At 46.4% G+C, this 104427-nt stretch overlaps 4 protein-coding genes across 6 annotated transcripts; 2 read left to right on the forward strand and 2 right to left on the reverse strand.

The window, feature by feature from the left end:
* Positions 1 to 21810: 21810 nt before the first annotated feature.
* lratd2a (LRAT domain containing 2a) lies at positions 21811 to 22596 on the reverse strand (the record flags this gene model as incomplete). Its single annotated transcript, XM_084484982.1, has 1 exon — positions 21811 to 22596. The coding sequence occupies one exon, from the start codon at positions 22594 to 22596 to the stop codon at positions 21811 to 21813; it is 786 nt and encodes a 261-aa protein (XP_084341108.1).
* A 9419-nt stretch (positions 22597 to 32015) lies between these two features.
* On the reverse strand, positions 32016 to 69969 carry fam91a1 (family with sequence similarity 91 member A1). 2 transcript variants are annotated; one of them, XM_084484406.1, is made up of 24 exons: positions 69739 to 69969; positions 68209 to 68293; positions 67550 to 67701; positions 64953 to 65010; positions 62659 to 62726; positions 61228 to 61341; positions 58746 to 58836; positions 57696 to 57758; positions 57263 to 57369; positions 57129 to 57167; positions 55886 to 55998; positions 55029 to 55138; positions 50107 to 50219; positions 49282 to 49368; positions 48848 to 48977; positions 46458 to 46606; positions 40389 to 40523; positions 39771 to 39884; positions 39294 to 39366; positions 35041 to 35184; positions 33806 to 33898; positions 33200 to 33323; positions 32663 to 32732; positions 32016 to 32276 (listed from the first exon to the last, which is right to left on the reverse strand). In XM_084484406.1, the coding sequence occupies exons 1-24, from the start codon at positions 69808 to 69810 to the stop codon at positions 32091 to 32093; spliced, it is 2490 nt and encodes an 829-aa protein (XP_084340532.1). In that variant the 5' UTR covers positions 69811 to 69969; the 3' UTR covers positions 32016 to 32090. The 2 variants fall into 2 exon arrangements, with proteins under 2 accessions (XP_084340532.1, XP_084340531.1); XM_084484405.1 differs by having other exon boundaries at positions 50107 to 50222.
* A 3372-nt stretch (positions 69970 to 73341) lies between these two features.
* Positions 73342 to 78273, forward strand: klhl38a (kelch-like family member 38a). Of its 2 annotated transcripts, none has more exons than XM_084484742.1 (4): positions 73342 to 73468; positions 74982 to 76300; positions 77006 to 77111; positions 77231 to 78273. In XM_084484742.1, the coding sequence occupies exons 2-4, from the start codon at positions 75128 to 75130 to the stop codon at positions 77518 to 77520; spliced, it is 1569 nt and encodes a 522-aa protein (XP_084340868.1). In that variant the 5' UTR covers positions 73342 to 73468; positions 74982 to 75127; the 3' UTR covers positions 77521 to 78273. The 2 variants fall into 2 exon arrangements, with proteins under 2 accessions (XP_084340868.1, XP_084340867.1); XM_084484741.1 differs by having other exon boundaries at positions 73371 to 73468; positions 74940 to 76300.
* A 14342-nt stretch (positions 78274 to 92615) lies between these two features.
* LOC311364915 (cytosolic phospholipase A2 gamma-like) lies at positions 92616 to 98878 on the forward strand. Its single transcript, XM_084484421.1, has 17 exons — positions 92616 to 92657; positions 92916 to 92956; positions 93117 to 93216; positions 93295 to 93437; positions 94767 to 94965; positions 95072 to 95180; positions 95408 to 95548; positions 95627 to 95692; positions 95783 to 95917; positions 96013 to 96204; positions 96293 to 96352; positions 96788 to 96916; positions 97192 to 97338; positions 97454 to 97558; positions 97683 to 97837; positions 98324 to 98489; positions 98577 to 98878. Exons 2-17 carry the CDS (start codon positions 92943 to 92945, stop codon positions 98732 to 98734), a joined length of 2019 nt encoding a protein of 672 aa, XP_084340547.1. The 5' UTR covers positions 92616 to 92657; positions 92916 to 92942; the 3' UTR covers positions 98735 to 98878.
* Positions 98879 to 104427: the final 5549 nt, after the last annotated feature.

The following is a 104427-nucleotide window of genomic DNA, read 5'->3' on the forward strand; positions in this document are numbered from 1 at the left end:
AGGATATCGAGTCGTGGTTGTTGCGGGGAGGGGTTGCAGTTCGGTGGTCTGAGGATCTCATCACTGCTCTTTGCAGTGATGCGGTATTGCTTTAAAAAAAAAAGTAGAGCAGTATTGCTTTCACTTTACCACACCATTGTGACGAAAAGAGAGCTGAGCCGCAAGGTAAAGCTCTCGATCTACCGGTCGGTCTTCATTCCTATCCTCGCCTACGGCCATGAGGGATGGGTGATTACCACGGGTACAAGTGGCCGTGTGAGAAGCTTAGAGCTTAGAGCCGCTGCTCCTTTGCTTAGAAAGCAGTCAGTTGAGGGTGTTCATCTGGTCAGGATGCCCACTGGACGCCTCCCTTGGGAGGTGTTCCAGGCACGACCAGCGAGGAGGAGACCCCGGGGAAGACCCAGGACTAGGTGGAGAGATAACATCTCAACACTGGCCTGGGAACGCCTCGGGATCCCCCCGTCAGAGCTGGTCAATGTGGCCCGGGAAAGGGAAGTCTGGGGCCCCCTGCTGGAGCTGCTGCCCCTGCGACCTGACCCCGGATAAGTAGATGAGGGGATGAGGGGGGAAATAAAAACAACATCAAAAAATAAACATACACTAAATGTTATGACAATCATGCATCTTTGTAGAAGTTATCTTGACCAAGGCAATGAGTAATTTGCACCTGCAAGGCAAGATATCCCAAAACCATTGACATTATTGTCAATGGTTTTTTTTCTGATTGATGCCAGCATTTGTTTCTGCAGAACTTAGTACAAGAGGTCAGGTCACTCAGAGCAACCACGAGTTAACGTCGTGCCACCTCCCACTAAAATGTTGCAGGAGTAATGTTCCTCATTCAACACATTCAACCATCATCCTCAGTATCATCATCATCATCATCATCATTCAATCATCATCTGCAGTACTGCAAACTCCAAAGACATTGAATTCAGTCTGCCTCCAAGCACATTTATTAGACTTTATTTACAATTTTCCAAATGATCAAGTAAATACTGCAACTTCTGTGTCTTAAACAAAATTATCCGACACAGGAGTGGAACACAACGTTTCTACCCAGACACCATGGTCGTCCTACTTTAATTTTAATTAAAGTAATTAATAATTTTTAAACATCTCTGTAGGCTACTGCAACGCATCGCTTCACAGGAGCCACCGTTCCCCTGAGGCATGTTTTTGACAGAACAGCTTTTCCCTGATGTCATGAGTAAAAAAAAAAAGATAAGAAAACGACCCATCCACCATTCTTGCACTGAACCATCTCAGCTAGACCAATGAAACTCAAGGTGGATGGGTCAACTAAGAATAACCATAGGACGGTTCTCTAGAAGAATGGATAGTTATGTTTTTATAACTCTAGTTCTATGATTGTAGGCGTAGCGTCTATGCTTGGCCTTATGGGCTTGTCCAAAATTTCAGCTATGCACCAATCAACGTGGGCCCCGCCCACATTCCCCACGGCACCGTGTATATAACGCGGCGCAGAGCAGCGTCCGTCCTCCATGCTTTAGCACGTGAGAAAAAAATGTTTTGACACGTCTACCCATGCAAGAATCTCTTGACCAGTGGGTGACCGAAAAACCGGTTACCTTCACAGCCTGCTGGGCCACCGAAAGGGCTGCCGCAAGGACTTTGATAGTGGAGAAAGCAAAGTGTTTCTCCTGTAAGCGCAGAAGGAAACCAAGCTCACTGCCCACCTCACAAGGACACCATGTAGAGAAAGAGAGATGGGTCAACGTGGCTGTTGTCACGTAGAGAAAGAGAGATGGGTCAACGTGGCTGTTGTCACCACGTAGAGAAAGAGAGATGGGTCAATGTGGCTGTTGTCACCACGTAGAGAAAGAGAGATGGGTCAACGTGGCTGTTGTCACCACGTAGAGAAAGAGAGATGGGTCAACGTGGCTGTTGTCACATAAAGAAAGAGAGATGTGTCAATGTGGCTGTTGTCACCACGTAGAGAAAGAGAGATGGGTCAACGTGGCTGTTGTCCCCACTTAGAGAAAGACAGATGGGTCAACGTGGCTGTTGTCCCCACGTAGAGAAAGAGAGATGGGTCAACGTGGCTGTTGTCCCCACGTAGAGAAGAGAGATGGGTCAACGTGGCTGTTGTCACGTAGAGAAAGAGAGATGGGTCAACGTGGCTGTTGTCCCCACTTAGAGAAAGAGAGATGGGTCAACGTGGCTGTTGTCACGTAGAGAAAGAGAGATGGGTCAACGTGGCTGTAGTCACGTAGAGAAAGAGAGATGGGTCAACGTGGCTGTTGTCACGTAGAGAAAGAGAGATGGGTCAACGTGGCTGTTGTCCCCACGTAGAGAAAGAGAGATGGGTCAACGTGGCTGTTGTCATGTAGAGAAAGAGAGATGGGTCAACGTGGCTGTAGTCACCACGTAGAGAAAGAGAGATGGGTCAACGTGGCTGTTGTCATGTAGAGAAAGAGAGATGGGTCAACGTGGCTGTTGTCCCCACGTAGAGAAAGAGAGATGGGTCAACGTGGCTGTTGTCACCACGTAGAGAAAGAGAGATGGGTCAACGTGGCTGTTGTCACGTAGAGAAAGAGAGATGGGTCAACGTGGCTGTTGTCACGTAGAGAAAGAGAGATGGGTCAACGTGGCTGTTGTCACCACGTAGAGAAAGAGAGATGGGTCAATGTGGCTGTTGTCACGTAGAGAAAGAGAGATGGGTCAACGTGGCTGTAGTCACCACGTAGAGAAAGAGAGATGGGTCAACGTGGCTGTTGTCACCACGTAGAGAAAGAGAGATGGGTCAACGTGGCTGTTGTCACGTAGAGAAAGAGAGATGGGTCAACGTGGCTGTTGTCCCCACGTAGAGAAAGAGAGATGGGTCAACGTGGCTGTTGTCACGTAGAGAAAGAGAGATGGGTCAACGTGGCTGTTGTCCCCACGTAGAGAAAGAGAGATGGGTCAGCGTGGCTGTTGTCACCACGTAGAGAAAGAGAGATGGGTCAACGTGGCTGTAGTCACGTAGAGAAAGAGAGATGCGTCAACGTGGCTGTTGTCACCACGTAGAGAAAGAGAGATGGGTCAACGTGGCTGTTGTCACGTAGAGAAAGAGAGATGGGTCAACGTGGCTGTAGTCACCACGTAGAGAAAGAGAGATGGGTCAACGTGGCTGTTGTCCCCACGTAGAGAAAGAGAGATGGGTCAACGTGGCTGTTGTCACGTAGAGAAAGAGAGATGGGTCAACGTGGCTGTTGTCACCACGTAGAGAAAGAGAGATGGGTCAACGTGGCTGTTGTCACCACGTAGAGAAAGAGAGATGGGTCAACGTGGCTGTTGTCACGTAGAGAAAGAGAGATGGGTCAACGTGGCTGTTGTCACCACGTAGAGAAAGAGAGATGGGTCAACGTGGCTGTTGTCACGTAGAGAAAGAGATGGGTCAACGTGGCTGTTGTCCCCACGTAGAGAAAGAGAGATGGGTCAACGTGGCTGTAGTCACCACGTAGAGAAAGAGAGATGGGTCAACGTGGCTGTTGTCACGTAGAGAAAGAGAGATGGGTCAACGTGGCTGTAGTCACCACGTAGAGAAAGAGAGATGGGTCAACGTGGCTGTTGTCCCCACGTAGAGAAAGAGAGATGGGTCAACGTGGCTGTAGTCACCACGTAGAGAAAGAGAGATGGGTCAACGTGGCTGTTGTCACCACGTAGAGAAAGAGAGATGGGTCAACGTGGCTGTTGTCACCACGTAGAGAAAGAGAGATGGGTCAACGTGGCTGTTGTCACGTAGAGAAAGAGAGATGGGTCAACGTGGCTGTTGTCACCACGTAGAGAAAGAGAGATGGGTCAACGTGGCTGTTGTCACGTAGAGAAAGAGATGGGTCAACGTGGCTGTTGTCCCCACGTAGAGAAAGAGAGATGGGTCAACGTGGCTGTAGTCACCACGTAGAGAAAGAGAGATGGGTCAACGTGGCTGTTGTCACGTAGAGAAAGAGAGATGGGTCAACGTGGCTGTTGTCACCACGTAGAGAAAGAGAGATGGGTCAACGTGGCTGTTGTCACCACGTAGAGAAAGAGAGATGGGTCAACGTGGCTGTTGTCATGTAGAGAAAGAGAGATGGGTCAACGTGGCTGTTGTCACGTAGAGAACACATTTCCTCACCATGGCGAGCTCTAGCACATTTATGTGTGCAGTGGGGAGCGTCAGCCACTGGCCCCTGACTAAGTGGGGGAGGTACGTCCCTCCCCAAGTCCACGAGGTGTCCGTAAAGACCACCACGTAATGCTCTGTTCCAGACGCCTCGTACACCACCAGTACGAGTTGCAAGTGGGGAAATCTCCCAGCTTTCTTGCGGCATTTCACTTTTGGTCTGTCCCACTCGGAATTCTGAGCACAATTCTTAAGCACATCCTAAATTTCATTTGTAAGAGAGAATTGAGATCCTTTTCTACACATGGTTGATAAATGAGGCCCCAGGTCTGGCAACACAGAGCCGGTACGGAGAGCACCCTGAGCTTATGTCGCCTGGGGACCCAACCTCTGGGGACCCAACCTCTGGGGGTCCAACCTCTGGGGACCCAACCTCTGGGGTCCAACCTCTGGGGTCCAACCTCTGGGGACCCAACCTCTGGGGGTCCAACCTCTGGGGGTCCAACCTCTGGGGACCAACCTCTGGGGGTCCAACCTCTGGGGACCCAACCTCTGGGGGTCCAACCTCTGGGGACCAACCTCTGGGGGTCCAACCTCTGGGGACCCAACCTCTGGGGGTCCAACCTCTGGGGACCCAACCTCTGGGGACCCAACCTCTGGGCAGCCACCGCTGTAGTCTACACTAAAAGGGGCAGACACAGAGTGACACAGGGGGACACAAAGTGACACAGGGGGACACAGGGGGACACAGGGTGATACAGAGTGACACAGTGTAACACAGGGGGACACAGAGTGACACAGGGTGATACAGAGTGACACAGGGTAACACAGGGGGACACAGAGTGACACAGGGTAACACAGAGTGACACGGGGACAGAGTGACACAGGGGGACATAGGGTGGCACAGGGGGACACAGAGTGACACAGGGTGACACAGAGTGACACATGGGGACACAGAGTGACACGGGGATAGAGTGACACAGGGGGACACAGGGTGATACAGAGTGACATAGGGGGACACAGGGGGGGCAGCTGCTATCAGAACCAACAGGTGCATGATAGGCGGTTGTAGCCGGCGCGGTCTGCACTGCGTTGTGTTCCGGTGCACTGGAGTCAGGACACTGACGTTCTCTTTATTCTGTACAATATCACAGAGAGCACACGTTCAGAATTCAATCTTCAATGAGAATCAGCCTAACATAAGAAAAAGGACAACTGAAACATGTGGGCTACATAACACGGAGATAGAATAGACGCGAGAGCTAGCATACAACAAAAGAAACAAGAGGTTAACTATGTAAGCTCTCTCTTGAGCTCTCAAAACAGCAAAGTTATCGACACAACACGACTAAATGTATGTACACTCATCAAGAAATACATGTACAAGTTACCATGTGCGCTAAAACTAAAGTGACAGGTATATTTCAAATGTACATTGCACTGCTGTTGACACGCACCTCTCTCAGTCAATCAGAAAAGAATGTGAAATCCAGCCTATAGCCACCACTATCCAGTAGGGGGAGCCCTTAAGGCCCTGACACACCAACCAGAGTATCGGTCGGCGGACAGTCTGGCGAGCTCGGTGACCTGAGTCTGTTCGGTGACCTGAGTCTGTTCGGTGACCTGAGTCTGTTCGGTGTGTAGTGTGACCTGAGTCTGTTTGGTGACCTGAGTCTGTTGGGTGTGTAGTGTGACCTGAGTCTGTTCGGTGTGTGACCTGAGTCTGTTCGGTGTGTGCTGTGACCTGAGTCTGTTGGGTGTGTAGTGTGACCTGAGTCTGTTTGGTGACCTGAGTCTGTTCGGTGTGTGCTGTGACCTGAGTCTGTTGGGTGACCTGAGTCTGTTGGGTGTGTAGTGTGACCTGAGTCTGTTCGGTGTGTAGTGTGACCTGAGTCTGTTCGGTGTGTGACCTGAGTCTGTTCGGTGTGTAGTGTGACCTGAGTCTGTTCGGTGTGTGACCTGAGTCTGTTGGGTGTGTAGTGTGACCTGAGTCTGTTGGGTGTGTAGTGTGACCTGAGTCTGTTTGGTGACCTGAGTCTGTTCGGTGTGTGCTGTGACCTGAGTCTGTTCGGTGTGTAGTGTGACCTGAGTCTGTTGGGTGTGTAGTGTGACCTGAGTCTGTTTGGTGACCTGAGTCTGTTGGGTGTGTGCTGTGACCTGAGTCTGTTCGGTGTGTGCTGTGACCTGAGTCTGTTCGGTGTGTAGTGTGACCTGAGTCTGTTCGGTGACCTGAGTCTGTTCGGTGACCTGAGTCTGTTCGGTGTGTAGTGTGACCTGAGTCTGTTTGGTGACCTGAGACTGTTCGGTGTGTGCTGTGCGATCGGCCGTCGTCAAAGCCATCTGTGATCTTTTCAGCCGATGTTGAATCGGCCGTGACCAAATCGGTTCGACTGCCTTTCCTGCCGACGATGGGCGGTCGGAATGGTGTGTCAGGGCCTTTACCTATAAGCCACCATGAATGGCTGAATGGCTATGTGTTTATTAGTGAAATAAACACGCATAGCCACAAAATAGAAAATGAAAGGTTACAAAAATATCTGATGTCATCCTTTAGCCTGTTACACCGTCACGCTCCTGCGAAAGCGGGAGAATGCCAAAAGGACTGCATCTCACAGAGGAGGCTAGAGCCTCGCTGTCATCGTGGCCGAGTCTAAACTCCCATAGACTCGCCGACGGCTGGGGAGCGGTGAGCTCTTCCCAGTTGACGGCGAAACCCAAGGAAGAGCGATGGTTTATCACCGTCATGGTGTCACGTCTCGCAGCTCCCTCTGAGTGGCTCAGGACAAGCAGGTCGTCGAGATAGAAAATAATATTTTTATCCCTTGATGCCTGAGTGGCACCAGCACAACCCCCACACACTATGAGGAGGTGCGCGGGGCCAGAGAGTAAGCGGATGGCAGTCGCTGTCAGACATACGCCGCGCTCATGAAGGCAACACAGGGAAATCTCCTGTGAGCCTCGGGAACAGGAACGGGGAAGAAAAACATCCTTGAGATCCAGGGATGTGACCCAAGCGCCCCCTCTCACACAGCTCTCAGGTGATGAGCACTTTTTATTTCTGCCTAACAACTGATTTGTTTGAGCCACAAGATCCAGAATGGGCTCGTCTCTCAAGAGACAGGTCCGGTAAACTACCTCAACGGGCCGAGGGTGTGTAGAACACAACGGCTCCATAAATAACCCTAGGTTCTCCTAAGAGCACGCAAAGCGATGATCAGGAGAACAGAGCGAGTCTGTTACTTCTGACTCAACCCCATTTCATAGAATATATGAAAAAAGGGCGACGCGGAGCAACAAAGCTTCTCCTACGTCCGCCACTGGGGGCAGAGCTAGGAAAAACCCAAGCAGCCAACTGTGGCGAGCAACACGGCCCCTCTGATCACACCCCAGCACTGGCCTGGTACCCAGAGTACACAGACGTGAGAATGAGAGCCTGCAGCTGTGTTAACAGATAGGAGTCGGCTGAAATGATAGGAGGCACCATGTCTAATTGTTGTGACCTTTCCTCATTTTGTGCAATTTAGCAGCCTAATGGTGCATTTATGTTGGCTGTAAGTGGCTTTGTTGCGCAAGGGGTAGTATGTAAATGAAGCTGTTGACTGCTGAACCACACATTTAAAAAGAGCGACGACGTGGACCTCGACTGACTCATAACGTTTAAACGTTGCCTTAATATCTCTGTAGCCATGGAGGAGTTGTATCCCAGCTGAAAGAAACCACGATCAAGATCAAACTGACAGCTATAATGAAAATGCATTTCATTGTGCGATTTCCTCGTGTTGTGTCACATTACATTACATTACATTCACATTAACCAGGAGCATGCAGCCTTTGTGACGTCCACAGCACTGCTTAAGCTCCCATATTAATTTAATAAAAAATTCACAGCAACATTTCAACCCTATTGGGTCTTCTTCAGGCAAATGGTGAGCCCCATTTGATGAGGGGATATATATAGGTCATATGATCAGCTGACCCACAATGTGACCAATGACAGTTGCAGTGTGAACAGACTAAATAGCCTGATTGCCACACTGACTCAATTGAGAGTACCATTATTTTTTCGTTATTACAAACATTTCAAAAAACGTTTTTTTTACAAAAAGTTCAAAATCCAAAAATCAAGATCCAACAAGCCTAAATAGATACGATACACGCAGAGCACGTCTGTACATCAAACAAATACAGGACATTTACCTAACACAGTCATAAAGCAATTTTACTGGATCTCAGTCAGTCTCCTACAAGGAGATTCCTTGTAGGAGACTGACCACAATAAGGTCGAAACGTTGCTGTGAATCTTTTATTAAATCAATATGGGAGCTTAAGCAGTGCTGCGGACGTCACATTTCTTTCATTCTATTACTTCATTTGTCCTGCACCTGGCCAGTAGGTGGGATGTGTACACAGCTACTCTTTTGTATTTTATGTTTAATCATCATTTGTGAAGGCCTGCCGATAGCATTCATTAAGAAGAATATTGAACAATTTTATTAATTAAGCTAGAAACATAAACTCAGCTGCCCTACCATTGCCAGCGACGTTAAGTGGTTGTTTGTGTTTAAAATCACTTGATTGATTATCATGTGATATTTATAGTACAAGTTCTGATGGAGTGGCTTCAGAGGGAGGCGTGAAGGTAGGGATTGGATTCTTTTGGTTGGATGTCCAGATCTAGCTTACCCTACCTGGTTTCTCCATAGTGCTGACCCTACCTGGTTTCTCCACAGTGCTGACCCTACCTGGTTTCTCCACAGTGCTGACCCTACCTGGTTTCTCCATAGTGCTGACCCTACCTGGTTTCTCCACAGTGCTGACCCTACCTGGTTTCTCCATCGTGCTGAACCTAGCTGAAATAGAGGACAGCCCTATGTTTAAGTAAAATAACAATTTCCAATAATCTAAAAGCGTGCAATATCAAACATCTTTTGCTAAAGCTGGAATTCTCAATCAAAGCTATTAAACTTGATTATTGTGTAGCTAACTTGATGTACAGTTTTAAGTTTTAATTGTGTGCATCTTTTATGTTTTTTATGTGGATCATATTTTATTTTATTAATGATGATATTTCTTTCTGCAGTGCAAAGAGGCCTCGTAAAGACAAGTGGTTAAAGCAGAGGAGCAGAGGGAGGCAGTGGATCAGACAACACATTTTCAACACATTTCAACGGTATTCAATTATTGAAAACCTTTTGTTTTAATTGATGAGCTGCAAGGGTTTATTATTGATTGGGTGCATTGAGAGAGTTGTTCATTATGGTTAATAAAATACTAGATAAACCAGACAGAGAGCCAGAAGGGATGGGTGAGGTGAAGATGGAAGCAGAGACAGGAAGACCTTGAGCTTAACAGAAAGTGGGCAGGAATGATGAAAGATGGAGAAGGAGACTGAGGCAAGAGAGTTGCCCTTCTCAAACCTACTCCAAAGCCTTTATCCAAATGGGTAATAATATTGGACCCTGTCACCCTGTCAGAGGCACGGCCATTTCAGAAGGAATTGTGCGAGAAAAACCCATTGTTTGATTATTCTCCTAGTATTGACATCATGTTTTTTGAGTCATTTTAAATGATCAAATAGATCCAAAATAGACCTGATCCAAAACAACACAGATTTAACAGGTTCAATCGGTGGAGATGGGCCATGCAATTATCTTTCCAAAGCGCATCCATTTTTTAATTCTTCTTTGTGTCTGAAAACAACCGGCCACACGGCCAGGTGACGTGGACCTGGCTGCAGCATGCACACATGAGGATGTGTCTACAGTCTCCCTAACAGAGCAGGCTGCATTAGTGTCCCTGGACACATCGCATCACAAGATCATTGCTTGTTTTCCCAAACATGTCTGGGTAACTTGGTAACGTTCTTTCTCAAAAGTAAAGCTGGTGAAAACTAAACTTTGCATAATTTGTAATTAGGAGAACTGTCAGAACTTGTTTTATTGGCAATTGAGAAGGATGTTCCAATCAACCACAGTGGCATTGTAGAAATACTTCGGGACATGGCCAACAGAAAGATTCTGCTATTTCAACCAAGAATTCCACAACTTAATCCAATCCAGTCCCCTTATGGAGAGACACACACACGCATTTCATTACCTGTTTTTTTTTACTTCAATGAGGATTGTTGTGGTTATAACTATGTCACTATCAATGTTTAAAATATGCCGACAGTTATTTAGTTCAAATAAGATTTTTCTTATTGTATTATACATTGAATTAACTAGTTATGTTTATTTGATGCCTTTCAATTATTATTATTTATTGCTTGATAAGCTCTACTGTTGTATTTCTATTTTATAGATTTTTATGTCAAAAGGTACAGTGTGTAGAATTTAGTGTCATCTAGCAAAACGGACTCTGTAGAAATGTAACATAATATTCTTTGTTCTAATTAGTGTATAATCCCATAAAATATGAATTGTGTTTTCGTTACTTAAGAATGAGCCCTTTATATCTACATGGGGAGTGGGTCTTCCACAGATTTATAACCTCACCACTAGATGCCATTAAAACCTACCCATTACCCCTTTAAACTTACCCATTACCCCTTTAAACCTACCCATTACCCCTTTAAACCTACCCGTTACCCCTTTAAACTTACCCGTTACCCCTTTAAACCTACCCATTACCCCTTTAAACCTACCCGTTACACCTTTAAACTTACCCGTTACCCCTTTAAACCTACCCGTTACCCCTTTAAACCTACCCGTTACCCCTTTAAACCTACCCGACTTTTTTTCCGAGATTTTTCTAGCTAAGGAGACGTAAAACATGTATACTACATACAAAGTCTAAAGCAAAGGGAAAAGTCGAAAAAGCATAACTCAATTGTTAACATTTGTTCATTATGATGGATTTGTTTTTGTGAATGTTTTAATAAAATACAGCTGAAAGGCCCTATTGTACACACACCCACCCACCCACATACAAATGTTCATATATATATACAGTATATGTTACATATATATATATATATATATATATATATATATATATATATATATATATATATATATAGTACAGCGACAGATTTTCTTCTTAACTGAACAGTTCTATTGGCAGCCAGTCTTGGTCTGCGATCAGTATTTTTGTGAGAAGCCTGCAACTGAGCAACACATTCGAAAAAAGAAAATGTGATACAAAAATGAAAAAAGGTATAATCATGTCTTGCTTTATGATAATTCTGTTGCTGATATTATATGGCACACTGTTTGACATGAATTGCCAATATATTGGAAGGTGAAACAAGCAAAATAAATGAAACATAATAATAACCTAATGCTACAGATGATGCTGGTGTGTGGTGGTGAAGTGTTCCACTGCTCCCCTGTTGAACTCTGGTCACGGCCCTCTGAGGCCCATCATGTGGCTGAGGCCGCTTGTTCTACATTTACCTTTGTGAGCATCAGTAATGTCACCATGCTAAAATATAGTATTCTCTGTCATTTCTTACTCTTACTTTAACACATCCAGCTCACATGGACAACCATCTCAACTCTGATTTTGACAATCTCCCCCCCACACTTATTAAGACGAGCATGTCCAGTCATGTTTCTGTTTACAGAGATGGTCACTCAGTTTGGTCTCGTATGAGGAGAAGACCAGGAGAAGACTTCCTTTTTTATGGCCTATAAACACAATGTTTTACCTCTGCTGTGTACAAACAACAGCAAAAGATATATACCAGAAAGAAAAGTAGAACGCAGTATTTCTAGTCTAGTCAAACTTTTGGTCAAATGTCATGTTTGTTTATTTAGCACAGCAACCAAAACTCCGGTCAACAGAGCGGTGGTCCGAGGTGGTCCAAGGTGAATAGGCCTACTGACATGGGGATCTCTACATTGGCCTTTTAACAAAGAGTATGGCGTTAGTGCTGGTTTCAAAATATGTAATTGAATTATGAACTTAGTCATTAGTAAGTGTACCAATGGAAGAACTGGTTCAGGAAAGAGCAGAACATTAAACAGCAGAGACTAAGACCCTTAGAGACATCTGCCGCTCCCAAATTCACTTCACCTTGAAGGGCTGCCCCTCGCTGCACATGGCGCCGGGCGCTTTGGGTGCACATCCTTTCTCTTTCTTCAGATTGCATTAGCAGGCCACTTTTCCATGCCTTCTATGTTTGCCTGCCAAGCAGTCTCACTCCCATTGCACCCCTCATCCTAGCCTAGTATTAAAGGTCCCATGACATGCCACCAGGTGTGGTGTGATTAGCCGTTACAAGCTGTCTGTCATGACATCACAGGTGGGCGTGTCCACCTAGATGTGTGCTGGACAGATCAGTCCACCAGCCGACCCAGTGGACCGTAGCAAACGCTGCTCATCTGTCAGTCACACATCTAGGTGGACACGCCCACCTGTGATAGATCAGATTTTCAAAACGGCTTGTAACGGCTAATCACTAACGCCCCTTATATTAGATCAACACCCCTTATATTAGATCAACGGCCCTTATATAAGATCAACGGCCCTTATATAAGATCAACACCCCTTATATTAGATCAACACCTGTGGTGACTCGCTATCGCTGGGACGTGGTTCAGGTATCAAGCAACACACAACTGGGCAGGGTTTAGGCCGTACACGGCATTTATTGCAATGATCCGCAAATACAATACAATGCAGTACTTCTAGGGTCTCCGTGAGCCTCTAGTCCCTCTGGCCTCTCGATGTCTGTTCCTGGGCTCCCTTTAAAGATGGCCCCCAGGTACTTGTCTCTCCCTCACCAGGTGTCTCCAATCGCACTGATTGGAGAGAGACGCTCTGCTCTCTGCTGCCGACAAGTGGGTGGCGGCGGTATACGCCGTCCACCACTACACCTTGGACCCGCCTGGGCCGAGGTGTAAGTGGCGGGATGCCACACTCCTCCCCCGCTTGTTCAGGCCTCCGGTCGATCTGGAATCCCCCCAGGCAGGCCTCCCGATGAGACAGGGCGTCAGCGTTGGCGTGTTCCCTCCCCGGTCGGTGGTCCACCTTAAACCGGTAGTCCTGGAGGGCCAGGAACCAGCGAGTCACCTGGGCGTTGGTGTCTTTGGCGCCGGCCATCCACTTTAGGGGGGCGTGGTCGGTGACGAGGGTAAACTCCCTCTTTAGCTTGTCGATACTCCACTTGATGGCCAAGGCCTCCTTCTCTACCGTTGAGTAGTTTCGCTCGTTTGGTAGCAGCTTTCTGCTGATGTACATGATGGGGTGTTCCTCTCCGGCCCGGACCTGGGACAGGACTCCCCCCAGCCCCACCTCCGAGGCGTCCGTGTGCACTATGAGTGGGAGGGTAAAGTCAGGGGTTATGAGCACTGGTTCACAGCAAAGGGCCTTGCGGAGTGTCTCAAAGGCCTGGTCGGCTGCCTCGGACCAGCTAACCTGATCTGGCAGGGCCTTCCGAGTCAGATCGTTCAGGGGGCTGGCCAGCGTGGCAAACCCTGGGATAAAATGTTGGTAGTAACCGACTAGGCCTAAAAACGACTTCACCTGTTTCTTGGTGCGGGGTTGGGGCCAGTCCCTGATGGCGGCCACCTTACTCCCCTGGGGCCGGACGCTTCCCCGCCCGACCTGGTACCCCAGGTACGCCGTCTCCTCCAGCCCGAGACGACACTTGGCCGGGTTAGCCGTGAGGCCCGCCTTCCGCAACTCTCCCAGCACCGCCCTCAGCTGGCGGATGTGGACGTCCCAGCTGGGACTGTAGATGATAATGTCATCTATGTAGGCCGCTGCGTAGGCCTGGTGGGGCCTCAGGAGCTGGTCCATCATACGCTGGAAGGTGGCTGGGGCGCCGTGTACCCCGAAGGGGAGTACGGCATACTGGTATAGCCCCCCCTGGTGTCGAGAAGGCCGTCTTCTCCCGGGCAGCTCGGGTCAGAGGTACCTGCCAGTACCCCTTGGTCAGGTCCAAGGTCGTGAGGTACCGGGCTGGTCCCAGACGTTCGATTAGCTGGTCTACCCGGGGCATGGGGTAGGCGTCGAACTCGGACACCTCGTTCAGCCTCCTGAAGTCGTTGCAGAAGCGGTAGCTCCCATCCGGCTTTGGCATGAGGACCACGGGGCTGGACCATGCACATGAACATGGGGTAACAGCTGGTCCCAGTTCTTACCGTCCCGGTCCATAACCTTTTTGAGCATCTGCTTCAGGGTTTTAGTGAAGCGCTCCACCAGGCCATCCGTCTGGGGGTGGTAGACTGAGGTCCGGAGCTGAGTCACCTGTAGGAGTCTCAATAGTTCCTTCAACACAGGAGACATGAAGCAGGATCCCTGATCTGTCAATATCTTTCGCTATCGCAACCCGGCTAAAGAGGAGCATCAGTTCCCGGGCGACCGCCTTTGCGGTGGCTGCACGTAGGGGTAGAGCCTCGGGATATCTGGTGGCGAAATCCACTAGAACCAGGATTTATCGTGTCCCCGGCTGGTCTTGGGGAGGGGCCCCACAATGTCCATGGCTAGTCGGTCGAAGGGAACGTCTATGATTGGCATCGGGATAAGAGGGTTCCTGACTGTGGCCCTAGGTGCTACTCTTTGGCACTCTGGACACCCCTGACAGTGACGCTCTACATCTCGTTTTATCCCCGGCCAATAAAACCTCGCTAGGACCCGCTCTCGGGTTTTGTCCATGCCCAGATGGGCTCCTAGGAGATGGGTGTGTGCCATGTACAGCACCTTGCTTACATACGTACGGGGCACCACTAATTGCTCCCGTACTCCCCCCTCTCCTTCTACCACTCTATATAGTAGGCCCCCCCTCGTGCTGAAGTGCGGATAGGGTAATTGACTCACCGAGTCCCGGGTCTGTCCGTCATGGGCCACCACGTGGCTCCAGGCATGTTTGAGGGCCTCGTCTTGGAGCTGGGCGCTGGCGAACTGGCCTGGTCGGGCCAAGCCTTCCCCCCTCCCCGGTACGAAGTCCGAGAACTCGGTGAGGGGGGAACTCTCCGGCTCCTCCGGTGGGTCATGTCGTTCCGACGCTGTGAGGGTGTCCGGGGTGTCGGGGTGGGGTCCCGGTGACCCGGACCTGGAGGGTCCTCCTCTCCCGGTGTGGATCGGGGAACCCGGAGGCGAGGGTCCGTTCCCCTCGGAGCTCTGGTCGTCGGCTGTCGACTCCCCGGGCGACGTCGGGATCCTGGTGGCCCCGTAGGCCCGCTGCGCTCTTCTTGCCTCTCTCCGGGGTGGCTCTCTCCGGCCCCGGGATTCTCGTGCCGGGTCCCACAGCCGGTAGAATATCGGGCAATCCCTCCCGATTAGGAGCGGCACCGGTAGGTGGGGTACAATCCCCGCCCGAGTCGTGAACACCCAGTGTTGTGTCCGGACGACTACGTGGCAGGTTTGGTAGGTTCGGGTGTCTCCGTGTACGCAAGCCACCTCCATGGGTTTCCCCTCTCTTCCCCCGGCCAAGTCGTGCCGGAGGAGAGTGACCACACTGCCGGTGTCCAGCAGAGCCTGGGTGTCCTTGTTCATGACTCTGGCGGGGAGGGTCGGACTCCCGGACGTCCTCTGGGCCCAACAGGTCGCCAGCATGCAAGGCCGGCTCGACCCGTGGTCCGCGTAGGCCGACGGCATGGACACGTCCCGGTCTCCCGGGCAGTAGCGGGCTATGTGGCCGGGCTGGCCACACTCGTGCCGGGCTGGCCACACGCCTCCCCTCCCGACTCTCCGTGGTCACGGTGGGTGGGACAGGGGAAGGCGTCGAGGCCCCTGTTGTCGGTCCCCGTGGATCTCTGCGGGGTTCAGCTGGTCGGGGGTAGATGGCTCCGGTGCTGGCACTCAGTCTCTGGGCCACCTGCCAGTTCTCCAGCTGCTTGATGAGGTCGTCCACGGTGTCCGGATGGTGGTGGGCTAGTACCTGTCGGGCGCCCGGCGGGAGCTGTCGGATGGTATTGTCTATGACCACCCGGTCGATAAGGCTGGGTCCTTCTCCTGTCAATAGCCACCTCCTCACCAGCCGGCCATGCTGTGCGATCTGGGTTCGGACCGCACCCCGGACGTCGAAACGCCAATCGTGAAAGCATTGAGCTCGGGCTGCGAGGTTGTGTCCATAGTACGCCAGGATCGCCTGTTTGAGAGCGGGGTACTGTCGGGCGGTCTCTACCGGTAGGTCTTGGCTCGCCTGCTGTGCGGGCCCGGTGAGAAACGGTGCCACGATGTGGGCCCACTGTTCTTTGGGCCAATTCTCTCTCCGGGCGGTCCGCTCGAAAACCTCCAGGTACGCCTCCACGTCGTCCTCGGGTCCCAGTTTGGTGAGCCGGCTGGTCGGGGCCGCGGTCGAGGGGTCGCGGACGACGTGTTGGGTGAGCTGTAGCACGGCTTCGCGGAGCAGAGCAAGGCTCTCCGCGGTCTCCTGCTGCAGGGTTGCGGCTTGTAACTGCTGCTTATGCTGGGCGGCGGCGGCCGCAGTCCCTTCCGGGTTCTGCATATCCAAGCGGTGGGGTTGTCTTACCCGGAACTTGTAGTGGGTTCTTCAAATCGCCCGCATCCTCCACCATATGTGGTGACTTGCTATCGCTGGGACGTGGTTCAGGTATCAAGCAACACACAACTGGGCAGGGTTTAGGCCGTACACGGCATTTATTGCAATGATCCGCAAATACAATACAATGCAGTACTTCTAGGGTCTCCGTGAGCCTCTAGTTCCTCTGGCCTCCCCATGTCTGTTCCTGGGCTCCCTTTTAAGATGGCCCCCAGGTACTTGTCTCTCCCTCGCCAGGTGTCTCCAATCGCGCTGATTGGAGAGAGAGACGCTCTGCTCTCTGCTGCCGACCAGTGGGTGGCGGCGGTATACGCCATCCACCACTACACCTTGGACCCGCCTGGGCCGAGGTGTAAGTGGCAGGATGCCACACTCCCCTTATATTAGATCAACACCCCTTAAATAAGATCAACACCCCTTATATTAGATCATCATATTATATTAGATCATATTATATTAGATCATATTATATTAGATCATCATATTATATTAGATCATATTATATTAGATCATCATATTAGATCATCATATTATATGAGATCATATTATATTAGATCATCATATTATATTAGATCATATTATATTAGATCATATTATATTAGATCATCATATTATATTAGATCATATTATATTAGATCATATTATATTAGATCAACGGTTGCGATTGGCCCGGGTCAGGTCTGCTGGAGATCTGTTGGAGCGGAGCCCAGACCTACCACTGTTCTGTTAGTGGAGGACCTACCACTGTTCTGTTAGTGGAGCAGACCTACCTCTGTTCTGTTAGTGGAGGACCTACCACTGTTCTGTTAGTGGAGGACCTACCACTGTTCTGTTAGTGGAGGACCTACCACTGTTCTGTTAGTGGAGGACCTACCACTGTTCTGTTAGTGGAGGACCTACCACTGTTCTGTTAGTGGAGCAGACCTACCACTGTTCTGTTAGTGGAGGACCTACCACTGTTCTGTTAGTGGAGGACCTACCACTGTTCTGTTAGTGGAGGACCTACCACTGTTCTGTTAGTGGAGCAGACCTACCACTGTTCTGTTAGTGGAGGACCTACCTCTGTTCTGTTAGTGGAGGACCTACCACTGTTCTGTTAGTGGAGGACCTACCACTGTTCTGTTAGTGGAGGACCTACCACTGTTCTGTTAGTGGAGGACCTACCACTGTTCTGTTAGTGGAGGACCTACCACTGTTCTGTTAGTGGAGGACCTACCACTGTTCTGTTAGTGGAGCAGACCTACCACTGTTCTGTTAGTGGAGGACCTACCACTGTTCTGTTAGTGGAGGACCTACCACTGTTCTGTTAGTGGAGGACCTACCACTGTTCTGTTAGTGGAGCAGACCTACCACTGTTCTGTTAGTGGAGGACCTACCTCTGTTCTGTTAGTGGAGGACCTACCACTGTTCTGTTAGTGGAGGACCTACCACTGTTCTGTTAGTGGAGGACCTACCACTGTTCTGTTAGTGGAGCAGACCTACCACTGTTCTGTTAGTGGAGGACCTACCTCTGTTCTGTTAGTGGAGGACCTACCACTGTTCTGTTAGTGGAGGACCTACCACTGTTCTGTTAGTGGAGGACCTACCACTGTTCTGTTAGTGGAGGACCTACCACTGTTCTGTTAGTGGAGGACCTACCACTGTTCTGTTAGTGGAGGACCTACCACTGTTCTGTTAGTGGAGGACCTACCACTGTTCTGTTAGTGGAGGACCTACCACTGTTCTGTTAGTGGAGGACCTACCACTGTTCTGTTAGTGGAGGACCTACCACTGTTCTGTTAGTGGAGGACCTACCACTGTTCTGTTAGTGGAGCAGACCTACCACTGTTCTGTTAGTGGAGCAGACCTACCACTGTTCTGTTAGTGGAGGACCTACCACTGTTCTGTTAGTGGAGGACCTACAACTGTTCTGTTAGTGGAGGACCTACCACTGTTCTGTTAGTGGAGCAGACCTACCACTGTTCTGTTAGTGGAGGACCTACCACTGTTCTGTTAGTGGAGGACCTACCACTGTTCTGTTAGTGGAGGACCTACCACTGTTCTGTTAGTGGAGGACCTACCACTGTTCTGTTAGTGGAGGACCTACCACTGTTCTGTTAGTGGAGCAGACCTACCACTGTTCTGTTAGTGGAGGACCTACCACTGTTCAGTGGAGTCCATGAAGGCTCTGGACTCCTGGAAACCTGCCAGGATACTTCACTTGTGAAATCACACCAAAACCACTAGCCACCAGGAAAGTCAAGCTGCCATGGCATGTCTGACACACACACACACACACACACACTTTTGTCAACATGACTCACTTGAAATGCCAGGTGTAATCACAACAATTACCCACAAGAGAGGCGCCATCATGGGGGTATGACCTCAGTGGTGTAACTCACCCCCTCCCACTCTGGGTGTGGTGTAACTCAGCCCCTCCCACTCTGGGTGTGGTGTAACTCAGCCCCTCCCACTCTGGGTGTGGTGTAACTCAGCCCCTCCCACTCTGGGTGTGGTGTAACTCACCCCCTCCCACTCTGGGTGTGGTGTAACTCAGCCCCTCCCACTCTGGGTGTGGTGTAACTCAGCCCCTCCCACTCTGGGTGTGGTGGGAACACATGTGACCATAAAGAGGGACTGGGAAGGAGAACGCCATGGAGTGCTGCGCTGTGTGTGCTGCTGTTGTGTGACAGAGAGGTTCCATTCTAACACACTACGTATGTGTGTATGTACAGTATCTGTCTGTGTGTGTGTGCGCATGTATGTGTGTATGTATGTTTGTATTTGTTTTAGTGAAGTCACATGATCAGCCAGAGGACAGATGTCACCTTTTGCCTACTTAAAATGGTGCCTTAAGATTTAGGCGCTATTTGAGCATAACTTGTCTGTCCGCTATTAATGAGTGAAATGTGCTGTGAGAATATCTGTTTCTGTCCATCTCTCCATCTAGCTTCTGCTCTCTGTTTACAACTCTCAAATCAAAGCTACAGCAGCTAACCCTAACCCTAACAGCATCCATCTTTAAACCCAGTTAAGATTTCAAAGGTTATATCAAATAAGGAGCAGGACTTATCAGTGTGCATTGTGTGACTTCTCCTCTGATATTGTGCGACTGCAGACTCTGTATCACTGCCTGTTCAATGTAGGCTAATTTTACATCACACTCCCAAATCAAATTCCTGCTCCCAATCTATATTCTGCTCATGATGCAAAGCCCAGGCCAGATACCTGTAGGACAGCAGTGACAGCAATGTGTAATTGGGCCAGTTATGGTATATGCTTCATTAAATCAGAACACAGAATGAACCAGACTGCTAATCAAGCATCGCAGAGATTATCCCTCTGAACAGGATATGAAACTCCTACATGCACATTGGGTAGGGTATTATTCTGAACGGGATCGAGATGCACATGGTCTAAGCACCGTATGCCAATTAAAGAGGATTACAGAAACACGCAACGTCTACCGTCACCCCGTCCAAACCCACACCACACAAAGCAAACCAGGTGGCATGGAGCTGGACAGAGACAGAGACATGGTTCAGAACACAGATCAATACTGTTCAGTGTTCAGTGGGTCCTGAGGTAGACCTCACAAGCTACAGACAGGAACCTCAGTTGGAATCCAATTACAAAACATTTTCATCGTTTGAATAAGCACATTGGATAAATCAACATAAGTTTGTGTAATTGTTGTCATGTCAATACATTTAACTGCTTAATGATTTTGAACATCAAAATTACATTTGGTGTGATTATCCAACCCAAACCAAGGAATGCAGTTCCATAAACAGAATAAACAAAGCCATGATCATCATCATTCATTCCGGAGTTAATCGCAAGCATTAACAATTTTAAACAATGTTAATTGGTTTCACAAAGCCTGCAGAATGATCTTATATTTAGTGTAGAGTTTAAATACAAGGACTGAGGCTGTCATCTTAGGGAGCCCTCCACTGTACATCGTACAAAGAACACAGACATAGCACTCATTTTACAACAAAACAAAGTGTCTGTCACGCCACTCTTCAAAGTCACACTGACACTTTGACACCCTCATAAATCAACGTTCTAGAAAACCCCACCATTAGGTCACAGAGCTTCGTCAGAGATATTTTTTTAAGGACACATTTTCCACATGGAAGTAAATTCACAAAAAATCAGTGGTACACATGAGAAGAGAACCTCATTTTCAGTGCAACAAAAATAGTTTATTACACATGGGATGGATGAGAATAAACATATAAATCTATACAGTATGTACTCAGTATTCATTAAATGCTCACGAAACAGTTATTACATTCAGATAGGCCGTAATCCCATGGATCTTAAGCAAGCATGTGGTAAAGGAAATACTGCATAGCCTTTCCACACACACACACACACACACACACACACACACACACACACACACACACACACACACACACACACACACACACACACACACACACACACACACACACACACACACACACACACACACACACACACACACACACACACACCCCTTGACCATTGGTCAATTGGTCAATTTTTCCATGTAACATTGTCAGCCTAATTCAATATGGATGCTGGTGCAAAAAGAGAACAATAACATATTTGGGTAAGCAGGGATTTGGCCGTAAAAGAAAACATTTATCACAGAAAAACAATCAAACTGTCACATATCTTGTTGTCGTGTAAAAAGACATGTAAGGCAATGTCACACCACTCAGCCTACACTGTAGCCAATTAAATGTATCAATTACATGTAGGCTAATTATGCATAAAGGATTGAGGATTGTGGCTTTAAGGCATCTGCAAATCGTTGTAGGCATACGAGAGGATCTTAAAGTCAAGTTATATTGAAAAATGGACAAAATTAAATCACAAAATGGTTTGTTATGGATCAAAGGAAGGGTATCAAAAATCAAGTTTGGAAAAGGCTTTCCTACGTTGTTAACAGGAATCCATCCATCAGAAAATCAATTAAAGTATCAATTAGTCTTCAATATCACTGAGTGACTGCTGATCACCCTTCACTGTGGATCACCCCTCACTGTGGATCACCCCTCACTGCTGATCACCCCTCACTGCTGATCACCCCTCACTGTGGATCACCCCTCACTGTGGATCACCCCTCACTGCTGATCACCCCTCACTGTGGATCACCCCTCACTGCTGATCACCCCTCACTGTGGATCACCCCTCACTGTGGATCACCCCTCACTGTGGATCACCCCTCACTGCTGATCACCCCTCACTGCTGATCACCCCTCACTGTGGATCACCCCTCACTGCTGAAGTGATGGGCCAGCTCGTGCAGCACGGCGCTCCTGCCCAAGTGGTCGTTCCGTCTCTTCTCCATGATCACATCTTCTAGACTCTGGAACTCCAGATTGTGCCAATGTTTGTCAGACAGAATCATCTTCAAGCGGTAAGGCTGTTTTCCGATCCTTATCTCCCCACCCATCTTAAACTCTCGCTTCCCAAACCTGCACCAAGCGGCGAAGCACTCGGAGCTCCTCCAGCTCAGCTCCCGGTCCTTCAGGCCCACCTGCTCCATGGCCACCTGGACCACCAGGTCTGCACCGAGGGGCCTGAACCTGTACAGCTCATTCACCACCCGGCACCTCCTGCCCTGACTGGCGTCCGTCAGGAAGCTGCTTTTGACCTCACATCTGTGCAGGTGCACCACTTGGTGATGTCCCACATACACAGCCCAGTGGGGGGGCTGGCCGGCGGCCACGAACTCCACCAGATCGCCGGCAGTGCATCTGTGGATGAGGTCCTCCGGGGTGTGGGACTCCAGGTCGGTGGACGCAAGGCTCTTCTCGTAGATGCAGTCTCCTCGGTGGTACACGGCGCACTCCACCTCGTCGCGTCGGTCGTACGGTTTCTCTTCCCGGTTCCGGTCCTTCTCGGCCACGTGCTCCTCCAGCTCATCGTCGTCGCTCGAGAAGATGTAAGAAACCCCGATCCGAGGACCCTCCTCCGGGTCCAGGCCGTTGGGGTCCACCGTGGGAACTCCTGCGTAACTTAAATGCGCAAGCTTGTCCGCTTGGTTTCCCATCCCGTTGCTCCGTCTCCACCGCGTAACGCGATCCGCAGTGTGTGAGCTCCACCTGTTACCAGTCAGCACACATCACGCACCGCCGCGACACCGTCCTCCACACTGGAAAGACATTTCATCCAAATTACGCACGGATCCTCTTCCCTGTTGGTAATCAGATCAGTAGTGAAGTAGATCTCCTTGGAGGTAAATGCGAGAAACCGGAACGCCAAAGTGGTCTCGAATCCAGCGGCTCCAAATCCCTCAGGTGTCCCTCGAGGCTCACCTGCTGTTGTCGAAGTTATATCAGCATAAACAGGTGGTTGAAGACGTTGGTGATGCAAAAATAAATAAACATGAGCTAGAATGTTGTCGCTCTGAGCGCACTACCCGTGCTCCCCATCACGGTTCTCTATAAACCACAGCGCGCTGCTGGCACGACCTGTTCGGTGGCAGATCTCTGGCGGCTGTTGAAGGGCTTTTCTTTAAAGGGGAAGTGGCTGTTTCTTGACTCCACCTACTCCCTACTTGACACAATAGTACATCATAGGTGGATCTGTAGGATCATATTCATCATCTCAAATCAGTGGTCCACCTTAAGTGTGTGCGTGTGGGCGTGTGTGTGTGTGTGTGTGTGTGTCTTTCTCTTTGTGTGTGTGTGTGTGTGTGTGTGTGTGTGTGTGTGTGTGTCTTTCTCTTTGTGTGTGTGTGTGTGTGTGTGTGTGTGTCTCTCTCTCTTTCTGTGTCTGTGTGTGTGTGTGTGTGTGTGTGTGTGTGTGTCTCTCTCTCTCTCTTTCTGTGTGTGTGTGTGTGTGTGTGTGTGTCTCTCTCTCTCTCTTTGTGTGTCTGTGTGTGTGTGTGTGTGTGTGTGTGTGTGTGTGTGTGTGTCTCTCTCTCTCTCTTTCTGTGTCTGTGTGTGTGTGTGTGTGTGTGTATGTGTCTCTCTCTCTCTCTCTTTCTGTGTGTGTGTGTGTGTGTCTCTCTCTCTCTCTCTCTTTGTGTCTCTGTGTGTGTGTGTCTCTCTCTCTCTCTTTCTGTGTGTGTGTGTGTGTGTGTGTGTGTGTGTGTGTGTCTCTCTCTCTCTCTTCCTGTGCGTGCGTGTGTGTGTGTGTGTGTGTGTGTGTGTGTGTGTCTCTCTCTCTCTCTTCCTGTGTGTGTGTGTGTGTGTGTGCGTGCGTGCGTGCGTGCGTGCGTGCGTGCGTGCGTGCGTGTGTGTGTGTCTCTCTCTCTCTCTCTCTCTCTCTTCCTGTGCGTGCGTGCGTGCGTGCGTGCGTGCGTGCGTGCGTGTGCGTGTGTGTGCGGGTGCGTGTGTGTTTGTGTGCGCCACCACCTGCTCACCTGGCTGTGAGGCGTGTCTCCCTGAGGGACGGTGTCTGGGAACACAAACACAAACACAACAAGACATGTAGATGTAGTATTCCCATCGACTTGTGGGATACTACAGGTTCTTGTTTACACATAATAAACATGTCAACGGCCAACACTGTGTTGGACACCTGTCTGTTTTCTGTTTTAAGGCTTTAACTCCTCCAGCCGCTCCATCGGGTGACGTCTGGGAGCGGTCGTCATGCTGTTCTTACTCTACACTCGTTAATTGCACATTAAACAGTTTTTTTGCAGTCCCATGCCGTTTGGTTTAAACTTTAGCTCATCAATCAGTTACTTAAATGTACATATTGTAGTTATTTTATTTTCGCTTTGTGTTTTTCGATGTGAGCTGCTTACTTTATCCTTGGCAATGAATAAAGTACGTATCTAGCTTCAATGAATTAGCTCAACCCATTAGAGCATTGTAGAATAACACAACCTGAACAAGGACGACTGGTGCTAGTACGGCCACTCTCATGTCCAAACAGAATACGACCATTCGGGAACATGCCTCAACTCAAAAGAAATCTGAAGATACGTGGAGGGATAGGTGTTATTATTCAAAGTGTTCTCAGCTTATTGGGCTGCAGCTCTGATCCCTGGGAGCTGTGACCCAGTTAATGCCCTGGGTGTCTCTGGGGGCGTAGTTCTATAATTTGTGGTGAGCGGAAATGAGTGGAGGGGGGAGGACAGGGAGACTGAGTCAATTAGGCGGGGTTTCACCTGTCTGGCGGGGGTACAGCCCGGGGCATGCGCAATTTAGAAGTGATGCCTTAACCTTTGCCCAAAATAGCTTCACCATCCATAAATTCCCAGCGCTTCAGGGAAGTGCATGTGTCAGACAGAGCAAGAAACTGGGAGAGGGAGAGAGCGAGAGACACCTGTTGTGCAAGCTGTAACTGAGCGTGTGGAAGCAGATGGACAGAGCACTAAGCGGCGGGTGTCTGTTCACCTGGACCGCGTCCATGGAGGGCGCTCTAATGGAGGCCTTGTTTCTCGCAGCCTGCAGTCGTCGTGTTAATATTAACATGCCGGTGCATTTACATGCAGACTATAAGCTATGTTACAGAACCCGACAATGACTGCTATTGGTAACCCAATCCATAACAATCATCCTTTGTCATTTAAACACTATGACCTGGATTCAGCTGCAGGAATTAATTCTGCTCAGGCTCCAAAAGATCAAATTGTCCAATCCCCCCCTCCCAGTTTACACCCGGTCTCAGGTTTGTGGTTTAGCTCAGAATGCCGCTCAGGTGGAATGTTTTAAAAGTGTTCAACACTGAGTTAAACGTTTGTCAGAGACCCAAAGTGTCGGGAACGCTCAGAGAAGAAGCTTTTACAAATAAAGACGAGAGCGATGGTGGAGCTGTGATAATGCCGTGTGTGCATATGTGTGATTGACAGGCAAGATGGACTGTCTGAACCAATCAGGGATGAGATGCCCTGATTGGTCCGAAATGTGACTAGTCTATCATCAAAAATGGTAGAGAGGTCAACCCCAACGGTTGACCCCTCACCAGTGGCCGACTGGTGGCCATGGCATTACTAATGATACCAACCAGTTAACTTTAGCAACGGGCGCCAACTCATTTAACTTAACAATCTGCCCTCTTCATACTTGGCTGTTTTAAATTTGTTGGCACCTCTATTATATTATTTACGGTAGCTGGTAATTGACTTGTGTGGACTTCCTGGGCCTACGGGTAAGGCACAGACTTGGAAAACAGTCTTTTTAACTCCCTCTACGCTAACTAAGTTGTTGATGCTTTGTTTTATGTGTAGGAACCCTAATCAAGCTACTGCAGAGGTTTGGTGCTATTTTGAGCTATATTAGTGGTTAAAAAATGCCGATGTGGAAGCATTGGCCCCTAGCCAATAACATGGAAGCCATTTGGGCTGTTACTATGCGCCGGGCAACTTGGGGCAAGCTCTATACTCGATTATCAACAAAAAGAGTGTCTGGAGGGCTTATTTGATGTGTTTACATGACAAAACAAAGACCTTGGGTTCAACTTTCGCCGGGATTACACTTTAAGACGTAAACCACTTACAGGAAGGAGGCAAATAAATATTTCACATTCAACAACGATTTTTGTTTGATGTTTATTATTCTTCCTCTCCCTGTAGTCGTAAGATCTATGCAAACAAATAAGAACTATGTAAATTGGAAATGTTGAATTTAAGACTTTTGAATACCTCCATGATTACCCTGATATGAAACTGCAAGTATTAAATGTTATCAAATAGAATCTGAAGCATTTGAAGCCGTTGAGGACTAACTATGACTAACTAGTTGAGGACTATAACTAAATCCCCAGAGGAGAACAGGGCTTACTAGTTTAGCTATAGGGTTGGCCAAATAAAAGAAGCCTATAAAGTTTAATAAAGTTTAGGGTCCCGCCTCCAGCCTAGCAGAAACCCCGCCTCCAGCAGAGACCCCGCCTCCAGCCTAGCAGAGACCCCGCCTCCAGCAGAGACCCCGCCTCCAGCCCAGCAGAGACCCCGCCTCCAGCAGAGACCCCGCCTCCAGCAGAAACCCCTCCTCCAGCCCAGCAGAATCCAATCCAATAACTCACAATGCTGGCCATATCTGGCAAGATGTTTCTAGAACATTCAGGGAAACCTGATTAATGACACAAAATGTAAACATTTCTAACTACCGTCGATTACATTTCTAATCAAGGGCTTCAATTAATCCACTTGAAAGTGGTCCACTTTACTATGCAGATGTTGGTACAAATGTGGAATGGATTCTTGCTAAAAGACACAAGTTCGACATCAAAATGTAAAAATGTTATCAAATTGTAATAATGTGAAGTTTCGAGTTGCCAAACCTAATTTTAAAGACGAGCATGTCTGAACTATACATGCTAACTATTTCACAGAAAATGAGTCTTGACTGCTGCTTTGAGTCAAACTAACAGCAGCCAACAGCAACTTCAAATGTATTGAAAGCTCAAAAAGAAAATTATAAAATGGGACGGCATCTAATCCATGACCAAAATCTACAACTGATAGCAAGCCAACATTCTACCTAACCAGCCAACAGACCCAAACCTTAACACACCAAGGTCAGTCCTCGAATCCGTTATCAGTCTCTGAAAGATTTCCAAAAAGGTCCAGTGGGGTAAACAATGGATGGATAAAGAGCAGAATCAGTTTAGATGTCTTTAACTTGACTTGACTTAACTCGTTTTTGGGTGATGGATTTCATTTTTCAATCTTGAAGAATTCGGCATTAAGGAGAGCCCTTTTATTGACATATTCCTGGAAACACATTTCACTTTCTAAGGATAGTTACACAAGCCTCCGCAAAGAGTGCAGTGCAGTGCTCCTGAATAATTATTGGTTCCTCATGGTTTACCTTCAACCATAACCTTGTTTTTGGCAAGAAGATACATTTGGGCTGTTTGCAAACCAAACAAGCCATTGAATAACTATGTAGTTTACTCCAACAGCACTTGACAGACCTGTACACAAAGATCTAAATCCCATGCACCATTGCTTACCCAGTGGTGTTATGAAGTGCAAACCAGCCTCTGATGATTTGTGTAGTTCACTCCAATACCTTGTACTGTCATTTGTCAACTTACCCCTTAACCAGTCTTGAATCCATTGGCTATCGTGTGACGATGACTCTGCTTTCTTGCTGTCCAAAAGGTTTGGACGGCATTTACCTGCATGCCACTAAAGCCCGCTGAAACATGATTGGTCATTACTACGTGGAGTACAAACTGACACCAGAACACCTCTGATACCAAAATCTTGACCCGTATTCTTACTGATTCTGCATTCATATGCAGAATCTGTTTAAAGAGATTATCCCTGCATTTACTGTACCTAATCTATTCATCTGTAGATTCTTTAATAAAACCACCCTGGGGATGCTGACCCACTTGTCTGATAGAGCTGAACTTTTGTGGTAAAAAACAAGTTTTTTACCACAGGACACTTTTCCTATTGCCGGTGAGGGGCCATGTAGTGTAAAGTAGGCCTACAACACTACACTTAATGCTACAAAAGGCCAGGTATCCTGTAACAGAGGTCAAATGCATGTAAACGTTACAGAGAATGAAGAGCCATACCAATAGAATGTGTCTGTGTACGAGGAGGTAAGTCTTATGTTGCGGTGCACCTAAATCCACCAGTCTAAACCAGTTCAACCCTCTCACAAAGAAAAACACTGAGGTGGTCCCCGCTAAAGCTCGGCCATGTTTGTCTGGATCGTTCAGTCAAATGCCCAAAAAGAACACATACGCAACGAGAGGTCCCCCTCATCTTTAATTAAAGTCGGTCAAATGGCAAATGAGAAGAAGTTCCTCGCGTGCGCCTTGATATAGGGTTAGGGTGCGTGACACTATATAAGTTCCTTGATATAGGGTTAGGGTGCGTGACACTAGTTCCTTGATATAGGGTTAGGGTGCGTGACACTAGTTCCTTGATATAGGGTTAGGGTGCGTGACACTAGTTCCTTGATATAGGGTTAGGGTGCGTGACACTAGTTCCTTGATATAGGGTTAGGGTGCGTGACACTAGTTCCTTGATATAGGGTTAGGGTGACACTAGTTCCTTGATATAGGGTTAGGGTGCGTGACACTAGTTCCTTGATATAGGGTTAGGGTTAGGGTGACACTAGTTCCTTGATATAGGGTTAGGGTGCGTGACACTAGTTCCTTGATATAGGGTTAGGGTTAGGGTGACACTAGTTCCTTGATATAGGGTTAGGGTACGTGACACTTGATAATGAATAATAATAATAATAATAATAATGATAATGAACGTACTGTGAAAGGCTGTCAGCTGGAGACTCCTGAATCCTGTTTATCTTAAACACGCTTTTTGGAAAATATCACTTGCACACGCACAGCCAGTAGTCAGGATGAACCTCCATCAGTAGTTATGCTAGTTTGCCGTTGGCATTGGTGATATCGAAGGTCAATCCAACGCCACTGAAATCGAGATGCTTAGAAAATATATGCATCACGAAAAGAACAATATTACACACATGAACACATTTTGCTTGAAGGAGAGATTTCTTATAACATATTTATTCATATTTTCATATACTTTTTACATATTCTGTTTTTTGTAATAACACTTTTCTCAAACGAGAGGAACTGGACAGTGTAGGAATAATGGGTGTTGTAGCGAGAAAGGTGACATTTCCTTTGTCTATTTTTTGGGAACCCATTTCATTTGCATTATCATTAGAATTAGTATTATTATTCAGTCAATAATATTCACAGTCCCATCAAACGAGCAAGACAAAGACTTTCTAAATGTGGATTGATATAAAACTAACAGTATATTTTTGTACTTCTTTTCTTAAAACACTGGTAGATGATTCTAGGATAGAGACGGGGGCTAGGGACGGGGTGACTGCGTGACGCAGGGGTTATCGGGAAGATAAAGGTCAGGGGTCAATTTTTGTGATGCACATACAAAAAAAAGAAACAATAATGTCTCCAATGATGTAGACTACAATACACACACGCACACGCTCACACACCACATACACACTTAAGTCTCTACACAATTATCATGCTTCAACTGGACCTCCTATGAAGTCCTTTTTTCTACATTGTCACCAGCATTATTATCAACAACAAAGGGGTCAAAAATGTTTACGGAAGCCGATGCCATAGAAAGTACAAAAACTGAACGGGAACAAAGGTAAAATAACACAGAATGGCTTCCAGCTGCAAATGCGATTAAAAAGGAACTTTACGTCCGTGAAGCACCGCTAAGAAAGAACACTTTCTGAGCCCCGACGGGTCTCAGACCTCAGCTACACGGCCTCCTCCCTGACCCTAACCCTCCTCCCTGGGGCCAGGACTAAGTTACCCCAAACTCCTCCATGGACACACAACCCCCAAAAAGACGCCATGTTGTAAACAAAATCACTGGGGGGGGGACAGCGTGCGCCGAGAACAACGTGGAGCCGGCAAAGGAAAGAGGCCAGCAGGTTGACAGCCCTGGGTGAAGCACCGGGCCCCGTCACCCGGGCCCCGTCACCCGGGCCCCGTCACCCGGGCCCCGTCACCCGGGCCCCGTCTCCAGCTCCTCGTCTTGTAGAGAGAATATGGTCATGTGGTCCTGGGAGGCTTCCTCATTTGTCTAATCAATGCCACAATAATTGAACCGAATGGAGAAAAAAAAAAGGTTTAAATTGTTATTGGACCTGGAATGGTGGTGATCTGATACTGCGAGTGTAGTCCTAACCGACCAAAGTAAGAGTTAAGGCGACAAAATAATAACCATCATGAAACAATAATAACAAATAGAAAGGTGCTAACAACGTAAGAGAGGCATTGGTCTTTGGTGTCACCGAGAGGTGCTGGGAGGATGGAGAGGAGATCAGCTCCATGAGGATTGGCTAATGCTTCACCACCTGGGCTACGGCTTGGAAACACCCACAGCCCATTCCAGGGGTGGAACCCAGAAGCAATCCCACACCCACTTCAAAAACTAAAACGCCAATAAAATAACAATCAGAAACAAAAGTAGAACATATCATTACTTCATCCAAAGGGGTTTGGACCCACAGAGAAAGGACTGGAAAAGGGCCATCTCAGGACATGGTTTGTGCAACAGTATCATGCATCAGATCAGATGAGACAAGACGGGGAACCACAAGTGACCAGGCCAGGCCCAAGTCTTGGTCCATTCCCACACATTTACAACCAGTTAGGCTGATCCACTCAACACAGAATGGGTTGATTACATCTAAGCTGATAAGTCACTCACCCTCCTGTCCAGGATGATGATAATATTCATAATTATAATAAAAACATCCATTCAATGCTGGGATAAAGACCTGAACCCAATGTCCTTGCGTTCTCTAGTGCTTCAATCTCGCATTGGTGTTGAAATTGTCAGGGTCATAACTGAACACCACAACGGTTGCCCATTGAGTGGGGGTGGGGGGTCTATACTTCAACAACAGAACCACTTGTTACAAACACGCTCAGTTTACAATATGGCTGCGGCCACAAGGAGGGGACTTTTACACCAGCTGCTAACGTCCCCCTAGCATCAAACGCCCCCACAGAGGAGACACGGGGGGGGGGGGGGCTTCATTCTGCTCTCCACCGGGAGATCACTGAGAGGAGGAGGAGGAGCAGGAGGAGGAGGAGGAGGAGCAGGAGGAGGAGGAGGAGCAGGAGGAGCAGGAGGAGGAGGAGGAGCAGGAGGAGGAGGAGCAGGAGGAGGAGGAGCAGGAGGAGGAGCAGGAGGAGGAGCAGGAGGAGGAGCAGGAGGAGGCCTGGGAGGGACACAGTACTGCCTTGTGACCAGATAAAAATAAACGGCCGTCAAGAGTTTGCGAGGCAGCAAGGCTCCCGGATCGGGTCGCCAGAAATGCTAATGTGGTTAATTTGATTATTTTCTGTAACTAGAGGGTTAGGGTTTACAGCCCAGCCAGGGTTGCCAGATCGGGCAGGAAATCTGGCCCAATCTGGCAACCCTGTTCCTGTAACTGAACATACAGTCAGAGGCTCCTATGGGCTGGTCCCTCTGCAGGGGGGGGGGGCAGAGGCTCTGGTCCCGCTGCAGGGGGGGGGGGGGCCAGAGGCTCTGGTCCCGCTGCAGGGGGGGGCAGAGGCTCTGGTCCCTCTGCAGGGGGGGGGCCCTCAGAGGCTCTGGTCCCCTGCAGGGGGGGGCCCTCAGAGGCTCTGGTCCCGCTGCAGGGGGGGGGCCCTCAGAGGCTCTGGTCCCCTGCAGGGGGGGGGCCCTCAGAGGCTCTGGTCCCGCTGCAGGGGGGGGGCCCTCAGAGGCTCTGGGCCCCTGCAGGGGGGGGCCCTCAGAGGCTCTGGTCCCCTGCAGGGGGGGGCCCTCCTATGCGGGCTGGTCCCCTGCGGGGGGGGCCCTCCTATGCGGGCTGGTCCCCTGCAGGGGGGGGCCCTCCTATGCGGGCTGGTCCCCTGCGGGGGGGGCCCTCCTATGCGGGCTGGTCCCCTGCAGGGGGGGGCCCTCCTATGCGGGCTGGTCCCCTGCGGGGGGGGCCCTCCTATGCGGGCTGGTCCCCTGCGGGGGGGGCCCTCCTATGCGGGCTGGTCCCCTGCGGGGGGGGCCCTCCTATGCGGGCTGGTCCCCTGCGGGGGGGGCCCTCCTATGCGGGCTGGTCCCCTGCGGGGGGGGCCCTCCTATGCGGGCTGGTCCCGCTGCAGCGCGGCCAGGTTGAGGGCGGGGGGGGCGCGGCCGTTCCACTCGCTCAGCGCCCCGTCCCTGAACAGCAGGTTGAGCGCGGGCAGCGGGACGCCGGCCTCGGCGGGGGGCTGGCTGAGGGGCCCCGACACGCCGCTCTCGGGGTCCGCTGACTGGCTGGAGTCCTGCGGAGAGGAGGGTCAGGGGCCGTCGTCATGGCGATGATCTTTGACACCAACTACTGACAGTAACCCGCACAAAAGTGTTCTGATAAAGGAGTACAACGTCACCTAACATTTGAATGTTTTTTAATACAATGTGAATTATATTATAAGCATTAAGCCAATCAAAGCAAGATCTGTATTAAGAGACCATTCTCTGATGGCTGATTGCTTGATTAAAAAAGCACAATGTCACCCTGTGCGCCACTAAACAATAAACCACATTGCTCCAATCTCCTGCGTTGTTAATCATCTCTTCCCACACAGAAGCTGTGGGTTATGAGTAGTTTTAGTATTATTATTATCAGAGTGTTGGAGGGTAAGGGGTGAGAGGGGAACAAAGACTTCACCTGGAATGACTGAACAAAGCTCAGCACTTTGAGGGACAGCTTCCGGCTCTCGTGGAGCAGCTCCTGCAGGCTGGAACCACAGAATAACAATTCATTCTCTAACGGTTTCAACGCAATTATATTTTACAATTCTGTCCTCTCAAATTGCATTTCAAATGTATATTCCCTCAAAGCGCATTTCAATTTCCATTCTTTGATATTTACAATTCCATTGACATTCTCTTCTCTGATTGTCTATTTTGAATTCCCTGCTCTGTCCCTTGATGTTAAAGTCTATGATCGCGTGTCTGTTTGTATGATCGCGTGTCTGTTTGTATGATTGCGTGTCTGTTTGTATGATCGCGTGTCTGTTTGTATGATCGCGTGTCTGTTTGTATGATCGCGTGTCTGTTTGTATGATTGCGTGTCTGTTTGTATGATTGCGTGTCTGTTTGTATGATTGCGTGTCTGTTTGTATGATTGCGTGTCTGTTTGTATGATTGCGTGTCTGTTTGTATGATTGCGTGTCTGTTTGTATGATTGCGTGTCTGTTTGTACCTGGTCTTGCTGCAGAGTTTGTGCGAGGCGATCTTCTGACACACTCTGCGGTTGAGCTCGGAGCTGAAGAGAGGCATCCCGAAGCTGAGCTCCAGAGGAACCCACTCGTCCTCCCTGGGAAGAGCTGAGGAACCAGAGGAGATGATAATAATAATGATGATAATAATAATAATAATAATAATAATAATGCTAATAATAATAATAATAATATACAAGCAATGTTTTTTAAGATAGCTTGGACCAAAAAATATTATTTATTAATAGGAAAAATCTATCATGTCGTCTGCATAAAACCACGATATAATTATACTTTATTATTCCAGAAGTGAGCTCAGTACAGCTAAGCCCCTATGAATGATTCAGGAGAAGAGTTAGGGAGAGAGAGAGAGAAAGGGAGGAAGAGAGAGAGAGAGAAAGGGAGGAAGAGAGAGAGAGAGAAAGGGAGGAAGAGAGAGAGAGAGAAAGGGAGAAAGGGAGGAAGAGAGAGAGAGAGAAAGGGAGGAAGAGAGAAAGAGAGAAAGGGAGAAAGGGAGGAAGAGAAAGGGAGAAAGAGAGAGAGAGAGAGAAAGAGAAAGAGAAAGAGAGAGAGAGAGAGAGCGCCACTACCGTCCGTCTTGGCCTTTGCCTCCCCGTCCTCCACCAGCTCAAAGGACTCTGTGCTGCCGTTGGTGTCGAAGCCTCCGCCCAGGTGAGTGTCACCTGGGACAACAATGACATCATCAATCACCTTGCTGCCACTCAGAAGGCCAAGCTCCGCCCCCGTTCCTTCATTCTTCATTAATAAACAACGGAAGAAAATCTCCCGTCAAGTCTGCATCTCAAGGGGAAGTCTGGGTGTTGATGACAAACCAAACGACATGCTAGGAGGTGCTGAATGACACTGATAATTGTACAAATGAACACGGCTATATTTAACACCCAACCCGTCTTCTACAGGACTTCTATTGTTGTCATCGCCTCAAACTCTATAAAGTAAAGAATAAAGTAAAGAAGTAGATGAGAACAATGAGCCACTGAAGCTCCATCAGAGGAACAACCTCCAGACGTGGTGGTCCGCCTGCTGGTTAAATACCTTCTGCCCTTCATTTAGCAAACGCACTGTTTCCATTTGTGGAGCCTCAGCGCCTGCTTACTCTGTGATTGGAGTGGCATTGGCAAAATTAAATCAGAAAGTCACTTCCATTAGCTCAGTCGGCCACAATAAAGAGACACAATTAAACAGACAAACATCTTAATTAAACCAGGCTGGAGGTCATTCCCATCAACAGCCCTGAGGCTGAGGGACCACAGCTCCGTACGCTAAAGCGTTAGCGCGCCGCCCACTGCGTGGGGAACAGTGTCTCCTGGCACTGACATCCCAGTAGGTGCACAGCCTGTATCATTTCAAGAACAGCGTGATTTATGAAAAATGGAGCCCATTTAGTAGCATGCACTTCCCAGCACAAATGGCAGGTGTGTGTGTGTGTGTGTGTGTGTGTGTGTGTGTGTGTGTGTGTGTGTGTGTGTGTGTGTGTGTGTGTGTGTGTGTGTGTGTGTGTGTGTGTGTGTGTGTGTGTGTGTGTGTGTGCGTGCGGCTGCGTTTTGTGTGCCTGGGAGTGTTGGGACACAATGTACTGGAGAACGCCAGTATGCAGTCTGGCTCAACTGGGAGGGCATGGCATTAACACAGCCGGGGTCAGCCCTTCAACTCACACAGGGACACACCAGTTCTGACAAACTATACGGAGTGAGTGAGTGAGTGAGTGAGTGAGTGAGTGAGTGAGTGAGTGAGTGAGTGAGTGAGTGAGTGAGTGAGTGTGTGTGTGTGAGTGTGAGTGTGTGTGTGAGTGTGTGTGTCTCACCCCTGCAGTCGTTGGCGTCCCCGTCGCGGTGCCGCTGCCTGTTGGGGTTCAGCATGGTGACGTAGCCACACTGGTGCTTCAGGTCCACGCGGTCCTGCAGCGTGCGCAGCGCCTTGTGCACACACATGTTGGACGAGGAGAAGTCTGTGGGGAGCAGGAGGGGCGCGGTCACCAGGGGCCAGTCACACTGTGGTCAGTTGATGGTTTCATATTGATACATATATATTAAAATGACCAGGACATCATATTTATATATATTTAAATCATGAAATAAAATATTGCTTGCCAGACCCAACATCTCTTTGTTTACTAGAATCATACTATTAACAATAATAATAATAATCATAATAATTGTTATTATTTGTCATCATACTATTGATACTCCCCTGTAACCCACCCACCCAGCCAGCCAGCCAGCCAGCCCCCCCGCTGCTCCTCCTAACACAGCAGCACAGCCATAGTGGACAGACCCTGGCTACCAGCTGGGAGGGGCGCAGTCTGGCACATTCCCACTTTAAGGAGCAGGTCGGGTCCAAGCCCCCATCCTTGTTGGGCTACAAGTAGACTAGGTTGGCACTGGTCTAGTGGATAAGGGTTTTGCACGCCAATAGGTTCCGAGTTCACCAACCCAGCGTTTATCAAATAGGTGTACATTCAGGGGGTACTTTAAGTTTTATGTCTTTTAATATTGGTAAAGAACAATGTTAAAATGTGTGTGTAATAATAACCATCATAAAATGTTATAAATTCTGAATGTATTTGCACCACCAATTCAAAGGTGCAGTGTGTAGACTTAAGGCATGTAGCGAAAGGGACAGAACAGAGATGGAATATAATGCTCAGAAGTATGTTTTATTTTGAGTATATTCCTGTGAAAATAAGAATTGTTCTGTTTTCGTTGCCTTAGATTGATTGATTAAATCAACTTGTGTAAGGGAACCCCCTTGTTGAGCTAGAATTCACATTTTAAAACATGAAAACACGTTATCCCCAAGGCCACGACCCATTTCAATACTTGAACACGTCCATTCTTCACGAGCGTTGTAATGAGCCATGTCGTATATTAAATTACACCCCGTGGCATTTCACCATTAAGTTAGCTACCAATACCAGGTGTCCCAGAAGCAGAGGACAGCTGGCGGATGAGGCAGATTATGATCAACTGGTATGCATTCTTGCATTCTTACATCCATGTTTTGGAGTATTTTGTTTTTGAGGTTGTTTCCCCATTCGATAACTACACTCACTCTTTGTTATCACTCTTTTGTTATAAAACGTAACTGTAACTGCGATACAACTGCACAGTGTCAGGTTATCAAAGGCAAAATTCACAGACCGCTGGTCAAGTGCTGTTGATTAATACACATAACAGACAGTGATAATGATAGGTCTATGAATGTGGTTCACCACTATGGATACAATAAGAGGACTCTGAGAACGGTAAAAGGCGGATGCCTCCACCATTTCCTACAACATGTACTTTGTCAATAGTGATGTTCTTTTCAGGACGTCAAAGGGCCTTTTAATATACTCCTCAACAACGCGACGAAGGGGCCTGGGCCTAGCGGTGTGGACGGGTGGGACAGGGCAGCGGCGCTCCGAGAGAGGGTTAATAGTATAAGACCATGGCGTTCTGTGGATGTTCTGATGTGTGGAGCTCGTCTGTAGGAATTGTTACACTGCCAAGCCGCTACGCCTTGGCAGTGTAACAATTTCACTGTCTTGTCTGTGTAAAACCAAGAGGGTAAAATCCAACTTTGTGACAGAGCCGTCTTTCTTAGTTCATTGGAGTAGACGGGGCTACGCACCGAGAGTAGACCTCTTTACAATCATTTGCATACTACAAATATTTATTTTATTTTAAGCCACTCGCATGCAATAATGAGTAGACGACATCTCAGTGTAGGCTACTATTTACAAAAACTCCAATTTATTCTTTATTTTGCTGACATATTATTTATTTTGCTTACATGTTTTTTATCCCCACGAAAGCCTCGTAAGGAAAGTTTCTCTGCGTCTTTCTCGTAGATAACACCATCTTTCAACGTCTTTGTTAAATGCGCCTGCATCACCATCACCCATGATGGTCAGAAGCTTGCGGATTTCACCGTCTCCAGTTAGAACTCATCATGTTGATATCGCTGTGATTTCTCTGTCTAGACAACGCAGCGACACCTCTAGCCAAGCCCCCTCCCCGGAACCGCCAAGCCATCTAATCGCATTTACATGAAAATGAAACCGCCGATATGTATTGTATCTGATGTATGTATATGTGTAGGGTCAGAGAGGGTCAATTGGGGTACGAAATCAAGCCGGTATATTTCCTCAGTCAGTAAACGCGTGGACCATGCCGGGAAAAAGGCGGGAATAAGACAGGTATATTTGACAGTGACAACGTTTTGTGGAGCCGTTGATTTTGACGTTTGTGTCCGACTAGAACTGTAAGGTAACGCTCCGCTGGGTGGAGGGGGAAGCTCTTCTGAGCACCGTTTATTATGTCCGAGGTTAAGAACAGTTCTAATATAATGCAACGGTGTGTTGCACATTTCATATAAAACATTGCTCATTATAACTCTCATACACAACGACGAATAAACATGAAATAAACCTCTAAATCTCTACTTCCAGCTGAAACACTTTAAGGCTCCCCAAGCTCCCTGCTACGGAGTCGTGTTTAACTGTGTTGGTGTCAATCTAGACCTCGACACCAACCAAGTGTTGGAAGATAGAAGATAGTGGAAGATAGGGGACAGAGGGACAGAGGGACAGAGGGACAGACAGACAGGGGGACAGGGTGACAGACAGGGGGACAGACAGGGGGACAGACAGGAGGACAGACAGAGGGACAGACAGGAGGACAGACAGAGGGACAGACAGGAGGACAGACAGGGGGACAGAGGGACAGACAGAGGGACAGACAGGAGGACAGACAGGGGGACAGACAGGAGGACAGGGGGACAGACAGGAGGACAGACAGGAGGACAGACAGGGGGACAGACAGGAGGACAGGGGGACAGACAGGGGGACAGGGGGACAGACAGGGGGACAGACAGGGGGACAGGGGGACAGACAGGGGGACAGACAGGGGGACAGGGGGACAGACAGGGGGACAGGGTGATACACACACAGCGTTGGCCTTTGGATGGTTTAGGGTTAGGTTAGGGTTAGGTTAGTTTAGGGTTAGGTTAGGGTTAGGTTTAACATCATATTGCAGAGACCAAGACTGTAAAAAAATACACTAAACCGGTGGGATGGGGAGAAGTTTCTCCACTGATTTCAATCGTGAGAGAGTTTATACAAAGGTTTATAATCCATGTTAAATAAAAAAAAAAATAATATATATATATATATATATATATATTTAATACTCAACATATATCATATGATGTCAACATAAAGAATCTATGTACAGAATTTATGTCTGTTCGTTTTTTTTTCATTTTCCAAGGGGCGTTATCAACGAGTTCAGACCAAAATGCCTCTGGACAGGAATGGATAGCTCTACAGCCAATCAGAGCAACGGAACAGGAATGGATAGCTCTACAGCCAATCAGAGCAACGGAACAGGAATGGATAGCTCTACAGCCAATCAGAGCAACGGAACAGGAATGGATAGCGCTACAGCCAATCAGAGCAACGGAACAGGAATGGATAGCTCTACAGCCAATCAGAGCAACGGAACAGGAATGGATAGCTCTACAGCCAATCAGAGCAACAGAACAGGAATGGATAGCTCTACAGCCAATCAGAGCAACGGAACAGGAATGGATAGCTCTACAGCCAATCAGAGCAACAGAACAGGAATGGATAGCTCTACAGCCAATCAGAGCAACAGAACAGGAATGGATAGCTCTACAGCCAATCAGAGCAACAGAACAGGAATGGATAGCGCTACAGCCAATCAGAGCAACGGAACAGGAATGGATAGCTCTACAGCCAATCAGAGCAACGGAACAGGAATGGATAGCTCTACAGCCAATCAGAGCAACAGAACAGGAATGGATAGCTCTACAGCCAATCAGAGCAACGGAACAGGAATGGATAGCTCTACAGCCAATCAGAGCAACAGAACAGGAATGGATAGCGCTACAGCCAATCAGAGCAACGGAGCGCGTCACACGGGCATCTTGGTGGAAATGGTCCAGAATGCGTCTCAACAGCGCGGTTTCAGCCCTGTGAGAGAAACGGGGCCAGAACCACAGAAAGTGGTTTGATGAGGGAAAGAGAACTGGAGATAAAGAGATTCAACCCACCTCCTTTCAGATCGTCCTCGTCGAACGGGAACGGGATGTGAACCGTCTCTCCATGGCCGTGCATCCCGTGACCCTGACACACACACACACACACACACACACACACACACACACACACACACACACACACACACACACACACACACACACACACACACACACACACACACACACACAACATTGTAATAAGTGTTAAGTTGATTCAGATTAAAAGGCTCAAACACACTGGCTCATTACGCAGCAGCAATAGCTTTGATGTGTGTTTGATGTGATGTGAAAAATGATACATATATTATCACCTCAATCAAAGGGAATAACACATGATCCATTTATTGTAGCTGCTACCTAGGATTGAACAAGACCGTGTGTGTGTGTGTGTGTGTGTGTGTGTGTGTGTGTGTGTGTGTGTGTGTGTGTGTGTGTGTGTGTGTGTGTGTGTGTGTGTGTGTGTGTGTGTGTGTGTGTGTGTGTGTGTACCTGGATCAGCACTGCGGAGTGTGTGAGGGCGTCGTTGAGCATGGCCAGCACGTTGGACGTGGGCACCACTCCGGGGTCGTGACCCCAAGAAGTGATCAGCAGCCGGTCATAAACCTGAAACCATCGTGTGCTGGATTAATCCTCTCACATCCTGCTGTTGGTCATAAACCTGAAACCATCGTGTGCTGGACTAGTCCTCTGACATTCTGCTGCTGGTCATAAACCATCGTGTGCTGGACTAGTCCTCTCACATTCTGCTGTTGGTAAGATGTAGGTTTTATCTTCAGAATATTTATACTGTATTTTTGTTTACAATGCTTGCCGTCTTATTATACTATATTTACTTTGCTGTTACAAATCATTTCCTCAGGGATCCAAAAAGTCATCTATCTGTAAATCACATTATGCGTTATATTACAACAGCGACGCATCCAACGGGAAAATCCTCAACTTATTCTGTGTATCAATCATTCAACCTTTATTGTTTTTTTGTGCGTAGCAACAAGGGAAACATAACAATACAAGGAGTTTAAAATAACAGTAACAGTTTAAAATGACGGAGATAATTGGAGGCTGATGGATTCAGAGACCGTAACACAATGGTAGTGAAGCGCTCACCTGGAATATGTCGGGCAGTTTGCGCAGCCGCGAGCCTTTGGAGAGCAGCAGGGAGGGGGGCCCCTGGCCCGTCACCTGGTACAGGTACAGCTTGAACCAGATAGAGCTCACCTCCGGGATGGCTGGGCCGATGTGCTGCACACACACACACACACACACACACACACACACACACACACACACACACACACACACACACACACACACACACACACACACACACACACACACACACACACACACACACACACAAAGCTTCATGTGAGAAGACATGAACACGTAAGAAGAAATGACAAGAACATTAAATAATATGATATATATATATATATATATATATATATATATATATAAAACATGTTTATATATAACAATAAATAAACTAGAAAATGTAATCCCACGCATAAGGGATTACTGTGCGTAGAAATGCCTCTTTTTGCATGTCGCTTTGGATAAAGGCATCTGCTAAGAACCATAACCATATTCCAGTTCAATCCAGCTGAGGGTTGTATAGAGGTTGATGGTTGAGTGTGGATGAGTTGAGTTATGGTTGGACAGAAATCAGACACTGGACATAGAAACCATCAACTTCAGTCTCTTGTCTTCTCTTAATTCACAACTTTTGAACAATTATCGGTTTTCTGTGGGTAAGATGAGGGAGGTAGTTAGAGATGCTTCTTAAAATGTAAATCACAGTCAATACTAGAAAATGCATTTCCTGGAGAAAATGCGGTGAGTGCTGTAGTACAAAGCCACACAGATTAAGATGTAAAGAAACGTTAAATGGCTTAAATCAAGTGAAGGGATTTGAGTTCAAAAGTCTAAATGGAGTAAACATGTAAACATGCACACCATTTAAAAAAATGTAAATGGTTGGAAACAAATAAAGTGACAGCTGAATAAAAACGCAAAGCATTGCTAAAAATGCAGAAATGCAAAATTAATTGAACAGAAGAATCTGAAAGGTCAAATGTATTGCAGTGCACCTGGAAATCCAAAACTGACTGACGCTGAATTACATTACCTGAAGAAGCAAAGTGCTGAAATACATTGTTACAAAAGCTGGAAGCTAAACTGTAACACTGTCAAAGCTGGAAGATAGTAGCAGTAGTGGTACTAGCTTTTGACGCTCCGCGACAAAATTCGCCCCGCAACACGTTTCAATGTGCGGTGTGAACACAGTTATGCACGGCGACAGATTTAGATTTGTCGCGCGAAAAATGTGTCTTTTGGTGTGAACTCACAGTTAGACTGTGATTATGAACAAAAGTGTCTTGATTTGTTAAACCTTTGAAAGAAGGTTAACGACAAATAAAGAGTTTGTAAAGTCTTTAAATATTAAGTGTCAGAGAATGGGCAGACGGTTCCTCCGTCCTCCCATTGATTTCCATTGTAAAAAATAGTAATTTAAAAGTAGAATATCTCAAAAAGTATAATGTTTACAAATATGAAAAGTCATTACCCAAATGTACGGCCCTAGACCTTTGTGACAGATGTTGAATGGAATCGATTGGTTCGGTAGTTTTGGCCACATTAATTGCACAAGTTTGTTGAGAAGAAGAATAACAGAAAAGGGATACAAAGGTTGTGCATTCCTAAGCACAATAATAAAGCACACAGAACGTGGCTTTAGCAGTGGCTGGGTCTCGACGGGTCTGAACCGCTGATGAATGGAAGGAAAAGAAGTTAGAAATACCATGAATGGATTGTTTAATATCTCTAATATCTCTAATGTCTTCTCAGTGCTATGTGTACGTGCAGGGTGCGACTTATGTTTCGAAACGTTTTTTATTCATGTAAATAAATGAATTTTTTCCGAACTTGACCTTCTTCACTGCATCTGCAGGAATATCGGAATGGTTTTTTTCCTGTTTAACCCATCAAGTAGCCTAGCTCAATATGTTGGCTCTAATTGCCCATCTTGAACTTTCCTCATGCGGACACAAAGGGGCTGTGGTCATGCACAACAAAACAAAACATGCAAGAAATAAATCCCCCTAAATGAACACCCCTAAGTTATTTACAAACATTAATATCCAATAGTCATCGACGTCATCTATAGTCTCATAAATCCCAGTGCTGAAAGTGGGTGGTCAATTTCATCACATTTCATTTCTATCGCACTATTGACTGTTCACATTCGAGTGCCTTGCTAAAGTTAAAAATACTTATATTATAGTATATATATATACTAATATTTAAGGTATTTTATATGGTCTATTGGTGAAGTAGCAGAGATACATTTTGTGTTTTATTGGGATAAAAATAATTCAGCAGAGGCAGGGATATATAGACCAGAAAAGGGGAAATCCCACGCAACCCTGCCAGCAAATCATACCCTTTGCATGTGAATTTGTTTGTGTGTGTGTGTCCAGAAGGAAGAAACAACTGTGGTGTTTGTGTGTAAGCATCCAGTTGGCAACTCTACGGCTACGAAGGATCCAGGAAGACAAAGAATCAGAAAAACTTTATTATCTGACATGACAGAAAATGATCTTCAGCGTGGCTCAACACACATCAGCAAGGACACAAAGACCACAGACAAACTGACAGAGAAACAGCATTCTTGCAATAGTGGTAAAGTGACTGGTGCAATCAATAAATATTACACATTACAATAAATAAATATTATATAGTACAATGGCTATCTAAAAAAAAAGGGAGTGGAGGGTGGGGGGGGGCAGTAGGGGGGTGTTATTGTTTGTTTAGTATTTTTATGGCAGTGGGAATAAATTAATTTCTGTAAATGTTTTTCCTGAAGGAGGGGACTTTGTAGTGGTGGCCTGATGGTAGTAGCTGGAAAGACTCGGGATGGCTGAGGTCTGATGAGATGTGGTTTGCTTTCCTTTCTATTGCTTGTGTGTGAAGTACAGATAGTTGAGTTTGATTATCGCCAATTATTTTACTTGCTTGGTTAATGACCCTGGAGAGCTTTGATTTACTTTTAACAGATGTGAAGGATGAGATTTTAAAGGTGAGAATTGATTCAATGAGTGATTTGTAAACCACTGTTCAAATGTCCCTTAGTTTCCTCAGCAGCAACAGGCGTTGCTGTGCCTTTTGAACACTGAGTCAGTGTGGTGGGAGAAGGACAGGCAGCTGCCCATCTCCATGCCCAGGTACCTGAAGGCCTCTACCTGCTCCACTGCCTGCAGCCTCAGGGGTTCAAAGAGGGGGTGAGGGGAGTTAGATGTTCCTTGGTTTTGGAGATGTTAAGTTCCAAGGAGCTTTCCTCTATCCAGTCCATGAGCTTGCCCACCAGCTCATGGTATGCAGCGAGGGAGTTCATGTCCCTGACATGGGCTACTAGGGCCATGTCATCTGCATACTTTAGCAGTGAAAAGTCCATGTTGTTGTTTGTGTATATAGAAAATAAAATGGGGGATAAAGCACAGCCCTGGGGGACTCCTGTGTTTAAAACAATGTTTTTGGATGTAAAACCATTGACCACAACATGCTGGGGTCTATCCAATAAAAAGTATTTTATCCATAAAATCAGAGTTGGGTTGACCTCTAATTCCAGGAGGCGATCGCATAGAATGTGTGGGTCAACCGTGTTAAAAGCAGAGGAAAAGTCCATAAATAAAATCTGCGTGTGTGGTTGTGAAGAGTCCAGGTGCCGGCATACGGTGTCCAGAAGAGTGCGGCAGGCCTCATCCACCCCTCTCTTTGCCTTGTAGGCGAACTGGAGAGGATCTAGTCTGTCTGCCACCATAGCAGTGAGATGGTCACACAGCACTCTCTCCATGCATAGTATTGAGGTGAGTGCCACTGGTCTGAAGTCCTTCATGTCCCTGGCAGTGGATTTCTTTGGCACAGGTATGATGGTGGACTCCTTCCATATCTGTGGAGCACAGCTGGAGTCTAGCAGCTGTTGGAATAGTCGGGTGATGACTGGGCTGAGCATTCCCTCAGCACCCTGCCCCTCAGCACCCTGCCCCTCAGCACCCTGCCCTCAGCACCCTGCCCTCAGCACCCTGCCCCTCAGCACCCTGCCCTCAGCACCCTGCCCTCAGCACCCTGCCCTCAGCACCCTGCCCTCAGCACCCTGCCCTCAGCACCCTGCCCTCAGCACCCTGCCCCTCAGCACCCTGCCCTCAGCACCCTGCCCCTCAGCCCATCGGGACCAGGTGCTTTCCGGGGATCAGCACGGCTCAGAATGGATGTAACCATCTTTTTGTCCACTATGATGGCTGAGTGTGTGGAGGTGGTCAGGGGCCAGTCCTTACGGGCAGAGGGCTTGTTGAACCTGCCACAGTAGGTGTTAAGTTGCTCTGCAAAGGTGGCAGAATCAGGGCATTGGACCTGGGCACATTTAACTGTTCTGCCCATCATGATGTTAAGTCCTGGCCATGCCTCCCTTGCATTGCCAGCAGTAAATTTGTCCTCCATCTTGTTTTTGTATTGGAGCTTAGCCAGCCTGGTTTTCCTCCTCAGCTCTTTATTCAGCTCTCTGTGTGTGTCCCCCTGGAGGAACGCGGCTTTCTTTTTGTTTAGGCAATGCTTCAGGTCCTTGGTAACCCAAGGCTTGTTGTTAGGATACAGCTTGACCTGTTTGGTTGGAATAGAAGACTCTTCACAGAAGGACAGATAGGAGGAGATGGAGTCTGTGAGAAGGCTTAGGTCTCCCTCACAGCCATCAAAGAAAATATCCCAGTCTGTGGTCTCTATGCAGGCCCGCACTGTCTCCACAGACTCATTGTTCCAGACCTGGATGGTTTGTGTTTGTGTTTTGTTAGTCTTCAGTCTTTATTGTCTGTATTTTGGGAGCAGCAGAATGAGATTATGGTCAGAGCGACCGAGTGATGGGCGGGGCTTTGAGACACAAGCACCCGGTATGTTACCAAAACACAGGTCTATAGTTGTGTCCATTCTTGCGGGAGGTGTAACGTATTGTTCTAAATTGGGTGACAGTGAGGCTACATCACGTATTAAAACCGCCAAGCAAAAACACTGGATGCCCGCTATTACGGTTTAGAGCTCTGTTGTTGTAATGTTCAGCAAACGCATTGTCAGGACCAGGGACATATGCTGAAATAATAGTTATCTGTGGAAACTCCCGCGGTAAGTAAAAAAGGCCTAAATGACATGTCATGATCTCATGGTGTCTGCTGCATTCTGTCTCTCTCAGTGTAAAGTGTGTAGCCCACCTGTTGTGTACAGCCATGCACAGCCCTCCTCCGATGTGTCTCCGTGTTGGTGTAGTGTCTCTATCAAAACGTATGATAGTAAATCCCTCCAGCTCTATATCCGATATTCTTCTGACAACCACGTTTCCGTAAAACAGAAAAGGCTTGTCGGACGGTAGTCTGAGTCCAGTTTGATAAGTGCAGAAAGTTCTGTCATTTTATTCTGCAATTATCTAACTTTAGACAGAGTTACTGCCGGTAGTGGTGGTAGCCTTCTACCGCGTCTCCGCATTCTGTTGTGAATTCCTCCCCTGGATCCCCTTTTCCTCCGAGTTCGTGTGACTTGATGATTCCTCTGTGAGCATCGAGGTATTTGATGCAGAAAGGGTGATGTTGCTTGTAAGTCCATGGACCCCAGCCGAAGACTCATTAGTGTCGGCCGGGCATAGGTGAGTCTTGGGACCTGCCGGCTTATTCCATAATGCGACTGCTGGGTGAATAAGGGCGATCAAGATTCCCAGGCTCGCCAAATGTTTCAGTGTTGAAGCCATACTTGTTGTAAAGAGTCCAGTATTAAAAGTTTGCCGTTTACACATTAATAGACAGCACAAAAAACTCACAAACAGAGAGAGATACACGCCGCGAGTCGCTCACAGAGTAGCGCCCCTCATATATATAGAAGGAAGAGACGACTGTGGCGTGTGTGTGTAAGCATCCAGTTGGCAACTCTAAGGCTACGACGGATCCAGGAAGACAACGAGAGTTCAAGGCAGTTCCACTTCTGGCTGTGCTCCCACGCCACACACACACACACACACACACACACACACACACACACACACACACACACACACACACACACACACACACACACACACACACACACACACACACACACACACACACACACACACACACACACACACACACACACACACAGTACCTGGGGCGTGCAGCTGCTGATGGGTCTGATCTCGTTGCTGAGCGGCGCCATGGAGACCAGCAGCTTGTAGTTCTTGTTGAGCACGCGGCTGCAGGTGGCGGGGTCCAGCCCCAGCAGGCTCTCGCAGCGCAGCATGTCCAGGGGGAAGCCTGCACCACAGTCAACGCTGCTTTATCCTCTTATGTGTCATTGGGACATACAATTTGAGTATTATTATCAAATGAGAAACATCTACATTTCGTTTTTCGGTTATCAGAAGACCAAATCAAACTTTGAGCTTGGTACAGTTGAATGATGTTACTTTACTACTAATTTAAGGTGACCAGCGTAAACAAACGGGCTCCTCAATTCAACTGGGTTCGCCGCTCAACAATTATTAACATCGGATGAAAACAAAGTCTTCCTGACGGTAATTCAGACCTCATCACACGACAGCAGCAGAATGGCCGAGAATGAGTGAGAAACTCACACTATAAACGTAGGCACCCGTCCAGCACTAAACAGACTAACAAACAAACTAACAAGCTCACACTATAAACGTAGGCACCCGTCCAGCACTAAACAGACTAACAAACAAACTAACAAGCTCACACTATAAACGTAGGCACCCGTCCAGCACTAAACAGACTAACAAACAAACTAACAAGCTCACACTATAAACGTAGGCACGCGTCCAGCACTAAACAGACTAACAAACAAACTAACAAGCTCACACTATAAACGTAGGCACCCGTCCAGCACTAAACAGACTAACAAACAAACTAACAAGCTCACACTATAAACGTAGGCACCCGTCCAGCACTAAACAGACTAACAAACAAACTAACAAGCTCACACTATAAACGTAGGCACCCGTCCAGCACTAAACAGACTAACAAACAAACTAACAAGCTCACACTATAAACGTAGGCACGCGTCCAGCACTAAACAGACCAACACACAGCGTCTGCTGGCACAACGCTGCCTGCTGGGGGAGGGATGTGCTTGTTGTGGTTCAAGGAGAGGGGGACAATCTGTCTCTCTCTCTAAACATAAATGACTCTTGTAAATAAATAATGAGTAAATAAAGTAAATAAATAATTGCAACTATTGCCGAAAAGCAGAGTGTCTTGCCTTGATGGTCTTCACCCCCGAGAGTTGCCATTTTTAAACCCTGTTATTAGACCTGATTTAATTTAGCGAGCAATTCATGAATACTCAAGCCCAAAATACACCGGCGCTGCGGCACGCATGTAACGCGCGCCAAGTGCCGCCCCTAGCACCAATAGGAAGCGCCGCGCTGCAGCTCGGTTGAGATTATGTTTTGAAAGCAGCAGATCAACCAACATAGTCGCTATAGGCTACCATTACGTCACCCCAGTTGTTTTCTGACTACGTATACGGGCCTGATGCCCATGAGCCTCTGTCTGTGCTCACAATGTCACTTTATGTCCTGTCGGGCACTTTGCTTGTGCTTTAGTCACTTTATTTACTGCCATTGCTCATTCTTTTTTACTGCATCAACAATCTCCACATGTACAGGCCGTTGTAGCAAGCCCAGATGTACAGAACAGCTTTAAGAAAGAAGAGCTTTAAGAAAGAGCAGCTTTAAGAAAGAAGAGCTTTAAGAAAGAGCAGCTTTAAGAAAGAAGAGCTTTAAGAAAGAGCAGCTTTAAGAAAGAAGAGCTTTAAGAAAGAAGAGCTTTAAGAAAGAGCAGCTTTAAGAAAGAGCAGCTTTAAGAAAGAAGAGCTTTAAGAAAGAGCACAGGCCGTCTGCCCCCGCTGGGGGGTCGTACCCCCCAGTACTGGTCAGTACTGGTCAGTACCTATGTGTTGAGGTGTGGTCAGTACTGGTCAGTACTGGTCAGTACCTATGTGTTGTGGTGTGGTCAGTACTGGTCAGTACTGGTCAGTACCTATGTGTTGTGGTGTGTACAGTACTGGTCAGTACTGGTCAGTACCTATGTGTTGTGGTGTGTACAGTACTGGTCAGTACTGGTCAGTACCTATGTGTTGTGGTGTGGTCAGTACTGGTCAGTACTGGTCAGTACCTATGTGTTGTGGTGTGGTCAGTACCTATGTGTTGTGGTCAGTACTGGTCAGTACCTATGTTGGGGATGTCGGGGCCCTGGTCAGTACTGGTCAGTACCTATGTGTTGTGGTGTGGTCAGTACTGTCAGTACTGGTCAGTACCTATGTGTTGTGGTGTGGTCAGTACTGTCAGTACTGGTCAGTACCTATGTTGGGGATGTCGGGGCCCTGGTCAGTACTGGTCAGTACCTATGTTGGGGATGTCGGGGCCCTGGTCAGTACCGGTCAGTACCTATGTGTTGTGGTGTGGTCAGTACTGTCAGTACTGGTCAGTACCTATGTGTTGTGGTGTGGTCAGTACTGTCAGTACTGGTCAGTACCTATGTTGGGGATGTCGGGGCCCTGGTCCTGGGTGAGCTCCTTGTTGTAGCGGAGGAACAGGATGGTGTTCTTCAGGGTGAGGGCGTGGTCAAAGTAGCGCTGGGCCTCTCCCTCCGCCGTGCTCTCCACCTGACAGACGTATACATTAAACATACATTAAATACATTAAACATACATTAAACATACATTAAACACATTAGACATACATTAAATACATTAAACATACATTAAATACATTAAACATACATTAAACATACATTAAACATACATTAAACATACATTAAGTATTCATTAAATACATTAAGTATACATTAAACAAACACATTGGATTATCATGATGCTCAAAGAAAAAAACTATTATAAATATTTATTTAATCCAAAAGTGTTAAGAAGGATCTTCATGATTAAGCGCATCACTATCTTTATTCCTCACCTTCTCCAGCTCGGCCAGGAAGCTGTCCAGAGTCTCGTCGGACAGCTTGCCCACCTCGAACATGGTGACGGCGTGGCTCTTCAGGTTCTGGTGAAGGGTTAAAGTACCACTCAGACAGGACAGTGTAGTGGGGAGGAAGAATCCATAATGAATGCACTACAGCAGAACTAAACAGTGTAACATCATTCCTCTCCAGCTGGCAGACCAGTGTCAGCAGCTCTGTCTTTGAACATACTGTACCTTTTTATTTGGTAGTAGTAGTAGTTCACAAGCTATCTCGCCTCGGGGATAAATAAAGGGCCCATCTTTCTCCAAATACATATATAAAGGCTGCGCACGCAGACTCTGTCCGTCCGTCTGTCTGTGTCTGTGTCTGTGTGCGTACTGACCGGGGACAGGTTCCCCATCATGAGGAAGGCGGTGAGCGTGGAGTCGAACAGGTCTGTGTCTGTGTGTGTGTGTGTCTGTGTGTGTGTGTCTGTGTGTGTCTGTGTGTGTGTCTGTGTGTGTGTCTGTGTGTGTGTCTGTGTCTGTGTGTGTGTCTGTGTGTGTCTGTGTGTGTGTCTGTGTGTGTGTCTGTGTGTGTGTCTGTGTCTGTGTGTCTGTGTCTGTGTCTGTGTGTCTGTGTCTGTGTCTGTGTCTGTCTGTGTGTGTGTCTGTGTGTGTGTCTGTGTGTGTCTGTGTGTGTGTCTGTGTGTGTGTGTGTGCGTACTGACCGGGGACAGGTTCCCCATCATGAGGAAGGCGGTGAGCGTGGAGTCGAACAGGTCTGTGTCTGTGTGTGTGTCTGTGTCTGTGTCTGTGTGTGTCTGTGTGCGTACTGACCGGGGACAGGTTCCCCATCATGAGGAAGGCGGTGAGCGTGGAGTCGAACAGGAAGGCGATCCTCTTGGTGGGCGCGGCCGGGATGCTGAGACTGCTGACGCTGGCTGAGTCAGCTGCTATGGCGACACCGTAACATGTCAAATGTGTTAAGTGGGATTCAATTAGTGTCTCAGGCTGCACTGTACTGAACACACCTCGTTATTAAGAACGAGGTGTTATTAAGAATTAAGAATTACATCAAATTGGGTTAATGTGCCCTGAGCCTTGAACCACCATCTCTTCCATGGCAAGTTAACTACATTATGCCCATAACATTTTTCCATTTTATTTTCCACAGCCACTGCATGGCTATACTTTTGTTTGTTAGTTTTCTCTGGAATTTTCTTTAGACAGGTTTGCCAACTGCCATATACTAGTACTGTGGAATCAGGACAGCAGATGTACAGCAAACCTAATCTGTTGTCCTGTGAGTTGCCTTCCCTCTGGGCAGTCAATTCATGCATTTTCCCACTGGCATAAACAACATAGCTGGCAGTTGTTCACCTGCTGGTTATTCAACCTGCTAGTTGCCAACCACTATAACAAGATCTGTCTGCTCACATCAGGACTGGATGACCACTCGCTCTATGCTACAAGTCCTGGCCACTGCTACCATCCGTTCCATTAACATTAAGTCAATCTGAAGCTGACAGAACCACTGAGAGACAAAGAAGACACTGAGTGAATCTACTCTTAATGAGAAAATCCAATCAGGTCATGCCCTGAGGCTAACCCAGAGGCTCAAGTGTTCACTTAAGTATTCACAGAGCAGAGACGCCTTGATGACAATCCGATGTGTTTGTTAGTGTGTGAACATAGTACTGACAACATTTCCAAACACTGCAGCTAACAGAGTTCACGTGGAGGATGAGAGACTGCGATCCTGCCATTGAACCTGCAGTGGGATTAATTAGCGCTGTTGTTGTGTCAATGTTTGAAGCATCAATCCGAGAGTCTCTGCCTCTCAGCCATGTGCTTCTGCACCTGCATCTGGTTCCTATCCATTACACACTGCAGTGGATATTCTTAGCAGCAGTTTATATGTATACTGGGCTCTGGGGACCTTCCTCAGTGTCATCTAAATGTCTCTTTGTGCTTGGGTCAGCCACCCCACAAAATAAAGTTAAGAAGTCCAAAATAAAGTCTTGGCCATTGCATTGTTGTTGAGACTGAAAAAGGTTTGTTTGCTAAGGACCTCCGTGCACCAGTAGGTTGCTGGATAAGTTAAATAGCAATCTGCAATGGGCTAGAATGAAGGTGAAGCCAAGTAAGTCTAGGAGTCTCTCAATCGTTAAAGGGAAGGTAGTAGATAAGAAGTTTGCTATAAATGAAGAGGTGATGCCTACAGTTCTGGAGAAGCCAGTGAAGAGTCTGGGAAGGTGGTATGATGCAAGCCTTAGTGATAAGTCACAGGTTGAAGAATTGAGACAGGAAACTAGACAAGGTATTGCAAAGATAGACAAGTCAGGGCTGCCAGGTAAGCATAAGTTGTGGTGTCTGCAGTCTGGTCTATTGCCCCGGCTAATGTGGCCATTGCCTCTGTCAAAGGTAGAAAGGATGGAAAAAATGATCAACTCTTTTGTCAGAAAGTGGCTCGGAGTCCCACGCTGCCTAAGCAGCGTAGCCTTGTATGGGAAGGGCATTGTAGAGTTGCCCATATCTAATCTGACAGAAGAATTAAAATGTGCTAAGGTTAGACTGGAAATGACTTTTACTCAGTCCAAGGACCCAGTGGTGAGGAGGGTTGCACCCACAGTTAAAGCAGGGAGGAAATGGAAACCAAAACAAGCGGTCCAGCAAGCTCAATCGGCACTTAGGCATAGGGATATCATGGGCCATGTTCAGCATGGGGGTGCTTAGGGAGGGACATAGGTAAACCCTCATGGGGTAAGGCTTCTGCAGGAGAAAGGAGGAAAATGGTAGTGGAGGAAATACATAGACAGGAGGAGATTGTAAGATGTACTAAGGCAGTGTCGCAGGCTAAACAAGGGCAGTGGGTGAATTGGGAGGGAGTGGAGAAGAAGAAGATAAAGTGGAGAGATCTATGGAGCATGGGGGCTAGCAGGATCAGATTTATGATAGGTGCCACTTATGATGTTCTCCCATCTCCCCAGAACTTAAATCAATGGTTTGGTGAGGATGAGACACTATGTTCCTGTGTGTGCAGCCTCCGCCATATCCTATCAGGGTGCAAGGTCAGTCTCTCCCAGGGGCCCTATACGTGGCGTCACAACCAGGTATTGAAATGTTTGGCAGAGGCTGTTGATGATAAACGGAGAGAAGCTAATTCAGCAGCCACTAGTAAAGAGGGTAGGCAAATTAACTTTGTGCGTCAGGGGGAAAAGGCTAGACCATTTAGAGGCAGGCATAGAGTCGGGCAGCTAAGTAATGGAGGAGCCTGGGAAATGAAGGCAGACCTTATTCAGCAGGTTGTTGTGCCTCCACACATCGTAGGCACTCGGCTAAGACCAGATATGCTATTGTGGTCAGACTCAGAGAAGATTGTTTATTTTATTGAGCTTACAGTTCCTTGGGAAGACAGAGTTGAAGTAGCCAATGAGCTTAAGAAAGCGAAATATGCTGAGATGGCTGGAGAGGCAGCACAGCGAGGCTGGAGTACGCGACTAAGGCCTATTGAAATCGGTGCGCGGGGGTTCGTGGCTAGATCTGCTATTAGCTTGCTGACTGAACTGGGTATTTGTGGACGAAGTCTGAGGCAGGCGGTTAGTAACATGTCCGTGGCAGCAGAACGAGCAAGTGAATGGCTGTGGATAAGGAGAAAACATACTTCCTGGGGTTACCAAGCTAAGGTAAGCCAGATGTGCTAACGTGTGCTATTGTGCTAACGTGTTTGTTTGGTCAGGGTTAGCGGTAGGGCTAGGGGTACGATGCAGGAAAGAGTGTTTAGATGCATTAAATGTGGCAATGTGGTGGCAGCATTGAGGGGGGTGAATCCAGGACGCTGGTTTCATTGTTAAGCCTTCAGGAGGTGTCATGGGCCTAACTTAACGAAACATCTGTGAAAGAGGGTGCCCACTTGATAACCCCAATGATACTCTGCTTACTGCATACTGCTGTATTTACTGCTGTTAGTTGGGCTAGTTGTCTTGTGTTTTTCACCTTTGGTTGGTAGCTTAGTAGCCAGCGTGCTTATAAGGTTGGTTTGGTCAGGGGCGCATTGTCACTACCTGGAGCTCGCACTTAAACGGAGCCTGGGTCTGTTGAAGGTGGCATTGCTGTTTTTAAGCTGTGATAGCCATAGGATAGGATAGGTACATTGTACTGTAATTATTTATTTATTTATTATTATTATTATTTTTTTTTCAACTTAGGGGCATTCTCACTACCTGGAGCTCGCACTTAAACGGAGCCTGGGTCTGTTGAAGGTGGCATTGCTGTTTTTAGGCTGTGATAGCCATAGGATAGGATAGGTACTAGGATAGGTAATTATTTATCGTGTTTTTCACCTTTGGTTGGTAGTTTGGTAGCCAGCGTGCTTGTAAGGTTGGTTTGGACAGGGGCCTCTGAATATGTGTTTTCCTTGGATTTTGGCACAAGGGATTATAACATCTGATCCTGTGTATTAATGAAATTGTTTGCTAAGGATGAGTTGATGCGTTCTGCCCGGAACTCATCAGCAGCACACTGCTGCTATGTGTGTTAAAACAATCACACATCACCATAGCAGTTGATGTTGTTTGAAGTGTGTATGGTTTTAAGTTAGAAAGATATTGGATTTCAACAGATGTGACACAGTGAACTAAAGACGCGATCACCGCTAGGAGTGTGTCTAGCGATGTCCATCTGTCCAGGAGAACGCCGGGCAGCAGCACTAACCTCTACACAACCATCGTTTGGTCAGTATCTCCACACCAGAGGCCCTGCCCTTAACAACAGCCTGACAAACAGGAACCCGGGTACAGCTCGTTTAAAACAAATGTAATGGCTGTTGAGGAGTGCATCCTGCTGTACAACAGTAGCAGCAGGGTGCAGACTGGGTGGCCAGGGCGGTGTGTAAAGCCCTCAGACTGTATAGAATACAGGTTCAACTAACTTTACATACATCGATGGAAACTATCACAGACTCTATCCACACTATCCATTAACTTTTCTATGGGCCATAAGTATTTCATCTGACTTGTTTGAGTTGGCCCATTGCATATCATCATCATCATCAGACACACACCTTGTAGAATAGAGGTCATACATGCTCTAATAACTTCACCAGAAGCTCAGCACAACTGGTTTCTTATTCTGTTCTTTACACAGATACAGTTTGTCCCGGTCAGGAAGGTATGACAAAACAGATACCGCCCAAGAGTAATGTATACCTCTATTAACGGTTTTAATGCACAGAATCTGGAGACATTAATCTGTGTGTATGTGTTTATTTCTCTCTGTGTGTGTGTGTGTGTGTGTGTGTGTGTGTGTGTGTGTGTGTGTGTGTGTGTGTGTGTGTGTGTGTGTGTACCTTGGTCCTCCAGGCTGGTGGTGTGTGTGTGTGTGTGTGTGTGTGTGTGTGTGTGTGTGTGTGTACCTTGGTCCTCCAGGCTGGTGGTGTCTGTGTGTGTGTGTGTGTGTGTGTGTGTGTGTGTGTGTGTGTGTGTGTGTGTGTGTGTGTGTGTGTGTGTGTGTGTGTGTGTGTGTGTGTGTGTGTGTGTACCTTGGTCCTCCAGGCTGGTGGTGTGTGTGTGTGTGTGTGTGTGTGTGTGTGTGTGTGTGTGTGTGTGTGTGTGTGTGTGTGTGTGTGTGTGTGTGTGTGTGTGTGTGTGTGTACCTTGGTCCTCCAGGCTGGTGGTGTGTGTGTGTGTGTGTGTGTGTGTGTGTACCTTGGTCCTCCAGGCTGGTGGTGTGTGTGTGTGTGTGTGTGTGTGTGTGTGTACCTTGGTCCTCCAGGCTGGTGGTGTCTGTGTCCGTGGCGGAGGACCCGCCCTCCATCACAGGGCTGCCCTGCTCCCAGGACAGGAGCATCTTCTGGGGGTCCACCGTGCTCCTACACACACACACACACACACACACACACACACACACACACACACACACACACACACACACACACACAATGAGGGCAATGTTTGGATTTGTCAGGGTTTACTTTAAAGTTTCAGTTTGAAGAACTGTACTGCTACTGACAGAGAGGTGTCTGTACTGCTAGAGCAGAGGAGGGACTGACAGAGAGCTGTCTGTACTGCTAGAGCTCAGAGGAGGGACTGACAGAGAGCTGTCTGTACTGCAGGAGGGGACAGAGGAGGGGACAGAGAGCTGTCTGTACTGCTAGAGCTCAGAGGAGGGACTGACAGAGAGCTGTCTGTACTGCCAGAGCTCAGAGGAGGGACTGACAGAGAGCTGTCTGTACTGCTAGAGCTCAGAGGAGGGACTGACAGAGAGCTGTCTGTACTGATCTTCTAACTCACACATGTCAACATGAACTTACAGGTTTACTGAATTGTATAATTCAGTAAACCTGTATGTATAATTGTATAATATTAAAATAGAAATCCTAAAAGCAGAGAAAACGATATTTCAGTGATTCCTTGCATAAATCACCAAGTCCACCAAAACATAAAGCAAGGGGTCGGGATTTGAGTTCTGTATTATTTTATACAACACACCTCATTAATAATCAATATAGGCGTGAATGAATGGACAGAAGCATAGTTAAGATGGGGGCAGCAAAGTGGCAGCTGGCTACGGTGAATCTAATCTCAAGAACTGTGTCTGATATTAACCGGGGGCGTACTTCAGTTTGTTGACAGAGGGGGCGCTCTTCCAGGTCAGGTGGAGCTGGTCAGAGCTGAAGGCCTGGCCTTTCTTTATGGCGAAACCCAGACGACAATACATGGAAACTGCATTCTGGTAGAGGGAAGAGCCACAGAATAAACCGTTAGCTCAATACTGTGGTTGTTGCTGTTGTGGTCTCTGATGGGATGAATTTATTACAGCTTGTTGCCATACTGACGACTCATTTCATAGATCACGAAAAAAGTGAAAACAGGTGCGATTTCAAACTTATAAACTTATTCCTATAAACTGATAGGAAAAAAGGTGTTTGCCCGTTAACATTTTACTAATTGAAAGAATGAAAGCACTAAATCATCAAGTTTGTTTTCAAATCACCAAGTTCATTAAAAACACAAAACTTTGCTTTCCCTTTCAGTCCTTCTCAATTTCATTAGTTAGCACAAAAAAAAATATATAGTAATAAATAAAAAGTTTCCAGGAATTCCATCTCTAAGGGGACTGCCTTCCACGGCGACCCCCCCAGAGAGTGACTTCCACTGGGATCCAAATGACAGGTGGGTTCAGTCATTAAGCTGGAGGTTATGCCAATGGGCCTGTGTGACAGCCAGTGAATAGCAAATGAGAGGAAACTAGGTCAACGCCAGTAAGAAAGAGAAGCCATCTCAACATCAAATGGCTTTTTACACGCTTCTTTGCTATTAGGCATGCTGGATCTTAAACATTTCATCTCTCTCCCTCTCCCTCTAAGAGCGAGGGAAGAATGAAAAAGGAAGGAAGCTCAACTTGCTTCACAATGTGCCTTCCTTACCAAACTCAAGGGCATCCATTTCGATTTGACTTCTTTCAAACAAGACAGGAGTAAAATTGTCAATGAAAATCAAACACCAATGATGTTTTCTAATGAAATAACGATACGTGATATTTTACACATTGGAAATGTCAATTGTTTACGTCAATTTGTCAATTTAATATCTTATCTGTTTGGAGCACCAATGACAAGGATGTTATTGCACAAGGAGTAGGATTTAAAGGCCGCCATGCCATGGATTTAAATTGGTTAAGATTCAATTAAGCAGATCCATTCAGGGTTTTTATAGTTCAATAACGCTTTCCACTTTCCACTACGTCACACCAGGCGTCCAGCAGCCGTTAAAACACGGCCTCATCGTACACATTAGACATTAGCTCAATGCTACAATACAACCTTCCTCTTCCTCAGCAGTCTCTCAGAGTCTACCCACCTTCACCAAGCCCTGGTCGATCTCCAGTACGTTGGCCAGCTGAGAACCAGGTGAGAGAGAGAGAAGCAGTTCAGATGATGGCTACGCACAGCGACCAGTTAACGGGGTGAACACAGGAGAAGACGTTAGCCTACCTCCGACACGTTGGTCTGCTCGTCAATGGAAACAAAGATTTTATAAAGAAGTGTTTCAAAGTAATCGCCCTGGACTCGGTTCATCACGAAGCCCTCGAGCGGGGGCACTGAGGGGAGACAGTGAGTCAGGTGATGTCCTGCACAAGCCTCCACATAGCCTTCTTCATAGTCCCAATAGGATTTATAATAACAACATAGGCCGGATCGATGAGACACCCATTTCCCATGATGGTGAATTAGATAGTGCTTAAAGGCTAATCAGGAAGATAACTGCTGCTACAGAAGCAAGTTAATACTTAAATGCAACAAGAACGAACACACACACACACACACACACACACACACACACACACACACACACACACACACACACACACACACACACACACACACACACACACACACACACACACACACACACACACACACCTACCTGAGATGCAGCTGTCATCAGATATAGGGACATCTAGATAGATGAAGCCACGGTTGTATAGACCTGGATGAAGACAAAAGATAATAGATTAGAATATTGAACAAGAGCTTTACAATCCAAACTAAAAACCGATCCAATGTCTCTGGACAACCCCTTCTGAAGGGAATCTAATTTAAAGTTTGTATGAATATGCTCCTGTTGGCTGTGTCCAACATTATACGGCCCTGTTCCCCAACCTAGAGGAGGCAGCTCAGTCCAGCTGTACTCCCTGAAAGAAGGACGGCCCTGATGGGCTTTCCAGATCATTCTACTCATCGCTGACTGAAGCGGACCACTGTAGGCTGATTCTAGTTCACCCAACGCTGTCTTCCTGGACACTAAAGTGTCGGAGAAGCTTAATGTCAAGAAGCCTTCTCCGTCCACTAAGGGATCAGGTGGATTTGGCGGATTCACTTTTTAAAATAGTGTAGTGGACGGCAGTTTGTGGAAGAGGGGGATTATGATAAATTGTGTTAGAGGTTGATTCCCACACCTAACTAAGAGTAAACTATCACCCATTCCGAGAGAGTTGGTATCCAAAACAAAGCTGTTGCACGACTGCACAAAGTCATGTGATCCAAGGCCACCGATATTGACGTACGTACTGAAGTGCATTAACACTGGCTTTAGCGCAGACTGCTATTACAATTAATAATCAATACATATAAATCATATTATATCATCATATCAGTATACGTCTCTGAATGTAGTTTGCCACTATGGATGCAATAACTAGGCTGTTACCTCCGTCATTCATTAGAACTCAGAGAGCTGTGCTGACCGGGGACTTTGACCAAAGCTGATGATACCTGATTGTGATTCATTAAACTGATTTATCCGCAGGCTAGAGTCATCAAAAACAACCTTGGTGTGATTAAGTCGCTTTTTCACAAAACGTAAATACCTCCTAGCACCATTCAAAATACAGGCCAGCAGAACGGTGAGAAGAGTGGAGGGCTGCTTGTTGCTACTAGACTGTAGCGCAGTGGAAGGTTAAAGAGAGGTACTCACTAAGGACCACGTTATACTCCATTGATCCCAGCAGCTGGGGACCAGTATCTATCATCTTATCAATCGCCTTCTTCTCAGCCGGCGAACAGATCTGCAATCAGACAGCAAAGGAGGACCGTGAGAGAGAGAGAGAGAGAGAGAGAGAGAGAGAGAGAGAGAGAGAGAGAGAGAGAGAGAGAGAGAGAGAGAGAGAGAGAGAGAGAGAGAGAGCGAGCGAGTGAGGGAGAGAGAGAGAGAAAGAGAGCGAGAGAGAGCAAGAGAGAGAGCCAGAGAAAGCGAGCGAGAGAGGGAGAGAGAGCGAGAGAGGGAGAGCGAGCGAGAGAGGGAGAGCGAGCGAGTGAGAGAGGGAGAGCGAGCGAGCGAGAGAGAGAGAGATTAAGCACCCCAATCGGGCCCCTGTGGCCTTGAAGTGGCAGCAAAGGTCATTCTAATCAGAGCCCTTGAAGTGGCAGCAGTGCCACACAATAACACATTGCTGGTTGTTTTTTTCCGCAGTTGAAAACGTATTTTGCAGGCGCATTTGTTCATGGCAGAGTGATTTATCTATGGTTGCATTAGACATGTATTTAATGCAACCACGGGGTTTTGAACACAGCTCCTGAACGTTAGAATCTCTACGATTAAAGCGCTGTTACACTGTCGGGGGCGGGAGGTTGTAGAGCAGGATGATGCTGGTCTGTTCTGAGTGGCTCGCAAGTTCTACAAATATATACACACATATAAAATATATAGGAATTAATTAATTCTTAATAATACATTTTATTTATTTATTTATTTATAAAACCTTTATTGTAAAAAATGCTTGCAGTTAAATATCCAAAAACACGTGAGAAGGGCTTTTATTTTATAACTGCTGGTACGTGATCGTGATGAGGAGCCTGTGGTTGTTTAGTGTAACTCAACCTTCTCTTTGATGAAATGTAACGTAAGTCAAGATACAGATCCACTCTCATTAGCCACGTTTACATGGACAGTTCTGATCCGATTAGAAGTGGAACAACAGCTCAATTGGAATAAAAAATTATCATATATACGCCTCAATCTGGACACAATTCTCTAATCGGAATAGAAGAGGTGGTGTAGTCCGCTATAATCGACATGTATACACTTATTCCGATTGGTTTGGGGTGGGTGCGGGTAACTTAGAGAGATGGCATCAGCAGCTGCAGTTGGTCCGTCTGTACTTTTATGCACCCCGAACTTGACCGCTGTCAAGGAAAGTGGATTATTTGCCTGATTCACGTCTTTCGTATCACTCCGCAAGTAGTCCGGTAACTTATCAACCCCAGCGTATTCGGTTGCTAAGCGACGTCAACGTCTTTGTCAGACTATTTCTCTGTTGATCAACACTACGAATGCTACAACTAGCCGCGTAATAAGCGGGATAATGTAGAGAACTTATCTTATCATTATCTTATATGAGCCCCTTCAGGGCGAAGCAAGACCCCTCCGCTTCGCATCGGTGTCCGGTTCGCCCTGTCGGGGCTTATTTTCCCCGATAATGACCGGCGTTCTGTACATTATCCCTTACTTATCCCTTACTCTCATATCTACCCCCTCCTTAAGGAGGGGGTAGATATGAGAGCGGACGAGAAACTGACGTCGCTGTGCTGTCCTTCCTATTAATTGAAGGAGCAGGCAGAGAAAAGCTCTCTCCTGCTGTGCTTTCATTAAAATCAAATACATAAAAATGCTAAATAGTGATAAGTCCATTATGTCGCCGCCGGTCCAGATGTGTCAGGTGTGCACGAGAGACATACGAACGTACGCTTACCACTTTTGTAAATGCCATATTTACAGTACATTCGGATCACATGATAGGAATAGATCTATTCCGATTAGAAATCTAATGGGATCAGAAGTGTCCATGTAAACAGAGCTACTGATGGACACCTGTCAGCGCCACATCAGGAGTTACACCATCAGAGACTTAGCCCCTCCCACTGAGTACAGTGTGGGGTGTAATGCCTCCCCTACATTATCCAATGTGGATGCACTTCAAAACACCTGTTCATTCATGCACTGATACAGATAGGTGTAAGGAAATACATATAGCTATAGTATATATATGTTATTTGTAAACTAAACTGTACAATCTGCAATTCTGTTGTGCACGTAAATGTAATTATTTTATTCACATAAATTTGTAGTGACTTTAAATTACAAATGCTTAATAAGAGTTACAGCCATATATTTTAGGCATTTAGAATTTCTTATGTGGCCCCAATGAAAAATGATGCCCACGCCTGTAGGGGCTCGGTGTTTGGGTCACAGGGAAAGACGACTGCGCTGAACCCCCGATGCCCTCATGGATAAAGACCCCCAGCTGATCTGGAACACTCTGAACCTATTTACAGGTTTGACATTGCCACAAAAACAGTCATCTTCCAAGGGTGACATCCTGCATCACTTAAATATCTCTAAATGTTGACGTGAATATTGGGAAAGAAAATAAAAAGTATCCCAAATGTGGGCCCCTCACCCTGATGTCGTCCTCGGTGATGAAGCCGGTCTGGGCCACCCACCACGGCTCCACAGAGATCTCCACCGGCTTGGCGGGCAGCAGGTCCCGCGCCGATTTCCTGCGGAAGAATTTCTGGCGAGCAGCGAGAGACAGAGAGAGATAAAAGGGTGAGGGGAGGACAAGTGGGAGCGGAGGGTCAGACACGGAGGGAGAGAAACACACCACCTGGTCGGCAGTGGAATTCAACAGCACCTTTTGAATACCAGAAATTGTATAACTCAATTTATATACATTGCATACAATTTTTTGATTATCATATATAGTGTAACTATATTTTTATACACGGTATTACTGTGTGTTCACACCAAAAGACACATTTTTCGCCTGGTTGCGCTGTCGCCTAAGTTTTGTCGCGACAAATCACAATCCGTCGCTGTGCAGTCATGTCTGGCGAATTTTGTCGCGCAGAAAATTTTGTCGTGCAAAATCTTTTTCCCGCCAACGGTGCTTCATGCCAATTCATTCTCATCAACCACGGCCGAGATCACCACCATGTCATGTCTTTACGTGTTGTGGAAGAGGGAGAGACGTCGGAATGCCCGTCGTTCATGGGTTCATAATACCATGCAGAGGCGCACACAGCTTTTGGCCGTGATATTATATATTATATTATACAGACATTATATTATATAATATCATTTAATATTATATATAGAGCTCCGGGAGTCGCAACCGGCAACAATCACTTTCTCCTCCTGCTGAGGTTCACTGCGGACTGCAGGGAACGGTCGGCCGGCTGAACGCTGATTGGCTGTTAGGTTACGTCACTCAGGGAGTGAACGCTGATTGGCTGTTAGGTTACGTCACTCAGGGAGTGAACGCTGATTGGCTGTTAGGTTACGTCACTCAGGGAGTGAACGCTGATTGGCTGTTAGGTTACGTCACTCAGGGAGTGAACGCTGATTGGCTGTTAGGTTACGTCACTCAGGGAGTGAACGCTGATTGGCTGTTAGGTTACGTCACTCAGGGAGTGAACGCTGATTGGCTGTTAGGTTACGTCACTCAGGGAGTGAACGCTGATTGGCTGTTAGGTTACGTCACTCAGGGAGTGAACGCTGATTGGCTGTTAGGTTACGTCACTCAGGGAGTGAACGCTGATTGGCTGTTAGGTTACGTCACTCAGGGAGTGAACGCTGATTGGCTGTCATCACGCGAATGTCAAAGTTAATATTTAAACTCCAGCGAAAGTGTCGCGCTGCAAATCCTCGTGAACGTGCTCGCCCGTGACAGGGCTTTCATGCCGCGCCTTCAATCAAATCTTGTCGCAGGTTTTTCTAGCAACAAATTTCGCCCGATTCGTCTCTACGTTGACTTTGCATGGAGTCGTGTCGCCCCGTCGCGTTTGGTGTGAACGCACAGTTCACATGAATATCAGGAAACGTTTCTTACCTTAGAAGACCTGCACTGGTTCATCAGATCGATGTACTGGTTTCTCCCAATGCCCAGCAGCCTCAGACCTGGGGGTGAGATGGTTGAGTTAAGGGCTACACCCCATGGCCACTCTCAATGATTACTGCGTGTACACACACGCAAAACACTACGGCCAATCCCTGCTGGCGGGAAAGTGTCTTTGGCATTTTTCAATTACGGACCCTCAGGACAAATTGAGCATTACGGCGGCGAGGCAACGGTGTAAACTGCTTCCCTGAATATTTCCAGCCTCATGTTGGTAAGTTATTTAGACTGGAGAAGGCACAAGTGGAGTGGCCAGGAGAGTGACTCATTCCATGTTCCATGTTTAACAAGCGCAATGGAGCATTACAATGGTGTGTGTGTGTGTGTGTGTGTGTGTGTGTGTGTGTGTGTGTGTGTGTGTGTGTGTGTGTGTGTGTGTGTGTGTGTGTGTGTGTGTGCAATCACAATGAGTTTATGTTGAATAAGTATAGTAGTAGTGAAAAAGACAAACATTTTCAAGCTCCAAAGCAAATTCTACAAAAAACGGACAGATACATGTTCTCCTCACTATACTCTGGCCTTCAGTGTGTGGGCTAGAGCCCAGCAGCCCTCTCTCTACGCTGTCAGGGCAGACTGGATGGACAAAGGTTGCGTTTCCAGCGTGCACTACACCCGTACCTGGACCACTCTATCAACACACCACAGAGCCACAGAGAGAAAGAAAAGTCAATGTTCCTCACTTCACCGGCACACAGATGTGAGGACACACACTGTGTTACAGACAGACACAAATGGTGACACACGTCCGCATTTCGCCAGTCACTGAGAAACGCAGACGAATATGATTTCAATCTTTTCAGAGAAATGTTATGTAATATTGTGTTGTTATTACAATATGAGTAACGATAACAAGCTCAGTTGTGTACGGACTCTGTGTACAGTACAGTTTGTATAGAACATTCTGTAGCTGTTCACAACTAAATCATAAATCTGCCATATTTTGAAGAACTCAGAAAGAAAGTAGCAGGGTTTGTATCTTAAGGCATGATACAGAGAACTAGCATTTGTGCATGTTGACTCCTTCGTGATGGAAAAATGAAATAACAGTTTCCTCCTGGCGTAGCCGGGTGAAGCTCTCCTCCCTGTAGGGTGAAGCCCTGTAGGGTGAAGCCTCTCTGTAGGGTGAAGCCCTGTGGAGCTCTCCTCTCTGTAGGGTGAAGCCCTCTCTGTAGGGTGAAGCCTCTCTGTAGGGTGAAGCCCTCTCTGTAGGGTGAAGCCCTCCTCACTGTAGGGTGAAGCCCTCCTCTCTGTAGGGTGAAGCCCTGTGGAGCTCTCCTCTCTGTAGGGTGAAGCCTCTCTGTAGGGTGAAGCCCTCCTCACTGTAGGGTGAAGCCCTCCTCTCTGTAGGGTGAAGCCCTGTGGAGCTCTCCTCTCTGTAGGGTGAAGCCTCTCTGTAGGGTGAAGCCCTCTCTGTAGGGTGAAGCCCTCTCTGTAGGGTGAAGCCCTGTAGGTTGAAGCCCTCCTCTCTGTAGGGTGAAGCCCTGTGGAGCTCTCCTCTCTGTAGGGTGAAGCCCTCTCTGTAGGGTGAAGCCCTCGCTGTAGGGTGAAGCCCTGTGGAGCTCTCCTCTCTGTAGGGTGAAGCCCTGTGGAGCCCTCCTCTCTGTAGGGTGAAGCCCTGTGGAGCTCTCCTCTCTGTAGGGTGAAGCCCTGTAGGGTGAAGCTCTCCTCTCTGTAGGGTGAAGCCCTGTGGAGCTCTCCTCTCTGTAGGGTGAAGCCCTCTCTGTAGGGTGAAGCCTCTCTGTAGGGTGAAGCCCTCTCTGTGGGGTGAAGCCTCTCTGTAGGGTGAAGCCCTCCTCTCTGTAGGGTGAAGCCTCTCTGTAGGGTGAAGCCCTCTCTGTGGGGTGAAGCCCTCTCTGTAGGGTGAAGCCCTGTGGAGCTCTCCTCTCTGTAGGGTGAAGCCTCTCTGTGGGGTGAAGCCCTCTCTGTAGGGTGAAGCCCTCTCTGTAGGGTGAAGCCCTCTCTGTAGACGCACGCCAAGCATCGCAAACGTTACTGCAAGTCGAACGCCGCTTTGAGTCACCAGATGAAAGGCCGGGGGGGTCAAACTGTACAAGGTCAGCGTTCCCCACGTCCTGAGGCGTCTGTACCGCGCCGCCCGCCAGATTCTATTTCTCATTTGAGTGAGATGGAGACTGCGCTAAAGAGATGAAAGCCCAGTAGACGTTTGAGGCTGACAGGAAAGAGTATGAGAAAAGTCCTGAAGTGAAGGAGATGAGGGGGAAACTCACAGTCAGCAGCAGTGAAGTTGGGCAGCGAGTCGTAGCTCTTCTCGCTGTTCATGATGTCCTGGAGGGAAAGGGGAGAATTAAACCAATTCTTCATCTCAATCCCTTGTGTGCGTCTCTTTTCTCTGATTAATACCAGGATTAAGATAAGGCTGCTGCACCCCTTCCTGCTCCACACTTGAGTTTGTTACATTAAATGGATTCAGCAAAACATGCTATGGCCCTGGGCAGTGTGAGCGCTTTATGTCAGTAGTGTGAATAAGACATTGGTAGAAGCGTTATTGTACAGAAGCACAAATGGAATACTTCAGTGTCGAGTTGTAAATCTTCAGAGAGAGATCTGTAAGAGAAGAAGAGAACATTGCGTGTCTCACAGTATAAATGTTCCTGTCACAGCTCATCACTCATAATAAAGTAGCTATGGCAGGAATAGAATTTCCTATTGGTCAATTAATTCTTTATAGTACAATGCAGTTCAACGTCAAAAAGAACGAGAACGGATGAACAGGTCAAAGTGTAAAACGCATTCAAAAAGAGCCTGTAAGCTTCATGCTTATCAGCTCACCAACAAACACTGATAAACAGTGCAAAGAGCTCCCACTCTGTTTCACTCAGCGGTAGCAGAGTTCTATTCAGAGTCTGAGTGACACCTAGTGCCCAACTAAGATCAAATCACCTGAGTGCTATACTTGACAAGACATTTTATATAAGGTGAGCATGGAGCCAGTCTAAGCAGAGAGGATGTAACCCATGTTTTGATTCACTTTAGATCTTTAGTCCACTTCATTGCATCTAAAATGGCTAAAAAGCGTTTTCTGGCGCTCCAGTCTCCACATGGATAACACAAGCACCTTTCCTTTCACAAGCGCAGCTTCCAGGTTATGGCGGGAGGGATTAATAAACAGATACCATTTAAAGAGGTGGTTTGTTCATGAGTAAGTTTAGCCTTTTGATCATAGAATATAATTTTTTTTAATTTCAAGACAGCATGTTCAAAATGCAGTGGAATGCATTATTGTTGCACGACCTAGTTATTATGTTAGTTGATGTATGTTGCTTCATTCTTTCCCAGTAGTGCAAGTTTTCATAATTTAGGCATTTATTTGAACACAAATGCACTAAACACCTCTGCAACGGCATAATTGCATTAACTTGTGAATTGTATTTGTGATGTGTTATTAATAATACAGAGCTTTGAATCCATAATTGTATTCTCCATTTCTGAATGGTTCTGAGAATGGTTATCCCTGAAGAAGGTTTTGATGAGACCAAAAATTGATGAGTGGTAGAGTCCATGCCATTAATAGCATCACGGTAAAGACATGGTCCCTATAGTAAAGACATGGTCCCTATAATAAAGACATGGTCCCTATAATAAAGACATGGTCCCTATAATAAAGACATGGTCCCTATAATAAAGACATGGTCCCTATAATAAAGACATGGTCCCTATAGTAAAGACATGGTCCCTATAATAAAGACATGGTCCCTATAATAAAGACATGCTCCCTATAATAAAGACACGGTCCCTATAATAAAGACACGGTCCCTATAATAAAGACATGGTCCCTATAATAAAGACATGGTCCCTATAGTAAAGACATGGTCCCTATAGTAAAGACATGGTCCCTATAATAAAGACATGGTCCCTATAATAAAGACATGCTCCCTATAGTAAAGACATGCTCCCTATAGTAAAGACATGGTCCCTATAGTAAAGACATGGTCCCTATAGTAAAGACATGGTCCCCATAATAAAGACATGGTCCCTAGAATAAAGACATGGTCCCTATAGTAAAGACATGCTCCCTATAATAAAGACACGGTCCCTATAATAAAGACATGAGATATTAATCTAGGATATTAAAACATAACCAAAACCAGTCTCAATATCCTCTAACCAGTAAGAAACACATTTAGGTTGTTGTTTAGGTCGTGCTGCTTTAGCCCCCAAGGGCCTTGCTGACATAAACTAACAAGACTAGTCTAGAGTTTCTGCCGTTGGCGTTTCAAAGAGAGAGGTCCAGGGGAACGCAGGCCTACGCAACTAAACTGACTGGAACCAGGGCCAGCTGGGGTTCTGTCAGTGCATGGATTTCCTAATAGTTGAATCAGCACTGACATGGCTAACGAGGCACGTTAACATGTTCACATCTCCTTGTGGATATTCTGATGGGGAAGAATAAAGTGTCACCAGGAACTCCTGTCCCTCTCAGAGAATCACACATCTGACCAACACATCACAAGGTTGATGTACAGGTTGTATTTGCTCTAACCTACTTCCTGCTCATTCTAGCTTATGCTTGTGAAGGGCAGACAAGTGTATAGAGGAAAGGGTCAACACCCAGGCAAAGGTACAGAGTTCGATTCCTCGAGGAACACAGAGAACCTGCCTATCTGCTCCTTTATCAGTTCAATAACTGATGGAAGAAAGCATCTGCCAAAGTTAACATTGTTTTATACTTCAATTGACTCTATATATTTAGGTAATTGAATGTATCCAAAGTGACGTGTGAAGTGTATTTTATCTGTAATTGATGAGCTGGTGGCGGCTGACAGACATTAGGGTTGGAACCCAGAGCCTTTGAGTGCGTCCTTACCTCCATGATCCCTATGTAGTAGGAGAAGGGGGTGACCCGCAGCCCCTTCACCATGATGTCAGACAGGTGGTAGGGGTACAGCATCAGGTGGTCCCGGCTGTACTTCAGCAGCTCCTCGTAGTACTTACGCTCATCCTTCCTCACGTGACGCACTACACACACACACACACACACACACACACACACACACACACACACACACACACACACACACACACACACACACACACACACACACACACACACACACACACACACACACACCTCTCTGTTTATTGTTGGTAGTTGGTGGTTGCGTATGTAAAGGCGTACTGAAGCCTTGCTGAAGATCATTTCATGTGTATGTAAAGAGACAAGCTAAATATAGGGGTATTAGATTTCACTACAACCTTTCTGGTGTCGGGAATAATAGGATTGATTTAACTTGGGGTATAACGGGTGTGGATTATTTGATATGGTATATGGTATATTATAGGTACAATGAATATGTAATCTTTCATGATGGCCCATCAAGAAAAATGTAACTTGGGCGAGTATAGGTAAATTAATTGTATGAAAACTAACAATTCTGATGGGTAACTGTCTGGACCCGTTATGACATACATAACATCCATACAACAGGGACAGCGGGTAAATGTAAAAGGAGAACATTTGCTCACCTAGGTTATTGCGGAATCGCAGCTGGTTGCGGATACTGTACAGGAGAACGTGTTTCTCATACTCCCGCTGAGAGTTTCCCAAACTCTGCAGAAAGAAAAGGAAGGGATGCACATTTCAGCTGGTCATCGGTAATCGGAGACTTGATGTGTCCGATGGAATATGATCGGAATTCAAATCCGCTCAATTCAGTCTCACATTGAACATCTCAAGCTTTAAAGGTGACGTATTATAGCACCAGGTGTGAGTGTGATTAGCCCTTACAAGCCGTTTTGAAAATCTGCGTCTTCTGACATCACTAGTCGGTGTGTCCACCTAGATGTGTGCTTGATTGATCAGAAAATGCAGATTTTCAAAACGGCTTGTAACTGCTAATCACACTCACACCTGGTGCTATAATATGTCCCCTTCAATAAATAAAACATATTGGAGCTACAATCCATGCCATTAATAGCATCACGGTAACGGCTACAGATTGCATTGACCTATATCGACAATGTGGAGAAAAGTCTGATATCTGCTATAATGAAGAGCTGGTGAACCGGTGATCATGTGACGCCTCCTGTCTAAAGACATGGTCCCTATAATAAAGACATGGTCCCTATAATAAAGACATGTTCCCTAGAATAAAGACATGGTCCCTATAGTAAAGACATGTTCCCTAGAATAAAGACATGGTCCCTATAATAAAGACATGGTCCCTATAGTAAAGACATGGTCCCTATAGTAAAGACATGGTCCCTATAGTAAAGACATGGTCCCTAGAATAAAGACATGGTCCCTATAATAAAGACATGGTCCCTATAATAAAGACATGGTCCCTATAGTAAAGACACGGTCCCTATAATAAAGACACGGTCCCTATAATAAAGACATGGTCCCTATAGTAAAGACATGGTCCCTATAATAAAGACATGGTCCCTAGAATAAAGACATGGTCCCTATAGTAAAGACATGGTCCCTAGAATAAAGACATGGTCCCTATAATAAAGACATGGTCCCTATAGTAAAGACATGGTCCCTAGAATAAAGACATGGTCCCTAGAATAAAGACATGGTCCCTAGAATAAAGACATGGTCCCTAGAATAAAGACACGGTCCCTATAATAAAGACACGGTCCCTATAATAAAGACATGGTCCCTAGAATAAAGACACGGTCCCTAGAATAAAGACACGGTCCCTATAATAAAGACATGGTCCCTAGAATAAATACATGGTCCCTAGAATAAAGACATGGTCCCTAGAATAAAGTCATGGCTCTGCTCCCTATAATAAAGACATGCTCCCTATAATAAAGACATGGTCCCTAGAATAAAGACATGGTCCCTAGAATAAATACATTGCTACGCCCCCTAGAATAAAATAAATCATGTTGATTTATTCGGTTCAATGCATCCTTCTTGTGCACCGTGGGTGTCTCGAAAATGACAGCTGGTTCGATCGCACAGCGCGGTGCACCTTCCCTGACAGGTTTATATTATATATATATATATATATATATATATATATATAAGGGACAACAGGATCGTACCTGCTTGACGTTGGCTGGTATCTTGCTCCACGGGTCGTTCTGTCTGATGTGGAACTCAACGTCCGTGTTCATCTCTCCTGCGGGCTGGACGCTGAGGTCTTCGGATGTCCGGACACGCGGGCTGCTGGGTGGGTCCACAGAGACCGTGACCCCCGTACCCCCCGACACTGGACAGTTGGAGACACTCGGGTTTATACTAAATACAAACACGGCGTCTGAGGGTTATGCTCTTCTTCGATAATGCCCACTTCCGTGTTGTATTGTCGAGCGTCACGAGCGTCACGCTGTTGGCTTTATTCGTCACTTCCGCCTAGCGCGTGACTACGTGAGTGCTGAAGTCCCGCCCATTCCGGTGGTCACCATGGGATCGTAAAATATGAATAGACCTCTGAAGAATAAGTCCCGCCTCCGAGGCTCCGGTTCCCTCGGTCAAATGTCTATGGGGAATAACACGGGGTTTATGAATGATCGTACATAACAAACTCTGTAGGTGGCGGAGAAGGAAAAGCTGCGTCACGTTTTGAACTACACACATTGTCCATCTAGTTTCGACTGTGTTTTTGGATGGTCGGCGCCGTTAAAGAAGTAAACGATTATTAATGCTACTTTAACGGCACCAAAAACCCAGTTGAAACTAGATGAAAACGGTTGTAGTTGAAAGTTCTTTAGTTGTGCAAGTTCATACTTCACGTGAACAAGTTCAAAGTTCAGTTCATACAAAAGAAAATGAATAAATTCATGTTCATAGTTCATCAATTCAGTTTTGAACTAGTTCGTGTTCACTTCATTAAATTAGTTATTTTAGAAACCGAGGAAAAACTGTGGGAGTGAATATTTCTGTGCTTATCTTTTTAAATTTATCCTCTCCATTACCTGCTGCCCATCACTACCATCTCAAATTGTTGTGGATATTATTTGCACACCTTTTTCATTCATCACAACTAAGGCATTAACTCTATTTAATAAACATGTCATCTGGACCTAAGCATCAATTCAGAATGTCACAAAATCTGAACTAGTTCAAGTTCTTTAGTTAGAAAGAAATATGTAAGTTCAGTTCAAAGTTCATAGAAAAATGAACTTGTTCAATGAACTAGTTCTTTTGCACTAGTTCATGCTCAACACTGCTACTTAGTAGGTGTCCATATATCATGGATTAATGGACATCCTGCTGCCAATCAGAATCAAGTATTCCCCCAGACCATGATATCATTCAATTTATTAGAGTAAGACAGAAAGTAAGAGAAAGACACATTGCATTGTGTGGGTGTGTGTGTGTATATATGTGTGTGTGTGTGTGTGTGTGTGTGTGTGTGTGTGTGTTTGCATATATGCGTGTGTGTGTGTGTGTGTGTGTGTGTGTGTGTGTGTGTAGATATGCGTGTGTGTGTGTGTGTGTGTGTGTGTGTGTGTGTGTGTGTGTGTAGATATGCGTGTGTGTGTGTGTGTGTGTGTGTGTGTGTAGATATGCGTGTGTGTGTGTGTGTGTGTGTGTAGATATGCATGTGTGTGTGTGTGTGTGTGTGTGTAGATATGCGTGTGTGTGTGTGTGTGTGTGTAGATATGCGTGTGTGTGTGTGTGTGTGTGTGTGTAGATATGCGTGTGTGTGTGTGTGTGTGTGTGTGTGTGTGTGTGTGTGTGTGTGTGTGTGTGTGTGAAGTCGTGTCATTCAATCCGTCCACTGCAGCGCCCTCTCCCAGGGGTTAAACAAACACGGTCGTAACTCACCACATGGGGGACGGGGGACGCCAGCCGGAGGCAGGGGCCCCCAGGAGGAGGCAGGGGCCCCCAGAGGGGCTGTTCTTCACAGGGGCCCCCAGAGGGGCTGTTCTTCACAGGGGCCCCTAGGGGCCTCCAGAGGGGCTGTTCTTCTGATGTGGTAAACCTCTGCATGGAGACAGCAATGGCAAGAGATAGTGTCTTTATAGACCGTGGAGACAAGAAGGAGTCAAAGAAGAAGGACCAATGTTTGGCTAAGATGTCAACATCCTTTACAAACTCCATCACTGAATGGGCTAAGAAAGCACAAGAGACGATATATACTCCTTAGACTAACGTTCCCAATGTACAGTATATGATCAAACTATCAAGCTATAGTTCAAACTGTCTATTCTAAGGAAATATAAGCTTATTAAACCTTCACAATAATCATCCCCATTAGTTAAAAAATATATATATTTAGGTTGGACTCTAATAAGGCCAGCGGAGGAAGCATCCAGACCACTATGACTGATGAAGGACGTTGATGGTGAATGATGAATAATGAATGATGAATGATGAATGATGATAAACAGCACAGAAGTGCTACTGATGATGAGGTATATCTTGACCAATGGGAAGTCTGGAGCGGTCAGCGTTTCCTCCTGATCACGCCCATCCTCCAACATATATATACATATATATATATATATATATATATTTATAAAACGGGGGGCCTAAATCAAGCGATCTGATTGGTTCCCAACCGTTGTATATTGAGCGTATACACACAGCTATGACGCCCGTTCAGTTTACAGAGTCCAGTATCACTCCGCGCCTAACTTGAACTGTTGTTTATTTATATATAAAAGCGATAGCGTAGTTCACTGAAGCCTAAAAAAAGCCTGTAAAGCAATAGGCACACGGTCGCCGGCAATTTAGCCTTCTAAATTGCTAAATTGCCGGCGAACCAAGCTACCGTCTCTAGCCTTCTCTCTGAAGGACGCTAGTGTGTTGCATAGCAACCACCGTACACTTTGCCGGCAGCCAGGAGGGACTACTTTTCTGTATTCGTTAAAAAAAATGCTTTTCCGACTTTCTCGCTTTTTCAAAATTGAGGGTGTCTATGACTTTAATTTCGCCATATTTACGTAACCGTTTTATAAAAGCAATAGATCACTTCAGTCAGTGATATACGGTCATTATACCACAGTGAAGGGGGTCGCCGCCCCTCCGCTGCGCGTCGGGACGGACAACGCCCCTTAACTGTGGTATAATGAGCGTATACCACGGCCTGTCGTGATCTATTGCTTAAATATATATCTCCTCATATTGACCTGGCTGCCCACACCTGGTGAGTAGAGGAGGGTTAACAGCATCAATGCTTGGGAACCATTTGAGTCAAGAGAGTCATCCCCCCCCCCCCCCCCCCCCATTATCTTGTGCTTGTTAATATACCCCTGACTGCTAAGCTAGCCCAGCAGTGGACCAGGAGGCCGTGTGTCACATGAGAGGCCGATGGCTGTGGCCCAGGATGCTGCTATTCTTAGCGGCCGGAATGTACACAGTGGCCTCATGGCCTCCAGACCCTTACTGGTACGCTGGTGTGGCTCTGGGCCGCCTTCCACTCTCCCTACCCCTCGCTCTCTCTCTACCCCTCGCTCTCTCTCTACCCCTCGCTCTCTCCCTACCCCTCGCTCTCTCCCTACCCCTCGCTCTCTCCCTACCCCTCATTCTCGCTCTACCCCTCGCTCTCTCTCTACCCCTCTCTCTCTCTCTACCCCTCGCTCTCTCTCTACCCCTCGCTCTCTCCCTACCCCTCATTCTCTCTCTACCCCTCGCTCTCTCTCTACCCCTCTCTCTCTCCCTACCCCTCGCTCTCTCTCTACCCCTCGCTCTCTCTCCTGCAGCCTTCTGTTCTCTAACCACCCACTTCAACTCTCCAATTCAACTCGTTTTTGTCTCTCCTCATCAACTTTGCCTTTTAACCGTGGATATTATTATTGATAAGCTACACTTGGTGGATAGAAGGTAAGAATTCTCAGATTTATATATCATCTGATGAAGCAAAAAAAAACATTAATCTTGTTTTCTCCTTTCTGGATTACTAACATGATATATATTTTATATATCCTGCCTCTTTTCCATAACAGTGCTGTTGTTCATACTGTCAAGTACAAAGAAACTTATTATCTAATGGAAATCAATTGCAAGGTATTTCCACAGAATCCTTTAATATTTGTGTCCTAAAAATGAAAACAACTTATATGGCCAATGGAAAAAATATGGAATATATTAAAGTGTAATGGCATAGTAATACATTACATTTATTTTCTTATTTGCCCCAAAAAGTCTGATGCAGTATGAAACAATTAGAAAATAAATGTATAATATTTGAATTCTGCTGCACTTATATGATGCTTTGTTTTCCCATCCTTACTCCTAAGTTGTTGATTCAAACCAGAGCACCATTAGTGTGTTGTCACCTCTCAGCACTTGGCAGTTGAGAACACTGAATAACGATTACAGATCTATATATATGACTGAGTGGACCGGCAGGGACCCACAGTCAACCAAACCAGTAGCCGTCTCGGGGCCCATTAGATGACTTGGGCTTGTTAAAATGTCCCCCCCGGCCCACACACACCCAACCATCGGACAAAACACAGAGAGAGAGACGGACAAGTTAGTGCGGAGGGGGATTCAGAGCAGAACAGCTGGACGGTGACAAGAGTCAGATAAATAGAGACGATGAAAGGTTTGATAAAGGGGATGTAGACTAATGCTGTTAGGGTGCATCAGGGGGGTCATTTTGGAGAAGAATTCAAAAATAGAAAACAGTGCGTCAGTTATGATCACATCTAGGGCAGCTGGTCGGACTAGTAATAGTTGGACTATGTTGGGCTATAAGATTAACATATTCATCCTATTTCATCCTGTAGCCAGCCCCAAGAGGGAAGCCAAGTAACTATTCATTTCAGATTCATACCATTATCACATGAATGTGCACAGCCACCTCGTCCTCTCCCTCCTACTTATTGTATGTTGTTCGTCCTAGCACTTAATATACGCACTTATCGTATGTCGTACTTAGATTTAGTACTTAGTTGTGTAGCATCTCATCCTAGCTATCTTTGTTGTTTACGGGGAATGGGTTAACCTAATGATTGTTAGTGCTTGGCACTTGGTTCTATGAATATCCTTACTGTACCACCAGCGATATATTTCTTCTTCTTCTGACAGATGTACTTATTGTAAGTCACTTTGGATAAAAGCGTCTGTTAAATGCCCTGAATGTAAATGTGAAGTATTTGAATCTTTCGTGATGCATGGATGGACAGATGTGCTGTTGGTGATACATTACCAATGATACTGTCGTTTTATATAAAACAGCATCATCAGATCCTGTTACGTCCTCCTGTCACACAGGGAAACGCAGAGGAAAACCCTCATGCCAATGAATGATCCCCCTCTCCCATAGCGTTCTGTTTTCTCTACGTAGAAAGAATGGCCCAAACATGGTGTGACGTGTTTCCCTTCAAAGACTCTGAGCTCCCCTCCGACCTCCTGGCCCAGCTCAACCTCCTCCGCCAGGAGCGCATCCTGACCGACGTGCTGCTGTGCACCGAGCACTGGGAGATCCCGTGCCACCGCAGCATCCTGGTCTCCAGCAGCCCCTACTTCAGGGCCATGTTCTGCAGCAACTTCCTGGAGAGCAGCCAGAGCCGCGTGGACCTCAAGGGCATCTCCCCCGACGTGCTGGCGGGCATCGTGGACTACGTGTACACCGGCAGCATCACCATCACCATGGACATGGTGCTCCCCCTGATGCAGGCGGCGGCCATGCTGCACTACGGCCGCCTGGTCGAGGCCTGCTCCCTGTTCCTCCAGAGGCAGCTCAGCCCCGACAACTGCCTGAGCATGATCCGCCTGTCGGACATCCTCCACTGCGAGAGCCTGAGGGACCAGGCCAAGGAGATGGCCGTGCGCTGCTTCTCCGACGTGGCGGCCACCGAGGACTTCTGCGAGCTGTCCCTGCCCGAGCTCATGAGCTACCTGGAGGATGACCGGCTGTGTGCCGAGGAGGAGCAGGTGTTCGAGACCCTGCTGGCGTGGATCCACCACGACCCCTTCTCCCGGCGCGGGGCCATCCACGACCTCTTCAAGAAGGTGCGCCTGCGCTACATCCACCCCACCTACCTGTTCCAGTTCATCGCCAACGACCCGCTGGTGCAGTCCTCCACCCTCTGCACCGAGATCATCGAGTCGGTGCGCCGCCTCATGCTCTCCGTCAGCACCAGGTGCAGCCGCCAGCTGAAGCCGCTGTGGACCGCGCCGCGCCGCTACACCTGCCGGGAGACGCTGGTGGTGGTGGGGGGCCGCAAGAACAACGAGCAGACGTCGCGCGAGGCCCTCCTCTACGACGAGAGGACCCAGCGCTGGCAGTGGCTGGCCAAGCTGCCCCTGCGGCTCTACAAGGCCGCCTACGTGTGCATCCACAGCATCCTGTACGTGGTGGGCGGGCTGAGCCTGTGCATGGCGTCCGGAGACAGCTCAGTGAGCGCCACGGTGTACACGCTCTCCCTCAAGACCAACCAGTGGCGGACCGCCCAGCCCCTGCTGCAGCCGCGCTACGCCCACCAAGGCGTGTCCTACCTCCACTTTATTTTCGTCCTAGGAGGCATCGGCGTGGACAAGCAGATTTGCGACTCGTTGGAGAGATACAACAGTATGTTCAACCAGTGGGAGGCCATGGCGCCCATGCCCACGGCTGTGCTGCACCCCGCCGTGGCCGCCAGCGATCAGAAGATCTTTGTCTTTGGAGGCGAGGATGCCATGCAGAACCCAGTGCGGCTGATTCAGGTACACCACTATGGTGCTGTGATCCTGATTCAGGTACACCACTATGGTGCTGTGATCCTGATTCAGGTACACCACTATGGTGCTGTGATCCTGATTCAGGTACACCACTATGGTGCTGTGATCCTGATTCAGGTGCACCACTATGGTGCTGAGATCCTGATTCAGGTACACCACTAGGGTGCTGTGATCCTGATTCAGGTGCACCACTATGGTGCTGTGATCCTGATTCAGGTACACCACTATGGTGCTGAGATCCTGATTCAGGTACACCACTATGGTGCTGTGATCCTGATTCAGGTACACCACTATGGTGCTGTGATCCTGATTCAGGTGCACCACTATGGTGCTGTGATCCTGATTCAGGTACACCACTAGGGCTAGGTGATGCTATCTGCTGTTCCACTTCTACATTGCTGCCAGCCTTAAATGGAGATCACCTAGATAGATGTCACGTTTTATAAATAGATTCAAGAAACAGAACAGCCACATGGTGATCCATATAATAAATAGGAGTAACTGACACTAACCAAACAGCTCTATCACACCAAGGGAACAGCAGCAAAGCATACACGTTGGCTGTTTTTTCACTTGCTAATATTAGTACAGGTGATGTCACCGCAAGTGACGTTGTTTGGTACCAATTTAAGCCAATCACAAACAGCCATTGTAGCAACCTGTTTTGCTCTCCGACGCGCGTGTCAACAGGTGTATCACATATCTCGTGACCTGTGGTCCAGTCTGGAAACACGGACAGTGAAGAATGTCTGTGCCCCGGCGGCGGTCATCGAGGACAGGATCTACATCGTTGGAGGTGAGCTTTCTGAAAACGTTTCCTTTAAAATTGTTAATCATTTGACAATCAACAAGAAAACAATGACACAACCGGAGACAAACAAAACATCTTCCACCTGGTCTGCTTTCACTTCCCAGGGTACACCAGACGGATGATCGCCTACGACACTAAAGCCAACAAGTTTGTCAAGTGTGAGAACCTGAAGGAGCGCCGGATGCACCACAGCGCCACGGTGATCAACAACAAGCTGTACGTGACGGGCGGCCGCTTCCTCAACGGCCAGGACGTCATCGAGGACTCGGACTGCTTCGAGATCTACGACCCCAAGGCCGACGCGTGGGCGTCCAGGGGCTCTCTGCCCTACAAGCTGTTTGACCACGGCTCTCTGCCTCTGGTGTGCGTCTCCAACAGACCCAATCCCCCGTGACCTGCGCTCCCCTGCCCCCCGCCCCCCGGCCACCCACAGGGTCACCCGCCGCGCACGTGACCCCGCGCCCCCACTTTGCCGTGACTGAGTGGCACCTTTGGTTACGGACGGGGGAGAGCCGTCAGCTCACACGGCTTAAAGCACAACGACGCGCTAGGCTGAGCCGCATTCTGCATCAAAGAGACGAACACGGCGGTGAGGAGGTGTCATGAGGTGGCATTGTGGAGCAGTCCAGTCAGACTTGGAGCTGTTAAGAGCCACAAATAATCTGAAATATCTCCAACCAAAGATCACATTTGGCCTTGGATTCAATTCTCTAATCAGTCATGCTTATATTTGCTATTATTATTATTATTATTATTATTATTGTATTGTATATTTTGCAATATGGTGGATGTCATTGAGACATTATTAAATAGCAGGGTTTTGAGAGTAAGTTGAGATTCAGGTTTTGAGCTCTGAACTTTGTTGTTAAGTGACAGTATTGCAATCCTCAAATGATCTCGGTGGTCAACAACTCGGACAGGCTCGCTGTTCTGTACACTGGGTTATCTAAGCTGCTGGGGGGGGGGCTACTTTAAAAAAACTGAGAAATTCAGTTTTCACATTTTCAGCTGACCCCCAGCCTCTTACTGCCCGGTGTTAGGTGACAGCATAAAGGAAACGTTAGCCACCATTTAGCTGGACGCCGCGTCAAAGTGCGGTCGAAGCTATTGAAGCACACTTGTGAGGGGTGATTGACAGCGTTCTCTATTAAAGGGCCACAATGAAAGAGCTCAAATGGTGCTCGTTTGTTTATCGAGGATCACATCCCTCACAGCCCCGCCACACAGCAGGATCACATCCCTCACAGCCCCGCTACACAGCAGGATCACATCCCTCACAGCCCCACCACACAGCAGGATCACATCCCTCACAGCCCCGCCACACAGCAGGATCACATCCCTCACAGCCCCACCACACAGCAGGATCACATCCCTCACAGCCCCGCCACACAGCAGGATCACATCCCTCACAGCCCCGCCACACAGCCCTCACAGCCTCCCACACAGCAGGATCACATCCCTCACAGCCCCGCCACACAGCAGGATCACATCCCTCACAGCCCCGCCACACAGCAGGATCACATCCCTCACAGCCCCGCCACACAGCAGCAGGGATGAGCCTGAAAGGAGTGCTATAATGCTCATAGTTTAATTAAATATTAATGAAAAGCCATTAGAGGGGCTAATCTAACTGTGCCTCACGACACAAGAGCATAAAGCACACATGACTCTAAACCACAGTAGAAGTCTGCTACTGACCCTTCTCTGACCCCTTGGACAGAGACATCCACTTATCCAGTCTCTGTCCGCCCCAATGATCACCATAGCGATGCGTTTTGTCACACATAATAACATCACAATCCGGATTGTGTAGTGATTACTGGATATGAACTAAGTTATTCATTGCTTTGATATCATTTTACTGGCAAAGAATGATAGGACACAAAAAATGTTGCTCCCTGTTGCCAGCCGGCACACAAACATTGAGTCAAATGAGCAGAATGTGATTTAAATTAGCTTGATGTCAATACAGAAAAATGATTCATTTAGTCAGCTCCAGGTAACACAGCGGGTGTTTGGGAGCGTACACACATTATGAGACCCTTCACCTCTCGCAGAATGTTCGGTTCATGTATGTTCAAGTATGTTGGGATGAGAGGGGGGGCGACAGATCGAGTTACCAGAAGACCTCCCTGGAGAGCTTATATGGTGTGTGGGAGTGTATTTGTGTGTGTATTCTTGTATCCAACCAGAGGGATAAAATGGCCCTAAGGAAAGACATCTGGGATCAGCTTTCGCCTTTAAAGTTGTGATCCCGATCCGTTAGCGGGGAAACCTCGAGACTGGCCCGACAACAGACACATGGAGGCGACCATTTCATCACCTCCCACATTAGCGGTCCTACACTGTCATTTAGTGAAATGGCTTCTCATTACCCTGTTTAGAACGCCTCAGTGTGTGTGTGTGTGTGTGTGTGTGTGTGTGTGTGTGTGTGTGTACAACCCTTGCCCCCAAAGGCCTCATCAAATCATTCACAGGAGGTTAAGTATGTGAGCCATGCGGAGCTAAATAGCTCCGAGGTCGCCCTGAGGGAGAAGCCCCCGACTGCAGCCCACAGACGCTCAATGTGGGCGGAGTCAAACGTTTGACCCCGCCCACATTGAGCACCGCGTCAATGTGGGCGGAGTCTAACGTTTAACCCCGCCCACATTGAGCACCGCGTCGATGTGGGCGGAGTCTAACGTTTAACCCCGCCCACATTGAGCACCGCTTCAATGTGGGCGGAGTTAAACGTTTAACCCCGCCCACATTGAGCACTGCTTCAATGTGGGCGGAGTCTAACGTTTAACTCCGCCCACATTGAGCACTGCTTCAATGTGGGCGGAGTTTCCTGCTTCAGGCATTCCGATTCATTTCAGGCCAGGAACGTTCAGAAACATTTAGGCCTACAGTCATGTCATGACTCATGAAAGAAGAAAGGAGGAACGGTCTTTTGCTGTTGACAATGACACATGAACCATGCAAGTAAGTGAGACTGTCAAAATGCTTAATATATAAATGCTTATATTTAGTAATATTCATGCCATGGTGTATTTACTTTTTGCTAAATTAAAATACCACGCAGTTAAACAATTCTATAGAAATCAAATGAAGTTCATATTGCTATATTTATGCTTTTTTAATAACAAAGCTTTTTATGTTTATACTTTCTTTGACTTTTTGTATGTGCAGAAGGGGCAGTGATAAAGACGTGTCTCTAAAAGTCAAAGAAAACAAGTATAAACATAAAGAGTTTTGTTATTTAAAAAAGCATAAATATAGCAATATGAATTTAATTTCTATAGAATTGTTTAATGTGAAATGATACAATTAGGACTAGGTAGGCTATTAATTGAAAGCAAATGAAAAGTCAAACCGATAAGATAAACACCCTTGGGGACCCATTTATTCTTATTTTTAATTAAAATATATCAAGCATTTTGCAATATAAACACAATTATTATGAAAAGGTTAAGCTCACTTACTTCGTTGAACGAAGCCAACCAAAATGCAGGCTGCAGTCAGGGGCTTCTCAGTCAAGTACCCCTGACTGCGTGGTATTTTAATTTAGCAAAAAGTAAATACACCACGGCATGAATATTACTAAATATAAGCATTTATATATTAAGCATTTTGACAGTCTCACTTACTTGCATGGTTCATGTGTCAACAGCAAAAGACCGTCTGCAGCCCGCTTTCATTGTACCTAGCTTTCATTGATCTGTCCAAGGCCTTCGACACGGTAAACAGGGAGCTGCTTTGGGAAGTGCTGGGGAAGCTGGGGGTTCCACCTAAGTTCAGGAATATCTTGCGGCAGCTCCATAATGGGATGCAAGCCTGTGTGAGTGTTGGTGGCCAAAAATCCCCATTCTTCAGTGTGGATGTTGGGGTCAAGCAAGGGTGTGTCCTTGCCCCAACCATTTTCAACATCTTCCTCTCCACTGTCACCCTCCTCTCCCACAAACTCCTGGACCCCTCTGATGGGGTACAGATACAGTACAGACTGGATGGCAACCTATTCAATATTCGTCGCCTCCAAGCCCTCACCAAAACCACCACCCAACACATCTTAGAGCTACAGTATGCAGATGACTGTGCTCTCCTCGCCCACTCACCAGAGTCCTTACAGCGTGCGCTAAATGTGGTTGCCTCCATATACAGCGCTATTGGTCTCCAAATCAACATCAACAGCGTCTGCAGCCCACAGACGCTCAATGTGGGCGGGGTTAAACGTTTGACTCCGCCCACATTGAAGCGGTGCTCAATGTGGGCGGGGTTAAACGTTTGACTCCGCCCACATTGAAGCGGTGCTCAATGTGGGCGGGGTTAAACGTTTAACCCCGCCCACATTGAGCGTCTGCGGGCTGCAGTCGGGGGCCTCTCCAATCCCCCGCCCACACGCCCTCAGATGGCAGACAGGCACACACGTTATGGCAGTCCATCGATTGCGATGATGACGTTGCTCCACATTAAATGTCTGGACATCTATTGGGCTGTGTTGCGGCGGTGCGTAGCCATGTGGCTGTGCAGGCCGATGCGGGATCCGCAGGTTTTGCCACAAGAGGGACGGAGGTACGTGGCGCTGGAGGGTGTGGGCCCTGCAGCACGCTGACGCCTCAGTGCACGTCGCTGTGCCCTCCTCTCTGTGGCTTGCTCCTGAAGGTGAGTAGTTCCCTGGTGGCAGGAGGATCTCCAGGTATGGCTATCAGCAGCCAGTGACTCAAGTGCTGTAGATGGAATGTTGCACTGCTTCAGGAGGGTTTTGAGGTGGTCCTTATAGCGCTTTTTTGGACCCCCAGCAGATCTCTGGCCGCCCAGAAGTTGGCTATAGAGGATGTGCCTGGGGAGGCGGTGGGCAGGCGTACGGATCACATGCCCAACCCAGCGTAGGTGTTTCTGCGCGAGGAGCACGGCGATGCTAGGCCTGTAGGTCCGGTCACAGATTTCTGTATAGGGCACCCTGTCTTCCCAGGACACACCCAGGATCCTTTGCAGGCAACGGATGTGGAAGGCCTCCAGTGTTCGTATGTGCCTCTGGTAGGGTGTCCAGGTTTCCGAGCCATACAGCAGTGTAGAGAGACAGACTGCCTTGTACACAGCTGCTTTGGTGGAGATGGTGAGACCCCTGTTCCGGAAGACCCTGGAACCAAGCCTGCCAAAGGCAGCGGAGGCCAGACCGATGCGGACCTGGATGTCGTCATCGATGCCACAAGAGGGGGACAGAATGCTACCTAGGTAGGTGAAGTTTGGGACGATGGCAAGGGGACGACCATCAAGGGTGAAGGTGGGCACACGAGTTTGGGGGGTGGACTCCTGCACAACTATCTGTGTTTTCTTGATGTTGATTTGGAGACCAATGGCGCTGTATATGGAGGCAACCACATTTAGCGCACGCTGTAAGGACTCTGGTGAGTGGGCGAGGAGAGCACAGTCATCTGCATACTGTAGCTCTAAGATGTGTTGGGTGGTGGTTTTGGTGAGGGCTTGGAGGCGACGAATATTGAATAGGTTGCCATCCAGTCTGTACTGTATCTGTACCCCATCAGAGGGGTCCAGGAGTTTGTGGGAGAGGAGGGTGACAGTGGAGAGGAAGATGTTGAAAATGGTTGGGGCAAGGACACACCCTTGCTTGACCCCAACATCCACACTGAAGAATGGGGATTTTTGGCCACCAACACTCATCCCATCATGGAACTGCCGCAAGATATTCCTGAATTTAGGTGTAACCCCCAGCTTCCCCAGCACTTCCCAAAGCAGCTCCCTGTTTACCGTGTCGAAGGCCTTGGACAGATCAATGAAAGCTAGGTACAGGTCTTTGCAGTGTTCTCTGCATTTTTCCTGTACCTGCCTAGCAACAAAGATCATGTCCGCGGTGCCTCACTCTCACCGAAAACCGCACTGGGATTCCGGGAGGATGTTCTCGGCAACATGGGATGCTAGTCAAAGAAGCATGATCCATGCTAGCACCTTCCCGGCAACTAAGAGGGAAATGCCTCTGCTGTTACCGCAGTCTGCTTTGTCACCTTTGCGCTTGAAGATTGTAATGATGTTGGCATCCTTCCAATCTTGCGGGATGACTTCTGAAGACCAGATAGTGATGATCAGCTGGTGTAAGCTCCGGGTGAGGAGGTATCCGCCATGCTTGAGAATTTCTGCCAGGATTCCATCAAGACCCAGGCTCTTGTTGTTCTTTAAGCCAGCGATGGCTTTCCGTACCTCCGCAAAACATGGGGAGGAGTCCAGATTGGTGAGGGTTGGCAGGCATGGGAGGTCGGCAAGTGTGTCCATCTGGGTTGGGTATGAGGTGTTCAGCAGGGTGTTGAAGTGCTCAGCCCACCTGTCCAGGATATGTTGTTTGTCCTTGTATAGGACGGTACCATCTGCTGATCTGACCGGGGTTATGTTCTTCGTCTGTGGGCCATAGATAGACTTGATGGCGTCATAAAAAGCATGGGAGTTGTTGGTGTCCGCGTGATACTGTATCTCGCTGCTTTTCTTTGCCCACCAGTCATTCTCCATGGCCCTGAGGGTGCGCTGGGTTTCAGCCCGGATGTTGCTGAAGCGGGCCTTCAGCGAGGTGGGTTGGGGGTTGGAGAGGTGAGCTGCAAGAGCCTTGTGTTTTGCCTGAAGTAGGCTGTGGATACCTGGTGCACAATTGTCTAACCAGTCTTGGTGTCTCCGTCTGGTGTGCCCTACTGACTCTACAGCCGCCTGGTAAATAGCAGTGCGTAGGCTGCTCCAGGTGGAGTTGACGTCGGGATCAGCTGGTGTCTCAGGGAGTTTGGACAGCTGTAAGACGATCTGTTCCCTGAGCTGGTTGACTGAGTGCGGGGACTGCAGTGCATCACAGTTGAGCTTCCTGCAGGGTGGCGTTTTCCTTAGTAGAGGACGGAGGTCCATGGTGAGCTTGGCTCTGATCATGCGGTGATCGGTCCAACAGTCTTGTGACTCGCACCTCCTTCCTGTCAGCTTGGCGGACAATGATGTAATCCAGGAGGTGCCAGTGTTTAGAGCGGGGGTGTTGCCAGGAGGTCTTGAATTTGTTCTTCAGTTGGAACAAGGTGTTGGTGATGACCAGCCGATACTCAGAGCAGAGAGTGAGGAGGTGAAGACCATTTTCATTGAGCTTACCAACACCGTGCTGCCCAAGCACATCCTTCCATAGTGCACCGTCAGAGCCCACTCTCGCGTTAAAATCCCTGAGGAGAATGAGCTTGTCGTTGGAAGATGTTTTATTTATGGCGGAGTGCAGGGAGGCATAGAAGAGTTCCTTGCACTCAGGGTCAGCATCCAGTGTTGGGGCATATGCACTGATGAGGGTGGCATGACGGTTGTTGGTGAGGGGAATCCGCCAGGTCATCAGTCTTTCACTGATGCCGACTGGGGATTCTGGGATCCTCTGAAGTAGGCTTGACCGCACAGCAAAACCTACACCATGGAGGCGGCGGGAGCCTTCTGAAAGCCCCCTCCAAAAGAAGGTGTAGCCTTCTCCCACCTCTGTTATAGAATCCTCTCCATGGAAGCGGGTTTCGCTAAGAGCTGCGATATCAATGTTGTATCTCTGCAGCTCGTGTGCAACCAGCGCTGTTCTTCTTCAGGGACGACAGGAGTCATCACCCACATCCAAAAGTGTGCGGACATTCCAGGTCGCAATGGTGAGATTAATGTGGGTTTTCTTATTCATGTATTTTCGACCGCATGAAGGGATGACCCGACAGCTGCGGTAGACTGCCCGGGTTGAACGGAACAGACCTTTTTTAGGCCACCTTTTCTAGGCCCCTCCCTTCTCAGGGTGAGCAGGGAGGAGCTGCTCAGTCTTGTGAGGAGCTGCCGGAGAGGAGCGCTGTTCCATCCCGCTCCTCGGCGACCATCTATCTCACGCCGCCTAGCGTGCAGGGTTGGGCTAGATACTCCCAGTCACATCCTGACCTGTACCTGCCGCCCTTCCCCATCGCCGCAGGACTTCTAATGGGGGGGAGGAGATGGGGTGGGGTGGGGGTGGGGTATTAGGAGCAGGCCTGCGCAAGAGAGTAGATCATAGTGAGGGCAGTGGCGCGCAATCTCTGCCCTCACTGTCTTGGCTCCCCTCTACATTCTCCAGTGGCATGCAAAGCATGACAACCTTCAGTAGAAGGGAGTTGCAGAAGACTGCCAGACCACCGGTCTGTTGGTGACTGCCTGATGCGGGTTATCTCCACAGGTTTTTGTTCAGAGTGTCCTTCTCCTAGATGGGTTGCCTACCATGGCTTTGAGCCCCATCTGCCCAGGCTATTTCCCCATAGGCTGGGGCAGTGGTTGAGAGGCACCAGGGCGTGTCCACACACCGGTGGGCCTGCACGCCTTCTCTCTGGGGCCCACTGCTGCTCCGAGATCCCCTACAGTTTAGCCTGGGACCGTGAGGTACCCAGTTACCGTGTGTGGCCACGAGGAGGCACTGTAGGAGTCTTGGTGGTGGAGAGGCTATGTACCGGCAGAAGGAGACTTACGTGCTCTGCTCCTCTTTTCACCCCAACAGAGGCTAGCTGGAGGCCGTAGCTGAAAGCAGAAAGTAGCAAGCAGAGGCGGCATGCATCATACACTAACTACAAGCACTACTACTCCAGTACTACTGCACTGACGCTTCACACTCGCCCTGTGTGCGAACACACACACACAGACACACACAAGCGTCACATTATGCGCCAGAAAACGCTTAACGTCATGTGAGCGACGAACCTCGCGCCATATTGGTTGTTTTGAAAGGAACAAGAAGTCGCTCATGTTATTCGTTGTTGTTGAATCTCAAGATTCTGATTGGCTTGCATGGCTTTATTCTTCTCCCTACACTGCCGCCCATAGGTTTGGCATGGTTATAACGGCGCTCGACGGCGTATTTATGAGGGTTGATGTAAATGACAACTTTTTTGAAAACAATGTTGTGTGCACAATGTTATTTTTGAAAACGGAGGGGGGGAAATATTATTTTCTCTAAATACCCTGCTATGTATAAACGTGGCCTAAGGCCCCGTCCACACGGAGCCAATTATTTGGGTAAACCGCATAAGTCTTGTTTGGTTAGGGTTAGGGTTAAGTCTTGTGCGTTCGGCCGACCGTCCAGATGGACCCGGCGGATCCGGTGCCCGAAAACGCACTTTTCTGAAACCACCTCCGAGGCTGGATTCAGATAAAAACTGACCTTTGCGTTTTCGTGTTAGGATTCGTGTGGACGCCTGAAACGCAAACGATGAAGTCATCGCCCCCCCACCAGCTGGGGACGTTAGAGTTGCATTGATTTTTTTATTTATTTATTTGAATTGTATTATTTTTGTAGCTTTAAATACAGCCCCTTGGTAAATGTAAATACTAACTGTACATTAAAAAGTATTTCTGCTCCATCTAAAAGGTTGAACAACTGCTTTCTCCTCCTCGACTGTTTATATACATCGTGCATGGACTTCATGCGCGCAGGTTTGATGAGCTCCACTTCTTTTTGTGGAGAACCAGCGCCACACAGTGGCCTTGAATATGTCCAGAGATATTCCTGAAACACATCAAAGGATAACGGATCGTTTATGGACGGGGCCTGACATCAAAAGACTTCCACATTTTAATTTTGTAGTAGTTAGATAGTATGTCTTTTTCCCAGAATTGTTAATGTTTTAATTCAAGTATGTTTTTTATGTTTCCCTTTATTCATTTTGTGGAAGAGATTGTGGTTCATATTTTCACGCTTGGGAAACGTTTGAAAACTCTATTGAGTTTGTAACATATTTCAGCCATAATATCCTCACATAGTCACAGGGAGCAGCACCGAGCACATTTAATAATTAGGAGGTAATATTCTCACATAGCCACAGGGAGCAGTACATATAATATAAGCTGTAACACTTGCACATAGCCACAAGGGGGCAGCAGCTGATCACACATAGATGAAGGGGGCGGTCTTTTAAAGCCACAGAACACACCCACCCCTACCTGCCTATTTAAACGGACTCAGCTATGAGACGAGAGCATCTCTTGGGCGGCGTATCGTAGATATAAAGCTTAGAGACGCTTCGTGCATGTTATATACCATTCCTCTCCTTTTGTTTCATAGACAATAGACAATAGACCAAAACCTTAACCAAATAAAGTGAGTTAAAAACGATCCTGTCTCGGCGGCCTTTCCTGGACTAAAATATCATAACAAGTTCGGGAACGCAATGGATTATGGTCGGCTATGTAGATTAAATTAAAAAAAACGACGACAACACAGACTTGTATGTAGGCCTACTGTTCAACACACACACACCCTCCCACAGTGTTGGGACTCCTTCCTCTTGTTGGGAGGCGTGTGTTGGCCCAGATATGTGTTGACGAGACATTAACGTACTGTTGAGTGTTTCTAGTTGGAAAGCATACAGCAACTATAGATAATGTGACAATCACATTATTAAAAATAGACTTGGAGCAATGATTTACTGAGGAACTATTTTTTTGGGACCATGCTTTTGCAAGTAGTTTGCTGCCCCACCTGCCCATATGGACGGCACGCGCCTGGGTATAACCACATCAAATCATTGGGCTGCACCTTTTTGACGAAACCTTTTATTCTCTCTCACCGATCTGTGGTTAACCTGAGCTTGTAGCACTTCAATTCCTGCTTCAGGGTTTCAGCAATAACAGCGTCCATAGCAACTACCATAGCAATGATAAAAAACACCAAACTACAAACTAAACAAACTAAGATTCATATGTTTGCGCTATTATCGTAATAGATTAGGGTACATCTACCAGAGGGCTCCACAGTGACCATAAAGAGGAAAGGAGCCCTTTAATTTGTAATGTTCAGTGCCTGGTTCCTTTAAATGGAGAACTGAGCTGAGGGATACAGAGGTATCTAATGTCTAGGCCCGAGTCATAGGGTGTTGGTCAGTGCAGACAGGAGGAATTCACACATTTTGTGTATATAACCTGAAGCCTGATTTCAGAAAAGGAGTTCTTTGCCAACCAGGTTTTGTTATGACTTCTGTGCAACTGTGTGAAGTCTTTATCTTTCAAACTTCGGCTTTCTCTTAGTTTGTTAACGTGTTGTTGTTTTTTTTCCACCAAACTGAAAACACAGCCTTGTATGCACTGTGTAACACACACACCCTCCCACAGCATTGACTCCTTCCTCTAGAATTGTCACTAACATGTGGGTGGGGGAGGCGTGTGTTGGCCCAGATATGTTTACTCATACAACAGTTTGTATGATAGCTTACGAAAAGTTAAGCACAACCTTTCATAAGATTCCTATGAATTTCGTGCCCTCCTTGGCACCGCGCCCTCCCTTCAGCCTAGTGGGGCGGCGTTCACACAGCGTAGTATAGCTCGGGTTTGTCCGCCTCCATGCGTCGTCCCCATGTGCCTCATGGCAGGGGCCTCGTGTGCCAGTCTCCAGACCCCCTCTTCTCCCTACAGTCTGTTGGCTGTCCGTTACACTCGTGGCATGGTCCCGCACTGCGGTAGTTTTCTCTGCAGGTAAGAGGGACCAGACAGCTTTTTCTCAGTTGTCTGCTCTGCCTCTCTCCGAGCACTATGTGTGTTTAGACGTGTTTACCAAACTGGTTGGATAACACACGGATGGCCTGAGGCCGGACCCCAGCAAGGTGAAGGCAATCACCCAAATGGCCAGTCCACATACCTGCAAACTAGTCACCTTTCAGCGAAATTCGCCGTTTTCAACTGAAAATAGGTCATTTACGTGAATCGTGTAGATCCAAAGAGTTTTTTTTTAAGGGGGGGGGGGGGGGAGAAACGACGGCTGACCGACCGACCAACCAATCAACCAACCATAGACTGTATAATAACCAGGGGTGCACATAAAACGATAACGATATGTATTGCGATAGACACGTAATCAATATCAATAGAAAATGCGTTCGATAGAAGGTTTCGATAATTTTTTTCCTTGTTGGAAGTTAACGGAGCAAAGAGCTCCGCTTTGAACCAGAGGTTGTGAAGCAAGGTTGGTTGCGTGAACAAAGGCACACGTCCTCTGATACCAGGGGAGAGCAACGTATGGAGCGACACGCCAAGGCCATGGCCAATCATGGAACAGTATCACGTTTGGCTGTGCCATCTCGTCTCGCGTGTGTGTTTCGTAACAGAAACAGCGCGATGTGAGAAACGAAAGGTTCATGACAGTACTGGACATATGCCCATGTCCCATTTCCCCCTTTGATGGCATTATCATTATTCTGTTTAATGTAGGCATTTTCGTTATAACATGGATAGCAAGCATAACAACAAAATCGCCAATAGGCGCTAATCGCTAGTTAGCGAACATGCTAACTAGCGATCTTTACAACATGGATGATGGTTCATGACAGTACTGGACATATCCCAACAACAATGACATCCATATGTTCCATGTTCTAGGTTGAAGATAAGCTTTAATCCACCTACCAAGTAATGCAATAGTGATCTCATGATGATCTCATCTCTTATGTTTACATTTAACACTGCAAATGTTTTTAGAACACTTTTTTGTAGCACATGTTTTTGAGCACTTTTATAATTGATAATTGTTAAGTCAACAATCCTCTCCCTTATCATTAATTAATTAATTAATCGCCTTTATCATTATCAAAACGACGCTACGTGTGGAGTGTGTACCGAACACCATCTCCTGGTACTCAAATGAGTAACTCACTAAAAAGGTTATGTGCACCCCTGATAATAACCGACTGTATGATGAGCGAGAAACAAGTTTGCTATCTTCACAATAAAAAAATCTTTGGCCAAATGAGTCCACGTTCCACGTTCCATGTTCCACGACCACCAATCGCTATCAAGATATACCACGGCGCGCGTTTCTTTCCCCATCGTTCCAGTCCTGGAGTGGACTGCTCAGTCATAACTGACCAGTTTATGGGTTAAGAAATGTGCCATTTTTACCATAAGAAAATGTTGTCTTTTCCCTTTATTTTCTTCTGGGTGTACACCAGAATGCTTAATTTACATGTTAAAATAGCAAAATTTGGCTGGGGGGGGATACCCCCAGACCCCCCTGCAACGGTTTAGTTTGTCACCTTTTTCAACCCTTATGAGTTTGCAGGTATGAGTCCAACAAACATCAGGTCCTGGGGCTCGTCAACTATGTTGGGAGATTTTTGCCTGATCTCTCCACGAAACGACTCCGTTCACTGATCTGCTGAAGAGAGAAAACGACTGGGTCTGGAGTGAGGCACAGCAAAGAGTGTTTGAGAGTGCCAAAGCCATGCTTGTGTCAGCCCCTGCTCTGGCATACTATGAAGCTAACAGAAAGACTGTCGTGAGTGCAGATGCGAGCAGCTACAGCTTAGGGGCTGCGTTAATGCTGGAACATGGTGGTGAGTGGAAGCCAGTGGCATTCTGTTCTTGTACACTGTTGGAGGCCGAGAAAAGGTACTCACAAATTGAAAAGGAGTGCCTGGCGTGTGTGATTTCCGTTTACGTTTGGTTGTAGTCTTTTCGTTTGGTTCTAGTCCTACTGTTGAGACGGAGAACCAAACGAAAAGACTACAACCAAACGTAAACAGCCAGCCCTTTCCGTTTCTGGCCAACGAGCAATGAGTCTTCCAACAGAAATCAATGGGATAACATTTTTATAATTGTAACGAGTAACGATTCAGCACATGAAAAATGTATTGGAGTAAAAGTATTAAACTCATCAAAAATATGTAGTGAAGTAAAAGTGGAAGTAGGAGAAAAAAATAATACTCCAGTAAAGTACAGATACAGCATTTTAGTACTTAAGTACAGTAGTGAAGTAGTTCTACTTTGTTACTATACATCTCTGGGAGCACGAGGCACAGGCCTACGTGGAATCAGTCGTTGCCAATGCTCCAGTCTCATCACAACGACTCAGCGAGATCCGCACAGCTACTCAGCATGACGGTGAGCTGCTGCAGATCATAGCCTTTATCAGAAATGTCACGGGTGCTACCATCAAGTCACGGGTGCTACCATCACGGGTGCTACCATCTCTACAGCCTTATTTTTCTGCTAGGGCTCACCTATCTGAAACAGATGGGCTGGTGCTATATCAGGATAGGATTGTCATCCCTGCTGCGCTGAGATCTGCCAGACTAGAGCAGATTCATGGAGGCCACCAGGGCCTGACAAGGTGCCGTGCACGAGCAAGGATGTCAGTGTGGTGGCCACGCATCAGTGGTGAGATAACACAGAAAGTCTCAGCATGCCGATTCTGCATCGAAAACAGACCCACTCAGCGACGTGAGCCACTACTCACCACAGCCCTACCAGAGGGCCCGTGGCAGCGCATTGCAGCAGACCTCTGCCAACTAGGGAAGCAGAATTACCTCGTGGTGACAGACTATTACTCAAGGGACCTTGAAATAGCTCACCTCTCTTCAACATCCAGCATACAAGTCATCAACAGGCTCAAAGGCATGTTCGTTAGATGGGGAATACCACTCGAACTGGTGAGTGACAATGGCCCACAGTTCACATCTGGTGAGTTCGACGACTTTAGTGAGAAGTATGGTTTTGCCCATACTACAACTAGCCCTCACTACCCCCAGGCGAACGGCGCAGCAGAACGGGCTGTTCAGACGGCCAAGCACATCCTGATGTGTGCATCCTGTTGTGTTACAGAGCTACTGCCCATATGGACGGCATGCGCCTGGGTATAACCACATCAAATCATTGGGCTGCACCTTTTTGACGCAACCTTTTATTCTCTCTCACCGATCTGTGGTTAACCTGAGCTTGTAGCACTTCAATTCCTGCTTCAGGGTTTCAGCAATAACAGCGTCCATAGCAACTACCATAGCAATGATAAAAAACACCAAACTACAAACTAAACAAACTAAGATTCATATGTTTGCGCTATTATCGTAATAGATTAGGGTACATCTACCAGAGGGCTCCACAGTGACCATAAAGAGGAAAGGAGCCCTTTAATTTGTAATGTTCAGAGCCTGGTTCCTTTAAATGGAGAACTGAGCTGAGGGATACAGAGGTATCTAATGTCTAGGCCCGAGTCATAGGGTGTTGGTCAGTGCAGACAGGAGGAATTCACACATTTTGTGTATATAACCTGAAGCCTGATTTCAGAAAAGGAGTTCTTTGCCAACCAGGTTTTGTTATGACTTCTGTGCAACTGTGTGAAGTCTTTATCTTTCAAACTTCGGCTTTCTCTTAGTTTGTTAACGTGTTGTTGTTTTTTTTCCACCAAACTGAAAACACAGCCTTGTATGCACTGTGTAACACACACACCCTCCCACAGCATTGACTCCTTTCTCTAGAATTGTGACTAACATGTGGGTGGGGGAGGCGTGTGTTGGCCCAGATATGTTTACTCATACAACAGTTTGTATGATAGCTTACGTGGCGCTGGGGCCACTCAGGCGTTAAGGGAAAATCTTAATTTTTTTATATCAACAATCTACTTCCTCAGCGGAAACTGTGTCCCCTGTGTCCTCTGCTGTCCCCTGGGTGTAGGCGTGGCTTCTTTACCATCCCGCCGATACCAATATAAACAGAATTTTTTATACCCAGCCCGGAACCACTAACAACTCAGCGGGCCGTGTTTTCTCAGTCAAGGTAAACAAAGCTTTTTTTAAAGTCTGTTGTGTTTACTAAGTTGTACATATAAATAATATAATAATAATAATATAATATAATATAGTAATATAAATGTCAATGTACCATACTAACATTGGCATACACATTACATTAATTCCTTAAAGTATTTTCTTATTTATTTAAACTTTCAGTGGGCTTTTTGATCAATGGTTATAACAAGCAGTGGCACTAAGAAAAGAGAGCAACTTCTTTAATTCTTCATCCATTTGTTTTTAGTAAACCTTCTGCAAAGCAGATCTCCAGATGGCACAAATCAGGTTGATATACATTTATAATACCAATGTATTAAAGTATGTAATTGTTAGCCCTGTGTTTCTTTTTATTGAGTTACATGGCTTATTGTTTTAGACTATTGAATCCATTTAATGTCTGTAGGATTAATAAAGTATTTATTATCTTGCATATGATCTAAAACAGGATTGGGCATTCGCTCAGTGATGGGGAAAAAAAATACCTTTCTGGTAGAAAGCCTTCTGTTCAGAAATGTCTGGTGAAGAACAACATTTCTTGTACTTTGGTGAGTGTGGTGCAGAACTGACTTAAGTCTATACTGTCCTGTGTGTAGTAACTCAGTGAGCATGCTTTGTCCATGTAGAGCAAGGTACCCAACATCGCTATACTTGGCTCTGGAGGGGGAGAGAGAGCCATGGTTGGGATGCTGGGCTCACTGTCCCAGATGGGGGAGCAGGGCCTTCTGGACGCTGCCCTCTACGTGACTGGTGTCTCTGGATCAACATGGTAGGTCATGACACCCGATTCTATGGAGAACAAGGAGCTCTTGTTTTTTCTAATAACAGCAATAGCAAAAAAACAGGGAGAGACTGATGAGGGAATGAGGTTGAGGTTCAGCTGGGAAGATGGACAAGGAAGGTGTGGGGAATGAAGTGATTGCAGATGGGAGCAGGATCTGTATAGCAAGGGGAAGAGTTATGACAGAATTGACAGAAGAACTAAAGGACAGAGCCAGACTCGGACATTTCCGGATAATGTATTTAAACATGCTGTAGGTAAGATTTAAGATATATCATTCTGGTAACTTGTCAGCTATAGTTAAATAATCTGTGATAATATCTGTTCTGGTTAAGTACGCCTGCCTCTGTATGAGACAGAGAATGACGAATATGAAGAGAACTGGCACTCTCTGGTGACTTCCGGTTCCTGAACTGGTTGGTAACACATCTCTGTCCAGGTGCTCGCCGGTGAGTGCAGAATGAATGGGAGTCGACGGATTTCACCCTCACATTACACTTTTCTCAGGGTGTCATTTATTGCCAAGTAATTTGAGAGTCACATTCAAAAGGGGGGGGCTAAGGTAATACACTCAGCTGAATATTGCATTTTTTAAGTTAACTGTTCTAAAAATCTGTTCAAAAAGATGATGACGTCACTGCCAGAGGTCCTGCTTTACGGCAAGTCACTTTGGAACTTCTGCATATAAATTATATAAATTATATATATACATATAATATATAACAATTAACTTCAACGGAAAGTCCTCCTTGAGATAATGTTTCTGATTCAGCTTCAGCTTCAGATGCCATCAACAAAAGGGTCTCTGGTCGTAATCAGTCGCAAGTCCGTCCCTGACCAATCAGCATTCATTAGCAGAATGCTAGCGTGTACGGCCAACAACGGCCCAAACTGTAAGAAATCGAAAGGACACAAGTACTCATTCATTCGACTTTTGAACTATAATCTATATTGAACTTGCAGAATCTACAATAAAATCTGTGATATTTCAACGACAAGCAGGTGAAAGAGATCCATTTAGCCGTCTAGCCCCATAGACCCCCATTCAATCTGCAATCATGCAATCACCCCCAGTGGAATTCTAATGGAACTGCAACCAAGATCGATACAAAGGGGCTCAGTAGAGAGTGCCAAGGCTCTCCGTAGATGGGCTCTGACAATATCAATTTTTTGAGACTGCTGCCGGCTCACTTGTGACCAATGAGGGCATCTCTTCCTCTCTTCATGTTCTTCTCTGCTTTCTCTATTGTAAACTCCTGACTCTTGACTACAGCAGCTTTAAATGTACTTTCAAAAATGTATTCTGCTTCCTTACAGGTGCATGGCTTCTCTATATGAGAAGGAAAATTGGTCATCAGACATGAAGCAGATAAAGGTTGTTGTGGAAAGACTTGGGCATGGCAGTGTCAGCCTAAAGAAGAGAATTGAACATCTGATCCAATATTATCGAGCAAATGCAAATTTCTCATTTACAGATGCCTGGGCTGCACTGGTAGTGCCTGAGATTGTCAAGAAAGTAGGAAAACAATAATCAGAATATTTTTCTAAGTATATTTCTTTAGCATATTTCTATCTTAGGAAATGGTTCAGAAAAAAATATTTGGATCCATATTTCTCCTCAGATAGACGAATCTACCCTCTCAAACTACCAAAAGTGCCATCATGACAAAGATCCATATCCCATCTTTACAGTCATCAACCAGGACTGCAAATACAAACATTTGCTACGCGGTAACTATTAAGTATCAGTGTGGTCAATACACATTTCTATTTGGAAATTGGTTTTGGAAATTTCCAGTAATGGATATTGAGACTATCACAAGGTTTCCCAATATCCAATACCATACCAAGTTATTTAAGATTTAGAGCAGTGAATTTGCTGTTTAATAATTATTGTTGAGCACTTTATTCAATGAACATTATAGTTGACTTGGTTCCTAACGTGTTTGACTGTACAGAAAGCTTCTTTGAGCTAACCCCTGATGAGGCCGGGTACACTCTAGCTGGAGCCTTTGTGAAAACCTCCAGTTTTGGAAGTATCTTCAACAAGGGCGTTCTGACAAAGAAAAAACCTGAGATGGACATGACATATCTTCAAGGTACGTGAAGAGAACAACTAGAAACTGCCGTTGCTACCTTCAACTTCATTGTTATTTCAACAGTCTTCCTTTCCTCAGGTGTTTGTGGAAGTGCTCTTGCTGACAAGGAGGTCATTCTGCAGAAATTGAAGGAATGGCTTAAAGGTATGGCAGTATACCACACATTATATCAGCATTAGCTAACATGCTGTTTGTAAGATGTTATCAGTATGTACTAACATATGTTGTCTTTAGATGGGGAAAACATGATGGCATTAAAGAACGACGAGGGTGTTCAGCTCCTTTCTACTATAGTAGACCTTCAGCTCTGCCAGTACACTCGCTGTGACTCTGTTCCTCTGCTTCAGACCGCAAATGAACTGCTTGAAGGTGACATTTAAATACAAATGAATACAATCATTGTTTTGCTGATATTGGTAATATTCATTTGTATTGGTGTTTTCACTGTTTCCTATTGTATACAGGAAAGATTTTTGGTGGCAGTGTGCTGCAATTCAAAATGGCTATGAAGAACAGCACAGACCGAAATGAACAGATGCACAAAATCACTTCAGCTGTCTGCCAGTCTTTTTTTGTTTGGAACAAGGACTTGGAAAATGAGGAATTGACTGTTTTTGTGAAGACCCTTGACAAAGTAAATGAGAAGCCAGTTGAAGGTAAACTATCCGTCCATACATCCATCCATCCATACATCCATCCATCCATCCATCCATCCATCAATCCATCAATTCATTTTCTACATAGGTGGTGGTGGTAGCAGCAATGATGGCGTACTTTTGAAGGAGTTGATTGCCAGTGTGGAAAGTAAGTGTTTTTTCTAATTTTCCATCTATTAAAACAATCATTTGTTTATTATTTATTCATCAGGGAACATGCACAACACCAGAATTAGCTTCAAACTAGTTTTCATCTCTGGTCCCTTGGTACAATAATATAAGATACAAATACAATAATACATACAATAATACATACATACAATAACATGAGATACAAATACAATATGTCACGATGTACGAGCCCTTTAGGCATTTCAAACTGGTTTGAGATGTGGAGACTGATTTGCGTATGAGTTCCATCTTTGTATTGATTTGATGGAGTCCTTCTAGAATAAGTCACCTCTCATTGACCTTTCTTGGTTCTTTCTCTGTGCGAGACTAGACACATTTTTAAGGAAGGACGGGTCATTATATACAATACAATGTTATCATGAATACAATGTTGATGTTGACCCTTCTTTAGGCGAGGCAGTGGCGTTGCAGAGCCATGATGGGCCGAGGGTAATTCACCAGGCGTTAGAACTGTACTACTGCATCCTCTCAGGGGAGGACTGGACTCATTTGGTGGATGAGTTGAATGTCCTTCTCGCAGGTACCGTCTGCAAGTGACTTCACCAAAGAACTTACTCATATTTCTAGTATTTCAATTTTTTTTTATGTGAAGCATCTCCTAGCATCTCAAGTTCTTGACAATTCCTGAACAAAGTACAATTAGTGAGCCATAGAGGCCTTAGTCTTATCCACATTAGCATTTGGTCACAAGATCAATTTTTGTATAATCAACCTGTCATTTACATTTTGCAATCCAAGCAAATGCATGATGAAATCATTGGTTGCATTAGTACGATTCTCATTATTTATTTGTAGGGAAGAAGACGGTGAGCGGTAAAGATTTGAGGATCAACAAAGATGAGTGGGTCGAAGAAGATCTAAAGTCCAGGAAGAAATTGGCACTTCTACTCTCATTGGACATTTGCGAATCATTCTCCAGTTGGTTTGGTCAAGACTTGATTGGTACAAATCTACTGTTTGCAGTATTTTCTACTCGTATGCCTCATTGAAACAAATCCAATGAATTTAATAATAATCATTTAATAATTTAAATATTCTATTGCTTTGTTTTTCAAAGCAATCTGGGGACCCATCGTCAGGAAAATATTGGCATTTCTCAAAAAGTTGCTGGAGACTTTGTGGATTTGGGGAACCAATAATAATTTCCTCCATAACATCAATGGTAGGCCTTCAGGTTTTATGCTGTGTTGTTTGAAATCCTTGCATATCAAACTGTATTTTCATTCACTGTCGACAAAAGCTATCTCATGTATTCTCACGTATTTCCTGTTCTGCCCTGTGTAAAGATACACATGTTCAGCAATATCTTCTGAAGAGTGAAATCTCTCACTTTGAGGACGCCGGCTTGCTGGTCAACGCTCCCTACATGAGTGCACTGAGAGCTGAGCGAGAAATAGATCTGATCATCTCCTTGGACTTCAGTGATGGAGATCAAATGGAGGTAAGAAGTCTACACCTGAAGAACACTCAAATAGCAGAGGGGATGGACAAGATAAAACAAACTTGCTTGCTTAAACTCCCCACATACAAAAAGGTGTTATAACAATAAATATCATAATATTACCTGCTATTACCTACCTATTACTTGATTTAGCTGCTCAATGCAAGTAAATCAAACGAGGGAGACACCATTTAGGCAATTCACTTTTCATGTTTTTGATGGTGAGGAAGGGAAATATTGGTTTAACAGACAACCTCTACATGTAAAGATTAGATCAAGGCAACAAATATTGTGCTTGGAAGGTTGCAACCTACTGCATTTCTGTGTGTTTTCTGTTGAAATATTAATGCAGAACATTCAAGAAGAAATATTAACATAGTTTAATGCTGTAATACATCTATATCAAAATTGTTGTTTCTTACAGATGAAATGGCTTGCTCTTATGTTAAGCTGCATTCATTAATTGTATATATTTTCATTTCAAAGACTTTGCATCTAACAGCTCAAGAGTGTAAGGATTTGGACATCTCCTTTCCAGCGATCAGTTACACAAAAAGTGACGTTGCCTCACCAAAGAGTTTCTATGTGTTCAAGGGGGGGAAGAAAGCCCCCACTGTAATCCACATGCCCTTATTCAACGTTGACAACTGTGGTAGGTTATAATAAAGCAAACAGACAGTAAACATATGGAACACAGCGTGTACCATTCACTGAGTCAAATGTTGTCTGATGTGTTCAGGGAGCAAGTTGGAGGATTACAGAAAGAAGTATCGCACATTCCAGGGCGCTTACAGCGCAGACATGATCAAGGATCTGATGGAGAAGGCCGGTGAAAACATCATAAAAAACAAGCAGAACCTGTTGAGAGAGATGGAGGCCATTGTCAAGCAGAAGTGACCCATTTCTGCGTGAAAAAGCTCCAGTGCTTTTGTTCTTTACTCTAATTACTTCAATTGTTTTTCTGGAAATTGAAATGTGTTGAAATATGCCTTAATCAATGTAATCAAGATACCTATCGAGTAAAGAATCGTAAACAATCATATATATGATTGTATAGAGACATACATCATATAATTGAAATAAGAGAGTTGTGATTTAGTTTTCTGTCATCTGCTATTTTATCTTCAGTGCTTAAAATGTATTTTGTTCGTATCTATCACCAATAAAGACAAGCTCCAACATTAATCACTAGAACTGAATTAGAAAATATTGGGTTAATTTCAAATTGTGTCATTGCCGTTTACTAACCGTACTAAAAAGCATCTTCTTGGCATCAAGTATGAAACACTGACACAAATGTCGTACTATAGTATGAACACGTTTGCCACATGTTCAACTTGCGCTTTAGAAAATCATAAGCGTAGCCATAGCCACATTTTCTTTGTACTGCACACAAAGGCGTGTCTCCCACTAAACCTCAAACCTCTACGCTCCTGGCCCTCAAAAAGATCTTGAAATGATGGAACATGGTATAAATGTGCCACTGGGTAGTGGTAAATGGTCCTCGCTTTACAGTGTTGACTGACATTCACCGATTCATGCCCACATTCACACACCGACGGCGGAGTCAACCACGCAGGGCGACAGCCATGCAATTAGGGTGAGGCGTCTTGCTCAGGGACACCACGACACTCTGCTAGGAGCAGCCGGGGATCGAACCAGCAACCTTGCAGTTACCAGCCAACCCACTCTACCTCCTGAGCTAATGCCACTGCACAATAGGGCCTCTGCTATTACACAAACGGGTCATCATCAACCAAACATTAGGACACTTATTGAAAGCAAAGCATAACACAGCAAATGCATACGAGCCGTGAATGTCGATTGTCCAATCGCATGGCTGAACGCATGCTGCAATACGTGATAATTTGTAAAAGTTAACTGAAGTTCCACTTTTGTCCCGCCCCTTCAATGCGCCGCAATCCTCCAAGTACCCCTGACTGCAGCCCGCAGACGCTCAATGTGGGCGGAATCAAACCACATTGAGCTCCGCCCCGATCAATGCAAAGGAAATGCACCACTTAGTGGTGGAAATAGTGCAATACGTGCATCAAGAATAAAATCTCGAACAAGGCTGCCTTTTATTATACAGACAAATTTGTGATATGATGATTGTATTCATGTAAAAAAAAAAGACTCAATAAAAATGTGATGAGTTAACTTATTAAAATTCAAACATAGCATATTTTCTGTCATAGACAAGACATTGTCTTATATAATTAATAGCCATTTCTAAGAAGTTTATTTATTTTTTTATAAATGTTGACACTTGCATTTTCTTTGTCAATGCATAATAAAGTAAGCCTAGCCTAGCTACTAAAGTAGCCTACTTTGTTGATTGCTAATGCTATCTTGTAAGCTACCTGTGACCCACAGGATAGATTTGAAAGCCCTTTTGCTTGTTTTTAAATCACTTAATGGTCAGGGACTTCTGTATTTAGCAGACATGCTTAAAGTGTACTGTCCGTCCAGATCACTTAGATCGGCAGATAAGCATCAACTGGTACAACCCAGTGGCCGCACTAAGCAGGGAGAGGCAGCTTTCAGTTGCTATGCTGTCCGTCTATGGAACCGCCTACCCCTAGATATCAAGACTTCTCCCACCGTCTCCATTTTTAAATCCAGACTTAAAACCAAATTGTTTACCGATGCCTTTCACTAGCCCACTCCTGCACCTGTGCTCCATTACTCTTGCTTTTTACTTGTGTTGTGTCTTGTATTTTTATTATCATTATTATTATTGTGTTCATTTTCTTGTATTGGGTTTTGTATTTTGTTAATTTTTCCATGTTTTTTTAAAAATTATTTTAACCATTTTAATCTATGTGATCTCCCTGTCATTTAACTATTTTAATTCATGTGATTTTTTCATGACCATGTTAAGCACATTGTGTTACCGTTCCGTGTATGAAATGGGCTATATAAATAAAACTTGACTTGACTTGACTTGTAGGCTAATTCAATGGAATAATGAAAGTAGTAGGGCAATAGATCAGCCATGGACTAGGCTATAACTTGTATAATGATGGAGATATACAATTTAATTGGGAAGTAGAAGCCTAATAGAATCAATGAGATCTCACAAATACTAGGAATATGTGTACATGGATTCACCTAGATTAACAGTCTATACATTACCTGATCCTTCAGAGCTGGAGGCTGTTGCAACTCAAGCCCTTTTTGTGGAGACATCTTCATCCTGAAATGTATTAGTGGTGGGAGGGTGGTAAGACTATAGTCTTTCACAATTGGTCTAAGACAACATCACACGGTATATGACACTTACCTGTAGCTGTTTTTCCTCACGTCGTCTCCTGCTTTCTGAAAGCTCCTCTGCAGACCTTGGTGAGTAAATGGCATACATTACATATTTTCAATATTTGAATCAATTCTTGTTTGCTACAGTGAAACAAATTATTTCAGAACTGTAAAGGACAAGTTTAACACAATCTAAGACACTTACAGCATGGGGAAGTTATTCAACAGAACAAGGCACCACCATTGCTGTATTTGCTTCATGTTTGACTGACAAAAGAAACAATAGTCAAATGGGTTAACAAACAAAAATCAATAGTGACAAAAAAAACCTCCAAGAGTGATGATACGATTACTTATGTAGACATACCTCAGCAAAGTCCCACCTTCCAGCCATTACAATGTACTTTGTGTACTGTAAATTAAGAGAAGTGGTTTATATTTATGTTTATAAAAATAAAAACTCTGCCCCAATACGACTTATTCATTATATACTGAATAGCCATATTCTTACCATCAACACAAACACCCCACAGTTAATGGAGATGCCTTGCCTTGGTGCACCCTGTAGAGTGTGGAGAGGACACATGTTTTAGTAGCAGGATGAATCAGATGGTTTATTTCTTAAATAATTAAAAAACAAAAACAAACCTGAAGATCACCCACAGTAAGAGTCTTCCAAGGCCCAGAGGCTAAGATCTGAGCCAAGTTTCTGTGAACACAGTATATACTGTATGAAAGTAAGTTTAACAGTACAATTCTTCTCCTCCTAAACATGCATAAAAGATTAGAACACAGTTGTAACAGGATCAGCCAACAGGCTGGAATTCAAATAAAAAAATAAATGGCCTAATGGGGTCAGAACAGCCCCACTGATAAGTTGCAACTATGCCTCTGTTTCACGCATCCAATTGGAAATTATATACAGTATCTAAAATTTGAGTTTATGTAAAACAGAGCCATCATTTAAAAATAAAAAATGGAAAAGTGGTCTGAACAGAACTACCACAATCCAGCAATGATAAAACTGGGGATCTAAAAGTCAAAGAAAACAAGTATAAACATAAAAAGCTTTGTTATTTAAAAAAATAATAATTTAATAAATTTAATGTGAAATGATACAATTAGGACTAGGTAGGCTATTAATTGAAAGCAAATGAAAAGTCAAACCGATAAGATAAACACCCTTGGGGACCCATTTATTCTTATTTTTAATTAAAATATATCAAGCATTTTGCAATATAAACACTTGAGGACAAACACCTAATAAACTAAGCTGCAGCTGACACATTTGTTAACAATTATTATGAAAAGGTTAAAGGCCAATGTGCAGGTTAAACACCACTGTCGATTAATGGGTACATAAAGCACTCAAGATATGTATATAAAGTTAGAAATGTCTCCAAAATGGTGTTCAAGTCCAGTTTTTGTAGTTTTTGGTTAGTAACGGTTATTTTTTTACGCGCTCGGCGATGACGTCACATGAGGTAGTCGTGGTGGAGCCTTGAAGCTGCAACTAGAGCACTATGCCGTCTTACTGGGATGAGGAAGAGGCTCAATGGGAAGAGGTGGCAAGACCCACAGTTAACATTTATGATATTTCGAACCGGTTAGACGTGAGAGGGCGAATGAGGAAATACCGAGAGCCGATGGCCGTCAAAGACAAATAAATGCATGGTCAGAGGAGAATGACTGGAGAGTTGGTGAAGTGTCCTGGTGAGCTATTTAGAAACGCAGCAAGGAGCGCTGGAGCTAGTAGTCTATGAACAGCAGTGCATACAATAACAACTTCTTTTTTTTTTTACTGTCAGTGAATAGCATCGAGTGAAAGTCAACGTTTTCTTTATATCTAGTGACAGTGATTATGTCGTTGGCTTTATTTCTAAGCTTTTACCTCTTTCTCCGGTGAAAATGTTGTTTGCAAACGTAACCGAAGCCGAGTAGGCTGGTCATGTCTTCAGTGTGATTATTTTTGATAGTGCTAACTAGTTTTCCTCGTGATTGATTGTCATTGACACCGTCAGGGTACCGCTTACCGGGACAGGGAGAGAGTAGTAAGCGTGTCTTTGTCGCTGTGTTTGGCAGGTGTCTGTGTGGGCGGTGTCGTCCCATGGAAACTGTGGTGGAGAGCTTGTGTTGTAGGGAGGTGAGCGCGTTTTGGTCGCTGGTCGAGGAGCTTACCCCGATGTAAGATGCAGATGTAACGTGCCTAACTGAGCATCCTGGATTTGAGGCATGCTGCCTGAATCCGTTTGTGCTAAAGATAGCATCAGTGTTTCCCACACATAGGCCAATGTGTGGCGCTGCGCCACAGATTGAACAACGAGCGCCACAAATTGAATACGCTTCTCTTATTATTTTTACTTGAACGCGATTTTTAAATGTAACTCCGCCAGCCCGTAATCGCGCCCCCGAAATGCTGCCAGTACGACAAGTTCCCATTCCGACAGCCCTGTGCGCGTATGCAAATTAGCCATGTGCGCCAAACAGAAGAAGGGCCCTATCTTGCGCCCGGCGCAATTGACTTTCTACACCAACGCATGTGTCGTTGCTAGTTTGCACCCGGCGCAAAGCTGATCTTCCCCCGCAGCAACCAGGCACCACTACACTTGCATGTTAAATATTATGATGTCAAAGATTATTCATACGTGTGAAACTGCATAGAAATAGCGTGTGGAATAGCGTGTGGATTGTGGAAACATTTTTTTTCCATAGGGCTGCATGAATGAACATGAATGAAGTATAGTAGGCTATGCCATGCGTTAAAATAATAATAATACATTCGAGCAAAGTATATTCCAGGCTTCCAAAACAAAATCTAGTTTTAGAGTAAATGATTGGTTAAATTATTTGGGAAAGAACAGCTGATACAACGGTAAGTTGTACTTTTAAATCAATGCATCTGCAAACACCATACAGCGAACATATGTTCTTGACCCAGACATCGTGTACAAGCCCATTACTTTTAGGATAGAAGAGCATTTGATCGTGAGAAAACTGTTTTACCGCGAGTGAGTATTTAATAGAATGAATGAATGCGGGTGATGCTTGGTGCGCGCCCATCTGTCTAAACACGCAAATTAAACACATAAGTGTATGAGAAGGAAATCGAGTCAGTCGACCTGCGATAAGCAGCTGATTCTGAACGGACTCGTCTTCGAGATGGACGTGTTCTAACGCATTTTTAATCAATGAAATGTTAACACAACAGTATATATCTGACCATTTAATTTTCGAAATTTTAGGTGAGCTTCCCTTGCATTCGAGAAGTCGCCACTACGAAAGAATGCAATGTATCCAACTAGCGGAATCTAAACAAACTAAGCTCCAGCGAA

The sequence above is a fragment of the Micromesistius poutassou genome (genome assembly GCF_964030765.1).
Source record: "Micromesistius poutassou genome assembly, chromosome: 20".
Taxonomy (NCBI): Eukaryota; Metazoa; Chordata; class Actinopteri; order Gadiformes; family Gadidae; genus Micromesistius; species Micromesistius poutassou.

What these genes read in the sequence shown, in the direction of transcription:
- fam91a1 (XM_084484405.1), bottom strand. Translation starts at nt 69,810, where the DNA reads ATGAACACGGACGTTGAGTTCCACATCAGACAGAACGACCCGTGGAGC. An exon ending in TACCAGCCAACGTCAAGCAG is followed by an intron (nt 68,294 to 69,738) that starts GTACGATCCTGT and finishes TTCTTTCTGCAG; the next exon opens with AGTTTGGGAAACTCTCAGCG. An exon ending in ACTCCGCAGTGCTGATCCAG is followed by an intron (nt 39,367 to 39,770) that starts GTACACACACAC and finishes TGTGTGTGTCAG; the next exon opens with GGTCACGGGATGCACGGCCA.
- klhl38a (XM_084484741.1), top strand. Translation starts at nt 74,945, where the DNA reads ATGGCCCAAACATGGTGTGACGTGTTTCCCTTCAAAGACTCTGAGCTC. An exon ending in ACCCAGTGCGGCTGATTCAG is followed by an intron (nt 76,301 to 77,005) that starts GTACACCACTAT and finishes GCGTGTCAACAG; the next exon opens with GTGTATCACATATCTCGTGA. An exon ending in CAGGATCTACATCGTTGGAG is followed by an intron (nt 77,112 to 77,230) that starts GTGAGCTTTCTG and finishes TTCACTTCCCAG; the next exon opens with GGTACACCAGACGGATGATC.
- LOC311364915 (XM_084484421.1), top strand. An exon ending in ACAACATTTCTTGTACTTTG is followed by an intron (nt 93,217 to 93,294) that starts GTGAGTGTGGTG and finishes TTGTCCATGTAG; the next exon opens with AGCAAGGTACCCAACATCGC. An exon ending in GGTGTCTCTGGATCAACATG is followed by an intron (nt 93,438 to 94,766) that starts GTAGGTCATGAC and finishes GCTTCCTTACAG; the next exon opens with GTGCATGGCTTCTCTATATG.